This window comes from Adelges cooleyi, unplaced genomic scaffold, assembly GCF_023614345.1.
Source record: "Adelges cooleyi isolate 19-005CV unplaced genomic scaffold, UGA_ACOO_1.1 ACOO_flye_CR_arks_rails_tigmint_CR_PRNA_376, whole genome shotgun sequence".
Lineage (NCBI taxonomy): Eukaryota > Metazoa > Arthropoda > Insecta > Hemiptera > Adelgidae > Adelges > Adelges cooleyi.
The window spans coordinates 7,456,766-7,598,177 of NW_026096053.1; the positions used below are offsets into that span (position 1 = coordinate 7,456,766).

The 141,412-nt window shown below is 33.1% G+C and overlaps 4 protein-coding genes across 4 annotated transcripts; 3 read left to right on the forward strand and 1 right to left on the reverse strand.

Moving 5' to 3' along the window:
• Positions 1-1,920: 1,920 nt before the first annotated feature.
• Positions 1,921-89,028, forward strand: LOC126840391 (uncharacterized). Its single transcript, XM_050576080.1, has 7 exons — positions 1,921-2,621; positions 76,490-77,663; positions 84,849-84,980; positions 86,821-87,011; positions 87,753-87,896; positions 88,006-88,130; positions 88,413-89,028. The coding sequence occupies exons 1-7, from the start codon at positions 2,305-2,307 to the stop codon at positions 88,526-88,528; spliced, it is 2,199 nt and encodes a 732-aa protein (XP_050432037.1). The 5' UTR covers positions 1,921-2,304; the 3' UTR covers positions 88,529-89,028.
• A 3,818-nt stretch (positions 89,029-92,846) lies between these two features.
• LOC126840392 (uncharacterized) lies at positions 92,847-94,211 on the forward strand. The gene is made up of 2 exons (XM_050576081.1): positions 92,847-92,982; positions 93,644-94,211. Exons 1-2 carry the CDS (start codon positions 92,956-92,958, stop codon positions 94,022-94,024), a joined length of 408 nt encoding a protein of 135 aa, XP_050432038.1. The 5' UTR covers positions 92,847-92,955; the 3' UTR covers positions 94,025-94,211.
• Positions 94,212-95,737: 1,526 nt separating this feature from the next.
• LOC126840732 (zinc finger protein 729-like) lies at positions 95,738-96,256 on the reverse strand. Its single transcript, XM_050576655.1, has one exon. The coding sequence runs from the start codon at positions 96,254-96,256 to the stop codon at positions 95,738-95,740; it is 519 nt and encodes a 172-aa protein (XP_050432612.1).
• Positions 96,257-112,009: 15,753 nt separating this feature from the next.
• Positions 112,010-117,618, forward strand: LOC126840959 (uncharacterized). The gene is made up of 3 exons (XM_050577064.1): positions 112,010-112,168; positions 116,600-116,851; positions 116,990-117,618. The coding sequence occupies exons 1-3, from the start codon at positions 112,081-112,083 to the stop codon at positions 117,061-117,063; spliced, it is 414 nt and encodes a 137-aa protein (XP_050433021.1). The 5' UTR covers positions 112,010-112,080; the 3' UTR covers positions 117,064-117,618.
• The last annotated feature ends 23,794 nt before the right edge of the window (positions 117,619-141,412 follow it).

Consider the following 141,412-nt stretch of genomic DNA (forward strand, 5'->3'; position numbering starts at 1 on the left):
GCACTCGGTCAAGTAAATTTTCCAACTCTAATAATACATTTATTAGCTTCGGTGCGGAACTGAGAAGGTATTGTATTTACGCAATGATGTGTTTTTATTTTTTTTTTTTGTGTCTGAACCCACGATATCTCGTAAACCGCTGAACCGATTTCTTCATGTAGCAATCTACAGATCAGAAATCATACCTGGAAGGTACTATCGATAAACATTAACAAACCAAAAAAATATCATAAACCTTTTCCCTTAGAAGGGATAGCATTTTTTTCTTCATTTCACTTTTTCAAGCAAAGTTTTAGAGATTTAGATCTGAAAATTAGACCAAAGGTAGATCTAAAATGTAACTATAACATATACAATTTTCTCAAAAATCTGTAGTCAATTTTTTTTTTATTAAGGAAAAACCCCAAAAATAGGGTAAATTTACACTTTGGCCGTAGTCAGTTTCTAGGTTGCTATGTGTGTGTGAATCAACAGTCAACAGGTAATGACATTTTTTCATTATATTGTTAATTATAATAAATGGGTAACTATGACAGTACATTTTTATAGACAGACGATCAACCCTTATCGTATCCACCCTGCACAAGACTAAATATTAAATTTTAAGTACATTTTTGCTGGTCTCACGATATCTTCTAAGCCGCTATAACTGGTTTGAACATACTATCCACAGATTCGCATCGAAGCGTTTATTTAAAAGTGATTCATCACTTTCAGTTATAATAAAATCTGTAGACCTGTGACCTCTTCGTCCCCACTATGCCCCGACCCCACTGTACTGGCTTTTTTTAATTTTTAGGTTGCCATGTGTGAGTGAACCAACAGTCAACCCTAATCTTATCCACCCTAAAAACTAATACTAGAAATACACATTTAAGCACATTATTGTCATTAGGTACAATGGTTTTATTGATATTTGTATTTCTACCGTAACAGATTCGCATCGGAGTATTTATTTCAAAGTGATAAAATCGATTTCAGTTGTGATAAATCATATAGATCACTGATCTACCCCGACTCCATATGCTCTGTCCTTACTGTACTGTTTGTTGTATTACACTATCAATTCTTTAAAATTCTTTTGCATTATTTGAGTAATTGTAATTTACATATAATTCAAGAAATTACATTTTCAATTATTAAAATTGTATCAAACTTTTAAAAACTGTTCGCAAGACGTTTTACCAAATAAGACCTTTTGTTATTTAATATTGTACAACGACAATTGTACGTGGACAATACCGGTTAAAAAATTTACTGTAGGTAGATAGTTATTTTATTCACATAATATTTACACTTCGTTTAGATGCTTTTTAATATCTAATTAATGTTATTTACAGAATCGCTAGACGAATGGACACAAAGATAGAAAAACGAATGCAAAAACATTCAAGAAAGTGACAACCTAGTGCAAGATTTATGTCAGATTTAACTTCAGAAATTTCAGTTAAACAATTTTTAAAAATGATTATATCATTTAAGTTCGAGAGGCCATCGTTAAATTTCAAAACGGTTTGTAGACACAATGATATACACATACTTTTGTAAACCAATATTGACTATTTTAATTTCCTTATTAGAAAGAACGCATTTTTTTCAAATTCAATTCGTTCATACATATTTTATTGTTTTTTTTTCGTTAGTTACTTTTTTTTTTGTTAACTCCTATTTTGAAATTGTATTAACTATTTTTTTGTTTTTCATATTATACATTTAATATTTCGAGTCATTTTTTTTATACAATACGAATTTTATGTATATACAATTTTGGTAATTAATTCCCGAAATTTATTATTTTAGTTGTACGGATTTTTTTTCTCATATTTCTATATAATGTTTTTTTAAGTGAAAGTAAAAACATACTGCGGCGGCCGCCACCAACTCCGTGTGTGTGTGTTTGCCGTGGCCGCGTGAAGGCATCCCGTCAGTCGCGCGCCGGACAATCGCCGTCATACACAAACATTATCCACTGCGCCGCATCCACTTATCAACGATCCGGCACCGTGTGTTATCGTGCGCCGATAACGGACTCCCGAATAATAAATCAAATAAATACATTCGCCGCCATTTATATGTCACCACTACGACGGGCAATTATACTTTTGGGCGTTTAATTTTCGAGTGTTAAAAAACCACGGACGGTTTTTTTTTTTTTTTTAACCGCGATCGATTCCTTATTTTTATATCTCACGCAGTGTATCGTTAACAAAAAAAAATAAAAAAACCGTTAAATATTGTTTGCATTTTTTGTATTATGAGTGCCGTTTTGGGCGACTCGTCGTGAGATCATCACCCGGGTAAACGATGAACGCGATAATGACCATTCTGTGGGCCGCGTGTGTCCTGTCGTCCCTGCTGCCGGCTCCGACGTCCGGTTACAGGGCGGTCCGCACTTCCGGGCCGTCCGGCCCGTTACCGGTAACCGTACACGTTCGGGCTGCCGGCTCTATGGGTTCAGCCGCCGCGGCCAACAGGACAGCGGCCGCAGCCGCCGCCGCCGCCGCCACTGCCTCCACCGTGATCACGCCGCTACAGGCCGCTTCGGCCACAATGTTCTCGACCACGAGTTCGGCGTCCAACCAGACAAGGAATCAAACTAGATCCGAAAGGCTAAGAGCCAGGTAAGTGATCAAAACCATTTTTTTTGTCATAGGTGACCAACGATTACCACAGGGATTTGATAAGAATATATTCACTTCATCCCTATCGTGGTCGGTTTTTATATTGGTTTAAACGAGGTTATACAAAAATAAGGAATGGCTCGGGAGTCTGTGATCGTTGGATAAGTTCAGTGTCATCGAGTCGTATGAAGGACATTCTTCCTCTTGTACCATTCATATGTATAGTATACAATTCATATATTTTACAATTTCAGTCTATATATTTGGTGTTTAGGCTACCCTCCTACTTATGAAGGACTGGTACAGGCGATTTTTCACAAAATCTTAATTTAGAGCTTAAATCTATGGGGGCTTAGGCCAATTTTTGATTAAGAAAATAAGTTTAGATTTATTAGGAAAAACTTAAAACAAGTAAAAATATAAACGCTTATAATAAAATAAAAAAAATAAAAAATCGGCTTTTTCTCTAATCAGTAAAATGTTATAGTAAATGGACCAATTGAAAAACTAGTATATTTTAAATTATATTGAAAAATTGTTTTTGTATTTTAAAAAATATAATCGATCGTGACTATATGATAATATGATGTAGAATACTAGAATGAATAATACATAATAAATGTAGGTAGTCATCAGACATTTGCTGCCTCCACTATAACTACTCCCCTAGTTAGGTTCTAATTTTATGATATTATTAATACTCTATTATAGCATGAATTTACTCTGACGCATACTGTATGATGACATTTTGAAGATCCCTCTTTTGACGGTTTTAAAAGGGTTTGTTCTGAAAATTAAATTCAATGTTTAAAAATTAAATGCCGCCCTCGTAGTAGTGAAATATATTTTACTATTACTATAGATCAGTTTATACCTAAAAGTATTTCACACTTAAAATAATTTGCATATTTTTTTATCCTTGAAGTATCATTAGTTTTTGGCAAAATTGTGTATTTATTAGTGCTTATGATTTTAAACGTGTAATTTGAATACACGTGTACACGAACCCCGTGTAATTAACATACACGTGTAATTATAAATACACGTGTATTTAAAAAAAAATTTAGTTTGAGTTAACGTATTTACACAATTATACTTGTGTTTGACTTCGTATGATTAAATAGACGTGATATTAAACGTGAAACTAAAATTAATAACAAAAATAATTTTTTTTGAATACACGTGTATTTATAATTACACGTGTATGTTAATTACACGGGTTTCACGTGTAATCGAATACACGTGTAATAGGGACCTCTAGTATTTACCCATAAAATGCTAATGTAACTCGGTGAGACCTGAGTGATGATTAGAAATTGCATAGAGAGTTTATATTGGTTTTTTATGACAAATATCATGCCAATATAGTCAATAGAAGGTATTATTTTCTACTATAGCCTGATCTGTGTTTCACCGGTATAAAATCCATCTTCACACAACTTCTATTAGAAATTTGAGTTTGTTAGATTTGAAGAGATCAAAACAGATGTATTTAAGTTTTAACTGGAAATCATAATTAAAAATATTGACGGACATGATAAACAGAAATTTTGTTTTATTTTGATTGGACAAGAATTTATGAACAAACCGAAAACTAAATACTAAGTACAAATCCCATCGCCCATAATGGACAAATTATTAAGTAGTATTTTTTCAAGTATACCTGAATCATTTCATTACAGGGTCAAAAACAAAGAAAATTTACTTCTTCATCAACATTATATCAATTAGTTTAACAAGTTGATTTGTTTTTCTGTGCAATTTTGTTTTTCAATTACTTCCGTAAAATCTCTATATTTTGCAAGTTTTTTTTATTTCGCTTTCAAATTGGTTATTACCTTGTCACACTTGTCTGACCCGTTTTTAACGATTTTACAAAACTATTACGTTCGGTCGTAATAGAGTTTTATATAAAAAAAATACTATTGTTTTGGAGTTTTTATTGTATTTGTGCCATTGAAAGTGTAAATTAATTGTATGGAACTTGTTGTGCTCGTTTATTTTGTGCGAAAACGAGAGTAGTTTATTTTTGTCGAGGAAGAGGTTATAAAAAGAATTTGAACTTTAAATTAATTTTTCCAGCCAACTGGTCTTGCGATAATTATACAGGGTGATTCAGAAAAGATGGACCATACGGTTGATGTACTATTTACACGGTAGAATTAAACGCGTCGAACAATACAGTTTCATAACACAAGGATGAAATGGAATTTACTTTTGGACTTCCGAACTTAGTAGATGTATAGGTATATTATGTATCACTCAAGCCTAAGCATACGAGTGTAAACAAACATCATGTTGTGTCACGTAATAATATACTTACTGAGAGCGTGGCGAAATCCAGAAGAAAATTCGATTACATTTATTATGAAATTATAAAAAAAAAAAATTGTTCTTATTAGCGCGTATCCTTTATATACAGTTTAGAAAATATAAGTTTGTTGTGTACGCTTAATGGTACACCAGATACGGAGGTAGACACATTAATAATTATTTAGCGGATTTCAATAGGCTTAATGTGTATACATATATGATATATTGTAATTAAAAATGTAATTCCATTATGCCGCGCCGGGCATTACCTAATAGGCGATATTTGACATTTCATTATCAACCTTTAAGCCCGGAATTGGTTTTTTGAAAACTGGTCTTGCACACGTATGTAGGATATAATGTTGTTTTTATTCCGTTTGTGTCAATTCAACACATGCCATTCCAATATTGTACTAGCGCCGTAACGGAATAACAAATAAGTGTATAATAAAATTATTTTTATTGTAAAAGAAAAAAAAAATATTGAAGACTAACTAAGTGTTCCTAACGCGGAATTCCCGAGGTCTTAACGAACCTACCGTGTGCGTGGAATTACTGTACGCCTAATAGTATGCGCGTGCATCGAGATAAGAGTAGACAGACGACTGCTAATGGTGGTTGTGGCTTAAGCTCCTCATTTTAATGCCACAGGTCTACTGAAACGGATATTGGCTCCCCGTCCCGGTGTCTAGAACGCCCGAGACGGTTCCAGAATAAATCCCGGATTTATTTATGTAGGTTATATGATCATGACGATCCTTGGATTTTGCCTGCTTTTACTCGGCCCTCGAACATTCCTGTATTTTCTGTATTCATTCCTGTGCATTCCTGCGTTTGATCGAATTCGTGGATTCTTTAAGTTCTGCGTTTAAGTTTGGCCCCGTCGTTAGCCGTTATAATGGACGTAGAAACAAAACATTTTCTATCATTTTTTGAAAAATTGTAATAGATTTAATAGGGGTTGCTACCATTTTTACCAAATTCGGAATTCCTATTGATAACTGATAAGGATGGCAGGTCTTCGAGTGTTTTGGCACTCGCTCGCTACGCTCACTCGGCGCCGTGGTTTACCTACTCGTGAAACCTTTTTCGACGGGAGCCGTTTGGGAAAAAACAAACAATGGATGGGAGCTGTTTGGGTTGCACCGGTTATAATGGCCCCTCCATAATCAAAAATAATCTTTGTGGAAACCCTTTTCCATAATAGCATAATTATTGTAGATAACTGTTTGTTTAAAGGGAGAATTTTTGAATTTTTTCGCTGCTTTAATACTGCTTTCAATTTCCCCTTTAAAGCTTCAGATTTAGGCTTGAAATCATTTAAATTGTAAATTTCGAAAAGGGCCCATCTCGAGTTTTGATTTTCCCGTGTTTTTTTAATTTACACAAATAGACCGATATTTTATGAGCGAAAAGAGCCCAAATCTGTTTTCTATTGTGATGAAAAAAACATCCTATTTTTTGAAAAATTAATATTAATATTAAAAAGAAAATCAGTTTTTTGAGTTTCCTGGAAAATTTTAATTTTTTGATATGAGCCCTTTTCGAAATTCCCAATTCATTTGTAGACACAACTAAACTACTTATAGGCTTGGGACTTTAAAATATTACAACTAATAACTAAAAATTGAACCTAACTAGTAGCTTACTGATTAAAAAAAATCAATCTTGCACAAATTGACAACATTGAGCCGTGTCCGGTGGGGGGGGGGGGCGGGGGAGGAGTGTCGCGTGACAAATAGACACTATAACTGTACAATGTATATACTTATGAGTTATGACATAACATAAGATTCAATTAGATACTAAAAAGAGAAAATGCAAACAATTTGCTTCATCGCCCATGTAGGGGTCTTAATTCGCGCTTACGCCGTTTGTTTGACCCGAGGTCGCAAATATCGGTGCCTATACTCTATCTCACGTGAGAACCGTTCTGCGCAGAAACCATAACTCATTACTACCGTGTGCACTTGTGCAGACAGGAGTGACGCGCTTTTGTTTCTGCGCAGTACCGTTCTCTCGTGATACAGAGTATATTATATGTCCATACTTTGATAGCGGTAATTACCCGTTTCTAAAGTAGTTAAAAAACAATGACGTGAACCCGGTCGAATCGATCCGCACGAGTGCACGACACGACGCCTTATGTAGATCATATTGTACGGTTTGGATTTCTTCAACGAGCATGCGCCTATGTATACAATATTAACGTTCGCGTTGACAATATAACGGTCTTATTAGCGATTTGTTAAAATTGGCGGATAGGATATTTCGAAAATAGGTTTCAAAATGATTCTCTGACAAAATACAAATATATATCTAGATCCTTTCACGTTTCACTGTAATCTAATATTACTATGGGTGGCTGCGATTGTCGTTTCCTTCTCGTTTAAAATCGCCGACGTACCTATTTGTTAATTATGGTACGCCCACCGGTCAGATTGCTCAAGTACGTTTCCTTAATTAGGTACCCGACAACGCTGACCGAGCTTTTAAACAAAACGTTTTCGTTCGAATGTCGAATAGAAGCCCCAATTTTTTTTTATGAACTAACAGATGCTATTGCGACTTCCGCGTTTCACTTAGTTTAACTCAAAAGCAAACCTTAGATGTTTCCACAAGTTACTCGGCAGAGCAACTGCAACAACTAACAACAAACTAAGTCTACGATATGGCGATTTTAATTCAACTGTATACATTGAAAATTAAACGGCTTCGAGCCGTTCAGACAAACCGCGTTGTACGATAGAATCCAAACTCATCATAACTGTATGGAAACAATAACTTTCTGACTGATGTTAAGTTATGACTTAATAATAATCATAACACCTAATACTTATAACGCTACGAGTGTCATTAAATAAAATCCCGTTTTGAGTCACTACCCACTGCATAACTGCATTACTCACATAACATGAGTGATTTTTCCAAATTTGATCCAATTCCTATATGATACTCCTCTAACCTCTCTTCGCGACGACCCGTCCAACCGGTTGCCGCGTATACAGTGTTACCTTATTATATTATTGAGAAAATGGCAAAACGAAATAATACACATGTAATACTATTGCATTTATATAAAAAAAAAAAGTTTACTACATTAACCAGACTACCGGTGAAAGCCCGGCGGTAAATTAGAAAATTATACTTTAACTTATTGCCGATTTCTATAATAGTAATAATAATATTGATCCAACCAGAACTGTAAATTGTCGTGTTTGTACCTACAGAGTACAAAATTAGTATTTCGCACAAATCCACCGTGTCTATTAACATCCGCACATGGTAAACCCATAATATAAAATGTTTGTCGCCCACTGTTCGGGCCAAAGTAAACCGTCCACACTGACAGGCGGTCGCGGGCAAGGCAAGAAATCTGTTGGCAGCACTACAATGTACAGGAACCAGTATATTTTATTGTAATAATAATATTATAGTGTTAATTCTCGGTATAGGTATTACGGCAGCAGCTCTTTGGGAGACGGCGTCTGCTCGCTGAATGCATAATGAACTAAACGGCTATGATATGGGTCGTCGATCGGCTGTACAATAATATTATACATCACCGGGAAAAATCAATAGTTTACAAATATAGGTACAGTCGATGCCTAATAATAATATTTTCTGCGGTCTAGGAGAGATTAAGATGAGTCCCCTGGTGTCGGCGTCGACCCGGCTGTCCGGTTTCGTTTACAAAACACATGCTCTGCAGTCCAACGGCTGGCATAGGTTCAAACGGGTCATCGCCGATCCGTGTTTAACGTCTCGGTGCCGTTATTAAAACATAATAAATCACGGTCGCTGCCGCCGGTTATACTTGTAATATTATTGTCATATCGATATCGATGCCTGCCATATAGTGGCTAGTGCTGTTATGAGTGCAATAGAAATTGAATTACGTAGGGAAGACTCGGGCCAAACACTGGTAAAAAATAAACCGTGTCAAAGTCATTTAAAGTTGATCATCCTACATCCAGAGTAAACGGTCAACAAAATAGGGTCAGGTTAGGTTAGGTTAGGTTTCCAGTCTATGACAAGTTAAACACACGGACGGCGATATAGGGAGGTGGGTAAAAAATAGTCCTCCTCCTTCTTATATACCTCTTCCTCCACAGAATATAAATTTAACTTAAAATTATTCTGCATCAACCAAAATAATTAGTTGATCGCCTAGAATTTATTTTGTTCGCGAAAAAATATTTTTTTCCGTTGTTTATTTATACAATAATATTATCTCTATTTTACAAACTTTTATGATTGAAACCTCAAACCTGCTCTTGAATAATTAATTTTTATATAAGCTTTCGAAACTTGAACGGTAACGTATAATATATTTTATTCATTTTTTTAGTTAAGAATAATTTACTTAAGTTTTAACTGGTCGACCATCGGTTTTGAGTAGCTGCTTTAAAGTTATTTAAGTTTAAAATTTAAACGCAACGTGAATTGTCTATTACTTATTACTCTATCGCACAATATTTTTAATTTACATTACATACCAAAACTATTGTATGTATTCGATGTTTGTAAATAATGTTTTTTTTTTAACAAAAATTAATAATTTATCATTATTTATCTAACATTTTTGACCGGGCCTAACGAGAGTCCGGTCTCCAGGACCATAGGTCTCACTGACACCCCTCACTCTTGTGGGGGGCTTGGGTATTATAAGGATCACGTATGGCTGCAGTCAGGTGACCTGTTCGTTGAACAGGTGTTAATTTTTATAGACCGAATGGCGGTCTTATGGTCGTGTGTGTGTGTGTGTGTGTGTGTGTGTGTGTGTGTGTGTGTGTGTGTGTGTGTGTGTGTGTGTAAATGTATAAGTGAGTGGATACCGCCTGCCCGTGGCGGTATTGCGGACCAGAAGCGCATTTGGTCACTGGCTGCATAACACATCACAGCGATACACTTTTGCCTGTCCTGTAATAATAATATTTATGATGTAACGGACGGACTTACCAAAGCGATAATATTAAAATCGAACTACGGGGTGCGTTTCTATAGTAATAATATTATTATATATATGCCGTAATGTTATTTTCCAGAATCAAATAACGCTGTGGCGTTCCGCGAGTGTATAATAATAATGATTGATTCGAGTTCAATAAATGTAATAATATTTAGTAATTACCGTGTCATTATCGCGAGGCGGACCACTCGATTGCTCTTAACATAATAATAACGACAACGTCAACGTTAAATAAGTTTTACAAGTCGGACACAAGTACATAATTATTGGAAATGATTTTTGCCGTGTTGCGTCCCTAGAGAAAGTCCCTACAATATCAAAGTCCACTGTCCAGTCAATTATTATTAGTTTATTTTTGTCTCAGCCTTAACATAATATAATTTTAACGCGGTATAATACTTACAAAGCAGTGTCAAGCCATTGTAATTTGTAATATTATTGTATTATGTTAAAATTATATCTCCGGACCGCGGTGGCTATGGTCTGCGAAAAACATATGTTTCCAGTGATAGTGCCAATATAGGCAATCGGTTACATTTGAAATGTTTGTTTATTTTTGAGAGTACGTTTGCACGTGTCGCAATAGCTTAAGCCTAGCAATAATAATTGCATCAGTGTCGGCGTTTGATCTGTTCGGTTTACAGTATTTTTGATTGATTGGCTAATAAACTTTCAGCGACCATCAGATAATTACGGTTTCGTGTACACAGAGAGGAACATAAAATAATATTGTAATGAAATTATTGCTCTGAAAAATCACTAGTTGATTGAAAAGGTTAGATAATGTTTTTTAACAGTCGAACCCGGCGTTTGATCTCAATTACTAATTTATAAATGTATATGTACCTGCGCATTTCGCATCAGTGACCCAGATCTAACGCGGGTGATTTACAAATAATAATGATGTGTATCATAACAATTTATTGTAATCAATCATTATACCGGGGGAAGTAAAAAAAAAAAAAAATTGCAGTAATTCGAGGACGGTGACTATAAACACGAGGAGGGCCTTGAGTTTTAGCCTGAACGAAATGTATTATCACAATGATCGGTAGAAAACGTGTATCTTTTAAATCAAGTTAACCCTCTGTCTGCATTTAAGTGTGTACCACTATCAGGGGAGAACAACTGTACCGATTTCGATGTTGTTTTTATTATTATTTTTTGGTAATTTACGGGTTAGGCTCATTTAGTAGTTTTGATAACCACCCCCTGGAAACTACCCTGTGTAGCGAATTTGAGCGGGCCCATTCAACAGCCACGGCCTACACTACAGTAGTGCAGTAGTAGTACAGTGGCCCAGATCTGTCTGTCTAATATCTATGTACTACAATGTATTTGTAAAAGTTGAATGGTTATTTATTATTGATTGAAAAAGGCCAGAGCGACAACGTAAGTAATACGTCTCGTTTATCAAGCCAGAGTGTACAAACTCTTGTAGTATGATAGATCTGCGATCATATTTTAGTCATCTAAACTAAATCTAACTAAATAAATAGTGTCGAACTAAATGTATAGTCGTTTCAACTAAAAATTGGGCCAACTATTTTTTAGTTATTCCAACTAGAAATGTACTGTGTCCTTATATTAACCATAATTTTAGTTGGACCAACTATGTATTTTTTTTCGTGTACCGAGCACGGGACTATACATATTTTATTCTTTCGTTTAAAATCCGTTTCTTTATCGATTTCCGCGTGTGTGTTCGCGCGTCTATATAATATAATTTCCTCGTCCAAGAAAGTGTTTGTCGCCGCCAATTACAGATGGGTCACGGGGGCGTTGCTCCTCTCAGATTTGTTGCGGCACACCTCGTCGAACGCGTGTCCTGCGACCCATTTATTTTCGCACTTGTCTTGTCTGCAACAAAAACCTTCTAGACTGCAACATAATGTATAATCCGAGTACGCTATTGAATTAACGCCAGCACGGAGAAAGACTTACAAAGAGAGAGAGAGAGTACTAGAGGAAATAACGTTGCGGCGATCGAATATTGTATTATGTGTGATATCGGGCCGGCCGTTGGGTAATAAAATTGGCCCGTGTATGGACCAAAAGTTTTTCTAAGTACGATTAATCAAACGTGAAAAAAAAACTGTATAAACGTACTTTTATTATGTATATTATTTAACGGAAGGTAAGGTGCGGTACGGTCGAATTCCGTTAACCATTAGAACTTAATGGCGTGCTATATTCGGACATCTGTCCGCATTGAAACGCTCGCCGGACAAAAGAAACAGAATAAAAATATCGCTTTCCTGTTCCTCGTCGTAATAATGACCTTATACACACATTTAATGACCGATATATTGAATCATACACACACACCAAGCACGCACAAATGTACTTAAATATATATATATATATATATATAGTAATAATAATATAACGTGTATGCTCCAGTGTTATTATTTATAGTGAGCAAACACAATTATCGTTGGGCAATAATAATAATAAAATTACACAGATACGGCGGTAAGACAACTGCAGCGAAATGGAAAGTTTAGCGCTAAAATCAAACCATTAATTATTATTCCCACGAACATGAATTGCTAACTTACCGGTGTGCAATGTTCCCATAAGATCCGCGACAACTAGCCTTTTTACCGATCGTTTGGGGGATAAGTCTCATAAACAATGTGAACCTTATAGTATGGACTATGGACGAAAGTATACCGATTAACCAATAGAAATGTGTGTTTATATTAGTAATAAATACAGAATTTACAATTTTGATATTTGTTTTATTATGGATTACATTTTCTATTATTCAACCAAAAACAACATTTTAATTTCAAAAAATGTATTTGACGTGAGTAATATTAACTAACATGCACGAATCATGATAAAAATAATAAAAAAATATACGTTGTGTGTGAGGTGTAAAAATAAGTGTGCGAAGTGAAGTCTCTCAAGAGTACTTATGGTAGTAGCTTTGGGCCCTTTTCATATATTTTTTAAAAATGTAGACTATTCAGTAGCCACCTCTGGCCTATGGATGCTAAGTGCTTACATGTTTAGATTAATCTTTATGGGAATGACAACATTTTGCACGATACCGTTTTAAGCATAAACGAGTTAATTATTTTACGGTAACGTGTAGCGCCTATCATGTATGTTCAACGATTAAATAATATGTTACAGACACTTTTACTTTTTTGACAACCGGTCACTTTTGTTGGATTTATTATTCATGGATACTTGGTAAAACGAGTCTTAGTCGAATTTTAAGCGCGCGAGGGAGTTTTATATTTAAAAAAAGTAATTTAACGAGAAACGCTTTATTAAATAAAATACTATAAGAATAAATGTACCGAACGGTTGTTTTTTAAATGTAAATTTATTATTCCATCGACGATAGTAAAAGTAGCGAAATTCAAATATTTCAATCATAAATTTGATTTGTTTAGTGCGTTTTTTTATGGTTTTCGCTTGTTGTACAGAAAATATTGTTTGTTTGTGTGCGTGCTTCCGATCTGGCCAATGTATGTATTATCACCAGAGAACTATATGATTTTGCCATCGCTTTCTATACGAAATGTGATTATTATTTATGTGTACACGGACACCTCGGTGGTATTGTTTATTGTATAATACAATGTTATGGATGGGTTATGCTATGCCACGCCACGAGGACGATAACACAACAACACAAATAGAGAGTGCCGGCCTGGGGATGGACGTGACCAAAGTATGAAACGGTTTCATTAGCCGCTGCCGTTGTGGTGACGACGACCACGGTCAACGAGGAGATGGTGGGCATAAAGTTTTGAACAAGGCGAAACATTATGTATTTTAGGTACCTGCTATGACGTTATGCCGCGTGTCGGGTGTTATTTGCATAGAATAGTAATTATTATCATAGCAGCGACCGCCGTCGAGTCGAACGGCGGCGGGGGCGAAGGAGTTACAGGAGTGTGAAGAAGAGTCGCTGGTAAATAATTGAATAACGAGACGGGCAAAACGTGTTGGAATATTTCACACACACGGCCTAGTATTTTTGATGTGTTTGACTAACCTCCAAGGTCGAGTGTACGTGCCCGAGCTGATAAAAGTGACGGCGTCAACGATGCTCGCTAATATGGCCACCGCGGGTGACAAAAAAAGTATAAAAGTTATTGCACCCATCAACGCAGGTGTGATAATAATGACAAATGTGATGTTTAGTTTTGCGGTCCCAGCTCGTTAATCACGGAGTGGCGCAATATATCATGCTTACTCTTCTTTAAATGATAACACACACTAGAAAATATTATAATACATTTTTTGATATGGGATTAAAAAATATAGTAATTATCCTTAGGAAAGCAAACGCCATTACTTTTTTGTACAAGGTCAGTGGCGCACAAAGCCCTAACAGTTTGTGTGGAGAAAATACTTGTCTGACTGACCCTATTTGAATGGGATAAAACGAGAAGAAGAATTTAAGTGTTATTAAAAATATTTCATTCGTCATTGAAATACAGTATAGCTTTAAATATCGCGGTGGGTGTTGCTTGAACGTTATCGGTCATGTAATTTTAATCACATGCGTGCTAAATCAAAACGATCGATTTTTAATGATATATATATAATATATATATATATATATATATATATATTTATAAAAGTTTCTGTTTTGTAAATTTTTGCTACTATGCAGACCGTGAGCACAATGAAAACGAGTGAAAAATATAAATAATAAAAAACCAGAGCTCGCGGGGCGGTAACGTGGTTAACGGTCGTTGTGCCCGTAAACAATATAATATATATTTTACCTAGCCTATCTATAGAGTGTATAATAATATGCACCACAGCGTTACGTCGATACTCGATAATTGATCTATTGGAAACGTTTTTCTGGGGTGTCGAGACACGGTGCCTGCAAAAGTATACATAGGTACCTGCAATATAGATAGATTTATTATTATGTAGGTACATAGTAATAACTATATCTATATTGCCTATTGGATATCACGACCGTTTTAGATTGACCTGTATCTACCTAACGCAACGCAGTCGGTAGACCCGAAAACATATTATGTTCTTTGACCCATTTCGGTTTGAGGATAAATTTGATTTTGGATTGTTGATCGAAACCCATGAGTTAGATTTTTTCTTAAATAAGTTTTCTATGACACAATCGATGAATGTCACGCATAACATAATAATATTATTGTTATCTGACACGTCTGCCCCGCTTTGGTCGTTAGGCGTCTCTAGTACGGGTGCTCTGTCACTAATATTATGAAAACCAGACCGTTGGGCTTCCAAAGTCGTGACTGGCTGACCGAAATTGTTACTCAGTTGTTTAGAAATAATTACAGTTTGACACTTTCAATGTGTGTGAATTGCACTCTGTTTGCTACAGACCGTGTTGTATAAGTTGTAAGTGCTTAAACGTGTACCGATTAGCGCCGATGTGTTTTTGACTCTACGATTTAGGCAGTATCCAATCATTTGCGTTCATATTCTACGCTACATCATATAATTATTATTGTTATATAGCATACACATAATAATTATGACAGAGTGGTCTGCAGTCATATAGTCATGTCCGATGTTACTCGCCTTTGACACGGACCAAACAAATGGTCAATACATGATGACCGTTTAAAATTAAAAAAAAAAACACAGATATTTTCTCTTGTACTTTATTCAATCCGAAGAAGATATTTGGACAATTATCCTAGTGAAGAAAATTAACTCGTTGTCCACTTCATAATTCTTGTACGCCTAATTATTTTGAATCCATGGCAAAAAAACGAGTGATGTAACACGAGTTGCTGTCATTTACATTATTAAGAAGACAATAGTAAGTATTATTACACATGTATAGTGTCCTAAAATAGAAAGGAGACGAAGGTTCTCGCAATCGTCCTTAGAACCCCAAAATCAGTGTTTGTAGACCTTTTTGGATTATCTAAAGTTTCCGGTGACGCTGACGGCCCAAATCCTTTTTGGAGCGTTTGAATAATTTCGCATATCGATTGACCATATAATATATTATGGTAACCTTAATTTCCTTAGCACTTATAGAGTCGCCCTTAATCACATTCGTACGCCCCGAGGGATACCTTCTATTCTACATACTGTTCCAGTCATAAATCATTATTATTTTATTTTAATTATTTTATTATCGTCATTATTTTAGTTTATGTCATTTCATTCGCGGTACACATTCACTACACTTAATATTATCATGTTGTAATCATTTTGTTGCTGATGCGATAGACGTCGTTAAGATGCGCGTTCGATACACAGACATTCCTACAACAGTATCCATTCACCAGCCCAGTTGTTTTAAGCAAAAACGATAAACGCGTAATAATAATAATTTTAACACCGTTGAAGGACTAGACTCGCGACAATTTAATATTATAACATTTGGGTCAAACGGCGCAAAGTTAATTTGTACAATTACGCCCCTTGTTAAACAATTAAACGTTTACTAATATCCCATTACGCAAAAAAATGATTTCACAATATTTAAAAGAAAAATAGTTTTTGATCAGACACTCGACGTTTTAAAATTCATTTACAAAATGTGGTTAAAGTGTTATGAAATTGTTTTCAACTACATGACAGTATCTTAATGATGTTTTTTCTTGCATTGTATTAAAAAACTAAAGATTTTTATGGTTAATGGTTTAAATATTAATTTCTTTACTGTATATGTTATTTTAATGAAAAACTAACTTATATTAAATGCTCCTTCCTCTTATGTTCGTTAACAGCAATTTGACATTTAAGTATAGTTTAGCCAATCATTTTAGAACCGTGATAAACTATACCTACTTATTTTTGAAGTTTTACTGCTGAGAACGGGCATTGATAGTTTTTTTTTTTTTAATTACTGCATGGGAATTAATAAATGTCATTGGAGGTTTTTAAATCAAACTCTAGCGGTTTATCAAAATACGACGAGACCGATTCGTCCGATTGATTCATACACGCCCTCACTAACTTTTGGCTGTTGATTAGTGAAATACCGGTGTAACATGAGTCACTACCATGTGAATTAATTCCCAACCACTTAGATGAATCGAATAATTATCAACTCACAGTTGACAATAATATATTATGCGAATTGCGCGCGTAGATCAAACTTTTTTAAACGACCAATGTCATTAATAATTTGTCGTTAATTTCTATACCATTGTCATAATCCCCACGCAGCGAACTAGTGTTTTACATTATGTACATACAAATCCCATTGCAATCGAGTTGGTTTTAGTCATCGGTTTTGCATTTGTATGTTTATTTTGTAATCTACTTTATAAAATATAGATACATATATATTTAACTACTCCCACTGGTAAACGGTGATCTTGTTTTAGATCCATCAATTACAAACGCTGAGGTCGCGTCATGAGAATCGAGGTACCCGCCTTACGCCTATATACTAAAGGACATAGGGATTTACTATTTATATAGTAACGGCTATCGCGGTATATATCTCAGAATATATTAGACTTTTTAAAATTATTTTTTTATATATTTTTATAGTTCACCAATTTTTATAGATTTTTCAAAAAAATAATGGTAATGTATTAACTTTAGAAATCAAGAATAATTTACTGAAAATTCGACTGGTCTATAACCAGCTTTGAATAATTACTTTTAAAGTTATTTAAGTTTAAAATTTAGGACGGCAGGATGAGCGGAGAATAACGCGTGCAGATAAAAATAATACAGTCATTAAAAAATCTCATGTTCATAAGATTTTAACACATAAGTGATGGGGTTATATTGTTGATGTAGTTCTGTAAGGTCAGGTAGGCTAGATCCCTTACACAAATTGTGAACATACAGACTTATGGGGCAAGGGAATTCCTCTACCTGTGTATTGTGAACGTTGAAATTTTATGTATTTTAATGGGGGGGGGGGGAGGCTGAAGGAAATTGTGGAGGGTTATAGTTCCATTAGTACCCCCTATTTTACGCATATGGATAACTCATACGTCATAACTACAAAAGCATGGAAAAGGATAACTTAAAGAAGTCTTAATATCTATTATAATTTATAAGATATTGACTGATTGATAGTTGACCAATCACCCTTAACGTTCTGGTCTCAAACGGTTTTCATTGAAATATTATTATTACAACCATAATATTATTACTGTCAATATAAGGTCTGGGAAGCGATCGTTTTTGTGACACGCATGTCGTGTTGATCATGCATTGCATTGTGGTACGATTATTATTACATATTATTTTTTTGAATTAATACTGGCCCTAAGGTACGCGGTAGCGCCCGGACGAGAGCTTGTCCCCCGAGGGACTGAACCGCCTCTTTGGACGTAAGCTCAGAAACGGTGTTCACGATTGTCGTGTCTACTGGAAGCTTATAGTGCTAGTTATTGTTTTTTAAAAATAATATGTATATATCACACACAGCGTTATATTCATTTTTTTTTTGTTGCGAATCGCCCGGTAACCGTATTATTATTATGGAGTGTTTGCAACTGTGTCACGCGCCGTCAATTACGGTTGTGCGGTGTGCCTACACGGCCCACCGTGTAATTTTCGCCATTATAATAATTATTATCGTTATATCTATATTATAATATATACACACAAACACACACGCACAATAATGGTCGGTGGTTGTCTCTTCGCGTAGAAAGGTCCCCGCCGGGATAAGGCGCGCCCGCCGTACCAAGGCCGGCGCGGCGGTGGCGACTTCAAAATTGGACTATACGAAGGGGCGACGAAAACCAAAAGAAAAACTTATACCTAGACAAGTATTATTATTATATTTTGTAGACACGTCCTTGTCTGGCCAAATACGACACGGCCAATTATCACGCTCCCGGGGACGCCGCAGCGGTCATCGATCCGTTTGTGTACAGAGTGGTGTTAAATTATATACATATACCTATATTGAAAATTGTATTAAACTAGAGCGCGAAATGTTTTTTTTTATAAAAATTTCTTACCGTATATGGGATCCCACCGTAATGCATTATCACAGCTGGTCTAACGTCAAAAGTGTAACGGTTGTTTCACACGCGCAAAAAAACCTTCTGGAAAATAATAGTAATAGTAATGACTAATAATGATATACACATAAACGGCGCTCTTGGAAATACATTTTATGCTTTGTAATTGTGACCGGTTAACCGTTGTTCTTGTATTTATTAATTACTCGCAAAATATGTTTCTATAATTAATTTTTATATTATAAACCGCCCACCGCTCCCGGTGAAAGCCAATTCAATGTTGTTCGTGATTAACGAGCCAATGTCTTATGGATTTTGTAGAATATTGAATTTAACAATATTTCGTTTCCGACAATAATAATTGGGTTAGGTTATTTTAAGTATTTAACTGACCATTTATTATTGCGTATCATTTTAATAATTATTTAAAGTTCTTTTGTGAAAATGTAAATCAATAAAATATGTTTTATTTCTGAGGACATATGCAATGCCTGATATTGTAATCCATGTATCAGTTTTGTAATATTAATTAACAAGTTGACTATATCATTTGAGTTTAAATTGTAAACATCAAATGAGAAAAAAATTAATACACTCAATGTATTGTGGGTTCGAAGCGATCACCGGTTTTGAGATAGTAATACATGAGAGTGTAATTAAATCACTGCCAAACGCTTCGGTGTGATTTTGTGGACAGTTTAAAGACAGTATACAGGAAGCAGTTAACTAACCACCGATTTGTGTCACAACGTCATGAAAGTGATTTTACCGGTGTAGCCAATCATAGTCACCTCGTTTTGGCTTAACAAATTCGTTTTTTTTTTATCATTTACAACTATTTTAACGCTCGAACTTATTTTAATTAGATCATTCGAACTTTACTTAGTTTTTTAACCACTAACCTAATGAGTACAGTCTAGTGAGTTTTCTCGATGACTTTAATGCCGTTTTTTAAAAAACCATTTTTTTAAAATTTCAACTAACTACTTTTATACTGATTTAAAACCATAATATACTCTTTCATCATTGCGCCTAGACAATGATATTAACCGATTACCTAATTACCTTAAAGGATGTAAACGTGTTTTCTGTCTCTCGCCGGCTGTACAACCATTAACAAAATTAATCAGCTTCAATGCATGGTTAGGGTCCAGGCTTACAACACCAAACAGTGTCAAAATATATTACTTCAGAATTAGTCCCTCCCCCGGTGGGGATGTGATCGTTCCTATCGGGTTTTCGCAGTGGAGTTTTTAACGACCTGTACTGGTTATTCTGGGGCCTAACCATCCTGGTGCAAATCGTAAAACGGACAAGTAAAATTTCGACATTTCGACTGTGTGCATAATATTTATATTATAATTATAATAATATTTACCGTAGCCCGAAGGCACACGAATATCGTTGTGATTGCTACGCGGCCCGATCGACTTAGCCAGTGGGGTATCCGGTTTTTTCGGACAGGATTTCCAAGGATATTTGACAAACGCCGGATTATAATATAATAACACAATGTCTAATATATATATATATATATATATATATTATATACCTACACCCGAGGAGATATTATAGACCGACGGAAAACGGTTCGAATTCACCATAATATATCGGTTAGTGTTGCAGTGCGAGCATATATAAATGTAATACTATATTATGTTGCGCGACGCTATCGGGTCAACAAACTCGCGTTGGTTTATTATAATAATTTTGTTTTATCACCTATACGTATACATAATATATTTATTGTAAATACCCGTGCTATATTATGTACATACCTACATATCTACAGCGTTGAGGACCGCGGCCCGATCTTTCAGAAGAAACCAACGATACCTCTTCGGCCTTGTGCCGGATTGACAGCTCTCGGCCGCCTTGCATATATACATTATACATCACGGTAATAATAATTATTATTATCGTGTCTGCGCATTGTCGAAAGTGTATTAACATTTAACACATAGACACATACGCTCGCAAACACTTGTCGTCGTTTATGGGAACACCGCGGAGCCGAGGATTATTTTATTATTCATAAATATATATATATATATATATATATATATAATATGTATACCAACTACATATTGTATACAATAATAATAACAACATGCGTATTATTATGTCGAACCGCCGCGACGACGGCGTGGGCTTATTGGTTTTTAACATTTTTTTTGCTCCGGCAAATCCGCTGTCACCGCCGCTCCGTGTTTGCTAGGCGTGAATCTTCTGTTGGTGTGTGTGTGTGTGTTTATATAAAATATTGTCATCTTATTTTTCTCTCCACTGCATCACACACATACAATGGACACCTGTCGTACGAAGATTTCTAGTATCCGTAACCGTGTCAGACGAACGGCAGATAATATTATGGCGCGTACCATAATATAATCGGTTGACAAGTCAATTTAGCCTCGGCGGATTTCGATAATAACAATAATAATATGTTCGTGGGAATATAGCGTCCGTTAACCGGTCGGAATTAACGATAAGAAAAAAGTAATGGCGACAAATCGATTGAATTTGGGATTCCAAAGACTGTGTAGATATGAAGTGTCTAGTCTACCGCGCTATACAGGTGTACCACTATGAGTTAGCACGACTGTACATCAACAGGGTTCAGGGTTCAAAGTTCAAACAACCGGTGAAAGATGGTAGTGAATTGAACCCTAAAAGAAGGGCGGAGTTCCAGATAGTGATTTGATCACGAAATACCTCCAAATTCCTCCTCATCCAAAAATTGTCCTCACATAGACCTGTTTAGTAGAAATAAGTATATTTGTGATTTTTGAGTTTATTGAGTTTCAACAAAAAAAATCTTTTGGGCGTTTAGTTATTTGTCAAAATGTTTGATTTCAGTAATTAGTTGGCAGATATAAATAAGTGTAAAATATATAAAACCGTCGACGCCAAGGTTTTAAAATTCCCTTCGAGCGAATTACCAAAATTAACCTAAGGGAAAGTGAAATAATTTGCTAATACTTTAAAATTTAATAGCACTATTTTCTTTGTATTGTGACCAATTTTTCGCAGCAGAGAAATTTGTCTAGTCTTTTTATGCAAACGTCGACGTTCGCTTTTGTTGAATTTACCCTCGGCCATCGAAACCGATCGTTCTAGATATTCGTCTACAACCGTATCGTTGACAATCGCTAGGCCACACTGCGATGGAGGCGTCTCCGGCATGTACCACATGATGATATTAGATATGATGATAATATAAATAATATGTAAAATCGTGTTGTCGAATTTCCTAGTGTTTGTCGTTGATTAATGCATACATCCATGACACTGCCATTCGGGACTTTTCTACGCCAATTAAGACAAACCCAGTCCCAGAGTTTTTATGCAACGAATTTGATTCGCGTGCGCGCTTTAATCTTTATTGTGATGGTCCAACAAATCATTGTAATGATAATTATTCGCATTTTAACCGTCAATAAAAGGCCGACGCGATGGCCCGCAGGTCTAAACGGGCACCTGCGGGCCGTGTAACAGCTGTGTTGTTTACAATAGCTATTTATCATGAAGCCGAAACCTTGAACTTCAGATTTCTATTGTGTTCGCGCGTGGAGACTTTAACGACCCATCGATTCGCACGTCCGTCCGTCTGTTTGTGTTTAATTGTATAATACTTTTATTCGCGTTGAAACACGCCGTAAAATGTTAACTGCGCGCAAAAGGTTAATACGCGAAAATAGATTTTAATTTTCAACAGACAACAGAGTTATACCACCGCCGACTAGAGAGAACGGAATTGAATTGCAGATTCCTATTATTGCATACGAGTAATTATTCTATTGTGCGCTCTTTACGGCGCATAGGTATATCATTATGTGATTATATTATATGTCACCGATGACTGTGTAAAAAGTCAAAGTAATATTACAATCGCCCAATGATTAAGTTGAAAGAATAGCGGATTTGAAATTATAATTATTTCGGTGTTTGATATTTTACGTTTAAAACAAAACTACTATAATAGAGAGAATATTTTCAGTAATTCGTGAGTTGCCAGTTATAAGTAAAAACAAGTAGGTAACTAGAGTTTGGTAATGTAATGTGTATTTCACACAAATCTTTGTATTATATACTATCGTATGTAGTGTGATTGAAATTCTTGATTGCAATAACCACTTTTAGGACAGTAGTATTAATGCACATACCTAGTCTTAAAAAAAAATCAATCAATCGACTATTAATCGTTAAAACATTATTTATTGTATTGTATGTACTAACAGCAGGAAAAATAAGAGAATACAGATTTTTTTTTGGGCGTATTGCAAGAAGGAAGGAAATTAAAAAAAGTAAAACGGGTAAAAAAGATGATTTTGGAACAGTGTAGACTAGAGACAGTAGTTTAGAGACAACGATAGATCGAATAAGACGTGGATAGATGTTATCCTAAAAGGTATTACTCTCAATGTGTATGCGATAACGTTGAGATGTTTACTGTTTATACTTGGTTGGTAAGTTGGTTAAAGGTCTACTTTATCCGTGAATACAAATTGTACCTATAATATGAATTTTTTCTTATCTAACTTTTTTTTTATATAGTTTATGTTTTGTATCTTGATTTTTGTTTAGACGATGTTGGTTAATTTTTGAAAATAGGCTATTATTATTGTAAGTAAATAATACATAATATGATTTCCCCTTTTCTCGAGCATGTATAATATATAACAATAATATTATGTACCTACATACATGATACTACAAGTACGTTATGTTACATATAGTGTATGTTTTAATTCGCTGTAATGATTTATATATTTTATTTATATAGTCATTAAATGGCTCGCGAGTGATAAACATAATTACAGAATAGTTTTATTTTCGCTTCGGATGAAATATGATCAGCAAACACATGATATTATATCAAAACCGGTTGAAAACAATCGTCGGACACGTACATAATACTAATCCTAACGCCTTTTACTTTGCTCGACAGTTTTAGAACACAACCTCATATTAATAGCAGTTAAAAATGCAACGGGAAAATGTATGATTTCTACGCGGCCTTTACATTAATATTATAATATATATGTATCGCCGTTTTCGTTTCGAAGGTGAACCTAATATATTATGCATAATCGAGTGCAGCGGGCAAGAACGAACTCGGTGCGATTCCAATGCACTGGCTATTATAATAATATTAACGTTGCGGAAAATAAAAGTTTTCCGACCGAATCTCGCTATGGTTTTCTTATTATGTAAAATCCAGAAAAATCGCTTAAACTTACCGGGTGGTCCTACACTAAGCGTGCGAAACGACGATAATATTGAAAACGGACGGTTTTCGTAGATTAGATTTGTTGTGAAAAAAAAATAAGTATTTCATGGCGTTCATTCGTTAATGTTGCTGTTATTATTTTTTATCAATTTCTCAGTAACAAAAATGAGTGTAGCGAAACAAAGATGTGACGTATAATGTAATTTGTTTTTTTCTATTTAACCCCCGACTCACATCACGCACCGGCGCAATTAGTCTCAGGCCTAGCAACAAAACCGTATAACGTGATACCATGAATAGTATAAATAAATTGCAGAGATACAAAACAACACTCGATTCGTACCCATCGTCTAGATGCACTCGTACAGGATTGCTGTGTATCGTGCAGCCAGCATTGAAGATGATTACAACTCGAATGGTGTTTTACATAAATTAGTTTTTCCGTCCGACCCTTTACCAAAATTGATAAATTAAAAAAAAATACCATTATGTAGTTTTTCTATACGCACCTACACCATTATGTTGCTATTATTTTCACGTCAATCTTCGTCTATTACCGCTGTACAACGAGTAAATAATACAGGAAAAACGGAAATAAATCCATAATTTTTTTAATATTATTTTTTTGAAATTAGCTTCGATGTTTTATTATTCCATTTATAAAGGGTTGTGTATTATGACGAAAACAGTTCAAATAGTGTTATTTAAATATGCAACGTAATGTTTAAAGTTTCTAAAAATATTTTCATCATTAGCTGTATTACATATTATAGCGATTTTGTTTTATACCAATCGAGTCCCTTAAAAAACGTGGCGCATTAATTGTTTCCATTGTACCCAGAACTTGTACATTATAATAAAACTTTAACCCCGCTAAAAGAAAGAAAATCCTTGAATTGGTAATAGGGGATCTAGAAGACTGAGACTCTTTTAGGTGTCTATAATTGCTTACTGTTTAAAATAAAATTGATTTATGGTTAGAACAAGGTTACCGTCAATTGCAGTTTGGTCATTTGTGGACGACTCAAGAAACACTGTACGAAATAAAATATGAAAAATAATTATCGCGTACTTATATTATAATAAAATTGAAGTATTCCGTTAAAACCGTTCACTGCGACAGTTGCAGTGCGTTACAATATGTCCGCGCGTACGACAATCGACACTGTATACAACGAAAACAACCGTATCCGTCTTATCTCTTGTCGCTTCCAACGAGTACCAAGTCTTGATAGCATTAATATTAATTATTATTATTGTGTGTAGTGTGTGCTACACAATCGTACGGAAAGCTGCCCGCGAGCAATGGTGGAAGAGAAGGAAATTGACCATTGTCCAAAATCAAATGCTACCAGCTGTAGTTATCGTTCGCTTTCTATCTTCGGTGTGCATGTAAGGACTTCTGTACAGGGGTTGCATAACACCTGCGGGACTCGGGCTATAGTGTGCCGGGTAATGTGTTTGGTAATTAATTTTTCCGTCGCATGTGTGTCAGTACAGATATAATATATACAAACTAACACCACACCGGACAGGAATAGAACAACACCGCAGTGCGTAAGAACGATTTTAGTGCCCCGGATCGCATGATAATAAGTATGGCGAATGCATATAATGCAAATTAACCGATCGAGATCACGAGTTCTAATCAAGATCGGTTGCGCCGACGTTCAAGTGCACTAGAGAATTATATAAACCGTTTCGACATTCACACGATAAAAAAATAATAATAATACCTCGCATGCACATAGACATTATATTATCGCGTTATTTAGCCTCACTTGTAACAACTGTATATACATACACGACCCGGCACGTTTGCACAGTTATGAGGAGTATTAGGTATACATGTGTAAGTTTATATACTTTTTGCCGCCGGATGAGAAGCCTTCGGTGGTTTTCCCACGCGGTTCACCGCAATTTTCGTGTGCAAGTGCGTATAATGCGCATAAACTATATTTTTTCTATTTAATAAACAATAGTTTACTTTTTTTCTTTGGCTCAGTTTAGATAATTTGCATCTACTACTGTCCAGTAAACGTGTAGTACAATATACAACATAACATAGTATTTTAGTATTCTCAATTGTAAAAATTCAAATGTTGAATTGAAACAGATACCGGCCATCTTTATCGAGATAAATTCCACGCGCACAGTAGTGACCAGCTAACCTAACCAGCCCATGATTTTATAGTTCTGTTGGTACCGTACAAAGGAGTTATTTCTCACACGCCCCTGACCAGTACTCCTTTGTACCGTCGATAGATCACTGTTTGATTTGAGAAAGTTACATCATAACACGACTTTTGGACTAGTCTAGTAATTATTAAAAACAAATAAATGAATCAATATAAATAGTTTTATAATTTTCCTAAGTTTTAAACTTATTATGTTGTCTATGTTGATTATCTGGAATGGCATATAAAAACAAAATAGTTGTGTAGACATAAAATATTATAGCTTGACTAATCGTTGTTCATGTTTGTAATTATGATTCCGATTATTTTTACCCAGTTTACTTTACCGGCTATCCTTGCATTAGATACGTATCTAACTCAAGCGATTTGTCAAGCAGAATATATTATATAGAAAAAAAAAACGATTTAAAACTGAAAGTTGAATTCATTTAATTGCGATTAAATCGATTTGTATCTTAAACGACAGCTGTATAGTATTTTAATAGGAAAATTAGGTTGGCGTTGTATATACACATCAAGCATAATATTCATATATATATATATATATATGATATTTAATTTTTTCTTTACAGAATGTCGGACTTCTTAATAAATTATGAATGCATTGGCAAAACATGTTATAGTGCAATTGCAATATATTAGAAAATCCACGTGGGAGATGAACACATACGGTAGCATGTCAGCAAATATGTGCCTATATAATAATATGGATACCGCAGTATATTTAATAAATTAATAATAATAATAATGTTAAGCCGTCAATTATTACGGTTGAAGGTTGGTCAGTAATGGTTATCGGCGTTCAAATTCGCCTCTGCCCGTCGAGGATCGACAAAAACCGAACGTTCTCGACTTTTACTCAATAATACATCATATTGGCGGAGGCCGAACTACTTTCCAACGCGTCCGTGGAGTAAATTTGTATATTTTTCTTTTATTATTATTGCCAACTGTTTTGCTGACTGTCGGTAGTTAAAAAAAAATGGGCATGCGATTCTAGTTCTCGTTTCGGGCAAAACCACTTTGGCGTTAAAAGCTGGAAGTCCGACGCCAACGACCCGTCAAACGTTTCCTCGCTCTGTAAAACCCGTCGCATGATCAGAATAGAAATTAATGCACTATATGTTGTATACTTGGGACGTTTCGTAACGGCACATTTGGTGTGTTTGTTGCACTTTTTGTTTTTTTATACGGCTCGACTAAAACGATACCTATGTACAATACGGCATACTCAGGTCGGAAGGTCCGCTGTTGAGCATTTGGCGAAGTTAAATGACAAATTTAGATAAATAACACAAAAATGTCTAACAATATTTTGCATTTCTGTTTTTTTACTTCCCCAAAACCACGAAGACTTACTTACATGCAAGTACAATCATGGCAAGTGGATTTCGAACGCTATTATTGTAAAACAATTTTTTGAACGCCTTTCGACCGAAGTTCGGTCTCAGTTTCTACCAGCCGACAACGGTAAATTTAATGGGATGACATTTTTTAAATCGTTTTTGTACTGTAGTAAAATCGAACCGGGTGTCGAAATCGGCCCAAAAACAAATTTAACATTTTACACACGAGGTTAAACCGATTTTCCCGACTGGGTCGACGAAATATTATTTCTATCAGTTTTTGTCGCCGACGTTTTTCTGGATATCGCCCAACCGGTTAGTTGTTTACCGTACTTAGGCCCAGGGGCGTTATCGACGGCGGCGTTTGGTTCGTTGAACCACAAAGTACAACAATGATCGTTCGATTCGGTTTGCGGTGTTTGTAATCGATGTGTAAACCTACCGGTGTCGGTATGTTTGTCTGTTTAAGTAATAGGATCGGCTAGAATAACATTAAGTATAAAAATTGTTTAGAGAAAACCCGGTCGATATTTTATGTTAACGAGCTTATATCACAATAACAATATGTTTGCCTATGTGTTATATTGTATCATATTGTGCTAACTTTTTACCCGGTGTAAACGTATTTGTATAATTTGATTATACTATTTCAATATTTCATTGGTCCGCGCAGTTGACTCGGTCTATATATTATACATATAGATTGTGTCTCATTGTTAAACGCGGTGTAGCGAAAATAAATTGTGAAAGTCAAACGCAGAAAAATATAATATCTGGTTTAAATATGCTAGCTTAACACGACGTAATTTTTTTTATTATCATAATATTATTGTTGTACTTTTTTTGGCGTGTAGTGCTACTATGCGGACGGTTTTGTCTGCAAACCATATTAATATATTTTTATTAGCATCGAATAACTGTGGCGTTTTTAAACGCTGTATAGTTTATTATTTGGTTTGTTTTTGTTTATCTATCTACTATTTATGTAATATCCACTCGAGGAAATCAAAATCCGGACGTCGCGTTACTATCATTGTGTGTAGGAATACGCTTTGGACGTACATAAATATACCGAAGTGTATCTTTCTACTAAGTGCCTTATAAGTTAAAGCGTAAGGAAACGTCGGTGGACCGTTTGTTTTTAAATTCGTATTTTATTGGCGGCGACAACCAAGGCGACGATCTGTCTGGTTCGAACGCAGCTGCTCGACAAAATTGGGAGTTACGTGTGTCCACGATTGTTATTATAGATACGACACGATGTTATTATAAGGCTAAGTAGGCATACAACACTATATTTTAAAATAACATAATATATTTAGGTACAACCACACTCTTGTCCGTGTTGTTGTTGTCGTGGGTGTATCCCGTTTACGACGGTCATAACAGGTGCTAATCGCACCGATAATGGATGTTCGACGACCGCGGTATTATTATAATAACGGTAATTATAATATTATTAGAATGTAAAGTGATTTGTTATACTTGTACTCGGGTTGAACAGGTATTTTGGCGGCGTGATCGTGTTTCCTCCTGAAAATAATTAGATAACGTTAATAGTTATTACTTATTAAACAGATAATGAGAGAGAGACACTGAAATTGGCCTACGTAAAACAACTCAATTTTGAACCCTTTAAGTAATTTGAGTTTTCCCCTTTCAACAATATAGCAACATTTTTAATTGAAAATGGAATTAATTTTAACTTAAACGGTTCCAAGTATGGTCGAAAATATTTGTGGATACATCGTTGTGTACAGAATTATATTTTATAAAATTATATCTTTATTGCTATAAGATCTTACCGCGATTTCAAATAAGAAAATTGTGGTATACGAGTATACCCGCATATTACGAATAGGCGTTATATTTTACCTCACAAAATCCTGAAAAAAATTAAGACCTTAACTTTATAGACAAAAAAAAACATACAACCAATTTCTGTGATATATGTATAAATAGAAAGAGAGAGAGAGCTGAGAGTAATAGGTACCTATGTGTTTTTATATTTTTCGGTGCATTGATGATGAACATCTCGACTTATAGACACCCGAGGGGGCGATAATAAGTTTCTGAGAGAAAATTGCATGCACGGTTTTTATGTTTTATGTGTTGTAATCTGTAATTATTATTGTTGACCGTCAGATATTCGTTATATTAGATACAGTCGACATATAGCAGCGTTGATGATCTAACTAACGGCGTGTTTCATGTTACATGATTACGAAAAACACACATGTATATGTTTTTGCTTTGACTTTGAGTTTAATATGTACTTTCGGAGTTTCTTCTACTCTGTAGTCTGTACCTACCTAATATACAATACATTTAAATTATCGCTGCGGTATCTGATCACGCCTCACAGTGGTCCGAGAGTGAATTCTAGGCGCTCAAAAGTCCTATTAATAAATATGCAAAAAATATCAAAACAATTATGAATTATTAATTTTAATATGTTTCTTAGACATAATATACAATTTTAAGGTCATATGTGTACGTATTTCGTATTTTTTAAACATTTTTGTTGATATTATATTAAATTAAAAAAATATCAAAGGGTAAAAAAATTGTAAGCGAAATATTATTTTCTGAAAACAAAATAACCGCTAAACTGAAAAATCATACTTTTTTATTTGCCTTGTGTACTAATTCACTTTTGTCTGTCGCATTAAAAATCAATATTTTTTAAGACCTTGAATACTTGTTCTACAACACTTATGTATTGCTATGTGGGTAAAAATTGGCAAATTTTAGTACAACTCACTTAAAAAAAAAAAAATGTAAAACATCTGATATTTTTCATTCAAAATTATCATAACTAGTTTGAAAAAAATATTTTGTTCCTTTGGTTATCTACTAGTTAAATAAAAAAAAAATATCAAAGGGTAAAAAAATTGTAAACGAAATATAATTTTTTGAAATCAAAGTAACCACCAAACTATAAAAACTAACCTTTAAATAGTAATAAAAAACATCCAGGTACATATATGACCTTGACATTTTATATTATGTCTAAGAAACATATTAAATTTAATAATTCATAATTGTTTTGATATTTTTTACATATTTATTAATAGGACTTTTGAGCGCCAAGAATTCACTCTCGGACCACTGTGCGCCTATGACAAACTGTAATGGGAGCACATATTTTAGTTGTTCCATGTATAATTGTCTCAAATGATAGATGTGCAGCAAAAAGTACTAATGCAACATCGGTTGCATTGGCAATCGTACACTACAACAGAATCGGTTTAACGCCTTAAAAGGTGTTGGTTTTTGCTCGTCCGGTGACTTTTCTGTAGTTTATTACAGAGCGAAATTTATGCTCGATGGCGGCGTTTTCACGACTTAAGTTGTCATTAACGCGGAACATTATGATAGAAAACATTCGCTTTGCTGATATAGTTATGATAAGTTTTTTTTAAAATTTTATAATAATATATAAACTGGTGAATCGTTAAATATGAATTACTACTTACTACAGCAGATTGTTGATGGTTTGTACCAGTATTTTGTATATGTCATCATTTTTTTTTTTTTGTTAAAAGAATGACTTGTTTGAATGTTTTATGTGAGAGAGTATTACATGTACGTTAACAAACGGTCTCCTAATGTTTTAACGCGTTAAAGCTATTGTCAATCAATTTTTTTAACAGATGGATGGATTTCTATTCGGGCGGTAATGTAAATTTATACAAAAGCGACCGACAAGTATAATGAACCTAAACAAACCAGAAACGCTAGTTATTTTGGCACTCGCGTGTGCAAATTTTGCCACGAGCTTAAATCGTTCCCCGGGGCCAAAATTCAGCGAACAACCTCTGCAGTTACGGATCAAACGAACCATTAGCCCCGGGTATAATGATAATCAGAGTGTGTGTTGCAGACGGGTCTTGGAAAAAATTTGCTACACGCGTGTGGCAAATTTATATCATAGTAGTTTACCCATCAACCTATTGGCGAGGCTTCACAGACAGCTGTTCAGCCGTTTCCTATACGTGTAGACCGTTTTACAAAATTAAAAAAAACAGAAAAACCTTATACCTATCTGATATGTACCTTATTAATGATGATCGTGCATAATGTTAATCGATCGCTGATTTTCGTCGATCAAATCATCATACATATATATTAATAATAATATAATGAACATGATATACCTATCCATGTATACATAAGTAAATACACATCATCAATCAATTTACTGGATAGCAAAACGAGTTATTCTAATTGTATATGGAACAATCTGAATATTCGTTACACTTAATATAAGTCTTCGTCGTCTCCGTTAGCGGTATGTGTAATAATATGTTTCGCCAACATTTTAAACGCCAAAGGTTTTAATAATTAATTCCAAATAATAATTATATTAGATTCCCGCCCAATTTATACCTACGGACGTTAAACTGTTCGCCAGAAGTATCGACCGAGCTCATTAATAAAATAAAATATATAATAACCGCGTCAACGGTGTGATGGATAATAAGCAGTGTGTGTATAATTATGTCGAGCCGGTGTTAAAAAACCTATCTCAATAGTATTAACCGTGGGAGGCATACAAACGGCGTTTTATCTATGATATATGTACATCGGTAATCCTTATCTGAACTTTAATCATTTCCTAGCTCGGCGACTGGTTTATCCGAACGGTAACTTCGTTTATACAACAATGACCATGTAAATCATAATTCTTTTACATAATGGACATTAATTGAAGGTGAAATTTATAAAACAGGATTGAAAAACAAGTCGAAATATTTCAACCTTTCTGCTATTTTCTACGGTTATATCTTCGTTGTTAAAATTATATTTGAAAAACCAAAGTTTCGCTAATTGTTTTATTTAATTGTCTTTTCTTTTTTTTTTGTTAAAAAAGTCGGAAAACTCAAATTTGAAAATTTCTCACTAATGTTCCTTTAATCAGCTCGGGCCACACACAAGTAACGGTAAATAATAGACTTAAGTCAGAGATGTGTTTGCAGATATTTTTTGTTGTTTGAACACTTCAAATCACAAAATATCATAACTCGTGCCAACGATAAAGGATTCATCATAATATAGTGCGTCACAGAACAGTCGATACCACTGTTTATCAACAGCTGTCGTTGTTGCTATTTTCGATGAATGAGACGGTCGAGCTGATGTCGTTGTCAGCCGAGCTCCATCCGTTACACACATACAACAGGATCCGGATTAACATTGTAGAAAAAAATCCATTGGCAAAAATGTCTAGTGTTGAGTAACCGCACTTGATTACGGCCTGCAGATGCTGTACGCGCCAAACACGAGATAGAGAAACCGTTTCCGCGTGTAAACAGTGCACTCGGGTCGAAAGGAGAATATACTTACGGTTTATTTCCCCGGAATTCTTTTCATCGCAGTGAACAAATCTAATTATAAATGCGTTATTCGTTTTTAATATTCCGTCCTGATGCAATAACGACGCTCTCAAACACACACAAACATCATATTATGTGTGAACATTATATACATACATGACCTGTACATGGTACTCAACGTCCAAATTGCCTACTCGGCGGTACTTTTCGATACTTTCATTAAGATACTTCGGATTAGAAACATCATAATCTCAATTTATATCGTGCAGTTGTTAACATGCACATACAAGTAAAAATGTTCTCGTTTTACGGGTTATTAGTGTCAATGTATCGACTACGTAATATTTTGCAACTTTTTTTCAATTTCATTTACTATGACGTATAATACAGTACAGTAGTGTATAGTACCATTACAATAATATCGACATTAAATTACGATTTGGCGGTAAAAGGACCGAACGACATTGTAATATTATGTAAACTGTGCTTAACTTCCTCTGCGGGGAGATAGTTTCGTCTTATTATAATTGCAGTTTTGTAGATTTTCTGTTTGGAGACACATTAGTTTATTTTATTTTACGATATTAGACAATTATTCTAATTTTACCTTTATAGTCCTTTCCATAGCGCTATCAATGTAGGAAATTTAAACGGAAACGTATTTATTTTATTAACTTTTAAAGTTAACAATAACCTATTAGACATGATCTGTTTGACTGATGACTGATCTATAACTAGTATTGGATAAATACTTTTCAAGTGACTAAATAATAAAATTTAGAATTCGAGGAATGGGTGGAGTGTAGTATTATTTTCATCTGCGCGCATTACTCTACCGCACTCCACCTCCCTCCCTAAATTTCTAACTTTAATAACTTTAAAAGTATTTATCCAAAACTGTTAATAGACCAGTCAAAATGCGCCATGATTTATGAAACATACCAAACAAAGTTAAATATTTGGTAATTTCATACGGAATACGCATAATTTTGTATATGTAATTAAATGTTTAAAAAAAACATAGTTAAAGTCATGACTGAGCGTTTGCACGGGCAATCGATCGTATTGCGCTCGTTTTATCTATCTTTATGTGGTATCCAAACTATACGCTTCGCATCTGTGAATAGCGACAGACCAACTATTATCGTTGTCGGTGAACACTGAAGTCTGAACATAATACACAATATAAACGGTGTATGTGGGCGATTGCCCAGTTGCAGCTGTCTTAGTAGCTGCTTTGGCGATATTGTGATACACTTAGTAACAGGGTTCATCGTACAGACCTCGACGGCAAGGAGAAGGAGCTTGAAGATAGTACAAATAGGAACCGGTCGGCGGGACCTTGTCAATGATCATCCTCTGAATAACAGCCGTATGACAGTGTTTTCTGCGTGTACCGTTTTATCTAGTTCCCCTGGCAAATGAGTATAATCATATGCCGGCTCTGCACCGGTCTTGCATAACGACCGTGTGTATAAACGAACGAGGTTTACTCAATAATATCAACCTGCGCTCACACATCTATCGACCACACCCGTTTAGTGTGTGTGTGTGTGTGTGTGTATAGTACTTGTGGGTCTAGAGTAGTGTATACACAAACCCTGGAGCAACGATAGTACAATACATGTGAATATGAGAAAAAAAAAAAGATAATAATAATAATAAAAAAAACGCGACCGTTGCGTTGCGCTTTCACCGTTTTAAGCGGCTTCTGAGATGCGCGGGTGCCTTTTTCCCTTACTTACTGACTTAGGAAGTCATGTGCTTGTAACTTAGTCAACCTCGCCACCATGTCGGCGCGCGTTGTTCGTGCGGTTATCCACTTGCTATAGTATAATATTATTTATTTGCATAACAACAAATACAATAGTGTACACACGAGTCAAGACAATTGTTATTATTATTACCGTTGTTGGATAAAAAACTAATATTTACCACCAAAACTCGGTAAAACATTTAGAAAATTTGTGTGTTTCTCAATAATATATTACTGTATAGGCTGGTGTTAACTTGCCGAGTTCGTCCAATATTGTTATTATTTCAAACACTGTTGGGGTTATCCAAACTGTTATTTGGTATTTCTTTTTTTCGTCGACGTGACCTTTGTTATAATCTTCGGGACGTCATCGATTATAATTAATGAGTTTTTTATTAATCGATTGAACGAACTTGTTAGTGCGTTACTGTTCGACCAAAGAGGTCGTATTACAGAGGTACACGCGCATTAGGCTTACGACCACGACGGGTCAGGGATACCAAAGGTTTTTTTGATTTTTGATTATACACATGCACCGATGCCGCTGCCACATCACTTTTTGTCCGTAACATATCTAGACATGTATAATGGTTAAGATAATTATACTTGTGTTCAGAAATATATTTGTCGAACCGTCGCCTGCACATTGTTTTTACTCTGCGATGACTGTTTTTAAACTTGACATTTTCTCGAAATCCTTTCAAGTGTGTCAGTAGTCGACGACTATATGATAATATTATATTGAAACACAGATTTTAATAAGAACTTATACGCCTGCATATGCCTCTAGTTCTGCTCTGTTCTACTTACGGTTTGAATAAGAGAAATCGACGGCAAACGTTAGTTTTGTATGTTTTACCGGTGATCGGAATTACAGAGTAAGGAAAACGTGAAAGAAATAATTAATCGAAATTCATACCATCATCGAAGGAGAAAACAACAATTACCTAAATTCAATTAGTCATTGCCGGTATCCGACGACACTGCTTACTCTGTATTGTAAATCTATACAGTACAAAATATATTATGTAATAGCATCAAAGAACACGGTTAATCGATTTTGCAGTTTTCTTAAGAAAAAAAACTTTAGAGCTAAGAACGGGATTTGGTTGTTAAAGAGCAAAGGAAGCACAAAATATTAAATGCGTTGGGCATTAAAACATGTCAACAGCAGAGGACAACAGTTATATGACAACGGTGTCAACATTTAGTTTTCTAAATGAAGGTTTTTTTAGACATATTTTATAAGTTACAGTTTGATAAAATGGGATGCGCCTACTGTAATATTGAAAAAATAAACTGATAGTGTATTTTAAATATCGTACAAGATATTTCAATGGTTATTTAAAGATTAATAGGTTTTCGAATGAAAAGCCTACATTATTTATCGTGGACAGTCCAAGCGCTATGTGGCAACTTCCGTGCAAGTATAATAATTTTTCAGATTCAGGTAAATAATGCTTTAGTTGCTATTTTCTTTTATGAAATGCTCGAGCTATAAGATTACTACAAAACCTAACCGCCCAAGGACCGTGTAGACAGCAGGTAACTGGTGAGAACCTTTCACGGAAATAATAAGATATGTTTCCGCGCGAAAGTCATTGGAATTAATTCGTTCGAGACTTTGGCGTGTAATATATTCGTTTTGTGGATTTCTATCTTTTGACGTGTAAAGCTTACAACGTTTTCAAGCGATACACGAGCGATTGTGAAAGTTTTCCGCGTGCCTATCAGTAGGTACTTATCTCTAAGCTCGAACCGCTCTGCCTCTGACATATTGTGTATTTGCTATAGGTGTGTTGAAACAGCCGCCGTCGTTTACGATTTATTTAAACAACGTAATATTACAAATAAACTATAGACGAGTAATAAAAAAACAACCCGCGAAATAAAAAAAAAAAAAAAATATCTGGAAGAAACCGCTAGTACGTGTGAAAAAAACTGTCATGGCGAATCTGTTATTCATTCTTTTAAATACATATATATTTATATTATTGTAAGATCTTTTCTTAAACCGTCAAACGAGCATACACAGAGGTTCCCAACAATATTATCTAGATTTCTCTAATTATACTATTTGGTAGACAAAACTATACACATATAATATAATCGCGCATCGTCGTGTAAAAATATCATAATTATCAACTGGTCCCTTCCCTTTAAAAAACACACACGCTTTCAGTTTTTTTTTTATATTAACTATGTTAATCGCGAGTAGTTATTATTTCGGTGACTGGTTAAGATAAGGTATTCCTATACAACCAGTTTATTAATAATTATTAAAACTAACTTGATAATTATTAAAACTAACGGGTCGTTTTAACGGGTCAAATTAGTCTTTTCACCGTTTAAGGTTCTAGCGATTAGGATCCAATAAGAATCTACACATATGTATACCATTTAATATTCTTAAACGAATTCAGAGTATACATGAGAATACTCATTGTTACTAACATAATATAGTATCGTGTGTATTATACACACGAGTATGTCCCAGAAGTCAGAACGATGCAAGTGTTGACTGCGAAATTCAATAGATTCAAATGGGCAGTTTTTAAATTTTATTATTTTAACCGATTGCAAGAACAAAAAAATAGATCGTTGATAAATGTAAAAAAAAAATAGTATTTGAAGAGTGGCCAGTGTAGTGGGGAGAAAGGAAAAATGAGGAAAGTTTCACACTGCACACAACAACGTTGTATCAATATCATATTATATTGTATTTGGCCAGATGGACCGTTAAAAAAAAAATACATATATATATATAAACAATTACAAGAGCGACCACGATGGACTAGAGTAGGTATTATGAAGTTTTTGCACGCGACGGTTGCGTGTGCCCGGCGGCCACCATAAGACTAGCTTGAATGAGCGTTTACACGTTACAATCAAACTTTTAAATATTTTTTAAATTAAACACACAGTGACACTATTTGGGGGCCATCCGTGTTCTAGTTAAAATTACTTCCTGCATACCGGTGTTTTGTATGCGAACACACTGCACTCTTCTATTAGAACGAGCGCAATACCTAGCATTTCCTCATTAACCGGATTGCACGGAACGAATTAATAAATTTAACAGCCGACGAAAATCGAACGGACCAATCGCGAGTCAATCACATGTCTCAGGGACCACTAAGCGTTCGAATTGTAGTCAGAATGACACACGAAAGTAGTGGCTAAAGAACTTAACAAATGTTTTTGTTATGTTATGGGGGGGGGGGAGGTTCTAGATTTTGCGGGCAAAGTGAATTTATAATTTTTTAAGAACACGATTTGTGGACGAAATCGGTTCTGACGGAGAGTGAAGGGTTGAAATCACGAAATAGGTGTTAATACTTAATGATACGTCTTAGAATCGCACCTTTCACTGTCTGCGCGCCCACGTCGGGCTCTCATCATTTTGGCGGTAAAAAACGGTTCGTAATCGATTGCCGCAATCCGCAAACGGGTCCGTTAAACTCACGGCTACGACGACAATGACGACCAAGAGCAAGCACAACGCCGACACTATAGGTATAATGATATTACGGTAAGGTGGTCCGTATCCGTATTATTATTATCCGTCTTTATAAGGAACCGCCTCGGGGACAGCTGTTGCAGTCATGGTATACTGTATAAGAGGCTGAATGGCCTCAGGGGATCTGCGTATGGACGCCATCGATAGGTTTTGGTCGCGGAACCCATTTTTTCTTTTTCATAAAAAAAAAAAGGTTTTACGGCTACCTGGAAAATATGTTTTTAAAGAGTTTTAAAGTTAGGATGAGAGGGGTAGTGCGGTTGGGAAATGCGCGCAGATAAAAATAATATTACTCTCCAGCTTTCCTCCTGCCCTAAATTTGAAACTTCAATAACTTCAAAAACTGGTTATCGACCAGTCAACATTTTTAGTACATTATTCTCAATTTAAAAAGTTAATAAGATATATACGTTACCATTAAAGTTTCAAAAGTTGTTATCAAAAAAACAAAATTGGGAGGGGAGTAAAAACAAAAAAAATTGTGAAAAATTGAGATCACATTGTATAAAAACAATATGAAAAAAAAATTGTATTTCTTATTAAACCCTATAAGATATTGAGTGGCTCGTGATAAAAAAATCATCCTGTATATATGATAAATCGCAGAAAAAAACAATAAATATCATGGATAAAACAATAAAAGTACACAAAATGGTAGCTTCCTATCAGGGGACATTTTCATAAGCAGCCGACTATAAGCAATACACGTTCCATATATTGAGTTCAGTGTTCGGTGGTCTAGTAGAACGGATTTAAAATGTGGTTTCATTTCGACGGGAATTTTTCCCACGGTTAATTGAACTTAAAGCATATGAAATTCGTACAGTTTATGTGTTTAGCTGAATCCGACATGTGTTAAAAATGTCAGCTCATAAGTTCTAGAATTTTCGCTTATTCGTAATTATGGTTAATATAGATAGGGAAACAATACATTTATAGTTGGGAAAATTAAATAAATACTTTGGCCAAATAAACGTTTAGCTAAAGCAACTATTTATTACAACTATATATTTATTGTGTTCTTATATTAACCATAATTTTAGTTGGTCCAACTATGCATTTTTATTCCGTGCACCATATAACTTATTGGCGATATAAGTTATATTTTTTTGGTTATGATACCATGACAACCCATATTCTTTTGGTTTTTCGTCATACCATTTCAAGTAAAATTCGGTTTTCGAGGAAGTCATGTGTCAACGATTTGACAGCGGTTTTTTTTTTGTTTACTATTTTATTAATATGCATTTTGTACAGTTTTTGTAAAGGCCAAGTTGATAGGACAACGGTGGCGTTATCGTTTATCTCGCTTAGTTAAGCCGTTTAAATGTCATCATAATATACATGGAGCAAAGTGAGCGTGATGCTATTAAACGGTTTGGTCGGTGCGTGGCGGACAATTGGTAGTTTCCAGCATGGTTAAAAAAAAAATTACCTCACCTGACAGTAGCTTACAACAGCTGATAAACGACAAGGGACAATAATGTTATGATTTTTTTAGTTTTTTCTCTTAAATGGTTTTTCACGATTTTCGTCGATGATGGTCTTTTAAAAATCTGTCGTATCCGCATTTGCCAGTTACAAAGGGGAAAGCCGTTCAACGTGTTAACCTACTGTTTATGTAGGCGGTACGTATGTATTCGATTTAGATTTAGGAGAGATTAAATAGTCGGTTTTGGAAATTCGCGGCTACCAAACGGAACGGACGGGGATATTATTTTGTTTAAAATTCATAAGTGTCGTGTGAAATTCGGCGCGTTTCATTCGCATAATTTCTAAATATTTTATGATGGAACTAAACAAATTTAATCACAATATAAAATATTGAAAATAATATTATCCCAAAATTCTCGATTTGAATAATTTAAATGATATTTTTATGAATTTACGATAGATTAGTACTTTTCATTGGCCGTTTTGAATGTTTGTCAGTTTGAATACACTACATACCTTACAGCTTATAATGACAAGCTAAATAACGTCGGTGTGCTCGTTAAAAATAAGTCTGACCTATAGTAACTTTGGCGCGATGCTGAGACGTTGTTTTTACATCCAAAACTTAAATTTATAGTGCTACTGAAAACTATTGTTAAGCTTTCACAGCTTTCTCATAAAAACACATTATCAGATGTCCAGTTATATAGCTTTAAAAAAATAAGTGATATCGAGAAAAGTATCAAACTAAGCATATATATTTCATCTTTGTATTATCAGAAGATTTTTTATTTCATCTATTGAAATTTTAAAGTTATCCAAGTATGATTATTTTGACTATTGGAAGTGCGTAGTTGGGTTTTTATACAATTTTACTTCAACTACGACAGCATTTCAATTTTGTTTTTTTATTGAGATTATTGACAGAATATTGTTTAACGGACGTTCTCGATTTTGGCATACCGGTTTCTGCGATTTTTGTTTTCACCACCAACTTAATTAGATAGTACGACGATCCGCTCATTAGACCCTTAAGGCTTCATTTTGGTATTAGCACAAGTATTAATTTAAAACACATTGCGCAAGCAGATAATATTATGATGTATTGCTTAATTATTTTTCTTATTTTCATTTAATGTGTAAGTAGTTACGCTGTTACGTTGATGGTCGCCCGTGGCCTAATCGATCAGAACTTCTAATTTCGGTGTATATGAGGTTTTTGAGCCTCGGGTGGGAAGCAAACAAAATCTGCAACTAGTCTGATTTTTTTTTCGTAAATAGAAAAAAATGTTGATTAATTTAATAGCTTAGCTAAAATCCACTATCATGCTGAAATTTTAGAGAGTAGTCAAGACACTAAGTAGGTACTAATTGTCATCTGCAACCTCTTAGCGTATGCTGTTGTGCAATAATTGGTTTGTTTATACAGTTTTATTCTTTTTTAATCTTTATTGAATAAATACATTTTCCAAATAAGTTCATACAATTATAATAATACACTATACTAACACGTAAAACATAAAAATATATTTAATGTAAAAAAGTAATTTGACAAAATAAAAAAACATATATCTTTGGTCATAGCTCGATGATCAAATAATAAATCCAAATTTAGACTTTTCTTTATTACAAGTCTTATTTTTTATAAACTAAAATAATAATATAATATGTAGCAGAAGGTAATTACATAAGGTATTTACTTTAAGTAAATTATTACTTTTTGACTTGACGTGATAGATAACCTAAATTTTACCATTTTCTTTGTAGGCTTATATACTTTAGTATTTATTTAACTTATTTTTATCAAATCATACTAAGCGCTTACTTGATCAAGTAAAATAATATAGACATCTACTGGAGAGAGGACAAATGATATAGACCCTGATCGCCTACCTCCAAATACTCAGGCGATCTTTATTTATAAAAAGAAAATATTGCGATTACGTCTGCTTCAATAAAAATTTTGATTTTTAAATTTCAAAATGAATATGCCTTTACACTCATACCTCAATCCAAATTCAATGCTGTGACCGTCCCTGACATCAATAACTATTGTAACTAAAACAATTACAATTATTAGGCTTTGTTTCAAACAGGATAATTGCATGTACTAATTTTCAGATCAAATGTGTTCATGCATTTATTTTTAGGTATTTAAATTTTTTGATTAAATTATGTAAATTTTAACCAAAAATAAAATATTAGACATCTCAACTAATTAAAATTGAAGCCGTTTTTGTACCCTTATCGTAGATCATAGCAATGTAGTAAAAAACAAACGGCCTCTATTGAAGAGATTCTATCCATATATGACCTATTCAGACCATAGTCCCAGCACATATTAAAAACAGCTAATGTTTCAAAATGAAAATCGTATTTCCAATAGTTTACAATACAAAATTATTAATTACCCTATCTGACATTTGTGCTACGTGAAGTCGATTCTTTTAGTATCTGTCAGATTCAGAGCACCCGGACTTTGCATATTGATTTACACTTGGCGTTAATGTCATTGTTGTAAGAACCACTAACACACAGTGATAGTTTGTTGTGTTTGTTTTGCTATATCACGACGAAAGGTTAAAATATGATATTATACTCGTTTAATGTGTTGTATATTATATTATCTCACACGCCTATCGATACACCCGGGGTGAGTGAGTACAGAAGGCTACATTCGGCCGTGACTCATATCCAATAAACGGTAAAAACAACGCTAAACGTGTTATTAAATTTCAATTAAACGACTTGTGCGGCGACGCGCGTTGTTTTCTATTAACAATATTATAATATATTGACCCCGTTGTGTGGGTACACCCAAATTACACGGTTAGTACTTAAGTATACATATAGATATTATTTAGATAACATGCAAAAAAAAATCTACCGGCGCCCGGAGGATCGACGCACACCGGAGTGTTTACAAGATCTATCGGTCTAGTTTGGCGAAAATCATAGGGTAACGCCCACCCCGGTTAGGTCACATTGGTTATCTTGGGTAATTTCTGTTAAATTTTGTTATTCTTAATCGTTGTAGAAAGTCACTCGTCGTCGACAAGTTTTTTTTAAAAATATCTAATAAAAATTGCGTGAACAGACGGAATTCATAGAAACAATAACAATACATAATATTATATAGTATTCTCCCAACCAAATGCCAAAATTTTACAAAAACTTTTTTTTAGTCATGTACTTTCGATGACTGGCTCCCAAAACGCGTTGTTATGATATTTTGGAGTTGGTAAAATCATTGTGACGATTTATTTGTAAAATATTATATTTTTTTACCTTATAAAATGCAATGGAAAAATTGTAATTTAATATTATTGTCGTTGGGATAGCGCTGCGTGTAAGCGTTCAATAAATTAGTGATTGTAAAGACATTGATAATAATTATTATATTATTATCTTATACTCGGTTGTCTCCGGGCTAAATAACAAAAAAAAAAAAGAAAAGAACGGTAGTTTATGTAACGCGAGAAATGTATTTTATTATTATTATAATTCTGGTCGACCGTCGGTTTACGAGAATCGATTAAAATCTAAACCGGCGGCCAACACCGTGCGATTAATATCACGTGTATAATATTATTTTTAATAACCTTACTATGTTGAAAAAAAAATGCGAAAAGCATAATGCACGAGAAAATTTTGTAATGGTAGGTATTATACCTAATACAAATATATTATGTGTAATACAGGTGTTATTGTTGTGTATACGTATATATATATATATATATATAGTTTTGATCGGGACACAATATCTACCGCAATCCGTGTGTACACGAAAAAGCTGCGATATACTAAATACAAGCTAGGTGTATGTACCTAAATATGTGTATGTGTACAATACATGCGGTATTTAGCGACTTAACTGCAAACGTACCGTGACCGTGTTGTTACAACAGAATGTGTTCAAAAAAACGTTTCGGATATGACCCAGCAGGTCTCTATTGGACCACGCGCTGTCCGGATCATATTATTTTATACTTAGGTGTCTATATATATATATATATATAAATACCTATTTCATTGAAAACAAATATACAAGTACAACTATATTATTATTATAATCTCAACAAAGTTGCGTTGTACAAACAGAGAAGGAGGCAGACAGACAGACAGCGACAGACAGATTCGCGCCGGCAAACTATTGTATATACAGGTGTATAAAAGGATAAAGGATCGACCGGAAAATCTAAATAAACGTGTCGAGACGCAATCGCCGCGCTAATGTTGTAATTCTATTATTATCACGGCGTAAGCGCGCGAATTGGAATATTAATAACAATACCGTAAAAAAAAAAAATAGATAAAAAAATATAATATCTTTGTTTACACGCTAAATATTGCGGTAAAGCCGGTTATCTGTGCGAAACATCGTCTGGGATACGTTTCAAAACGTAACTTGTGTGCGCCAGCTTGGCACCTACAGCCGACTTTGTACATAGTACTTAATGGACAATACTATTATCTTACCGCTATAATCAGTCGGCCGTAATCTAACATGTTGCTATAATATAATATAGGTTGATTCATTAACGTTAAGACAACAAATATTTTTCTTAAAATATTTGCAATTTTCTAGTTTTTCTTTTTGAAAACAACTTCGCTTATGTTATTTTACAATATTATAAGAATATTAAATATTTACCTTTTTTAGTGTACACCAGAGCTCTTATCAACTTCTAACACTTAAAATATAGTAACGTACATATTGTTTAATTAACTTTTTGTGTTTAGAATAATCTGCTGAAAATATATGACTAGTCGATAAGAAGTTTTTTATAGTTGCTTTTTGAGTTATTAAAGTTTAAAATTTAAGGCGGGAAGAAGGGCGGGTTGTAGTATTAATTTGATCAGAACGCACCCTTCTTTCCTACTTTACTAACTAATAATAATCTCAAATGTTGTAAAATAACATAAACTATAGCGACTCCAAAAAGAAAAACTACAAAATGGTTTTGTGATAAAATGAGTGTCTTATCCTTAATGAATCGCCCTACATACTAAAAAAAAGTGCCAACCGAGGTGCTCTTAAACGTTGGCCATTTATCTCAAATTGGCACCGTTTGGCGTATATTTATAATATGTAAATCAACGCTTAAATACGGTATGATAACATACCTGTTGGGCGGCACTGTAAATTACAGAGCGATATTATTATAACACTCTACAGTCCGGTACTCTATATATTAATTCACAGTTTTGGGTCAGTGTCTAAACAGTTTTTTGTACTTTTTTAGCGTCAACGACAGCGAGTTTTTTTGTTTGTCTCGTCGTCCGTAGAGTTATACTTGTGCTCAGAACAGATTAGGCATAAAACGCCCGCGGTAGAACGGGATCGGTAAGGTCGTCAAATCTTCGGACTATCTCTATTTAACAGTCGGATCACTTGCAGTAATATATAACATGCGCAAACGCTTATATGGGCAAACATATATGTACATACAATACACCGAACTCGTAAATCTACTATCTAACGCCGAGTAATAATTGAATTGGTTGCGTAAAACGTATCACGCACCCGTAAACGGCTACTATGAAATAATAATAATACAAGTTCAACTGACCGGTCAACTCCGCGGTGAGTGTCTGTGGCTCCACTTCTCACCTCGACGTCAAATAAATTAAATATTAATGGGAATTATTGGAATGATTTCGTTCATGTCTAAAGGAATACCTATCTAAAGAAAGCTCGAACGCTTGCAACAGGACAGGGCCTACCTAATACAGCTGGTTAATTCATCTGTATTTTGTGTAAGCATAGTGCAAGGGTCTAGAAAAAAACAGGACCCGTACCACAAACGGCAGAAAATAGGCTTACGGCCCATATCAAAGTAAAAATCATCCGTCATACATTATTTTGATCGCATTGGTGTATTATAAACAGAGTAGGAAAAAAATATCAACCAATAAGTTTTATACGTTTTATAAGTATTACGCCTATAACATAAAATGTATAAATTCTGTACACTCTTCAAATTATATTATAATATTTACGTTTAAATATATTAATAACATTTTGTAGAAATGCAAATGTCTGTTTTCCGTACTCAGATCTGGTCTTAGAATTGATGTAGAAATTGTATATATGTTTTAAAATTATAATTATTTCCTTTGAAAATAAAGCCATATATTTTTGCAACAATACTAGTTTCTTACATAGTGAAAATTTAAATCAATCGTGTTGAGATTGCTAAAAGTTGGAATGTGTTAAAAGGACTCATTTTTTTTATTGCCGGCAATTAGAGCTTCGCGGTGGCCTAATGTAGCTGTTCGGTTTCCAAATATCTTTTCAAATACGCGTGGTTTTGAAATCATAACTTTTTAAAATTGAAATACAGGTCCGAATATCCAACCTAACCGTTTAGAGATAAAAAAAATCTCTCTCCGCTATACAAGGCCGTGCTAAGGGGGTTGACAATGGAGACAAGTACTCCCATTGTGGTGCCAAGGGTGTTACACATTTTAGGGCACCAAATATGATTGCCCTAGGCCCTAGGGAGTAGGGCGTTAAGGAAAGTTAGCACGGTACTGCCGCTATTTGATAAACCATAATAAAATAAAATATAATATGTTCTTAAATGAATCGAAAGTTTAAAACTGATTTAGCGCCACTGGCAACTGGCCGTGGTATTAGATTAGTTGGAGCTTATTCATAATGATAGTAATAGTGATAGTAATAATAATGGAAAAACATGGAATGAAAATCTAGGTAAGGTCAGATAAATTGAGATCATGATAATAATAGTAATATTAATAATATTAATATTGAGTAGCGGCCGGCCGCTTCGTCTTGACACCTTTAGGATTTAACGCGCGGGAAAGATAATAGTATGAGAGGCGATTCTAGTTTTGCGGCGTTACACTCTAATTTTAGGCAATTATTTAAAAATATAACAAAAAACCTTGATTGATTTTAAAAAGGTATATTAACTTAGATTGGGCGGTTCTTCGACGTCGAGTATTGCCGTAGGGGTCAGCGGCACGAGGGCGACCGATTTATTTTAATAATAATAAAAAGAAAAATTATACATTATTATGTGTATAATGAAATATATTGCATCGATATATTGTAATTTAGCACGGGTCAGCGCTTTTTTAACGGAAAAAAAAAATAGTAAATAAAAATAATAATAGTATACTCGGTCAATAATAAATGACCGTTTCGTGTACCGGTAATATATGGATAGGTACTATATTATAATATTATATAGTAACAATGGAAGTTCATTATGTCGTTTGGAAGGACTGCGTTAGTATCGACTTTGCGCGTAGGTTAGTGTCACGATATGTCTGACTCGAGGCAACGTGACCGGTTGTCGATGAAATATAATATAATATATATTATTATTATTTTATTTTTTTACATTTACCTACTTTTAGATTTTTTCCCGCTCTTTCAATTTCAACGGGACTCGTGCGCTAACCACCATCGGAGGTGTATTATGCCTACCTCGACTCACGATTGCGGTTTTCTGCTATCCGATCGGGCGGAGGAAAAAAATTTATAATAATCATAATATTTTTCTTCGATAAAACAGTCCCTGGACATCTATTTCACAGTCTGCATGTTAGTATACTTATAGATCCTCATTTAACAGCAATACTCACACAACAAATGTCTTTGTTGACTCTGCTGGCGCGATACGATGCTGTTGGTGGGGTCAGTTTGTTTGGATTGCACGTTGTTGTACCTATTATTATTGTTTCGTTAGCGCTTAAACCTTAAACGTCCGTAAACGTTTTGCGCTCGTATTAATTATGAATAAGATGAAGAAAAAAAAAAATTCCTGGTAATTTGCTTTCTAGGTTGTGTGTTAGTGTGTGAATTTTTACTGTACTCTCCCGGGGAGACCCGTTATGTCGTATCCACGAGCGGGCGTACACGCTTATACTAGATTAGGAAAAAAATTAATAAGTAATTGTTATTGCGTGAAAAAAAAGAACAATAAGTCTGAAAAAAAAACAGAAACAAGAAGGTTACCCACTGGATAAGTGCGCTTGTATAACGATGGTATTGTTATCGAGTTCGTTGGCAATGGTGTATAATTAAATCGTCTTTGAAATCGTACGAAAAGGTATAAAGAATGTAATAAAAAAAAAATGTATATAAAAATTCACATGACTGGTCCGTTTCACGTAATTAAAGTTTCTATAAAACGGTTAATGGAATTATAAATAAAAAAAAAAAGAATCCGCGTGAATTTTTGTAGACTTTAGTGTTATGCACAATAATGTTTAAATGGAATTATGCCTATTGTGTGGTACTAGTAGGACTTTGTCGATGATCTAAACCGATGATGTATTGTACATTCAATGTAGACATGGCGTTGGATAGTCTTGTAATCCAAATCCGCGTGTGTGTGTCTACATTTCATTTCTAATGTGAAACCAAACTACAAAAGATTCCCATAATTACATTTAGCTGACAATTGCCTAGCGTCAAGCCCGTAGCGCAAACACAAAAACTAGTACTAGTTCACAGTATTTCCGTGCTAAAAAATAATTATAGTTATCAAGCACCACTGCAACGGCTGCAATAAGTAGGTATACCATGGACACCGGTATCGCAATATTGGATTAGTTCCATTTTTATAACATGTATTTAGCATGGTTAGTAGTTAGTACTGCACGGTTACATTTTATGACACAACGTGTCAGTGGGATGTCTGCATGTACATTTATTCATGGGAGAAATTTAATTTTAATAGGTCTTGTGGGTAAATCTGAATTAATAACCAATTATAAAATATTTATATTCATTATGATATCGCTGTAAGTCATTGAAAATAATTGACTTATTAATCTGTTATACAACATAACTTTGGTCCTACAAATAAGTAAAATACATTAGTTATGATATTATGCAGGTACAGGTATTGATGTTAATGATTATTATTGTATTTTTAATTGACAATTGTTATTATTACAGCGGTGACGCACGCATTAATTGATTCTTATAACAATATACTATATAAAAATGCCTCATACAATAGTTCATAATGCTAAATGGAGAGGTGTCGGGTGAAGCCCGGTAGTCAATGTAATAATTGTTGCCGAATGAAATAGCTTTATGTAATGCAAATTGTAGTTATTAACGTTGTAACACTCCAAAAACGAAATCATCATTCCTACAAATATACATGTCTAGTAGAAAAAAATCAAATCCTTTTAAGCAGCTATATACAATAATATAAAATTATATATGTTTTAAGTACCTACATGTGTTCAACATTATAAACCTATAATGACTAATGTATATCGTAGTGCCTATCTATAATACTTATTTATATGACTCTTCATGTATTACACTCGGGTACTGGAGAATTCATTAGTTGTATTATATATTAAGTAATTATAATGAACAACTATTGCTAAATCATGCACGATTCGCTCGAGGAATATTTCATTTAAGTATATGTTTCTTCATATAAGTTTGTTTTGATATATCATTGTAGGGTCGTTATAAAATAATAATGATAATTATTCCTTTAGATATTTTTATAACGAATATTATGTAGGCACCAACTGTTATATAGTTTTATCATATTTGCTTGTACAAAATAAAATGGTTTGTTAATAGTTAGTTTGAAATTATTTAACTTGTTATTGTTAATTCGTCGTTTTGTGATCTATTTAGTTAACGAGTATGTGAATTACATAACATGTTTATTTTTTTTTTTTAATACTTATGTTTTCTTAAATATTATTAAGCTTCTATTCTTGAATTTGGCCTATTTCAACATGCGTTTTACTTAGTATGAAATTAACAGTTGGCCGTTTATTGCAGATTTTGTATCTGTTTATGCTAAATCATTATAGCACCTCTATATTATATTTCATTGCCTCGAGTGGGTCAGTCTACATTGTCCATAGACGTGTCCGACAAAAAAAAACCGCGAGTATAAATTATTATATCAGATGTTTTCTCTTAAGGTATAACAATATAACATAATGTCCACGCAGAGAATAAACGCAATGGTAATAATTAAATTATCATATGCATAATTAATAGTTAATGCATAATAGTATAGAAGTGTGATATTAACAAAAAAAAACATTTTGTAATCTGTTTTTCTATTCATTGCGGCAGTGTACTGTGTAGTCACGGTTTCCTTTGGTTTTTTGAACCTTGCAAAAAAAAAAAAAAAAACGCCCTAATTTTTTAAATCCACCTACTTGCTTAATAGTTGGTAAAAAACAAAGTTATTATTAGTTTTAAATTATAATAACAAAAATATAATGAGTTATAGGTTAAGCGTAATAAAAATATTGTCATAAATCACCGATTGGATCAGATTAAAAGAGATTTAACGGAATTTGCTTAAACTTAAACTGCATAATATAGTTTGGTTAATTACTAGGTTATAGATATCATATCTGCGTCGTTCGTGTGATCTAACTTGGTAGCTGCCGGCCATAGAATGAGAGAGAAAGCATAGTTTTGCAATTATGTACAAAACGGATAAATATAAGTTACATCGGATGGATGATAGATATAACATACCATAATATACTTGTTATAACCTACAATGTTGGCTTCTGTGTATTATACAGGTTGTTTACAAAGGGACGCTCTTTTTAAAAATGCCAAAAAAACACTTTAATTTAAACAAAAAAAAGGACATCATTGGATTCAGGAGAACCTCCTATATTTGTTCAGCCAATATTTTTTTTGCGATGACAAGTATATGAGTGCACATATGTGGTTAGGAAATTAAACCCTACTCCAAATTTGGGATTTTGTGTAGGTCCGAGTTACAGTTGGGCGCATTGGCTAATGAACAGCAGTGTAATGTTCTTAGGCTAGCAGTAGCCTCAAAATATTACCATAAAAATTAATCTAAAACGTTTAGCATTCTCCTTACAACACATATTTTATATTATGTCTTATTTATAAAATAAATCGATGGTGACACGGCAAAAGGGTCTAAGCGACATATTTCATAGTTTTCAGGATAACAACTAAACGTTATTTTGTGATTTTACGTTTTTTTTTTTTAAATTTATATTAGATAAAAACGTTAAAAAAGTGCTTACAATATTTTCAGTTCTCTATTAAATTAAAAAAATACAATATTTAACTGTTTTCTAACTAATAGTATAAGCCTTGTCGCTTAAACCCAAAGTGTCGCTTAGACCCTTTTGCCGTGTCACCATCGAAATATTGCAATATATTTTATTAAAAAAAAAAAAAATAAATGTATTTTATTTTTTCTATAACTACAATTGAGGAATGCGGTCATGTTCCCCGGTTCCAATCACAGCCGTTAGTCTTAGGGCTGTGTTTATTTCTAGGCCCTAGGTGCAATGTTACGCTAGGCCAAACAGTGTTTTTTAGGCGTGTTAATACCTTTCGCGGTTGGTATTAGTACTTGCAAGACCAAAAAGACAACATTGTATATTTGATATTTTAAAAACAACATCTGGGCCAGGTCTACTGCATAGTTCACGTGCTACTATTTGCATATGTATTACGGGTAAAAAGTTAACCGAGATGGTACTCATGACCAGTTTTAAAGCTGCTATTGTTTTCAAAAGTTTGCAAAATTAGTAGTATTAAATTGATCATAACCAATACATTTCTCACTAAGAATATTAAATTAGCATATTGGGTTTTAATGCATTTTATCTTGGACTGTTATAACTTAAAGTTTTAGGTGCTCCATGGAATTGCGCCAATGCTTATAACCTCAATATTCGGTAACGCGACGAGGAAGTGCGATCGTGACTTCCAGGAGTAAGTTCAACGGGGAGGGGGAAGAAACGGCGTGTATGTTGACCGAACACAAAAGTAAACAAATAAACCTATTTAATGTGTTACTGTTACATATTATTATAATGTATTTTTGCGGCACCTGCAGTTGTTGCTGTTGGCATCATAACCTTGACCTAACGTCCGTTCCGTTATGCACCTCTCGCCGTTCGACATAATATTATTATTATAACAACCGGCAACAGCTGTTTCATTCTCCGTCGCTGTCTCATTCACTTTTTTATTTTTTCGTTTTGTAAAATATTATGTCTCTTCGGCCCCGTACGATATAATAATATTATAATAGCATACCTACCGAACGGTGCTAGTTGTATGTAGTTATAACGACCGAATCGTAATCTGATAATAACGGACCGTCTGCTCAGCAGCTCTTTGCGGCGCCCGTATACTGTTATACCGCGGATCTTCTGTGAAAATTGCCGTCTGCCAACATAATAATTAATAACCGGGCTGGTCAATCCCGAAGGTGCTCTACTTATCTACATACGGCAACAACCGGTAAATCGTCATTTTCATTATTGTTGTACCTACATATAAGCATATACAATTATACGATTATACGGTGTGTGTGTGTGTATATGAATATTTATTTTCTTTCGTTATATGGTGTTCAATATGACCATCTTGGATGAACGCGATATTGTAAATTAACACATATTGTACCTATGTATACCTATGACTTTCAGATTGCTGAAAGTCAGCTGGACAGAAATGAAAAGTAACGTAGATGTATCGATAACCAAGTAGGGGAAAAAATAATTCTGTTAAACACCATAAAAGAAAGAAGTGGAAAAATGTTCGGTCACCTACTTGGGCATAATTCGTTTATGACAAATATATTTGAAGGACGAATAAATGGACACAAAGGTAGAGGCAGACCGAGGAAGGCATATATAGAAGAAATGATAAGACAAGCTAACTGTAGTCGGTACATGGACATGAAAAGACTGGCTTTTAACAGAGAAGAATGGAGAACCAGATTTGCAACGACAAGGCAAGGCCTTTAGTAGAGAAGAAGAAGAATTATACCTATGCAGCGATAATATTATGTGGTGCCACATGTGTAACGGTCGAACGTGTAACGCATAATAGATTAATGATAATAATATTATAAAGGTGTTGTTCGTACCGAGACCGTTCTTGTATCTACGCCTATATACCGTATACGCGCAGTTGATGTACTCAATAGGCATATATTGTTGTACTTGAAGCAATCATCGACGTAACCAAGTCTTATATGAGGAAGAAGGCGCTTTTTTAAGTTGATAGAACAAGAGTTAAAATATTTAGCACTGTGTTTAGCCACGCAAAATCCTCCCTGGTTATGCCTATGGATAATATTTTTTTGCTTCGACCCGAAGCTAAGTGTACGACAATAATACATTTTTTATGAGTTATCTATTATGTAAAAAACTGTAGTATTTTATTGTTCGCGTAGGTTTCCATCGGGTCTGTTTGGCTAATTCTCCACAAACGCAGAGCTCTCGCCGACCACCGTTTTCGCCAAGCTAAATCGTATGCATAATATATAGCTGTAGGTATACACAAGTGTGTCCGTAAGCAATCCAGTCCAATATTGGTATTTTAATTTTACGACCTAACGGCCCGGCGAGTTATGTGTACTTGGATTTTGTGTTGTAATAATCTTCACGTGGGAGTAGACTGAAAACTGATTTTGGGCCATTTCGGCGTTTTAGCCAATAAAAATATAAGCAACAACTCAACGATTGCCGCACAGCAGCGCGGATGGACCGCTTGATAATGAATTCTATTGCATGTGTGTTATTATAATAAGGCTATAGTATTATTGCCATTGCGGTTTCATATTATTATTAGGTAACCAGCCGTTAGGTCAAGCGATATCGTTATAACCAAAAGAAAAACGACCGGACGTGCTTTTAAGTGTCAAACGGACTACTATAATAGTTGCATTAGTGTTTCGCCTTAGTCGGCAAAGTGTTCGGTAAAACGAAAATAATATTATATATATTTTTTTATATTATATATGGCCGGGTGTACTTATCCCCAAGTCACATTTCGAATATCGGATTTCTATATATTATTACTACAAACATAGTATTATGTATAAAACTTTTAAATGTCCGCACCCATAACACAAGAGGGACAAAGCGTGCGCAACCTTAAATCTCAGAGTAAGCTGCACCAAATCAAAAATGACATTAAAACGATAATTGGGTCCTATTGTAAGTTGTAAAAACGAGGTGGGCGCATATCATCAAAGTAAATCTGTCAATTTTTCGAAAACAAAAACAAATAATGTCTTTCTTCGAATAAGTTCAGCTTTTATCAAACTTCTGTGGGTAGTTTTTCAACACATTTCTGCACATACACACACACACACACAAACACCAGATCTGTGTAAAAACCGGATATTAAACCGGACAAGGTGTTGTCACCCACTACATACATTATTATTAATTGTACGTTATATCATAATTTCGTCGGCTTTGAAAAATGAAGCGTAAAACAAATTAACATTGATCGACCTTACACAGAATTTGTCCGCGAAGACCTTGTAGAGGACAAACAAGACATCTTCACTGAGGAGTTTTTTTAAAAATTATTTCATATTTTAAAATATACTATAAACATTTTGTCTTGTGTTATTATAATATTATAAAGTATCGTTATTTTGTATAATTTTACGATGTTCTTGACATTCTACGACCGACACGAGACCACTATTAGCACTAAATATTATGTTATACTACTACCGCCGAGTTTAGAGTATATAAAATATATTATATATGACTCGGTTTATGGAACTTCACTCGTCGAGTCGACCGTATAACCCTCAAACGCCATCAGCGTTATTAATTACCGCTTGTACACGTGTTCAATGTATCTATTATACTATTATGATATTATATTATGTAGTAACGGTTGTTGTAAACATTTGTTTCAGGTGAGTTTTGGCACACGGTTACCGCAAAGAATAATTATTTTGGACGTGCCTTACCGCTGGTCGTGCACAGGTTGTACCTACTGTATATTATCTAATATGCGACAAACACGGTAGGTGACACCCCGTTGATTCGCGGACGTCGGTAACACAATAATACAATCACAGTGCATTGTAATACTATATTATTTTATACGTGGGTGTTGTGTATGGCCGTGTATGACATTACTTGTAGTACTGCGGATTTGGATTAAACGCAGTGGTTATCTTGTATTTGCAAGCATACACAGGATAGTTTGTTTCGTGGAGGGCAGGGGGCTATAATAAACATTATACGGTGTACCACTGTGATGATATGACAGCTTAACATAGATATTATATGTAAATCCGCCACATCGTCGTTATGTATCTTGTACGTTTATATGTTTAGATTTCAATCGGTTTTTATACTATAAGCATAAATAATGGTTAAAAAAACACAATAATTATTTGTAAGTCAATGAATAATGTAAAAAGAAACAAACGTTTAACTTGGGTCTATAAGGCTAATATATATATTTTGTAACTTTCGCAAAATGACTTTAGGATAAGTGTTATTTTTCTATAACATTCTGTATTCAATTTTTTATAAAACTTTGTCGTAGGAGTACCATTTTGTTAATAATAATAGTTGTCTGCAATATAACACTAAACTCTTATGATACTGAACGAATTATTTTTATCGTTTTATTACCAAAGTTATTTTAAATGATTATCTGAAGTATGAAAATTGTATCCAGAAAAACAAAACAAAAATGTCCTAGTTTTATACTGTTGTTGTTTTAGGTATTAAGATAGGTATGTAGTCTATAAAAAAAAAATCATCTAAACCATTATTTTTTTGCAAATATAAAGTTGCAATACAAAGTTATAAGTTAAAAAAATAAGGACATACAAAACGTTTCCTTGATTTTGATAGGGAAATAAAACCATTAAAGTCCTTACAGAATATATTAGATATATGCTACACGCGAGAGGAGTCTGGCATAAAAGTGGTCACGACAGACAGACGGATACTTTCATAACGTACGAATCACGATTCTGCCTATAAGAAGTAAAATATAATTCACAACGTCAATCACACGGTATTAATCGTAAATCGCAGCGATCAGGCTCCTACAAGTGTAGTTCTAATAAAGCCAAGAGGTTACGTTTATAACTTATAAGTATTATAGTTGGGTTCCCGTTAAGTCCGATTGTACCTGCCGGGAAAAATCGAGTTGGTGGTAAAAATTATTCTGGTCTGGATACGAGTGCTTATTAATTTCATCCTAAAACCATCGTTGGTCGACTGAAACGCATTTTGGATAACTACACCGAACCAAATCTCCAAGTACATCCAATAAAAATGGTGGTTAATTTAATAAAATGAAACGCTGATAATTTAACCGGTGAGTTAATGATAAATTAACAATAATCGTTTTATACATTTAATAATATATAAATGTATTAATGTAGTTATAATAATTATCGTTAATTATAATATTGAGAATTTTGTTGGAAGTCACAGAAGATGACGAACTAGGGCGGAATATATGACTAAAATCATGGAGGACATGAATAGGAAAAGATACAAGGATCTAAAAGAATTTCGCTCAACAGAGAGGCACGGAGAGCTGCAACAAATTAATCTAAGGATTAATAACAATAAGAAGAAGACCGGACTGAGTTAGATTAAGCTGAGTAAATGTGTTGTGTTAATTTTCACTTTGGTTCGTGTCATTGGTAGCATCATATGTGATGTAAACTTAACCGTAGTAGTGGCCGACAAAGGACTGAGGTGAAATAATGTAAACCCAAAAACGGTTGATATATTTTCGTTGACATTCGTCTCTGGAGGTCGCAGAGTCGAGGCCAATAGAAAACTGGACTTATCTCGCTTAGACGTTAAATATTTTTTATTATCGCTAGTGCACTTGCGGTGCGTTAAAATCCGATTGTAGGACGATCTGGTTTTCTACAAGTTCGGCGAGGAATATAATATTAAATAGTAGGACAGGTCGTGTTTTTTTGTGTGTATGTTATGTAAAGATATATTGTGACTGTAGGTATACAGCTGCTGTGTGTAAGTAGTAAGTACAGAAGTCGTCTAAAGAGTAGGTACTACCGAACTGCGTATCATGATAATCACTCTCTTGGTCGTGTTCCGTCATTTACAAGAGTATCTCGTTTGTCCTGTCTTGTACTACCGACTCTATAATAATATACTGTTACCCGATGAGTTTCTAGTGAGTCTGATTAGTGTTCTGTTTACGGAGCGTCTTTTCGCTATCGTAACCGTGTCGTTGAAATAGAGACAACGTAGACGTCTAGTTGACTAACAATTTTGACTTCCGGGGAAGCCGAGGTACCCGAGATAAAAAAAAATTAATTTCGGTTACTATTCAAAGTATATTGCGGATTATATACTCGTACGTACAATGTTCTTGACAAATATTATTGTAGTCAGTAATTTGACGGGAAATATTTATTGATTTGTTTTATTGTATACTGAGAAAAAACATTTCTTGTAGGATTATTATTATAAAGTTGATACACGCTCTTTAAAAATACATATCTCCGCTATATGGGGATAGTTTAAATGTAATTTTTGGTAATAATATACAGTTTTATAATTTGTGTAAATGATTCTGTTCGAATTCAACGACTGTTTTGCATTAACTTTCTAAAATATATGTTGAAAAAAAAATAATGTACCTTATTAAAAAACAAAACTATATAGGTACCTTAATTAGAATGGAAAAAACACATAAATCGACTTATAATGAGTAACGGCACAACATTATTACTTCATTCATGTTGATGTTGTTTGTTTCGCGATAAGGTGATAAATTTAATGCGTTATTTTGACGGAGAATGTTCAAATCTCGTTAGAGTCCATATTATGTATATTATATTGTACAACATAAATGCAAATATTTTGAAACCGAAAGTGAACTCTATGTAATACGTTTAATATAAATAACGATATCAGACGTTATGTTGTGGCAAAATCAAGACGTCCAAATCTAGTTATTAGATTTTGTCTATTCGAGGGCTGGTCGTCAAACGGTGTGCTATTTTTCAGTGTTACCATAACATGTGCCGGCAAGTACACGTATCCAAGTGTTATGTAAAATGATGTTATCCGCATTGATGGCAAAACAAAACAGTAGATCTGGACGATTTCTGAGCAAAGCGGCTATGTATTTCCTTATCCGGACGAAATTATGTCCGTCACTGCTGCATTCTTGTGGTGAGCTCGGTATGCCTACTTTTATACTTCCACAATATGTTATTATTGTATTAATACAACTGATAACTACCGCCCGCATTGATCAGTTACTGCAAGTGGATTACTAATTGATATGTAATATATTATTATATAACTACTACTGGAGGAGCTGCTGCTGCTGACGACTATGGTGACGGGTCGACGTGTCCGGTATTATGATTGCTATTACGCTTTACACAATGCCTCGGCCGGTATATTTTTCCATATCCCCACATCGAAAACAATTATTATTATAATAATATTCCAGCGAAAACATTGGCAAGGTGTGTTGTGTATGTGTGTATAATATATATCTTCTAGGTCCACCACAGAGCCGTTTAGGAAAAAAATATTTTTTTCAATATTTATTAAAAAAAAAATGTCATAAGAGTTATAAAAAAACATGCAAACTATAATAGTTGTAATACACCCGAAGTCCTGGCAACACCGTTCAGAAATTGTTTTTAATGTTTATATTAAAACGATCTTTAGTCCTAACTTAACCTAAACTTGCATCATTTCTATGATGAAACTGTTGAACATGTGCAATGTAGTTATACGCATTCGTTGGCATTTAAACGATCCCGTAGACTTTAAAATGCATTCAACAATAATTGTTTGTATTTGCAAAACACGTTTTTTAATTACACATAGTGTCATTTTAACGTTTAACATTTAATTATCATTTTGTTTTTTTTTAATTGGTCGCCCACCGAAAATTCTAGCTGTCACATAAAGTATAATGTTATGTATTTGGAGGAGAACAGTTTAAAACTTAAACTATGCCACTCCTTGTCTCAAAAAATAACGTATGTAAATGTATATTTTATTTATTGGAAGTAAAACGTTTAAAATGCTAATTAAAAATCGGAAAACTTAAAAATATAATCAACTTTTGATCAATTGATGACCCAAGCATTACAAATTTTAAACGTTTTCTGGCTTTTTGTGCTGCAAACTCTTTAATAATGTTCATTCCAGACCATACTTGGTAGTACATATTTTTCAATTGACATTAAAGCCGATAAGTATGAAATATCTCTCCCAGGCCCCAGCTAAAATATTGCCGCTCGGGGCAACTGCCCCCTATGTTCTCCAGACTCTTAACACTACATTGTTTTTTTGTGAAAATTATAAATTTGTTTTTATGTTACACGCTTGACACACATATTGTGTATGATATGTTTTTTTAGTATTCACGTTATTGGCAGCCGTGTTGGATATAATAGTGATTGAACGGCTCTGTCCGGCCGACAGGTCGAGGCACATGTTATCAACGTATTCGTCACAGGGGTTCACGATCCACAACCGAGTGTTTGTGCTATTTTTTCCCCTTCCCCTCAAGTTCACGACACCGATGTTACTGTCGTGCTCATCATCCAACGAGTCGTTGGCAAACGGGGCAAAAACGGTCGTAAAAAAAACCAATCCGAAGACACTGCATGAATTAGAAGCGTTCTCACGTATATGTGCAGTATTATACTTCTTGTGTGTATATATGTATATAATACTAGTAGGTACCTAACTTATGTATACCTATAATATAGCCCACAGGCGGTGTAAAGGTAATTCGCGGATTCATCGCGTGGCACCCACGCCAAGTCACGGACGGACGGACCTTGAACCTGCTGAACGGGCAGACGATTGCCATCGGAAACGGGTTACCGTCGAGGATATCACGAAAATGATTTAACAATATAAAAATCATACTATTATTATTATTATTACACAGGAAGACTTATTAATTCGATATCCGCATGCAATCATCATATTATTTTGGCCTAAAGGCTAAGGAGGAGCTGCAATTAATTTACTTGTACAGATCACCGAATCGATTAATATACCGATGGCGTTATAATATACACCATAAGATATCCTATACCAGTGTTTGTTCCTTTATTGAGTTTGTATTGATATTTGATGACGATCGTGTGTCGAGGTTTTTCCAAAAACCTCGTCCTTGCGTGTCCGGCCTATTCTGTGCTTTTTTTAGGACACGGACAAATCTTCACGTCCGATTACCCCAAGCTATACGATTTTAAAAGCCAAAATACTTATGAGATAATTCTTATATTAAATGTGACATTGGTGTCCGCTAAATAAACAATAAATAGCAAAATCTGTTATTTGTAACCAGGTTAGCGTGCACTTGAAGAAAACCTTGTAGGCAAGCTGAATTTTAAGGGTTTCCGCAAAGATTTTTAAGATGATTTCTACCATAAGAGAGCTATGGAGAGCTTATCGGTTGTGATAAGAAAATAAAACTAAGTAGCAGTAAGACGGGCGAGTAATCGTTATTTAAGAGATAATTAGACGCGGTTTCAATAGTATAGACAGAAAAGTGGTATAGTTAGGTTATGACTTACGAGGAGAAAGGATAACGAAACAATTAAGGCAGTAATGGAGATGAATGGACAGTGTTCATTGGGCACGGGTAAAATGAAAGGTAGTGGAAGACCTAAAAAGACAGTTGGAGATAATAATTATTGTTAATGGCATAATGATGGCTTATGTAAACGCAGAAATTGTTGGACTATGTAGTACCGTGGGCGTTAGTGGCGAGGAGGGACAATAGACGTCTGTTATCAGTCTACTAAACTATAACTATTATACGATTATGATCTCAAAAATGTTATGTTAGGGTTGAAGGACTGTAACCTAGAGAAACCGGGTTTTGCTGCCCTTCTGCAACTACATTTGTAAAGGAGGCTCGTGCTTCCTTAGAACACCTAACCTATATGCCTCTTCCTTTCTTGTTAGGGCAGACCTATGCTACCGCAATGGTGACTTGAGGACAGGTCAAAACTTTGGGAATTCCATTAGGACGGTGTTCCTTCTAGTCAGGTTTTGTAAAATAATATGACATGTTATCCAGGTGTACAGTCACTGATATAAAGATACAAGATAATGACAAACGACTATAACTTGCACCGCAAAAATAATTATTTATCTAGGCTGGTGAGTTTTCTAAACGAAACGAGCGTGGACACAATGAAGGCGAATCTTATATTTTATCGACGGCGGTTTGTTATAACAGCTGCTGCGCTGTTCGACGTGAAATCGTTATGTAGTTTCCGGAAAGGAGTGCACAACATATTAAATATTATATTACATTATAGATACGTATACCATAGTGCCACACGGTTGATTTCAGCCCATTATCGGACCGGTCATTGCCGAGTAAATGAGACGTGCATTACAATGATTACGACCTGCAGTATGTGAACGCGGCGTGTAAATGTAGGCGCGAAATAATCTTACAATAATACGACGGTGTAATCTCAATGAACCTATCTAATTTTTATTTGATGTTGAAGACGAACGACCAATCCGAAGAGCTAATACAAGTAACAAATGATAAGATTTTCAGACGATATAACCTTAGTAATCACAAAGAAAACGTTTTAGAGATAGCACTAGAATAGATGCAAGAAATTGGTCAAACACAAAGGTAAGTGATACACGGGTAATAAATAAAGCAGGAAAAAGATTTTCTAAGTATCTGGTAGAAAATTGTGGTCCTGGCGTAGAATGCTACGAGTCAGTCGCACTGAATTCATGACCAACGACAGCATACTTAATGAAATAAAGGAATCCAAGGAAATCTCAAGTTCATTTAAAGAGAGAACTGAGAAGACGGAAATTTATTGGTCACACTATTAGACATAATGATCAATTACACCATAAAATAATTTAAGGCAGAGGACGCTGTAACGCTCATGAAAAAAGCCATTTTCGATGCCGGGCCAACTACGGAACTGAAGAGACTGCAGTCAGTAACGGGGGAGAATGTAGGGAATATGGGAGAAGGCTGTAAAACTAACCTCGGGTTGAATACCAAAAAGGAAGAAGTCTCATAGCACCCATTGTTTGCGCTAAGGAATCGAGTGCCGAACCCTTTGACAGTGATAGTGTAGGTACAACAGCTGCTGTTTGCTCCACGACGATTAATAAAAAACATATATCGCAGAAGACTGTATCGAGCAATCAGAAATCTCCGGAAATCAGCTCAGCAGGTGCTCAATCGGCTGCCGTGTGTGTATTGTGAGCTTGGGCGACCGACACGATTCTTTATCGCCCAACTACCGTCAACGCCGACATTGTTAAATGCACTCTTGACGGCGACGATGATAATAATAATAATTGTTGCCCATAACGTCCGGTTGCATCATCACCGTCTTATGATATTAGCTCTGCAGTTGGTGTAATTTATAGACAGAACGTTTTGATTTTTGGAGAAACACGGCGTGGTGGCCGTATAGCCAGAGATCACGCGTATTCGATTATAAATTGTAGAAAGTTGATACGTATAGACATATTAACAATAATATTAGTATTATTATTATTGATTTTCATCAAACGAGACGTTTGCTTCGGGCGGACGTTGTGAATTCATTTGACGGGTTTTTGACCTTTACAATGTTACAATGACTTTGTGAATGGCTTACAATATCGGCAGACATAATAATTACCCGGCTGGCTCCTCACATTCATGTGTCAGGAGCCCGAAGACGGTTGTTGATAACTAAATGCAGCCTAGTTAGTCGATTTAAAAAATTAATGGTATAAAAAATGCGATCATTGTTTATGGAATCTACGAGATCAAAATTGAGCATTTTTTTTTTTTTTTAAACTTTCTCAACGTATTGTGATTACATTCAAGAAATGAAATCATTATACAAAACGTTTTACTATAATATGTTATTAAATAGTTTTTAAATTATATCGCCAATATCGGTGATAACATATATAAACTGAAACTATAATTTATTATAAAGATTTTTTCTACCAGTGCGGTTACCCTGAGTTGAGGAGGGTTTTGGTTTGTTAACATTTTCAGCAATTGCATTGCTTTAATAGAGAGTGTTCTAACTGGTTTTATCTTATCTGTGGCATACGTCAATGCTTTGATTATTGTCGAAATATGTTTACAATCTAATTTATTAACGGCCGACTTAGCTGCATATTTCGATTGCAATAACATGCGTTTTTGTGTTTGTTTGACACAAACGCGAAAGAGACAAACTGTAGATAATTACGATCAAAGAATATCAATAGGGTTATATATTATATACCTTACGAAATGTATTGACAAAAAGAAACAATCACGAGTGGAATATCAGATGATAGATTATCATTATTTAGTTAATGTATTTGGAATGGTCATCGATTGACGATTTTTATCACTGACTCAAGCTGTTAGACCATTCGCCCATTTGTCAATTGTCCGTATCAATGTCTTACTACTATTATATTTATCTTTGACTTGCATAATATAAAAATACGCACGTCTTGTTCCTTTGTGAATCTTTCACACGGATTTTCAAAATGCTTATATTATTTATAAAAACGTTTATAGACATTTGCAGAGTCTACATGACCTTAAATTTAATTATAACGCATTGTGCGATTTTTATATACTTTTTCCGTTTTACCTTAATACATATTCATCTTGAAAAGCCCAGCAAGTGCAGCATGCATCCATGCCTAGAAAACCTCAACTACCTTTGTGTGAGTATTGTACTATCGTTGAGGACAATTATTATCAAACGTTGTATTCTATAAAACCCATAACGAGTGGTATAGATTTTCTCCATTCATTTTTCGACTCTCTGGATATTATCGATTCTGATTTGCCTAAGTCATTTTAATACGACAAAATATATTTTTATTTTCATGTCGATAATTCGTTTGGTGAATTGCCCGGTTTTCTTAGAGTAAACTCATCGGTATTCAACACATACAAAGATCGGTCGTCGCTTACACGTTTTCATTTTATTTTATTGTTAATACAACGTATTTGTTTTCCCTGGTAATTTATCTGTTGAAAAAAACACACGTTCAATAGACAAGATTAGATAGTTCACACGGATCTGACTGTTAAATATCACAGCAACATCATAGGTTAACTTACTCACGTGAAAGCCAAGTCATTACCGGCGGAACCGGAAGGTCTTAACACTTTCCTACAAACGAATGCGACAATAATAATAATAATAATATAACAATCCGATCCGGCATATTATTATTATATAGACACGACCAGCCTAACAGAACCTGACCATTTACTATTATTAATTCTTGACTTCCTCGTTATACTTATATGTACACTATGAAAGCAATACGACCGAAGCACCAGCAGCAGCAGCAGCAGCCGTCGGACGACAGGTCTATGTCATTTATTTTAATTTTTTTTAATTTTATTTTTTGCAACGACAACAAGCCGGTCACGCTCACTTATATTATAATATTCAACGAGATGGCGTACGTTTTGGATTCCTCTATGTACACATTATAATATATGTTTGCATTTTTATACCTATGTTACAAGTATACACATGCGAACCCTGTTGAATAACCGTTTCGTCATCTGACTGTGATAACTCTACAACACGGGCGTTGATGTATTAGGATATTATATTATGATATTATTATACCTATACATATATATATATACGTATTCGTGTTGCACACCTGTAACGCCGTCAATGTTTTGGTAATATTATCATAATGCTTTCGAACAAAATGTACATGTAGAATCGAACGTTGTTATATTAGTAATTAATTAAAATAGAATCAACGATCATTATCGTTTCTAAACATACTGTCAAGTTGTAAATTATAATTGCCAAAAGTCAAACCCGAACGGTGCGAGAGGAGAATTTCGAAAATCGTTAAAGCTCTGACCGAGGAAAAAGTCAATATCGAAAATGAGTCTGATAACCGAACGAGTAAATATAAAAACACTTTCAATATTGAGTAAAAAAAAGACTCTACAATGACCAAAATGTAAAATATTATGGTAAGAGTTTTGTAAAAATAAATTAACACGCTGACTTTATGGAGTACAAAAGTTTCCTCGTTTGCCGAACATGGGATGAGAAACACGGACAAAAATGATTTTAATATTTTCCTGTTGAACATAATTGTTAATTATATTGTTTACTGCCCCTTGCGGTGTTTTTGACTTTGATTATAATACCGACCGAAATTGTCTGCGCCAAAACCAGTTTTAATTCATTTAAAATCATATTTCGGGTTTTATTTTTTATTTCTCTTCATATCAAGTAAATATCGCGCCGACGTGGTTAATTTATTTATAAAATAACAACTGGCAAACATTTTTTTTTTTATGCGCATCGCATAATATTTTATTACTTTTTAAAACAGTAATAGTTAACCAATGCAAAGAATTCACGCAGACTAAGTGAGTGTGTAATACGCATAGGCGATCATCGTGTACGTTATCAAGAATACTTTGTGTGAAACTTGGAAGGGTTAAATTCATTCCACCTATTAATTTTATTTTCCAACATAAAAATTGCATCGACCCTCTTATGAGTTTGCTTTTGTTAATCAACGTGGCAATATAGAAGCAAAGTAAGTAATTTTAATTGAAATTCGCTACTTAAACAGATGTGATGCAGGAATGTAGAGCTATTATACAAAGATATCCATTATGATATATCTCAGCTGTATTTTTGTTTACATTTTGTACTGACAACCAAAATTGCACCAATGATCACATTGTATTACTTTTTTTTTTTTTATCAATGTTGCGCTGGCAATACTCTCCTCTTGTCTGTTGAGTAATTTAAAACATAATGTACAAAATTTATTGTTTATACATTCACTTTGGGAATTCAATGTATCATCATATCGATTCGATACACAATATTAACACATCTATAAACAAGCTGTAAATTATTACTGCCAACAATATTGTTGTGGACAAACCGAGTGGAGTTTGTGAAGTTAAGCGATGTCCAAGCAAAACACTGGTCGTTTGTCCCCGTGTGGGTAAATGTTAACCGTACAACACATAACAGAAATGATGCGGTATAATATTATTACATAGGTAACGCAAATGCATTCCGGAGGTCGTTTCGTTCTGCAATAATTGCAAGCATATTAAACACTACCTAAATATGTATTCGTATAATAATAATAATAATACACACGTTTAAATATTATAAATACGGTTAATGAGCCGGCACGTTATACATAATAGTATAATATTCTCACAGCCCGCATGACGTCTCGGTGACGTTTACGAAATGTTTAGCCCAAACGAGATAAGTATAAAAAATATATGTCAGAGCGTGGGCGACGATGCAAACTGCAAACTACATATGTTAAAACGTGTGTAAATGTGATGTCAGAATATTCAGAGTTGTAAAACGGCACAATTGTAATCTAATACCGAATCGAAATATGTATAATTAACACCGTCCAATGTCGTTTTGTGAGTTAAAAAAAGTAAATATAAAAAATGCAGCATTATACCTGACACATCGTTCCTAGGAGATGTAACAGAAATATTATATTCATGGACTGCCTAAAGGGTCGGTCGAAGCGCAAACTTATATAGAATAACCGTGCACGTTTTGCATACTTCATGTCATGTATAGGAATTCCAAAGCACTAATTATATGGGTACTGCACATCAAATTATCATATACATAGTGTGCTCGGGCAACGACTGTTGTAACATACAAATAATTACTGGTTAACGCCATTGACTTCTCGATAACGACTATCCTACTTTTAAAGTAGTCGATAAATAACATTTTTTTTTTTTGTAATGTGCTGAACTTTCAAAGTAGTGATATAATAATATGTAAGTTGATAAACACTGCGACAATCGTTCTGGGCGACGCTGTATGTACTAATATATATATATCATATATTATTATGCTCTTCGGTCGGTGACAAACGTTTTCTCGAATACACACACTCGTCATCATTAACCGGAACTATATAAAAATAATAATATAGGTCTAGCGGTATGTGTTTCACTTTCTTATTGATTTGTATTGTTGATCCGAATCGGGTCGCTTAACGTCGTACGGATGTTCCAGAAAATATTGTAAAAGGTTTTACGGTTATTGAAATTTAACGTTTGATCGGTTCCACCCATTTTAGAATAAACCCATTTAATAGATACGGGAGTCAAACTAGTTTGTATACATTGTATACTCGACAAATATTCAAAATAACGCTTTACCACTCGGCCATAGATTTTAATCGTTGATTTTATTACATCGTTGTGTATGTATGTGTGTGTGTGTGTACAAGTATCGTTTTCTTTTTATAATCAACTTGTTATTGTTGTTTTTTTTTTAAGTTCTCTCTAAACGTTTTAATGTAATTACCGCATCAAACACAGTGGAAAACATGTACTACCTACTACAGTGTTTAGTGGAGATGCGTAGCTTTTTATTTTCGATCAGAACGTTTTTGAATTCGGTTAACGTGATCATTCGACCCGATGATATATTTGATTATAAACGTCGGCGACAAAAAAAAAATCTCTCCTATCAATATTTAATGCTAATTTTTCCGAATGAGCGGTTTCACCTTGTTTATTAACAGCAACATGCGTTTTATCGTTGAAGTCTAGTACTAAGTTGTTTCAACAGGCGTAGAATGCCCAAGCGTGTTAAGGTAACGTCTTTGAATCGAAATTAACGGCTTAGGGTCTCGCTTTAGTATTAAAACAAAATAATCGTTTCTATTAGAGCGGAGTGAAAAAAAAAACTCCGTCCATTTAAATTACAGGAAAGAAAGCTTTGTATTACTCATATTTTTTGTCCAACTTAGATGAGTGTTATACTTAGATGCTTAGTGCCTAAACAATTAAATGTCATGTTATATATTATATACTTCGTGTTTAATTAAAAAATCAAAATTTGATAACTATTCTGTTAAAAAAAATATATTTATATAAATAATGATGGTTTAAATAATTACAAATTACAATATTTTTATAGTATATATAGCAACTTACAATGTGAGGTATATTCGCACTGACGACTCGTTTGATCATTGTTTCACGTTTTATAGACTTTATACGCCAATAAAAAATAACGGTTTAGCGTTTGTACACTTGAATTAATAATTAATTAATTCATGATAGTATATTAAATATATATTAGTCACCGTAAAACTACATAAAGTTGTTTTTTCCCAGACATTTTAATTATATTTTGTGTACACTAAAACAGAAACAATTAATTTTATTATGTACATAATATACAGGGTGATCATTTTAACGTGAGCCACTCTACTAAAAATGTTGACTGGTCAATTTTTAGTTCATTATTCTCAATTAAAAAAATTAATGAAATGTATTCGTTATTATTTTAGTTTTAAATAGTGCTATCAAAAAACCTAAGTTTGCATGGGGGAAAAACAACAAATATTGTGAAAAATTAAGACCACATTGTAAAAAAAGAAATGTATTTCTTATAAAACCCAATGAGATATTGAGTGGTTCACGATAAAATGATCATCCTGTATATATGTAATATTGTATACATTCTTGTAAAATTATTAAATTTACAGTTTTGATGGTGAGAATTTTGAAAAAAACTTATAATTGTTTTCTGGACTTTCACAATGGTTTTAGCACCTATTAACCAACACAAAACATGGTATAAAGTGTTTTTCTTTCTTGAGAAAATCCGTGTTTTCGAGATGGGTCATCACTAGAAATGTAAACTCGACCCAACGGTTCAACCGCCACTTAATACGTAGCTAAAATAATAATAATAATTACGACTCTTCTATGTGAATAACATACTCGATATAATGTTATAATAACATATTAAAATACTATAGTGGCTGTTATAATAGCAGTTTGCCAGTTCAGATCATTACGGTTCGTACAAGATTTTATTGGGGCACGCATAATGGCATTATACAGGCAATAATGATTGTACTCGTACAATGTTGTTGCAATTTTTGAAGTCTTACAAATAATAATTATTCCCTTATAACGTTATGGTTATGAACAACGTATATTATTAAAATATTATTATGTATTTACTCATACGGGCGGTAATTTGAATACATAGTAAGACTAGAACCGCGAAGAAATCTAATAATAATAACTCGTATAAAATTGAGTCACGTGTGTCCTTAAACTTTGTGCCTGTTTTTTTTATTGCCAGTATAAAAAAAAACACGTATACGTGCAAGCGCCTCGTGTACACATTATCATACTCTCATTAGCAATGCCAAAATCACGATTCTCTTTGGGTCAATAAATGTGTACTCGGTTCTTCCGTTTTTTTTTTTGAGTTTGCCGAAATTACGTTGAAAATTGGTAATTGGATCTTAACGTGTCCACTTTCGGTCATCCGAAACGAGGACGAGCCAAGTGATTTTGGCAACAGTTCTAGGACTATGAAGATTATGAGTTAATCACCATAGGACGTGAAATTAAATATTCAAGGGGGGAGACGGGGTCAACAGAAGACGAGTGCCCTCAACGGACGAAGCATTATATTATATTGTATACAAGAGTTGGTTCGAATATAAAAGGTTTTCTCCCGCTGTAATAATATTTGGAAAAACTACTCATTTTTTTACCATTGCCTTAACCGCCAAGGAGACGAAGTTAGTTAATTTATATGTATTATTTTTCAGAGTTCATATTACGAATCAAACATAAATATAGACTTGTAATATATATAAGGTGGTTGATTAAGAATAACACTCTAATTTCCTCTTTAAATAATTGAAATTTTGTAGGTAAAATTATTTTTGGAAGCACATTAGTTTATATTATGTTATTTTACAATATAACACAATAGTAATATTTTGATCTTTTTTTTCATTTTTTTTTTCAAAGCATAAAGCTTTTAAAACTTAAACCGTAACATTTATGCTTAATTTAATAATAAAAATATACTTACATACTTAACACTAAACATATTTTGTAAACGATATAATCTTTTTGCAAGATCATTTGGTGAAATTTCGTTTTTCGTAAGTATTAAAAATTCAAAAACGTCCCAGCTATTAAATTGTTGGTAAAACCCGATGGCGGTAAAAAAGCGACGTTTTTTCTTTATTGTCCACGGAATTATTGTGCAAAAAACTGAGATTAGTAGTAAAATATGATAATAATAGGACAGGATCTACCCAAATGTATTTACACCTACCTTTAAAGTATTTTTTATTATTATTATTATTATTATTATTAGTGCTTGGGGGACTAGTAGTTCAATAGTGTCTGGGCGCTTTTATCATGGCCGTAATAATATTGTATGTATGTTAAGTGCGGTTACGTGCTTTCAGCCTTTTTCCTGACGTGTTTTGATAATATTATGACAACGTTACACACGCACTTGCATAGTAAGTTTCCTCTTTGGATTCGCTTTCATTTTTTATTTATATGTTTTTATTACCTAGTGTGTGCCATTCGCCTGTCCGTTATAATTATTATAATTGAATATTGTCAGGTATACGTTCTACGGTCTGTCTGTCATAAGTTTCCTATCGTTTTTACTATTTTTTATTTTACCGAGTAACATCGCCGAGCATTTGTCTAGGGTGCCGTTACATAATATTTTTTATATCTGCCTCGAAAATGCACGTTTTTAAAATATTTTATTACTGACATCTTACAGAGTATATTTGGATTCATTATCAACTATTTATTAATTTTTACTAACAACTCTTAATATATTATTCTTGTTTTATTTTTTTTATGAAATATGTAATTGTTTTCTGTGTTTTCGAAGTGGTTCATTCTCATTTTGGGTTTAAAGTCTTTGTTAAAATAATAGCATATAGTGCGTGTGAGAGTCGTGACTGACTTCCAAGCAGAGAGTAAACCTAAAGCTCTTTAAAGGTAGTGACAGTTGACAATATGGTAAATTATTTTCGAAGGTCGTTGTAGGTCTTAAATCGTGTACTCGTCATTATAGCTGGTACGTAATATTATTATTAACAAAGTAGAATATTGTGTTTGTATACTTAAAAAGCATTATTGTCTGGCTTTTGCTCCTATAATAATCGCAGTAAACTCAGACCGGTGTATACATTTTTTTAACCCGAGTGTATAATAACAGTCATATCTATAGTTAACTTAACGCGTTTATAATTACTTCTCGGCGAGAATGGCGCTTAGTCCCGACTTTTAGTGAGGACGTAAAAGATTTTCAATTAGTTTTGAAAACAAAAGCATCCACGATTGATGTACATGCAGACAATTGAGCACATTCATAATGCATTTTAAAGCTTTAGCCAGTCAACTAGATAACGCTATTACTTTTCAATAATAGTTTAACCGTCGAGCGTTTCCTTGGTTTTTCTAGGTTCGAAGCGGATCTGATATTAATTTCCAACGATACTATAGATATTATCAGCTATAAAAAAATTCCATATTATTATGTATGATTAATATTGCATATTCTATAATAAACCACCAATGACATCAGGTAATAACCCTATAACATAGTCCCGTGCAAACGGTATATGAACAATAGTTCGCCATTTTTTTCACACACGATATGTTATTATTATAATTGTTTATCGATACTATCTCTGTGGTCTATGTATATACATATATTATTCTTAAACGCGCCGAAAATGATAATTATTCATAATAGGTTTATATTAATTACCGACTGTCTTTTAATTCGTTGTTAACTGTTTGTAAATAATAAACGCATTTAAAACATAACGAATGGTATTCAATGATTATTATGATAATAATAGTTTACAATACGGCTATTGTAAGGTATAAAAATATTAACTTTTATGATTTTTAATTGTTTCGTTGTAATTAATTGTTGATTCTAATATCATATTATATTTGAACTGAAAAAGTTTGATTTATGGTTTACGGTAAAATTCCCAAGGGCACGCGTTAAATGTGAAGTTAAAATATTAGAATCATATTATCATTGTTCTAAAGCACCGTGACACTATTAAAAAAAAAAAAAAATGTTAAGGATTTGACCTAATTCACATTGTGTACACTAATAATGCTAATGATTTTTATCGAATCCACACAGCTGTGTCAATTATTTAAACGGTAGGTACATATTGGTTTTCCAAATTATCATCTTGGTTAATTATTATTATACCGAGCTCTGTCGATTTTTTTCAAATAAAACTTTTAACTATTTTGTTGGTTTGGACGATAACAATGATTATAATTATTCACCGTTAAAATGGTGCTTATTTGATGTTAGATATATTATAATCAACAAGCCGCAGTGTTTTCCTAAATGTTGTAAGTTATAATACGCATGTAGTTTTTTTTTTATTTTGCAAAATTATGTAAAAAGCGTTGGTGAAATTCTCCATCAGGTTTTTTGCGTTTATCGATAAACCGAATCAGAGCACACGCCATAAACTATACGGTTACATAAATTTCCAACCAATTAAAACCTGAAACGTTAAAATTTGTGTTATAAATTTCGTTCCAATGATTTATTCGGTTTGTTTTAACGTAGGGCTCGATATCAATCCGTTCTACGTAACCTTCGCGATACACACTATACGGTTTAAGTACACATCGGCTTTTAACTCGATCTGAATCACTCGTTTGTGGATATTATACTGGTGCGCACTCAGCTTGTTTGTGTTTATTGAACAAATATAATATATTATTATTATTATTATTTAAGCAATCCTCCCGGTGTGTATCGCACATTTAAAATTAATGATGTTATACTAAATACAATATATTAGACTGTAAAAAAAAAAAAAATAATTTTGAAAATTAATTAAAATTTTCCAGTTTATAAAATGATTTTCCATGCTGAAATTCGTCACTGCAAAGTTACTCTCTTTATATTTCACGATAAAAGCTGTATTTATCAAGTTACAGCCCATTACAACTTACTGATAGCTTATTTGAAAAAAAAATTGTACCGCGAAGTATTAATATACAACATTTTCAAGTGTTATACTCGTATCTTAGCTTTGAGAATCTTTTTTTTTAAATTGAAATGTTTTTATAATTCCTTAGTTTAATAGGAATAATAAACGCCGTCTTATATATAATATGTTTGTACAAAGCAATTCAATATTCATAATTTATTTATAATGTATAAAAAATAATCGATATAAACGATATTATTAACATTATGCGTTTTGTACATTTATTACATTAATTATAACTATATTCGAAGTCCTCACCCCCCCCCCCCCTTCCTTAACTTTTGGTTCTCGTTGACGCGTTCAAATTAGGTTTGTTTGTGATAAAAACACAATTTCGAATATTACAAATCAAGAACTCAACCCAATGTCAAATGTTAACCTAACCTATCCCTTAGCGAGATGTACACGTAGTGACATTTTGCGCAAGTTAACCTTAAACCCGTACGCGTGATCGGATACAAATATCACAATAATTGTTGTATAATTTAATGTTTTTCGGTGTTGTTGTTTAGCACTCGGACACGTACTAGCATTGTGTATACCTTACGTGCATTACGTACCAGCGAACGTGTACAACACAATGATATTGTGATAGACAAAAAGAGTAAAAAAAAAAAAAAACCATCGTTTAAGCGGTTGTACCTACGTGTGAACCGGATCAAGGTGCCGGATCAATTCATTTCATTTGATTTTTCTCAGATTATTAATTTGCCAAATCATTACGGCCAGTATAAGTACATATTGTATATTTTGGACTATGAAAAAAAATATACTGTTTTATCTCACGGTCGGACGCGACGTCGGTGTACATGGCGATTCGTTAAAGGATAACACACTATTTTTATCTTAAAACAATCGCAATTTTGTAGCTTTTCTAAACTTTAAAAGTAATCATCCAAAACTGTGGTTATCGAAAAAATGTTCATTAAATATGTACCTATGTAAGTTACCGTTTAAGTTTAAAACGTTGACAGAGCTGTGGAAAATACTAAAAAAATAATCAAATAATTAATAATTTTATTATGTATGCTAAAATAACATGAACAAAATTGTTTTCAAAAAGAAAAACAAATTGCAATTAATTTTTTTAGATAAACCGTATGTCCATGAGTCATCCTGTACGCGTCGGATTAAACAAGACATGATCCGGCAATAGGTAAATTAAGGTTATTACCTTTGAATAAAAAACCGATATTATGTTGTAAGTATATAACGCGGATTATTATGCTTAAACATTACACGTTTGTATACACATTGAGTTATTTTGCACGCGGCGCCAGCGTAACAGGACTAGTTCGGGCGGAGTCGCCGATCGGATTTTATTTTATTTATTAATATTTAAAAACATTATTTATTTATTTTTTTTTTTTAACGAACAAGCTCACTCGTTCTGTGTACACGTATGTACATGTTTTCCCCTTATCTTTTGTTCGGCCGGTTGTTGTGCCGGTGAATTATCGCGTGTGCGGCCTAAGCCGTCTTATCTGACCTCATCATCCGCAGCAGCGCATACACACACACACATACTTACTGAATATTATAATAATTTCAAACGCGAGTTACACGGACACCGCAGCTTTATGCTCGGGGCGATTAGCCGACCGACCAGTTTTGCTGTTATGCCATCCGCGGCGGCTTAGAATAAAAAGTATATAATATGGGTCATTCCGCGTGAAACCGATAAAAATTCGTTAGTTGGGAGTTTCGAATTTCCGATATTTATTGCATGGACACTAAAAAAAAAAGTAGAAAATCGCCCACGACAAAGTATTATGTACCACGACAGTTTAGGACGACAAATTCGTTCATAAATATAGATCAAATATCATTAAAAAAACGAATACAGTGAGGTCGGGTCTAGTGCGAGTGGAGCATAATATTAAGAAACGGAGGAGGTCATAGGTAGCAACCATGGCTGTGATGGAATATGAAAAAATAATAACCAGATTATCGGCGGGCACACCGTCGTTATCTCCAGAAATAAAATTTGATTGCCTTCCATTTATGCTAAAACAACTAATATAAGTGCGGTTGTATTATTTTGATTTGCCATTAAAATACTTGCTGTCCCAAATCGACAAGACAGTCATCAATTAGATCAAATTTTCAAGTGTACCTATTAATGTATATTGGTGATTTTTTTTCAAATAACTAAAAGTTTGGTGTGTTGACATTACACACGGACGACATCCCAAATATTATTATCATTGGATTGCACATAATATTATATACACACACACACACACACAACCTATAATTGATAACGAACTGCGTTTCAGCGATTAAACATTACTCGTTATTATTTTGTTTTTAACCATCATTCAAACATTCACAATCATTCAAAGCCACAAACCTACAATTAACTTATCAAGCTAACCATTATTTATATACCTACGACCAGTTTTAAAATAAAACATATTGTAAAATATTATTAAACGTGCGAGAGGTCAACACGGTTAATAATATGTGATTGATTTGAGATCTGAGAATAGTGAGACTGGCTATGCGTAAACAATATAAAGTTTTACTTAGATTGTGAATGCATCGTTGCCTTTTCCTTAGCGTCCTTTGGCTATGAAAAATAAAATTGTCAAATGCCCGAGGAATTGACGTTACTTTTAAATTTAATAACATATTATCGTGTTTAATATCACCCGCGGTGACTATAACAAGACCATTTGGATTTATCAAAGAAAACCGCACCTATCGGCTATACTATAATGTTATGCAGATGGAAGACGATTATATAGATATGTATTTATTTTAATATATTATACTGCTTTCATTTTATCACAGCAGACAGCACGGCGCGCGGGTCATTGAACAAAGTGCACGAGGGCACTATTTATTTACGTTGTCCTCTTATCTAACCGTAGCGCGCGCCTTGTGTCACTAGTTGTGGCGAATTATATAAAAAAATAAACGGGTTTACTAATCCGACATTGTACGGCCATTCATAATTATTATTACTGCCGAGACCCGCGTTACAGTTTCACCTAAACGTACATAACATATAGATCTACCATTCATAGATACAAAAGATATTCGCGTTTCTTTAACACACAGGTGGGAAGATCCCCTTTGGCTAGAGCACCTATATTTGCAGACATATTATAACGACGGCACGGTTCTAGGCCTACGCTTAATAGAACGTAATATCATAAAAAAATATTGAGCAAAGGCCTGTTGAAGGACAAAACTTTCAACCCCGTCTGTTCGACTTCTTATTGAAAAACTGAAACGTCATCAGCCGTCGGTACTTGTCACAGTTTGTGCTGAGTTTTTATAATCAGTAAGTTGTACACGTTAATACCGGTAGTATATCGTGTGTCCCAGGCGATACTAATGGACTTTGTCTATATACAGATACACTTAATGACACTTGGTAGGTGAACTGAATAAAATAATATATTATGCCACGTGTCTTGTATCGTTTTACCCCAATAATATCCAATTAAATTGCAGTATTCAAACGTTCTGTTCTGCCAGTTCCAGTAACACCCGTATCATCCGAACGGTCTTTTCCTATTTGCACGCACACGGCCGGGCCCTTAATTGGAGCTATCCTTTCGCACACAGTGTGTATAATAATATGATGTAAGAACATTTTTTTTTTTTTATGATAACACAATGCATCCGCTGCGCAATCATGCCTTTAGGCTACTTATACGCATGAATCCACATTTCAAGGAGTTGCTCTCCAATACTATCATATTTTGTATCGTCAAACATCAATAGAAAACGTTTACAATGTCATTTCAATACGGTTAGCCAAGATTATTTAGAACCTATTTATTTATACATATTTAATATTTTATATAGTTTGTGTATTGTATGTAGGCAATGTCAATTGCCGCACAAACCGTACTACATTATACTGCATAAAGATTAACTTACATTATGGAATTTTGGCTTGCCTTTTCTCGATTGAAATGTTATCGGCTGTAGTTTTAAAGGTGTTATTTTTGTATTCTAAGATTGGCAAAGAGTATACATCAGACAAATCTTAGGGTCTCTGATTAAGGTGTAAATGTTAACCTACGACCACCAAGGGGGTGTGCAACAATGTATTCTATATGTGTTATGTTTTGCATCTACTTGGTATCTGGTTTATTGTTTTTAATGGTTTTTGTTGTTTTTTTCTCCAGGGAACAGTACTTGTTCAACGTGTTCGAGGTGATCGTCTCCACGTTGGAGACGAAACTGCAGCGAATAGAGAACCTGGACAAAGCGGTCGAGCACCTGATGCGTCGAGTGGAGGCGCTCGATTCGCGGGTGACCAACAACATCGACAAGACGGAGGCGGTGATCGGCAAGCTGAGAAATTTGGACACCAAATTGTTCCAAAAGGAACCGGGCGCGCTTGGCCATCACCTGGAGACCCGGTTGACGGCTCTGGACCGCAAAGTGGGCGACATCGACACAAAGCTGGTAGGCCTCAAGAGTCAGCTCGATAACAATTTCCTGGGGCCGGCCGACGACATCAACGCGGAGGCCAGCGAGAAGAAACCGGTAAACGTTCACCAGATGGACGTGTCCAAGCTGCTCAACGCCGAGCTGGACGCCATCCGCGCCAGCACGGCCAACATCGACCGCAAGCTACAGTTCCACATCAACGTGGTGTCCGACGGCATAGGCAAGATCATCACCATGGTGACGGATGTGCACGGCGCCATCGTTGAGCAGGACAACGTGCGTACGGCCGCCGGCAACAGGACCACTACGACTACGCCGGCGCCCCCCGAGCGCACCAACAAGATCGACCGGCTGGTCAGGCAGATGCATCCCATATTGAGCGTCAGCGAAAAAATGGACGAGGTGTGGAATGTGGTGGTGGGCACGAAGAGCTCGGTGGACGACCTGGTGCCCAAGTCGAACGAGCTGCTGACACAGACGCAGCGTCAGGAACGGGCCATCAGTGACATACACGATGACCTGCGCATGAACACCAACAAGATCATCGCCAACTTGGATGTGGTCGAGCGCAGGCTCAAGAAGCAAGAGGACGACGTGGTCACGTTGGCCCAGCGGCCAGTATCACCGGAACTGCTCCGCCTGGATCCGACCATTGACGAGTATGGCCGGTACGACGAACAGCAATTGTCCGAGTCCACCCCGCTGTCAGCCGCCACCGTGACGTTCACCACGCCGGCCAGCGTGGGCCCTGGCCCGTCGTCTGGCGCTCCTCCGGATCTACAACAAAACGTGCAGACGTCCAGGAGTGCGCCCAAAAACCGAGGAGTGGTATTCCCAAGCGTCAAGAACAAACCGCCGCCGGCCAACATCAGTTTCTTGACCGACCAGTTCAACAGAGAAGTCAAAGTGAGTAAAATTTTGAAAAATAATACATATTTTTTTTTGATTATCATAGATATAAATTACATGTCTCCAAACATATTATAAGTCTGACCTAACCTAATCTATATAAATAGTCAATCCTTCTAATAAAATAAGAGTAGTATTTTGGTATTGCATAAAAAAAAACAATCTTAAAGCATATAGAAGGCATACTAAAGGCTCTAAATGAGTAGTATTATTGAAATGTGTCTTATAGATAGAAGCGATCATTTTAGCTTCAACTATCATTTATATAATGGAAATAAAATGTTTAGAATTAAAAAATAACTTGTTTATTTAGACACCCGAAAGTGAGGTCCCATAAAAAAATAACGATGGTCGTCCAAGTAGAAGTGATATAAAAAGTGTATTAACGCAAAATGAGCCAATTTAAATCTGACGGCTTGCAGTTCATTGCTACGTAACGGTGTTTTTTTAATTATTCTTGTTTGAAAATAACGTGTTCGTACTATCCCAAATAAATGTGCTGGATAAGTTTTTTGGGTGATTTCAAATCGATTATATCATATTACCCGATACGGTCTATTATAAAAACGACTCGTGTATCATAGGTAGTTATCGCACAAGTATTAATTAAATCTAATAATGCCACGTTACTTTGGTGGGCGCCCGGCCTAACAGTACCGTAAATCACGATTTTTAAGTTGCACTGCAGAGTCAATAACGAGGAATGCATAATATATTATATCGTGTGCGATCTGCATGAGTTAAAATAATGACTGCGTTATCCGATGTTGATTTGCGTTCGTTCAATTAGCCGGTCAATGATAATATTATTAATTTAGTCAGTTTAAAATGTTCTTTATGTGAGTATAAAAATCTAAATAATATTGCAATAATAATTATGCAACTTTCCCAAAATATCATTATAATGTTATGGTGTACAACTGTATCACATAATAAGCACGTACAGTTTTACCTAAACGATTAAATTTGTAGCGTTAAGTGGGGGTAGTTGTAAATAAAATTGGTAACAAAATTGGTACAATTATGTAAAATAATTTTATACTTTTTATTATAAAATATCCCTCCCCGGTCCCCCCTCACATAATCCCTACACATTTAAATAACATGATATAATAAAAAACTGTTTGCACAAAACATGTTTAAAAAGTTTCAACCAAACCGCATTTGGTCAAGGGGATGCTAAACAAATGGCTTATGCAAAACGTTTAATCCTTCCTTAACGACAGCCGAGATAGACAATTAAAAATTAATTGGTCGGTTGCATAAATTGTTTGCATAGAGCAATTATAGCGCAATAACCGTCGTTTAATAATTACTTTATTGCATAAAATATATATATATATATTTTCTTTTCGATTTTTAACGTGCTTTTAAATTATGAGTTGTTATACTGCCGAGGTCTGATTGAAGCTGTCCGCTTATTTTTATAAACATTTAATTATATTGTACTATTATTCGGCTTTATATACCGACGTGCCTGTATAAAAGTTATAATGCATTTTACAAAACCGCCCAATGACAGTAATCGTTTTTTTACAATAATAAACGCTTCTGTTTAATTTTTTAACTATAAAATACACACATATGTATACATAATGGGCGCGTGCAAAATAATATTATTTTCTATGGATTATTAATATGCCGAAAAGTACAGTTTTGCGACAACAATGCGCGCACACATAACGCATTACGAAAATCCGACACCGACAAAAACTTTTTTTGGAAATAAAAAAAATAATGTAGGAGCTGTTGCCAAACCAACAGTAATTTTCATATATTATTTGCATTTTATAATATATTATACATTTTTTTTCCACATTATGTCACCGCGATTTAGCCACTCTAATTGGATCACATCGAATTGTGTATTTGTAGTAGGTATGCATATTATTGTGTCACGCCATGTCTTATCTAGGTAAAAAAAAAACGTTCCAAAGTAACAAAATATATTAATAATATGGCAGTCTTGAGTTTTTTTTATAATAAATCACTTTCACTCTTGTCAGTCTTAAACATAAATATTAATTATTATTTTCAATCAAATGTTTGTAAATTAGTCAATACAAGAGAACGATATACGCTTTCGGTGACAGTCGTAGAATTTTTTTTTCAAATTTTAAATATTGACCACTGAAATTCAAAATTTCTATTGTAACAAAATTGGAATGCGAAAACAATATAGTTAAATCTTAGCACCTATAACTTTCAAATGAAAATAATTAATGATTTTTAAATAAATATTTATTCAAGTACACTTTAAATGGTTTTCCTTGATGCACGTCTTTTATCTTTTGACATTTAACGTTTTTTGTAAAATGGTCCCCAGGAGTTTTTGCAAACTTAAGTTTAATTTTTATGGGTACCAGCTAACCAGGCATATTATGTATAGTAATTAAAATATTTTCAGAGAAAAACGCTGTAGTAAAATTAATTTATAGGGTTTTGATAATCCGGTAACACCTAGGTATAATATATTATTTTGAACTTGGAGCAAAACAAACGCCTTCTGGCGGGACCGTTTTAAGTTGATTGTGATAAACGGGATAATTTGCCAAAGGTAGGTGGCATACATAAAAGAGGAGCCAATTTTATAAAAAAAAATAGCGAAGAATGAGGTACGTAGTTTGGTGTGGGGGGGGGGGGTGAATTCATTTATTAGCTGTCAATTATTTAATTTTGTTACAAGTTTTTATTTGAATGTTTGTTAAGACCTAACCTAACCGATAATTTCCAACGTTACCTTACGTAGCACTTGTATACATTGGACCGTTGTAACACTATACCGTGTGTTCGTTTACATTGTTACCACTTACCATTTTATTGGTAAACACAATGCAGCAGCGCGGTGACGATGGAAATGAACACAAGAAGTCTCGGCGCTCATATATCATAGTAATATGGTGGTGTTTGAATCGATCCACATATAGGTGAATATAATGACATTCAATTACCGTGTACGTTAACAGCTATCGTGGCGTGAGGGCGACGTCTGCGCCGAAAATGTGTACCGCACAATCGGTTGCTATTGTTTCGAAACCTATATTATGGTCTATGGTAATAATACAAGACACACACACACACACAGTATTGGCTCTCAGTTTTATTTTTATTAATTTCAATTGTCTGTTTGAGTTGCGAAATCCCGGTTTGGAAAACTTGGGTAATGCCCTTAGAGAGACTCGTGTTTCGATACATATATGTATATTGTATTACACATATTATATAGACGATTGGTGGTGAGCACATGACTTAATTTAAGATTTCACGTGAATTGAGAAAGCGGTCATGTACTCGTGTGTTTGACACGACCCGAACCGTTTATTATTACTTTTTTTCATGACTTATATTATTTTTCACCTTGAGATTTCAATTTGGATTTTCGGTCCATGGTTTTTATTCAAAACACACGACCGGCCAAACGTGAACTACGGTTTTACATCACTCCGAACAACCCTCGGCCGTCGACGGCTTTGTACAATAGATATCTCGTTTTTGTTTTATTTTTGTTTACATACGTTTACAGTGTGCACAGGAATTATTATTAGTTATGTAAGTTCGGTGTCGAAAATCAACTTTATAATATTTTTTAACGTTTTGTAATCGAATTGGTATTTTTTTTGTTTTCGGTTGTTCTTAACACATTAGGTATTTTCCTCGCCCGTCATACTGCAATGAACTGAGATTTTAATTATCCGTCATGTATGGGTTACTCTGTCGACTTCCTAAGCAGGTTATTTTCAGTTCTTCCACACGAGTCCTATTGTGTGTTTTTATGCGTTTACAATTTTCACAGACTAAATAGGTGCATACATTTTGTTATTTTTGGTAGACGTGATTACAATTGAATGAAAAAAGTATATAAGCCGGAATTTCATTTGTATTGCAAATAAATAAAAATAAACAGCTATACTATGGCTTTGTTAGAACTATTAGAATTTGTTTGAATTATTTTTATCGGTTTTATTAGAATATTTTGTTTTGCAACTGACTTTCAGTAGAAACTCTTTACTGTACTACAAAATAGCCTTCAGCTTTAGGTTGCCTACAAAACAAATTATGAACTAAAAGGAGAGCACTTGTGGTTTGATCGCTTTGAACCGATTTCCAGTAAAGCGTTATAAAGTAATATTATTAATTTTTAATAATAAAAAAATGCATACCATTAGACAAAACAGAACCGCTGTCGCCTCCTATTCCCGCTTTTCGTTTTGCTTAATAATAACGTTTAACTGATGTTTGTGTATTCAATAATAGTGAACATTAAATTGTGAAAAAAAAACGATCAATACTCGACCGACACGAAGGACTACAACAGATATTAACATTCTGACGAAATACGCGCAATGACCCGTGCCAAATAATATGTAAAAAATAAAATATATGTCATTTCATTCATCATAAATATTATGTATGTACTCAATGGCGTAGTAGCTATAACTTGTATACTTACATATTATTAGTCGCGTCTTGACCTATGCACTTCCGTTCAAGGTAACCGTCAACGGTTCGTTTATAATATCGTTTAGGCTTATATTGATACACCGACAACAAAAACGGCTATTTAGTAATGATAATTACTATATAATAATTTCCCTCCGACGGCTGGCGATTGTAAAATTATTATTGTTGTGATACTTGGAGGTGCCAATAATATGTTAGAGGTCGCAGGACTCGGCAATGGTTTATCGTTTTAACATATATTAGAAATCTTGTAATTTGCGCGTTTAACTAGCTGGAAAACTTGCGGTTAAAAAACTAGTATAGATTTATATAAAAAAAAAAAAAAATGTAATAACACAAAATATACTTTTTCGCGCCTGAGCTGAACTTTTTTTAAGATGATCACGTGCGGTTTTTTCGTTTTCGATAGCTTTTAACTCAAATAATTATTATTGTATCGTTTGCCGTAGGCCGAGGATTCGGTTTTTGTATTTAGTTTGCTTTATATACCGCATCTATTTAATATCTGGTTCGACAAAAAGTAAAAACCGTTTTATCAGGTCACATATTATTATTGTTATTACTCCAAGTGTTCGGGCGCGACATTGTTAAACGATTTCAAAACGGGTGTCGAAAAGGGGACATGAACAATAGGTTCTCGTGGCGTTGGAGTTTTCAAACCGTGACTTATTAGGTATCATCGGTAAATGATTGTCTGCCAATCCAAATCGAGCGCCTGTTATTCGTTTATGTAAACCGAAAACCGTACACAGCTGTTGTCCGGTATTCGTTTCCGGGCAATGCCGAGAGACACTTCTTGATATTGATAAAAAAAAAAAAGATCAAAACTATTCAATAGGTTCGTTTGAGGTGCACGAGTGGCGAGAGCCAAATAGTTGATAAAAGTTGTCCCGAGATCAATTTTAGTCTTGTTTAGATCTGTCAAAGGTTATTACCGTAGTGGTTTTAAAAGCGCATCGCGAAAACAACTCTAAACATTGACTGGAATGCGCATTGCCCATTAATAGTCGGCTGTTCATGAAAATGTCCACTATTGGATATTGAGAACAGTATTTGTTTTTTCCATGATTTATAAAATATACATATTATTGTTATTCCATGATTTATCAAATATTGCATTGTGTTATCACTACTGAAATTTGCCAATTTAAATATTAGAGACAACTCTCGAATTTTAATTGATTCCAACTATTCAACGACTAAAAATCAGTTATAAAAAAATAAATGGCTACAATATCGTTATTTAATATTGCATTTTATACAAAAATGTGTACTCGGAAAAAAAGTTTACAAAAATATTAAAAACGACTTTTTTTGTAATGATTTTTTTGACAACGCACCCATAATTTTAAATAATACAATTAGTTAACCTACCTACTTATAATAATTGGATTCGGTAAGACATTTAACGAAACTCTTTATTATTATACTATTTTGTTAATATTTACGGATATTGTAAATATAATGTAAATATCTAGATATTAAAAAAAAGAAAGAGAGCGAAAGGGTTTCTATTTTAGAAGAGGTCTTATTGTATTCCATTATTTGTTATTAGACTTTTGACGATAGGCGTACTCGCAAACGTATGACGATAAGCAAACCTTCAAGTAAATTACATAACCGCGTCGGACAATGTGGTATATTATAATATATTCAAGGTAAAAAAAAATGTATGTACCTATACCACGGATGAGATATAGATAAGCGGACGTGGTCGCTTCTTCTACACAAAGCACATACAATTATTATTTAACACGTGTTTGTAATGGAAAAAGAAGTTATTTTTTTCCCAAAGATTTTCTCTCGGAGAGTTTAAAACAATAACTATTTATTATCAACAACTAGGGGTGGCTTATGTTCGACTCGCGAGTAATTGGATAAGTACTTGATCTCTAGTAATCATTTTCCTATGACAGACACACGCATGATCGATGGACCAGTTAACAATATGGTAATCTGACAGCCAGACACTGAAAAATGTGTTTTTTTATTGTCTCTCGTCCGATGTTTATGCTGGCCGGACAGTAAAACAGTTAGTATGTCATATTTCCGTTCTAATAATTCTATGCATAATAAGTCCGCTCGGTCGTCATTGTGATCAGCTCCTAAGTGTGTCCTTGAAATTTTCCTAATTATCGGCCTAATTTCACTCTTGTACCTATTAGGAATGTACACACATAATAATAAAATTATAAGAAAACGTGATATTGTTTTTTTTCTTCATTTTATTCGTTTAATGGGTTAAGGTTTCTCCTTTTTATCGAATAAAAAAAAAATTATAACAATATTTCACTCATTCTTGCACTATACATAATGAATAGTAATAATATTGTTATTATTCATATCCTCAGGATTCGCATACAATAGTCATATTCTTTTATATAATATTAGAGTTGTATAATTTGAAACCTTCTAAAAATTGTATCGTAATACCAAAATACCTACTAGCACAGATTTTTAGTAAAAAAAATATATATATTAATAAAGGTCTTAAAACAACACACTTTCTAGAATATTTTTCATGATCAGCGCTCAGATTTAAGAAGATGCCATACCTCTTATTTATTGAGGCACTTGTTTAGTGTAGGCACTTTTTTGCAAGTTTAAATGTTAACTGTAATGTATAAGTATTAGTTCAGTAATTAGGACTGTGTTTATTTTACAGTTTTTTCCGGTCAACCGATTTACGTTAACTAATCTCGTTTTGTTATTTTTTTTAAGGGATTTTCATGCTTGGACCTGTTGAACGCTGGCATGAAGCAATCCGGAGTGTATTACTTGCAAATCCGGGGCACAGCTTATTGGTACCTGAAGGTGTTTTGCGAACAAGAGATCGCCGATGGCGGATGGACGGTCAGTAAAAAGAAATATTTTTAGTGTCATATAATATATTATTTCTGTTGCAAACATCCCTTTTTCTCCCTTCATACTTAATCAAAATCGATAATTGCGGTATAGTTATTGCACAATTACACATTGTGTTTTCCGTTCGAAAACAATAGTTGAAAATTAAAATAGTTTACAGTTAATACCCAAATCGGGCCACTATAGCGTCGCTGACGACAACAATATGATTATGGTTTTTTTTATTCTAATATAATAACAATAATTCCAATAGTAATTGTACGACGATTTGCGGTGGTCTTGAAACGGCCGACGGTAAAAGTTAAAAAAAATAAAGAAAAACCATAATAGTAATAACGATAATGTTCGAGCATGCATCTCATTGTTATTGCGTACAGTGATAATAATAATAACAATAATAATAGAGGTAACTGGTAGTGTGTAGTAGTGGCGGTAGAAGATCAAGTACCACCTTACTGTACGCATAATAATATACGGTTACTAGATTTTTCTCATTATGACTTTTCGGACAACCTCGGCAGTTTCCGAAGTGATGTAACCCGAACGTGTGCGAATTGTAAGTGTACTACAAGAACACAAGAGACTTTTTTTGTTGATAAAACGCACACGACTGTCTCACTGGGTGTACTCTCAAGGTCTTCATGGTCAGCAGTAGCAGCAGCAGCACCTATTCGCGTGAAAGTCGTAACTAATGCATGGTATACACAAGTATATAAGTACGCACAATACAAATGTATATCAGCCCATTATTGTATATTTATTCACACACACACACTGCCTTGCTGTCGGTCCAGCCGTTTTCCTTCTACGGATCCGTTTCTGATATTTTTCTGCTGATTGCTCTTTAATTATTCTTAATCTCCGAAAAAAAACAATAGACGGTTTTTTATTCTCCTTCGCTCCTCCTCCGGCACAGTGACACAGTGTCATTTAAAACAAATAAAAAGACCTTCGAACGAGTCCATATTATGTCGTTAACGACGGCACGTTTGCCATCCAACGCAATACACGGGCTATTTTCGAGCTCCGAGTGGGTCCACAATATTATCACAGTTGATCCGCCTGTCTAATACTCCGGGATCTAGTAACTGTCGATCTAAATAAAAACACGAAGATTTTGGCTAACGATCGGGCAAGTGACCCTTAGGCTTCGGGTTACCAAGACGACAGATGACAGTTAACGATTAAACCAATTCAGTGTAGGAAAGACACCATTTTAAGACAATATGGCCTTTCACATTTTTTTTAAATGACATCAAGACCGTCGTTGATTGACCAAATATCAAATTTCCCCCCCACCTCCCCCAAATGATGCCACTGTACTTAAGCATTTGATGCTCTTTTTCATTTTATCGCCCATCATCATACGATTTTTCTAGTCTACAAATGACTATTTGACTAATTTGAGTCATGCATAAAAAATGGCATAGTCTTTTTGTCTTTCCCGTCTGGCTTCTTATTATTTTGTCCAAGATCTTTGGCGTCGAATCTTAAGTATAACAATTGTACTCTCTTGAATCCTTCGATGTATCTAGAAAGCTTTTCTCGTTCGGATTAGTAGACATTTTTACTGACTAGAATGTCACGCACTCGCTCAACATGTGATATCTCTTAAATCCGTCTCCGTTTATCACCAAACCTGAACAACGTTGATTTCTCAACTCACCTCTTAACAAGTCCCCTATTACACCTGACCCGCAGCGGTACTGTGGAGTTATTTTGATCTTTCTTCCAAATGATGAAGTCCGGTGGTGGTTAGTGGTATTATTTAGCATTTGGTATACCTTTAGTTATACCGGGTTATTACAATAAACGTTGGCGTTTACAGGTTATTCAGAGGAGAGACGACATCGGAGATCCCATACGGGAAAATTTCAACAGGGACTGGACGGACTACAAGAATGGGTTCGGCGATCCGACCAAAGAGTTTTGGATGGGTAACGAGAACATTTACATGTTGACAAGCAACGACGAGTACATGCTGAGGATCGAACTAGAAGATTTCGAAGGCAACAGAAGGTGAGTTACTCTGAAGCCGTTTGCACACACATTTTGTTTACAATCATCCTCTTTTTATGACAACAAAGGTCAAAATCCAAAATAGGTCGTCATAGAAACGTTTTTGTTTTGCATTGACTCAATAAAATCTCAGATTGAGGGAAGTGACGCCTGGGGGTTTGATTTCTATGAAAACATTTGGGACATTTTTCATTTGCGACATTTGGGAGGGGATACAACAGCAAAGTCGCCAACTTCTTAAAAAAATATTTCTCTAACAATTGAAAACTTGTCAGAGAACAATACAGGTACAATACAGTTAGCAGACTATTGCTAAGATTAAAATAAACATTTCTTTTGTCAAGCGATCTTCCCCTATGTCAGGAGTGGCCTTAAAAAGGTATATGTTTATTGATATTTTACTTTTGTTATTAGAGAATATTAATGATCCCAATTGACGCGTTCTGTTGATTCGAATACACTCTAAATAAAAAATATTTGAGACATTCCAAAAATAATGATAATGACCTATGATTTGTCATAGACACAAACGTAACAAATTCGGTAAAATAACCCATATATTTTAGTTTTTTCAAGTTTAGATATACTGCTTATTATTTTTGTTGGTCCTAACCGCTAGTACGGCTGGACACCTAATCGTGTCATTTTTTATGCTGATCATGTTAGGATCGCGTAATGGACGGCATTGGGGGGGTTTTTATTTTGAAACTATAATTTGTGTTCCGATTTTGTTTTTTTTAGATATGCTCAATACTCGCACTTTAAAATCTACTCCGAGGCGGAATACTATAAACTGGAAATCGACGGTTACGAAGGCAACGCGGGAGACTCGTTGAACGATCCGTGGTACGGAAGCAACAACAGTCCGTTCTCCACGTACAACAGGTTCGCAAGACTCCTAAATAAAATATCATCTGTGCAAAACTATTATGATGATCGACGGGGCTGGAGGTTTTTTTTTTTTAATTGTTCGACCTTATTTGTGCTGTTGTAGAGATAACGACAGGTCTAGTTTGAACTGCGCGTCCATGCTGAAGGGCGGATGGTGGTGGAAGTCTTGCGGCAGAGGACTGAACGGATTGTACCTGAACGATCCCCAAGACTTGACGGCCAGACAAGGTACGTGTACGGCGATCGGGTAGGCAACTTAACAGTCGGCCGTGAACGACCACCGTTCAACGATTCTATTTCAGTGTGTGTCTCTCTCTTTCACACTATATATTCCTACAATCTATTTGGCGGGTCCGAGTATATAATATATATATATTGTAGTTTTGAGTAGTTTCGGCTGATTTCCTAGCCCGTCTTGCACTATTAATTAGGGGCTAAATATTATAAAATAATCTCATTTTAAGATAAAAAATTATTTTAAATTTTACCCATATCACAAACATGTTTTAGGTATCGTGTGGTTCCGTTGGAGAGGATGGGATTACACACTGAAGAAGGCACAAATGTTAATCAAACCAAAGGTCACCGCTATTCCACCGTTGCCAGTAACCAACACCGTCCGATAAGAAAACACGAGCACAGAGTTTTTAATCTGCCAAAAAAAAATACAGTCCCACGCCATGTGCTGAAATCTGTCCGGAGATCGATTACTGTTAGGCTCAATATTACTACTATTTTTGTATTTTTTTTTTTTAATTTCTTCTATACATCCCCAAAACGTATCAAAGGATTACACGGAATACGGAACATCCGTTTTGGTCGAATCGGAAGGCGTAGAAAATTAATGTAAAAAAGATTGTATTTATTATGTTGTAAATATATTTAAAATGTGCCTTATATAATAATATTATATAAATATTACTTAGTTATATTTTAGGCGAACAAAAGTTGTTTATCTTTATTATAATTATTATTTTATTTTTTTTAACTTTGTTAATAATGTTATTCAATATTATTTTTGATCATTTAAACACGTCAATGAGTTTTGTTAATAGATTTCGTATTCTTATACACATTCCTCTTATCAATCCATCATTATTCATAATTGTTATATATATATTCATATATATGAGAAAAGGAAAAATTAATAAAAATCAAACATTTTGTAATTTTAAATGTTGTTTAGTTAATTATTTCAATAAGCCTACAAAAGCGATTTATCTATTGATTTTTAAAATATCGAATTAAGATAACAATACTAAATTTCGAATTGGCTTTATAGGGGATTTAAATCAGTGTATTAAAAAAAAAATTTTTTTTTAATAATTAGGATTTGGTCATTAGGTACATCAGGTCAAATTTTAATTTGCATTTTTCTAAGATGAACATTTCATTAAATAAACAGAACGTTGTTTTAATTTAATAATTAACATTTTTATTAGTATTAAGATTAATTAAGAAAGCAGGGTTCCGTAACGTAACAAAATATAACGTTATAAACTCAATTATTTCGTTCACCAAAATAAATTTCACAGAACATAACATATGTTTGGTGAACGTTATAATGAATAACGTTTTACATTTTTTTACCCCAAGAACGTTATACCGAATAACGTTATAATTTGTTTTACTCCGAGAATGTTAAAACGAATTTTGCACTATAATTGTATACCTTAATAACGTTTACTACTGTAAAGTAACGTATCATACCAAATTTGAATTCAGCTAACCTAAAAACGAATAAATAATTAAATTTTTATCAAATACTTCTTATAACAAATAAATAAATGAAAATTATTCGTATGCAAATTTAGAATATACAAATATAATATAAGGTATTCGGTCAAACGTATAACTATACAACAATCTTCATAATGACGTTCTCGAAACAAATATATGTACAGGTAACGATATAATATATATTATGAAATTCTTGGAGCAAATAAATGTAAAACATTATTCGGTATAACGTTCTCGGGGTAAAAAAAATTATAACGTTATTCCTAGTATACGTTCATGAGCATAATTTTGAACTGAACAAATAAATAACGGAACCCTGTTAAAAAGTAAAATACTAAATAGTTTTTGTTTTTGTTTTTTTGAAAAATTTAATCTTTTTATGGAAATTTGTAATTTAAGATGTATTAGGTTTCTTACATAAATCGTCCATATAGTCTAATAAAGAGCAGCGTATATGAGTTAAGTGCAATTATCAAATTTTCCAATAACTTCAACAAAAATATTTTAAATCAGCGTTGTATAAAACGTGAAAAGTTTTTAGTACTTCCATGGAAAAATTTGCTATTGCACTTACCTTAAATAATCTAATGGCAACAATATGCATATAAAATAGTTTGTATTGATCAGTGAACACACCAGAAATCGTAACAGAAAATTAAATGACAAAATATTTACTTCAACCGATACGAAACATTTTTTATGATATTTTGCATTTCTCTCTCGACGGTACCTATACACGACCTATCAACTATTAGGTTAATGTAGTTATAATAATTCCTGCAGACATGTAACAGCTTTGTTCCCATAATACTCCGTCCTTAGTGTGTTGACTAGTCTGCTAACGATTTATTTCCAATTACACACAAATTAAATAAAACCATTAATTTAATTCGGATGAAAATAAACGTTGACATTTTTATTTTCGTTGCTGTTCTCCACAAACTAAATAGTAATAATTTATTAACCCAAAATGTATGACGATAATAAGATCATTTTCAGGGCAGAATAGTTTAATATTTAAACAGCACTTTTTTAATTAGGCATATTGCACATTTGTTTGCTATCGATAAATTAGGTATTATACAAATGTTATAAAATACGGACCTAAAATTCGAAACCAAGGTTGATTGGTAATTTTTTTTCAAATTTTTTCGATACGCATTGGATTATTTTTTAATTAATATTCTAAATTTATACTGTATCAGAGTTTTTGAGTACACAGTCACTAAGAACGATAGCCTGCTTAACAACTATATAACAGCTAACAATAATGATCTCAAAAGTTCCCGAAAAATATTTATATGTCTTTTCGACTTTTCTTAACAAACGAATCAAAACCATAATATCTTAAATGTTCTACCTAAATCATAAACCGGCCATATAGCAAATGGGGGCAATGGATTATGAAAAACTTTAAAAGTGTTACAATTATGTGTATCAAATTAAGGTTACTATACGAAAACCATAAAGGTCAATTTTATTTATCTAAAAAAAAAGTATGTTGATGAATGTTTAGAAATGCAACACGTTAAAAAGAATTTTGACCACAATAAAAATGTTTATAGGACCATAATATAGATCTTTGACTAAATATTAACAATAGTTTTAAATTGTTAATTTTATACTTAACGTTACAAAACGTATTTCCCGTTGATTACATTTCGTATTTAATTATGTCATTAATTAATTTTAAAATCAATGATAATATTAAAAAAAGGCTTTTCGTAGACTTGATAGTTAAGCCGGGATACTTTTATGAGGATTTCCAATAATCAATTTAGTTTAATAATTCAATTTCCATGACTACGATTAAGCAACTGTAATAATGTTTTTTTTTGTGATGAGGTATATTATGTTCAATGTTTTTAACACAACTATATTTATGAGTACTGCCAAAATAATTATCTTATGCAGATAATGCCTCATTGCAGGTGTGCTAAATGCATTTTTTTTTTGTCATTATATTTATTTTATTTTTAAAATTTTTTTTAAAATCTTTTTAAGGACTAAGGTATTTGAATTGCATAGTTTGATTTTATTATTTATGCGACTAAAGTAATGCCGGGTTGTAGCAAATATTTACACGGAGATAAACTCGTTTAACTGGAGTTAAAATAAGTTCTGTTGCATAAGCCATGTTTTAAATTTTATCTGATGTTAAAAAAATTCTTTATCACGAGTTAAACCACAGGGTCATTTATCGCTGTATAAAAATGTACGTATAGTTAAATTTGTATTATCAATAAAGTTTTGGTTTTTTTTTAAAACATAGCAAAAATGAATGATGATTTACCATCAGTTTATCATTGATTAGACCCTGTATAATAATAATATTAACTCCTACTGCTGATACCATTTATTTGATAACCAGTAAACTGGTAATAACCTGAATAGAAAACAACAATTCAGCGACACTCGTAAATTTAACACATGTTAATTCAACAAAAGATAAAGTTTAACATAGGTTAGTTAATTACGGTGGTAAATTATTTACCAATAGATAACGACAAGTTTGGTGCCACCGGGCATACATATATTAAGCAATAATAACTTAAATTTTTTTAGTTTGAATGTTCAGATAACGCTCTGTCAATTTAACAATCATGTAAGTAATTTGCTTACAAAACGTCGATATAACGTTTGTCAATTTTTGTTTTGGAAGTAATTTTTTTTTTTATACGATACAAACGATGTTTTTTATTTGTTCTTAGTGGTCTAATACATTTTTGCCAGAAATCGACATCTGTTCATTTAGACCTATCACCTAAGATGCAAAAACTCTTAAATGCTTGTAAAAAAATGCACTAAATAGTTCAAATTACAATATTATTGCATTAGTATTATGAATAATCGTTATACTATCATAATAAAATAACATATTTTTAATTTCTAGCATGTCAAAGCTATTAGTATAAATATTGTAATAATATATTGTAAAAAATCCATTTGAACAAATTATGTAACTGACCATATTTTTTTAAATGAAAAATGTATTTCCTTGCATAATTATAATAATGAAATTTTTTGGTATAGGAAAAGCGACAAAACAAATACAACTACTATTAATCAAAAAAAGTTATATATTTTTTCTCGTTTTTCAGTAATGTATACACAAATTTTGACAGCATTTAATGACTCCGAATGTTTATTTAACTGTAATTGCGGTTAATTAATGTCATTATGTGACAAATTCATGATATGATTTTCCGTATAAAAGGCCACGGTGTAAGCCTTAAAAGCATCCACAGTTAACTAACCGTTCATACAGTTACAAATAGTTCTTTCTCAATAACTACAACTACCAAGCACCATAATGTCGAAATTCTTTGGAGTTCTAGCGGTGAGTTTTAACATTGTTATGTATTATCAGTCGACCGTAATCGTATCAGAATTTTAGAATTTTTGGGTCAATTAATTTAATACATAAAATATTTTAGCACTTGGCCATTTTTTTATAATTTATCAATTATATCACAGAAAACTCGCCATAAAAGTTATACCTTAGGTTATCAATCAAACACATATATAATATGAAAAAAGTTTTTCAATAAAAATAATTGTTTTCACTTAATTCAAATTACTATTTGTTGTTTATTATTTTAATTAAATGATTAATTATAACCTTTCTTTTACATGTTATTTTATTTTTACTCAGTAAGACATACAACAAAAAACTAATAACTTTTTATTTTTCGTTTCTGTTTAATGTTGACTTTTACAATTACTGTAATAAGTAGTGTACATTGTATACAAGGGTTGCAATTAAAAATACAAAAGCAGTTATGTAGTTGTTACTTATTTGTGACAACTTTTAATAATTTATTATTTTTATATATTATACATTTTATACGTCTAACAGTGTTTAACGTTCGTGATTATATTTATTAGTTTACCACTGTCATAATATATCTTTATCCCGGTGTACTGAGCCCCTGAACAATAGTCAACAATCAGGCATAATTTCCAATATTTGATTTTTATTTCATGTATGTATGTTTCAGGTGGTGATTCTTGTTCAGTATGTGATTGCTGAAACACCTGCACCAGTAACAGATGAAAAAGTTGCAGCCCCACTACAAACAAATACTTGTAACACTTATGAAGACTTAAAAAATGTTGATTTTTCGACTTTTCAATCGGTAATTGGAAGTGAAAATAATGGAAATTTGGCAGAAATTGCATCATTGAAACCAAGTTTTGATGCATGGAATGCAAATCAACAAGACGAAAACTTAAAACAAACATTCTTAACCGCGATTGACACGGCGTTTAAGACTAAACCAGATGATTACTCGGACTTTAGACAACAGATTATAGATGCAGAGACAGAAGCGAATGGTAAATCTTCGCTTCCTACAACATGTGACGCTTCGACCCCATAGACAAACACCATTTACCAAGATTTGTTTGTATAGTTTTTAAGCAATATTTATTATTAAACTCCGAAAACACAATATTTGTTAAACAGCACTATATCGTTTTAAAAAAATATATTTAATAATTCGGAAGTGTTATTTAACCTGATACATATCTTCGAAAATTATTAAAATAAAGTTCACGAGCATTTAATTTGTTTGCGTTTTTTTTTTAGTGAAAAAAAATTGACTAGTTAAAATATACCTACCGACCACTGTGTAAAATATACTACTATGCTGCTAATTCTATTATCAAATATATATTATTTTAAACATTAAATATCTACTTCCTGAAAACGTATTTTGATCGTATAGCATGTCAGTTAAACTACATTTTTTTAATAAAATTATTTATTGTGTTTAAATGTAAATGGTACTGCGTAGGTGTTTTTTATAAAATAATATAACTGGCGGTGGCTATAAAAAGCCATGTACTTGATGATTATTTTTTAAATTAAAAATTAATCTTGGTTTTAAAAAAAAAGGATTGGTCTAGACAAAGAACGTTGTCTGCCAGTAATTTTAATAGCCAATTCATTGTAACCTAAGTTACCCAGCCTACCACAAGTGCTAACTCTTCAGGTTTTTGACACTTTCCTTTAAAAACTGAAATATATGACGCCTCTGTTTGGGTGTCACAAACAAATTTACTTCTCGAAAATGTCAATATTTCCAATTTCAGTTTAACAATCGATTATTTCTTGAAAATTATAATTTTAAGAAACATTTACAGGCCTGCTTTTATTTAACAATAGTCTTAAAACCAATTTTCAAAGAATATATTGATGCCATAGACCACTGTGTTGAGGTGTGCTAAGCGCATTTTTTAAAATCATTTTTAAAGAAAAAGCGTTTGAAGGTTATATAATAACATTCACATGTATTTAATAAAATACACATATCCTCTAGAAGTATACATATTTTATATCTAAGGCTTCCAGTAGGTATTCTATCACAATTTATAGGAGGTTAACAGACGTATTACATTTATCACACCAGTGCATTGTGCTTTTAAAATATTAAATACCAAAAATAATACAAATAGAATTAAAACTTCGATACTTGGTCAAAATATAATATTTATAAAGTGGATTAACACGATAGCCATTAACAAAATTGAATTTAAATACAATTCACCAGTATAATGACTTAAATAAAAAATTAAAATTTAAAGATTGTCGTGTGACTTGGATGAAAAGTTTGGTATGCGAAAATTCCATATATTTTTTATTTTTATTTATACAGAACCAATGAGTAGGAACTGTTGGTTACATGATTTCCTTTAGACTCCATAAAATGTATCTAGCAAATAATTAGACGCATAACCATAAAATATGGCGTTAAATATTTTTTGAAATACAAGCTTAGCAAACAAATAACTTTGAAGTTATGAATAAATATACGTAATCGTTATAATTGAGATGTAATTATTTATTTACAATCATTACACAATTTAAATTTGTACACTTATAAACCAAGAATATTATTAATGTATGTATATTTGGCAACAACTATTTACAAATATATCAACCTGAGCAAAATAGAAGTTGGGAGGACTGTAAATAATAATTGTTTTATTAAACAATCATAATTAAATATTATTCCGGGTACAAAAATATGAGGGGGGATAAGAGGGGGGGGGGTGCGTGGGTCGAGGGTTTTCAATTATTATTTATCGTTTTATTTTTTCATCTCGTGGATTGCCTTGTGCTTGAGCATCATGGTTCTGTTGCAGTAAGCTTTGCCGCACACATCGCACCTTATGCCCGACGACATGAGCTTGCCGTGCGTTTGCCACACGTGCGCTTTCAGGGCCGCGGCGCTTTCGCTAAATCTTAGACAAAAGGCGCAAAGGTCTCTGATGCAGTCTTTGTGGACGGTCACCACGTGGTTGTAAAACGTCTTGCGGCTGGCCAACAGCATGCCGCACATCTCGCACGTGTTCGGCCGGGCACCGCACATGGCGTGGTGGGCCATGTGCCCCCTTCTCAGGGCGCCGCTGGTGAACAGCTTACCACAACCGTGTTCCGGGCACATCAAGTCCGGGTCGGTACCGTGGTCGTGTTGCACGTGTCTCCACAGCGCGGTCTTGTCCGGCAAACGCTGTCCGCATTTCTCGCAAGCGTTCCGCGTTTTCGACTTGGCCACCGTAGCCGGCGGATCGCTGACCACGGCCATGAAGTGGTCGGCCACCGGCATCGGATTCAGCTGCATGAAAGTGTTCTTAAAAAAAAAAAGTTTGAGAAAATTGTATAATACTACCTCACTCTAGATCTACTTTCAGACTCTAAACCCCAAAACTTCACCTAAAGAAAACCAAATAAATGAAACATTTCCACCCATTGTGTGGCATAGGGTTTAAGATAAATTCTTGGTTTGTCGAAGTTTATTGATGGTCATTTCTTCTGAAGAATACTCCATACAAATTCAGTTTTATTTCGACTATTTTTAATAAAAGTTAAGAAAAGCCTGGCCAAAATAGGTAATTATTTTTTGTGTTCAAGTGATTTTTTTTTTTAATATAATGGCAAATTAAATATTAGGAACTAAACAGTTCACATTGTAAAAAAGAATAAAGATTTATGACTACAAACGTTTTTTTCCCCTTAAAACTAGTTTTAACTAAAACTAGTATTATAACCTTTGGAATAATAGGTTTATTTTTTTTATAATAAATGCTTTAAAAAAAGATTTAATTTTTTTAGTTATAATGTTCAGATAACACTCTGTTATTTAACAATTATGTAAGCAAATTGCTTATAAAACGTCAACATAACTTTGTCAATTTTTGATTTGGAAGTTTACTTTTTTTTACACGATAAAAAATGTGTTTTTAATTCTTTTTTAGTGAACTAAAACATTTTTGCCGAAAATCAACATGTGTTCGCTTAGACAAACTAGGTTTAAACAAATTAGGTGGGTGTCAATATTTTTCCAAATGAAAAATGTATTTTCTGGTATAGTTATTATAATTTTGTTTTTTTAGTTTTGGATAAGCGATACAAATACTATTTATCAAAAAAGTTATATACTTTTTATCGGTTTTTAGTATTATGTACTAAAATATTGACAGCATTAAATAACACCGAATGAATATTTAACTCTAATCGCGATTTATTAATGTCATTATGCGAAAATGTATGTTACAATTTTCCCTATAAAAAGCCACGGTGTAAGTCTCAAAAGCATCCACAGTTAACTAACCGTTCATTCAGTTACAAATAGTTCTTTCTCAATAACTACAACTACCAAGCACCATAATGTCGAAATTCTTTGGAGTTCTAGCGGTGAGTTTTAACATTGTTATGTATTATCAGTCGACCGTAATCGTATCAGAATTTTAGAATTTTTGGGCCAATTAATTTAATACATAAAATATTTTAGCACTTGGCCATTTTTAAAATTTATCTGTTGTATCATAGAAAACTCGCCGTAAAAGTTATACTTTAGTTTAGCAATCAAATCGACGTTCAAATCGGTAATTGAAAATGAAGCTAATGGAAATTTGGCAGAAACTGCACTATTGAAAACAAGTTTTGAAGCATGGAATGCAAATCAAGGAAACGATGACTTAAAGCTAACATTCTTAAACGCGATTGACTCGGCGTTCAAAGCTAAACCAGATGATTACCCGAAATTAAGAAAACTGGTTAAAATTGCAGAGATAGAAGCGAATGGTAAAACTTCGCTCTCTGACACCTGTAGTAATTCGGCATCAGTATAGACAAGCACCATTTACTAACATCTTTTTTTGCCTTGTTTTTAAGCAATATTTATCATTAATGTATTAAACTTCACCACCACTCTGAAAACACGATGTTTGATAAACAGCACTATATCGTTTTAAAAAAATCTATTTAATAGTTCAGAAGTTTATTATTATTATTTTTTTTATTGTTTACAAAAATAAGACAGAAGTGTTATTCAATTTTTAGAGAAAAAAAGATTTATGACTAGAAACGTTTTTTTTTTACCTTAAAACTAGTCTGCATATTTAAAATGTTTACTAAATGTATTATTAGTCAAATAATGCCTATTCTTTGCCCCTTAAGAAATAGCTCTTTCCGCTTGCTTTGAAAGTACGTTATGTCATACCCACTAATTATTAAGGAGTTATAGGCATCTTTTTTACAAAATCTTAATATAAAGGTTAAACTGTAATGTATAATTATTAGTTCAGTAATTTAAGTTTACTAAAATACGACAATGTAACTAGGTTTTATTGTCGGTATTTAAAGGTCTCTTCTTTTTAGCAGTATCAATATTTTTGTTCTATGACCATTTTGCTTTAATATGTAATATTCCGGAAAAAAATTGGTATTGGAATTTTGAAAGCTTCGAATTCAAAATTTGATATAAAAAAAATCCGTTGTTCGACAATAAGTTTTTATTGTTTTTTTAATGTTAAAACTTAATGATAAGATAGCAAAATAAAGACTTCAGTAAGTATATAACATAAAGTAAAGTTTATTTTCAATTATTTCGAAACTAGTTATCTTTATTGAACTATTTAAATATCGTTAAAATGAATACTTCTATTAAAAATGAACACAATTACTATGGAAGAAAAACGTTTACTTTTTTATTTATGTTCAGAATAACAATCATTGTATTTTTAAACGTCCGCGCAAATGGTCTGAAATCATAATGATTTAACATTGAAGAGACTAAATTGTAGCTACATTATAACCGTAAAGTATATAAAGTGTATAAAAGATATTATGTTCTAACTATCTACAAAAACATGAACGAATTTTATCAACAAAAAAAATATACTGGCATGACGTATAACTTATACTAATTGTTGTTTTACTGTTTGCGTATTTGCTTTATTACGACTACTTTTCTTGAGTCAAAAATTAGTCGATAGACTAGCTGATAAATACCAATTCTATTAACGTATAAGTTTAGATATATTAATATATTTACTATGTCAATGTAACTCATGACGTCCGCGTGTAGTTAGATAAGCTGTATGGAAAATAACCAAAAGTCGACACACAGTAACAATGATTTGTGCTGTTATTTCGTCAATTTTAGTAAAAATACCTTCTTCAACCACTGAACAATGTATAAATAGAACACTTTATCGTGTAAGCACTTTATTTCAATACTTTAATAATTATAAAACAACAACGTTTGTAAAATAAACATAGATTTTCATTTTTTTCCATAGAACTTGTATGTTTGTTTACCGGTCATCCGGTTGCCACATTTGTCAACGCTCATCGGTGGTTGATAATCCGTTCAGAAATAATGCAATATTATTACAATGTCTTTGAAAATAGTGCATAGTTTAACTGTGCGGTAATTTATGATTTGTATTTTGACGGGTAGTCTAAATTAATGTGAAGTCTTAAGTTTCATCAATGATTAATGATGGAGACACCTTACAGCTTTTGACTATTGTACATTGTAAGGCAACATAAACAATTTATATATACGTACAGAGTGATCATTTTATCGTGAACCACTCAATATCTCATAGAGTTTAATAAGAAATTTAATATTTTTCATAAAGTGATCCCAATTTTCATATTTTTGTTTTTTGTTTTTACCCCTACCTAACTTAGTTTTTTGGATACTTTAGCAATTTTTGAAACTTAAAATAACAAATACATTTCGTTAACTTTTAAATTAAGAATAATGTACTAAACATTTTTACTGGTTGATAACGAGTTTTGAACAATTATTTTTTGTTTTAAGAGTTTACAAGTTAGGATTGGAGGAGGGGTGTATTGAGAAATGTGTGAGTGTGTGCAGATAAAAATAATATTAAAATCCACCTTTCTTCTTGCCCTTAACTTGAAACTTCAATAACTTTATAAAATTTAATTTCATATCAAACCATGTGAGATATATAGTGGTTCATTATAAAACGATCACTCTATATATAAATCACACCATTTACACACATCATCGTTAAATTTCAACATGGGTCATATTTAAAAATAAGACGTTTACTTAATAGCCGTACATGTCAGTCATTCATAAAAATATAAATACAATGATAAAAAGATATGTTTATTTTAATTTTAACTCGGATTTTAGTTATTCACTAGTATCGAGTACCCTTACAAATCAAAAGTTCAGTTTAAGTTTGTAAGAATCGAATCGGGCAACGTATTGAGCATTATAATTTATAATATCGTAAATGTGATACTTTAGTTTTTTGTTGGAAGTAAGAACAGCTCCTTAGAAATTTGTTATAAAATTTAGTTATTAAAGCACTGTTATCAATAAATTGTATTATGTTGAAAACATTTTTAAAGCAATAGTAAATAAACAAAACAATACACAAAAATTGAATTTCTGTCTTAGTTGTATTAGTTTTTACAACACAGAATAACTAGGAAGTAGGAGGGAACCTAACCTAGCTGGGACTGATAAGTGTCCGACATTTTTTTTCAAGGATAATGATTTACAAACTATTACTATTATGGTTTTTCTGGATCAGCGTGACCAAAAACATTGAAGAACTGAAATTACTTATCTAAGGTCTATCTATTATCTGGTTATTATTATTAGTATGGCTACCTGCCGCGAAAACAATATGACAGCCGACTGTTTTCGGTGGCTCATAAGAACCCATGTAATTTTTTTAAAGTTTCCCTTCTGGTTATTCGTTAATATGGATAACAATAAGTATCAATATAAAAATAATAATAATTATTTACGACGGAATATTCCAACAATAAAAACAAACTAAATAGAAAATCGAAAATATTATGTACTTCAAAAAGGTATTCGTAAGTAGTATAAAAATTCAACATTTTCCTTAAAACAAAATACAAGTATTTCTTAAGAATGTCTAACCATTAAGTATCTGCAACATTTTTTAAAATAAATACTTAGTTTGAAAGTATGCACATACTTTTCACTATCACTGGCGTAAATAGCAGTAAAAAAGAGGAGTAATCGGGTTCATAGGAAATAAAGTTATCATGACTTCAGGCATGAAAAAAAATGTTTATAGTATAAAAGCTATATTATTATAGTGTAAAACTTAAAAGTATAATACCTTGTCAGCTCGGCATCGAAGATAAAATATGATTTCAAATATGATCTGTCCATCCATTGTATACATTGCAATGGTTACCAATATCGGTATTTACAATTTAATCCGTTTTGAATATTTGCTACAATTCCTAGTGAGATAAGAATTATAAATGTTCTGTCAATTGTAAAAGAAAATTATTGTATTATTTCATTTATTTCCATTTCTGTAGATAAAATTATAGAAATATATTATAACTTATAAGGTTAAGCATGTTGCTTAACGTTTTTATGAAAAAAAAGTTTAAAAAACCGGGAATTTAACATACTAGTAGACTGGCAACTACTGACTTGTTTAAACGAACTATTGTGATACCCATATCAATAAATTCAATTTTTTATCTTGATAAAATTGTCGCATTTTGATAGTTTTAATACACGTAGTCTGTGTCTATAATCGTTCGTACAAGATATTTTATTGAAATTTAATGTGAATATTTATTGGTAGTAGTTTGGAAATGCGTACTAAAACAATTGTGTGCACAAATTCCAAAACCGTATATATTTCGAAAAAATGTTCACTTATAATACATATTACCTTCGAATTTTTATTATAAAAAGTTATATTATTGCACACAAAAAAAAATTAAAAAGTGAAGGTTTTATAAAATGGAAGTTCTGAGATAGTAATTTAAAAAAAGTTACAGTAAATCGAACAATGGCGAATTCATATGTCATTGGATCAACATAATATGTACAAACACCTTAGAATTTAATAGCTTTTTTAACAGTCGAAGATAGCAGCTAAAAAAAATTATTAAAAAAACTTTGCACTTTAGCATACAACTGTACTACGTTTATTTCGAAAAAGTTCTCAACTTTTGATTTAATATAACCTTTGAGTTTTCAACTTAAACATTTAGCGCACACACTAAAACTAAAAAATTATTTTTCATAAACTCGTACATTATTTTCTTTCTTATTAATCGGCGTATATAATAATGGGTAGAAAAAGGCAGCACATGGGGGGGGAGGGGGAAGCAATGGTCTAAACTATTTCAAAGACAATTTTTGTTAACATTTTTAATTAGTGTAATTTGTTATAATCATCTGATAATACACCGAATCGAATGTTTATTTTTAATCACACTAAGTATCTACAGGAATCAAATACATTATATTATGACCATTTATTATAACCATTACTGATAACTACTAAAAGACTAATGTTTCACTTCTTCGCCATTACAATCGGAGAAAACCCCCCAAAAATATGTAATAATTCTTAACTTTTAAAAACTAATTAAATATCAGAGACATTATTCATTATATTATAGTATAGGTACATACAATTTACATATATTTATGTAAAAATAAAATGTTGGTTACCACACTATGGCCGTTTCAGTTGCTCCTCTTTTTCCAACTCTTCGAATCGTCTAAACTCGTCAGTATTTGGTAGTTGGGCAAACAAGTAGATTACATCAAAATTGGCCATTCTTTTTACAAACTCAACGTATATTTCTAAAACTATTACGTTTTCTGTGTCTTCTGATATGTCAAACCCGTTATCCCTTGCAAATTCAATAGCCACGTTCGTTGCCTGCTTGTGGATATTTACATTATCTATTATGGGAACATCAAAACGTACGCCAAAGTTATTGTCCGTCGACGACTTATCATTCAGTAATTCCTGTATATCTAAGACAAGCTTATCGATTTGCTTGGGGGTTTCGAAATAATCCGAGGGTTTTTTCATCGATTCGATTACCGTCGCCAAGTGTTGGTCGCCAACGAGATGGACACAAGCTATTAACGCCTGCAAACTGTGGGCTACTCGTTTGTTGTGACGCATAAAACGGGACTTAACTTGGATTGGCTCCGTCTTAATGATGTGCTGGAGTCGTAACAAATACACGATGACAATTCTCATGGCGATAGCTTTGAGCAAACATATAAATTGGTATTGGAACATTCGAATTGCCTGGATATATTCTAGCATGGATGCTTCTGTAGTTGCTTGACGGGCTCGATTGTAGTAATACTTCAACATCATCGTGATTGACTGCCATTTAAGTTGAACTCCGAATGTATTTTCCAGAGTACCTGTAACCTTTCCGCCATCACGCGCCATACCCAAAAGTAAATTGTCAATGAACACGGGCTGGATTTCACATGGGCTAAAACCTACTTGTGCGTTCCTTTTGGTCTGGGCCCAGAATCTGTTTTTGTTGTTCGATAACTTTGAATTCACACTTTGCCTGTCATCATTTAAAACGTTTCTGATATTTTCCACGTAGTTAATATTTTCCGGTCGACCTGTCACCTGATTGTACGCTTTGCACTTTATAGTCACGGTCAATTCTTCGAGCAGAATAATTATGGCATTGTACGGCAGTATCACCGACTTGTACACTGTGTCTATGTTTGCATAGTCACTGCGGTCCTTTACCAAGAAGTTAGCCGTCTTCTCGGCGAACAAGTGAAATAACCATATCGCCGCTTTAATGTTGTTCCACACTGTTGGGTCTGTGTTGGTGTGTACAAGAGCCATTATGGTTGCCGATTCCTCCACGAATGTCATACTGTTTAATTCTTCCTTGGTGGGCCTAACCAGAGTCATCGGATTAGAAATATATGTGTTGATGAGATGTAAGTATGTTAAAGCAAAATACGCGTAACTGCATTGCAGCTCGTTGTAGGTTTCTTGCACGAGATCGCTCACGGTGTCCAGGGACATATACCTCGTGGTCTCTATGTCGATATTCGGCTTGGCGACACATCCTCGGTCACAGCTCTGCAACCAAACGATCATTTCTTTTCTTGTCACAGCGTCGTCTTCTTTTGCCAAATTTTCAGCTCCCATAACAGTATGAAAGTGTTTGCAAACGGAAATCAATAACAAAACATAGCATACCCTTATAAGCGTCATTTTTAGTGACAAACGCAAACGACTTCTTTATGCTTAATGTGTAAGTAATTAATAATGCGATAGCGCATCTATAACCATTATTTATTTCGTTGTTCGTGCTGAAAGTCAATACAAAATCGGTTTTTATTATATTTTACAATTTGCACAAACGATTTTCGTTTATTGTAGTTTAAACATGTAATTAAATTTCATTTAAAATTAAAATTAATTTATTATAATATCTTGAATATAGAGAACATTTCAAGAAAATCGTGTATGTTTAAATACTTCGTCAGATCGATCTTTAACCTACTTTTCATACTTTAAACCATAAAACTATACTAAAAAAGCGAAATAAAGAAAAAAGTATGAACAATGGAACGGTTCACAACATGTTCGTGTAAGACTTATGGTCTACAGAAAGAATAGTATGTAAAAATAATAATTAGGCCCAGAAGACCTAAGTTATATAAAATAATAATTCATACCAAAATTTTACGTGCTCGTAGAATTTCAAATTGACGTGCTAGTATCATAATCTATTTTCATATTTTTTTTAAAAAAGATAAATCAAATTTGAGTTTGATAAATTATCATTAGTTTGTATGCCTTGTTCTAGATAGTATTTCAAGAAATTAACATCACCGGCAAATTATTATATGGACTACGGAGGAAATTTAAACGTTATCGTTTTCTTAGAATTTTGCTAAATTTACTTGTGTAGTTTAAAATATGACATTTTATCGCCAAACTATAATACCAAGGATCGATAGTATAATATTTTATTTGCTTAATATTATTGTAACCTAGTATACTACAACAGTAACATAGTATAAAGAAAATATATCGTTAGAACCACAAAAATAAGTATGCCTGTTGAAATGATTGATATCTTCGCAGCTGTCGAAACTAAATAAAAATCAACACAACATGATAAAGCGTATACTACCTACAAATATTTTGTACGTGCTACAAGAAAAAATTTGGTATACAAATTTCTATTACGATTTTTGTAATAGGAATATAGCATGATACAGGGTGATCATTTTATCGGTTGAAAAGTCGGCTTATGATTTTTACAATAACTATCAAACAAATATGTCAGGATGAACTTTTTGAAGTTTGATAATAAACGAAAAAAATGTCTTAGATCTACATTTTGTGTTGAAAAAATACCCTTTTTTTCTTTAAAATAGTTATACGCTTTCCTAAAAAAACATTTTTAATTAATTACTCAAAAAACCAACATGACAATCGGCTTTTCCTCCCAAATTTATCCTCTTTTGAAATCATAATATTATAATTTCGTGAGACTAGTATTTCGGAGAGGGTAGATGACTGATCGATATAAATGATTAAAACCACTTAAAAAACTTGACAAACCACTTCATAAAATCACTTTCAAATAAACGCTCCGATGCGAATCTGTAATGTTAGAAATAAAAATACCGTTAAAAAAATTTGCCCAAAGAAAATAATGTGCTTAAAAATGTATTTACGGTCAAAGTGTAATTTTCCTCTTTTTGTTTGGGTTTTCCTTTGTAAAAGAAGTTTGAATATAGATTTTTGAGAAAATGTTATTGACCTGTTCTAGATTTTCCGTGTCTATTTTCCAGATCTCAAACCCTAAACTTCACTTAAAAAAGACAATGAAATGAAGCAAAAGTTTTTACTTCTCTAGGGTTTAAAGGGATTTTTATATTTATTTGGTTTGTCAGCGTATACGGATAATAAGCTAAATAATTTTTGAAACAAATTTAAAACTAATTTGACAATTTTTCAAAAAGTTATAGAGCGCTGTAATTTTAAGTTAAAAATATGTATGTTGTTTTTCTAGATTTGATAATAGGATGATAGGATAATGGGTGAACTATTATAATGTTTGGCTCAATTAAATAGTTTTCAGGTGCAAATTCTTATATTATATAGATTTGCTACATCGGTTCAGCGGCTTAGAGGACATCGTGAGTACAGTCAAAAAATAAAAAAACATAAATAATTAAAAACACAACATTTGTAGTAGTCGATAATACGAACTATAGTGTGAGAACGTTAATATCAAACTTCTCTTGAATGGAAATAGTTTTTTTTTAAGAACGTACTGTTGGAAATAAAAACATATACTTTAAAGGTAAAATAATAAGTTTTAGGTATATTTTACCGTTTTCAATCTAATTCTTTAATGTTTAAGTTAAAATAATTGCTTTTGAGTGTAGACCATACTATGTATGTCTGGATTCAACGCAATAATTTAATATTGGTGTATTGAGAATTCTTATGTTTTAAAAACCTTAAATAAACTATATTTGCATAGTGTTAATAGTGTTTATTTGCATTTGTTATACAAAATATGGGTATCACTTCAGCCACAAAAAAATAAAAACCAAGCTATTTTTTAAAATACATTTTTCTTACAACAATGAGGTTATACCTACTTAATTAAAAAAAAAACATTTAATTGTACCATTTTATTAAGTCAAGTGATGTTACAGCCTATAAGTCAAACGAATATATAATTAATAATATGTGAGTATAATAAATTTTAAAAAAATGTATTCATACAGATATACGACATTATAAGGTTTTTTACTGTACTTTTTTTTTTACACTTGATCATGGGTTTTTTATTTTTCGCCGTACCTATTCAGTTATAATATTCACATAGTGGTTACAGTTGAGCAATGATTCATTGGTATTTTATAAAATTGAGTTTATTTTTATATGACCTCTGATTAGACATTGTATTTTTCGTTTTATCACATAAACTTTAACATATTTTGGGGGAAATCATTTTGTTTTTGTGTCAATACGAAGAACAAATAAGACAATTTTCATATGTTTGGCATCAATATTGATTATCATATATTTTGTACGTATGTGAGTATTTAAAATACGTGAAGTATTATTGTATACATCTATTATACTCGTATACATTTCGTGTGTATTATACTACGTATGGTAGCATAAAAAAACAAAAAAATAACTCATGTGTTAATTGTATTTAAAATAGATGCGAGCGTCGGCAAAGTTACCCCAAAACCGGCTTAACATTGAGATTCGCTTTACTAAACACGTTTTGTATTTTTAGTACCACTAAACCTAATAGGTACTCTTTTTTAATTTTTATGCATCAACATATTATTTTCCTTACACGGTTAAGCGTTTTCAGTATGTCTAGTCAGTCCATCGTATCTATATCAAATGTTCTAACTTCTAAGTACACATTAGAGAGAATACAAATTATGATAACTGTAAAGAAAATGACCGTCCGGTGGCTGTTAGTACACGGGATAATATTTATTTGGGAGGGGACGGGGTTGATGATGAAACTCAAAATACTGATCTGATCATGTCTCCTCGTGGATTTTGGCGAGAAAATTGGTTTGCAGTGTATAATTTTAACGGTAGGGCCGGTATACGATTTTCCGGCATTGGCCGTTGGACATCAAAATAGTGCATCAAGGTCGTATCTGTAATTACAAGAAAACGAGGGGCGTGCATAATTGTTGTATTATTTTTAAAAATACTAGAGTATTAAGTGTAGCATACCCTGCGGTCAAACTTATCTAAGACACGACTTGCAAACTGTGCGCGGCTGCGTTAGTCATAGTAACAATAGTTGTATAGTCTTTATACTATTGTCTAGGCTCCACTATGGCCTTTTAATTAAAAAAAAAAAGGAAACAAAAAAAAAACCATAGGAGTCCAATACCTCTAGAACGTTCGGCGTACGTTCCGAGTATAACACTATTTTTGTCGTTGTAACGATAACATTACTATTAGTTTATTTGCAAATTACTTTTTTTTAACCATTAAAACATCGCATTGGTTGTAGGTATTTATGTTCGTACCTGTGGTACGTCCGCGTTCCAGTTGGTCGCACGCAAAGAACTCATCATTATTTTTAAAATGTATTAGTCATTATTATCAATACTCGTGCCTACGTTGAATGAACAGACCACGCCGTACACTTTTTTAGCAACCCACTTTGATAACGAACGGACTCGAGAAAATACGTGTAGGTCGGACCCGAAACAGTGCTGCCATCAGAAAATCATCGTCTATCTATTTATGTTTATATTTCGTCTATGATCGATACAATAATCCATGTACGGCAAAATACATATAAATAACATGTTTATTACTGTTCACAACAGATATTTATTCGTGAAAGCCAATTAAATGGATCAATATAGCAACGTTACATGTTATATTTTGAAATTTTTCAGAGAAGCTTCTTACATTTGTTTTTTCGCTTTGTAACAAAACTTATTAATGATAAAAGACTGTTAGACGACACTCCGCACTATTCATCGGTATACTTTGAAACTAATTCTTACGTAGTGCAATTCAGCTGGTCAAAGAACCACCGAAAAAAAAATTTGTCTGAAAAGTCACTCATAGAATGTTGCTCATTCAATTAGTAATTCGTTCTAACCGATTGGTATAGCCTATCCGGACGCGATCATGAAGAGACATTAAGTAAAATATGTACTATTATTAAAACTTGGCAAACTGTGAACAAGTTCGTATGCACATAACAATAATACTATTATACATGTAGTCATGTAGATGTGTAGAAGAATTGGCCGAAGCAAGATAATCGGTTACAAAATAAATGAAGCAATAAATTGGACTAAAATACAATTAGACATTATAGTAGTGAAGTACAAAAAAAGGGTAAGTTACGACCAGAATTTATTTTTATTTTTACATCAATAAACTCTGGTCTGTTAATGCTTTCAGCAAAGAAATTCTTAAAAAAAACCGATATCATAATATGACAATCGTCAGGTTTTTAATGGACATACGACTAACTGTTTAACAGATTGTCAACCTCGATAATATTTTAACAAGCCATAAGTATTGTGTTTACTTGTATATGAGAGTAAATTAGTGGCCACGGTAGGACCTAAGTGTATTAATTTGTTTTCTCGAATTCTTGTGCTCACATCTTTTGGTTTAACATTAAAAATGAATAACAGCCTAATGATTTTTGATTGCAACCTAAGACGTCATACACACACATACATATCTAACATATATACACATATATTAGCTAATGCTTAAATTGTGGAAAAAAACGGAGTAGAGCTAGCAAAAATCCACAACAACAAGGAATTTCCAGATTTCTGTTTAAAAGAATGGGTTGACGGTAGGTATACTTAGCAACCATCGTGTTCTTTAACAATTAACCATTAGTACGTTTTCATTAATACTGACACAAACCTTGACTAAATGAATGCTAGGTAATCGGCAATTTAGACACTACAGGTTTACTTATTTCAATGCGTCTATCAATATAATTAAATGTTTGGAATAAATAATTTGCCTATGATAGTAATTGGAATATTAAATTTAATTTGGTACTTGTTTTTTTTTACCTAATACTAATGTAAATGTAGTAATTGCATTTTGACACTTTATAGTTATAAATTATACGTAAAAAAAATATTGAGTATAGTGCTTTATTTAGTAAAAATAATTATTACCTTGTGTCTTTTATTTTATATGCTCATAAATAATCTAAAAATACTCAAGGTCAATGCAAATAGGAATACCGACATTTTTAAAAAAAATAACTTAATTATAGGTAGATTGATTATGATTCTTAACGGCAGTTTAATTTTTGACAACAGTCTCATAACAGTAAAAATTACCATTATAACATTTAGCTTTTCCCATCGAAATGGTGAAAACTTTTTTTTATTTCGTTTCATTCTTTGTGTATGTTTTGGGCTTGTGATCTTAGTATGAATTCGATGAAATTAATATTTAATGTGTTTATGTTTTTTTTTTGTTAGATAATGTTACTATATCACGTAGTTTTTGAGCTTATAGTAATCTGGTTTGTTCGTTTTGACTTAGCTGCGGTTTTCATCGGAATTCCGTTTTCAAGGGAAGCTACTTATGAATTATAGTTTCGACGATTATAGTATTTTTCTTCTTGTTTGACGTCACTTCATTTACAACCTTTGACGAAGGTTAAAACACACAGTATTCATTTACTTGCACCCGGTATGGTAGGGGTTTTACATTGTACTGTTTAACATAATTTTACTGTTTATACTTTGTAATGACATAGTAAAAGAGTTGAGGGGTGAGGGGGGGGCGGTTTAGGTTAGATTAGGTGACCTTCCACTTAATAAAACATCTATTTATTCTGATAAATTTCCTTAACCCCCCTCCCTCGAAGACTGTTTTTTTTTATTGTATGCTATGTGAAATCATTGTAATAGTCTTTTAGTACAACTTAGTCCGAAATGTAATTTTATAAAAAAGTGACCCCCCCAGGCACTAGAGGTGCACCTCACTCGAAATTCGGCTACTAATTCATAAAGAAATTTCAGGTTTTCCGACGACAGCACTTTAGTAAACAACGTGGCTGTTAGCGTCGTCTTCTCCTCCGATAAATTCCATTTCTTTTTCTGTAACATTTTGTGCTTCCTTCTTCAAAAATAAGGATGCGACTGAGAGGCATAACAAAGCAAGTCCATTTTTAAAACTTTCCAGGAGAACTTTTGCGTTACTATAGAAATATATGAAACGATATATAAAAACTAGGTAGGTATATGGAATTGGATCATTTCGTATTTTTTTAGCTCAAAACTCTTAAAATATTACCGATGGGACTTGGGTCATTGTAAAAAAAAAATACGCAGAATAAAATGTTAATCAAGTAAGAAACATGCCACTCTAGTAGTGTTTTCTTCTATGACAAAAAAACAAACCATTTCCTTGTTAGGCCAAATACAGTTACGCAATGGTCTAGCGATTTCTTTCCAGTGTCTTTGTAGTAAACAATAATTATTGGTCCGATTACTTGTATATTTAACACTACTCGCAATAAGATCGTGCACTAATATTTTATGCAAATATTTTGTGCTAAACTGGATAGTTCGATACGGCGCCAGCGCGTGTAAACTTATTTGCCTTATTAGGTATGGGAACCTTGGACGTGAAACCGACTTAATGACAGTGTGCGGCCTCCGCCTCTTAAAATATTTTACTGGAAACCCGAAGGAAGACGGAGAGAAGTACGGACAATAATATAACTTGTCCATAATATAATAGTGTACGCAGGTATTATTCCGAATACCTGTTTTCATGTTTTAATACTTTTTTTTATTAATGCAAAAAAAAAAAATAATAATATGTAGGTACAAAAAACGTTAAGAAAATTCACGTTGTCTTATTATGGTCGCCAACTGGACGACGGGACCAGCAGCTATACAGGGTGATTCATTACGGGTAAGACACACATTTTCTCTAAAAATATTGGCGATTTCGTAGTTTTTCTTTTTGGAGACACTTTTTTAAAATTGCTAAATATTTAATGCTCTAACAATACTTTTCTAACTTTAATGGTAACGTTGGTATTTAATTAACTTTTAAAATTAAGAACGATTTGCTGACAATTTTGCTGGCCTATAACCAGATTTTAGATAGTTATTATTTAAGTTTAAAATTTAAGACACGAGAAAGAGTGGAGTGTAGTATTATTTTTATCTGCGTGCATTAAACTTTAAAAGTAATTATCCATAACTAAAAGTTAAACATAACTTAAAGTTAAACATATAGGTTACCATTTAAGTATGAAAGGTCGATAGAGCTCTGGAAAAACTAGATATAATGAAAATTTAAATAATATTGTCAAATGTCATTAACTAAAGTGTCTCCGAAATGGAAACCTTTAAAATGCAGTTGGTTATAAAGCTAAAATGAGTGTCTTATTTTTAAGCTTATTTTCAAACGCCTGTATATCTCATTACAAAATGACAGCTAAACTGTTAGACACCATATGTGTTAGAATTACCAGTAGTCCTTCAAATCCAAGGAAACTTTTTTTGTTTTGAACTGCTTTCAAATTATATATTATCGAATGTAAAAAAATGTGCATTTTATAAAATTTGCAATTATTTCAAGAGAACATGAATGGGTTATCCTTAACGAATCACCCTGTATACAACGGCTACGTATAAACTATACGTTGTAAACCGGTTTGCCGCACTGCTAACTCAAAGAACTTCCGATCTCGGCGGTGTTCGGTCAGTATCCATTTGTCCATCGATGCAGCCGTACACAGCAACGTAGCAGCAGAGTAATACTGTTAGGTATGTTCCCGTCATACATTTTCATCTATTTCCTGCTCGTTGCACCGGCACTGGCGTTCATACAGCCAAACATATTGTGGCTGGACGAAAGTAAGTAATCACAACCGTACGGTATAATATAACATAGTTTTTATCTGGAGGACCTAGCCTAACCTAACAAACAAGCGTATTTCTAAATAGTGTTCGTACATCCGGGTTTGTCAACGGATCATCCAGATTAACGGATATAATTTTTTTTTAGTTAAATAATAAGACTGCTTTAAACTACGAAACCATATTGTATAGTATCTACACGTTTACATTCATAACGATAGTTTTAACGTTTAGCTTGGATAAAGGAAAAATAAAATCTGAAAATCCGAACGATCCGTACTTTTTCCAATCAATAGTTTACATTTTTGTAAATGATCTTAGGGAGGGGGATCTAATATAAATTCTCGCGGGATAATACTGCAAAGGGACCGTAGGCGTAGCTAGAGTGCAACTTGAAAAAGTCCAGAACTATCAAAAACTTTGGTTACTGACATTTTGCGGGCGCCTGAAGGAATTAAAAAGGATCTGAAAAGATTTACTAGTCCTTCCCCATAGCTATGTCCATTAAAGTGATTGAAATGTAGGCATACGTTCATAAGACGTTTCCAACTTGTTCTGTCCGTCTTCCATTTGAACCTCACAGGACGTTTTCCCAGGGACAAAGACAAACCAAATTTTAAATTGATTAATATACTTGTAAAAAATACACATCGTACATCCATTTTATAAGTTATAAAAATAATATTGTTGTGTTATTTTTAATAATTTTATAAGAGTGCAGATGAGATGTTTGAATGAGTAGATTTTAGAATTGCTCCTTCGTTTCCGGCTCTTTGTCTTCCTATTATTAACATTTTAATTGGACACTTTATAGTGTATATAACGTAATCTCTTTGTTTTATTTATAATATGTGATTTTACTTGGTGCTGATATTTTCATATAACGTCCAATGATTACTATTTACCTATGCTTAAATATTACCTCGGTCCTCAAACAGTAATTGTATAATATTTGTATTTACTTAATAGTGTCTTATTTTTTGACGTGTCTGTTTAAATTACCCGGCTTATGCTAATTACTTTACTAATTACTCTGGGAAGAAAGTAGGTGGGACTGTCTGGTTGAAAAACAAGCATACTTGGTGAGAAATGGAGGGAAATTGTCAACGTGAGTTTTTTTGTAAATCTATTAACATGGAAAAAAACGTTTAGAAGCATACGAAACCGACTAAGTTACGTTTAGAATTGTAAACAATATTATTGATACCATTGGTTTACAACAGCTAGGTACAGGGCAATTATTTTAATTGTTGGCTCATTACTGTTTGTAAACAGTGAGTGTACAGTTTCATAATAATATAATGTTAATACTATTACTATTATTATTCGGCGTTCCTTGTGCACTTTTTTTTGTTTTTTTTTTTCACATAAATAAATGTAGAGTTGATGAATCATGGCTGACATTAGTCATCGGAATTGTCTATCGGTTTCGGCACACGTAGGTCCGAGTTTAATCCGCAATGCAATTTATTTTACATTTTTCCTGTTAATTTTTCCCTTATTATTAGATTCGATCGTCTAGGCGGTTCAAAAAAAATATTTTATTATACATTTTAACGTAAACTGTAGTTAAGCGATACGCTATTTTTATGTTGAAAATACATCATATTAACATATTCAAACATCATATTATTATCTAGTTTGGCAATCTGATTGGTAACGTGTTAACAAGTTTTCAATGTCACCTTTATGCGGCTTAGTATAATATGTATATAATGTATACTTAACGCCAGAGCAAATTCTAACAAACTGTTTACGTATAGATGTAGTACAGCTCAACAAGTTACTTAAATCGCTTATTGTTATTTTATAATACTAACATAAAAAAAATATAATAATTGACAGAAGTTAACACAAATATACAGTTGTTGTAATTCCATTTTAACCATTTATCGCGTACGATTGGCGTTTTTAAAATAAATAACTTACAGGGTTATATACAATTCGTGTACTATATGTTATTTATTACTCGAATACTATTATAGTTTTATAGAAAAAGATATTTTTTTAGGTAATTAATCAAATAAATATTAGCCACAAGGTTAATTAAATTTAATATGAGCTATATGAGGTAGTTGAACCGTCGTATATCGACCATGATTGAATTTATGCAATAATAATTATTTTTCAGTATAATCTTACCTGTGCTAGGCTACACTGTGAAACAGAGGGACATTTTTTTAAAGTAAAACCATCGTTTAGTTATACCTATCGGTGTTTAATCAAAAATAAACAGTTATTAAAAAAAAATACATTTATTAAGACTCTTAATTATACACATACATATATATATATATTCTTATGGATTTTTAATGTTCTAATAATTGTATGGGTTTACGGCCAGATTTATTGTTGTAAATATGATCAAAAATAAAATCCGATCAGAACTTCAAGGAGAGTGAGAGCAAGTTTTTCTTACAACAAAAACCAGGCAATATTTTTAAAAAAATTTATTTTTTTGAATTTCCGTTTTTATAGTAGGTATTTGAATGTTAACCTAATTCTAGGTCATAGTATGTCAATGACCGTCAATATTAAAAAAAAATAAAAAACAGGAAATAACAGTCTTGGTTTTGTCAGATATTTTTGTTTGTTATTCCAACACGTTTTTAATAAGGAAATACATTTTCTGGCTTTTAGTTTGTCTACAGTATATGAATGTATTATTAATTATTAAAAATGTAATATTATACATGGACTTAGCTATGTAAAACTAGAGCTATTCATTATGTACTATTTTAATTGTTAAATACTTTTATAATACTTTCCATGAATATATAATACATGTAATATATTTTTCTGTAATACAAAACATGGATGCTTTTTTGGCATACGGTATAATGAAATGCACACTTTAGTCGGACCGATGTTACTAAAAAATAATATGGGTTTTAGAATTTAAAATAATGTCATACCTTAAAATTCAATACAAAAACAAGGAACTAATTATCCAATTATCTCATTTTATTTTTTAATTAAAAAAAATGTAGGTACAATGGGTAATAATTAAAACAAAGGTATAAGCTGTAGGTAAAATAAATTAAATCTACCGATATATTTATAGTAGTGACTAGTGAGTAAAATAGAAATGCAATCAAGACCTTGAATAAATACATTGTTTGTGTAACAATAATTATTGCTAAGTACAGAATACTGTAGTACATCGATTTCCGTAAATCCTACATCGCACTGTAATCATTTTTGAAATAACCATAAACAGTGTTAACGATAACTGAGAAGTATTATCTAAGTATGTGGAAAAATTAAGCTTTATTTAATATCAAGCTATTTTTTTTACAAACAATAAATTAAAAAAAAAATACATTAGTTTCAAATAATAGTATTACTTACGGATGATATTTTTTTATGATTGTTTAAAATGTAGAAGTACATATATACATATATATATATTATTATTATAGAAGAACAAAATATTCACTGTTTAACTGGTAAAAGAAAGAAAAACGTTTGGACTAAAAATGGTAAACGCGTGGTTCAGTAGAAAGTTACTTTCTACTATTATAATCACTATGGATTTCAAAGTGGTTTTAAAAGAATAACGATTTATAGTTTGGGGAACTCGCAGATGTTTTACACACATACACGCGCACACGGGTTTTATTTCCGTCGAATTTTAGTTTCTTAAGAATGATATTAAACGTCCACACTGAAGTATACACAGTAATTTTACTTTAGTGACAAGTCAGATTCGTGAAACAAAGTTATTTCAATTTTTGGCAGACACCTACTTCTTTTGGTGTTAAAGAAACCAGGAAATAATATTATTACACTCAAATAGTATCTATTAACTCACTGTACCACACATTTAACAGCTCAACAAGTATAAATTATAATATTAATACTATAGATTTTAATCTGTATTAACTATTATGATTTATGGTAATATTATTACAAAAAAAAAAAATATATATATATATGCAGTATACCTACTTAGTCCGATATTAAAAATTACCTTTACGAGGTCGACTTGTATTTCAATTAAGTTTCGTAGTAAAATAATATAATATTAACAAAAACCGCCCAATAATGATTATGGGATGTAAGCAATGACGAAGAATGACTCTCCGAATTCATTATTATGTATGCATGATGCTGTATGTGAATTCCTTCTAAATACAATAATTATAAAGATATATGAACTATTATTATAATTCATTTAAAGTCGTTCGAAACAACTAATGGCGTATTTAACCATTTTAACGAATTAAAAAAAAATAAAACAATTGGTTCTCAGTTTTCATAACTTTTATGTTAAAATATACAAGAACACTATTACAACTTGTTTCGGCGTTGACATTATTATAATTTTCATCTGTGTAGTTCAGATTTATTTTGTCTTTTTGTTTCTATTCATCTCGCAGTAACACGGCGTTATTTTTTTACTTTATTTTTTTTTTTGTTGTTTAGATGAAGTGTGCAAAAAAGACAGTTCTTCTCGGACACACGTATGTAAGTCGCTCGACAAATGCGAATCGGCCATACAAGACATAAGGGACAACGTCGCCTATCCGACCATTTGCAGTATCCGTGGCAAAATGCCAGTGGTGTGTTGTTCGCCAACGTCCAAGTCCGGCGGCCGGACCGACGGAAAACCTTCGGAAGTCGACAACAACGATCGGCGACAACAAGATCCGTTTGAAATTCCCCCCGGCGTCTTGTGTGAGTGTAATTGTTAAAAAAAAAAAAAAAAAAATGTCCACGCAAAAATCATATTATATTTTAGCTAATCAAACAGAGTTGTGGCAAAATTTTCGTTTTTCGGGGATTTGAACTTTTTGTTTTTTTTTGTTTTTTCAGTGCATTTCACAAAACACCACAACGGTCTGCTACAGGACAACACGATAACGTTCTCTCGTCCCCGAAGACGCTGACCGACGGACTTCCGATCTCGCACTCTTATGTGTGTGTGTGTGTGTGTGCGAGAGCGGAACGAGAGAGAAAGACAGACGTGATTCAAAATAATAACAATTATCAACACCTCTCGTCGTGTCGTTAACGGCAATAATAATCGATGGGCGACTGTATTTATTATAACGAAAATTCGAAGACTATTGGTTTGTAATTCGACTGCGATCGGCTTCCCCTCCACGGTAGCCCACTCGATAGACTCGAGTACAAGATATAGAAGGTAGTAATACGTTCTTGTGATTTATACAGTGTTTCCCGAGACGGTGACTTTTATCTTGAATACGAAATATCAAAGCATTTCAACATGTATATATTATTATTGTAACAATTGTAGCATTTCAGATGTATACAATTTATACGCGTAAGCTTTATTACTCGTATATTTTATTGAATTACTTGTAAAAATGTAGTCTAGTCATCGAAATTTATACGCGAAGGTCACTGTGCTTGTAATTGACATTAAGACGATATATTATTGGATTTGAGTATAATATACAAACATATGATTTTTCACCAAAGACCGTGTACAATTTTTTTTGCCCCGTGTGCATTTTTTTTCACACAAAAACCTTATGTGCAACAATACAATATAGCAAAATAAATACACACTAATCGAAAATAATTTCTTACGGCTAGAAAAGTTGTAAGTGTTATGTTAAACAATACATTTCGTTGTATATTTTAATCTTTTGGCTGTGTATTTAGCGGATTTGTTTCCCTAGTGCTATAGTGTATATAAAAATATTATATAGTATTAAATGTATAGAAAATATTTTCGAAACGTTAACTACCTATAACATACTAATTTTAATAGTTTCTCGGTCGTTTTGATGTACCTAGAAAAAACTACAAGGTTATATTATATGTAAACAATGAAACGCGCGTGCGATGACAAGTGCAAAATATATAATTAATAAAAAATAAAAAGTTTTACTTATGATTATAAGCACATTTGTTGCTTATGTGTAGATTTAAATAGATACTTCATACTTTTTACTATATCATACAGAATATAATTTTAAAACATTTAAATATAATACAACATTTAAAAAAATACAAATGTACTTATCCTCTGCATCTATCCTCGTCTGTAGCCACGTCTTCATTTTTTTTTAATTCCTAACAAATTGTAAGTCATTCCGCACTTCATATATATATATATCTGTATGGGACATCAAAGCAGTGTTCAATATGGATAAAATAAAATTGTACATTAGTTATATCGCTAATTCAGAAAGGACACGTGTCCAGTTCTCTTGGAAAAATTAGGTAGCCACGCGATTTTGTTACTAACGCCAAAAGGTATGTTTAGTGTTAAAAAGCATACGTCATGTCGCATATGGTCAGTATGGCAGCAGTCATATGTGGTACGAAATGCTTGTATGAATTTTACAGAACGTTAAGTAGGTATTACGCATTCATTCTAGGCAGTTTTTTGTGTTTATTGAAGTGGATACTATTAGGGTTGGTCGTCTGTCTATTACAATTTATTACCATAATTATCTATAAATCATAATTAACATAATAATGAAAACATTTTCAACTACGGTAAAATGTACAGTTTGAGAATGACAATGAGCAAATCAAATTACAATAATCGAAAGACCGGAAATGTTTAAGCGCCTGAAAAAATAGATAGGCAACATAACATACGTTGTCGTTCTGTTGTATTTGTGATGTTTCCCCGTTAATTCGCCAACGGTCTTTGTCAAAACAGTTGTATAACACACAATTTTTAGAAAACGTCAATAATCAATATGCTTTTTACTTAGTATTTTTTTTTCAAATATTTTTGTTGATGTAAATGTAATTAATTTGACCAATATAAATTGTTATCATTAAATTATTCTCAAAACGTCAATTAAAAAAAATATTGAAAGACATACGTTGCCACTTTCCATTTAGGCTGTGTTAGGACACTATAAAATATAAAACAAGTACACAAGTTTAATACTATTCTAAAACGTTTATTCAACAAACGATTAGTGTTTTTTTTTTTTTTACACAAATTACATAAATTATTTATAAATGCAAAAATATACCCTAGTATAAATAAATAAATTTGATCAATATTAAATGTTAAAAAAAAATATTCGCTTTTAATAAATACCGTTTAGAAGTATAGCAATGTTTTTTTAATATTTGTATAGTTCATACATGTTCGTTTAGTTTCTCTGTAACGTACAATTCAAAAATTGTATTTGTTCTTTTTTTGTTGTGTTGTCATTACGGGTCACTCAGTTTCGGTTTTTCGTGTTGACTGGCCGTCAGTTAGAATTGTGTTTCTCTACTTTGTAATTGCGCCCTGTGACCATTGTATCGAACCGATCTCTTCACAGGGACCCCTGGCCCCGTAGTTAAACTGTACCGTCCTCGTTCCAAAACTGTATAATCTGACACCCTTTCCAGCGGCCTATGTTCTCCTCCCGGGCCGCATCGTTGTCGCGCTGCGTGTCATGTCGCGGGCTCGGCCCACTTCGTTCGGTTGCCTATCATTGCAATATACGACGCAATTGTGGGAGTGTACGTTCGGTTGCCTAATCTTCGCCTATTCGAGAGGACTCGCAAAATCATTTTTGAGGATTCGACCTCGAACAGTTTTCGTCCCGACTTCGTTTTTATAACAACAACGTTTAACTATAACATCGGATATTATAAGATTCACTTTTAAATTGAAAATTATCAAAAAACGGCTGTTGGGGACATTGAAAGCGGGTGGTTTTTAAGGAGTTTTACATAGGCAATATTTAAGAAAAAAATAGTTTTAATACATTTCGGCCTTATCCATTTTGTTTACGTTAATTTGTACAAGCCTCAGGATATTATATTTTTTGACGTATACAATTTTTTCTATGAGTTCAAGCTATTTTGGTGGAACAAGAAACCAATTTAGACCTAAAAGACTGATAAAATTACGCCTACTTAAAACAACATGTTTTTTATTTATTGTGTACGAAATTTCGCTTTAATATTATTTGGAAAATAAATTTGATTAGTTTTTACCGACACTTAATATTTATTTTTACACTTTGTTAAAAGTTAAAAAGTTGTTATTGAATAGTAAATTCGATAACATTGTCGTTAGCGCTGAAGAATTTGTATTGCTAAAGCACAGTTTAGTATTATTCTAAAGATTTCTATGGTACCTAATTTGATTTTATTTCAATCTTTTTATATAGCCCAAATATGTATTTGTTTACTCTACATAGATTGGATCATGTAATTGAAAAGATGATTTTTTGATAACGATTATTACACGAATTTTGGTAGTCATCATTATGCTAATAATAATTAAAACAATTTGATTCAATAAAATCAATGGAAATTTTACGATTTTTAATAAAATTTGTTGTACAAATTGTTTTTTGGGTTTTTTTAGTAAATCGGGTATCTAAAAAATATTATTTAGGACTTAGGTAATATATTACAATATGATATACAGCGATGGCGGCCACGCAACGTCGTTAAAAAGTACGAACACATTTTAAACACGGTTTCCAAAAGAAAAAAAACATATATTTTTATATTAATGTCAATATAATTGTATTATATACAGGGTTATTCAAATTTCGTGTTACGGGTTTTTTTTTGCGAAATAACAATTATTTTGGTTAAAATTGGTTCAAATAAAATCCTTATTGTATTTAATAACTAAAAATTATATTCGATATTTAAGTTGAAAATATAAATTTAAAATTACTCTTAAAATTAATATTACCCGTTAAGAGATGTATTTTTAAAGTCATGTTGCAACCTATGTATCAGGCTTACCTAGGAATCGCAGAATGATAAAATTAAAATGAAGGCTGGTCGATGGACTACTTTTGGATAAATTATTCTCCAGATATTACCATTTGAACGTATTACTAGGCTTGAGGTAGATTCTGTTGTTATTTATATGCACATGGAACACTCAAAAAGTATTTATTTAAAACTAGCAATCGGCCAGTCGTTATTTCTATTACGGCATTAGGTATGCTTTTAATAGGTAATTGAAAATGTATGTATGTTGCTATTTGAATTTTAACAACATATTACTCTTTTATAACTAACCTCCAAGACGATATTTTATTACTAATTAGGTATTAGCTATAATTTTTTTTTTTTTTATTATTAAATATTTTAATAGAAACTTTTCTTAGGTTACATAACTGTTACACTTCATTGTAACACGACATTTGATGAACCCTGTAAATAATATGAGCTAAAAAGCAAATAAAGTCAAACAAGCACATTTGGAGAATCGGTGCCGTCACGTGAATTTTCTCGTTCATAAATTTCGAATTAACTTTTCGTTTTAGGCGCTACACTGCGTTATAGCACTGTGTCCACACATAATAGTCATATCCTAAAGACACACACACACATACGCACTAATATTATCTTGCACTACACATTATAACCTTAAAAAAATGGTTTAAAGTTACACAACAAGTGGGGGACGACGGCTGATGTTAAAATGTACGTGCAATTATAAGAAAGCTCTTAGGATACACTAGTTTGTTAAATATATTATTCAAACGGCGTATGTATAAACTTTTAGTGGTATCCAGTAAATTATTATACTGAAATTTCCATAAAATTGTGTTTCACTATGAATTTAACGACACTAATTGTCATGGTTTGCTTTGTCTCGTTTACGTTTTCTTTTGACAGTGAAAATGAAGAGAGGCAGTACTATCTTCAAAGAGTACAACAAATGACAGAGCTCAATTTTGGACACGGAAAAATTTACAACAAGCCTAACTCAACTGGTTCTCTCCGAGGCATGACACTTAGTGATTTGAAAGTAACTTCAGTAAAGCTGTATACGGCGTTGGAGTGTAGTTACATATTGAATATTCATATTCATTCGAGTATGTTTAATTCGTATCGGCTATTAAAAACTAAGCCCAATCTAACCGCCAACCAAGTACAAATGTATTCTTTTGTAAAAGAAATACAACGTATGTTGACCGCAATGCACAACGTTGAAAAATATTATAGTACTGCCAAGTACATCATGTGGGCGTATCTAGTTTATACAGAGAAAATGGCTAATATTATGAGTCAGCCCGAAAAAAACTATAATTCTGACGAACAAGATATGATAAGGTTCGTCCATCAATCCATTGAATGGATTCTTAGACAATGTTGGATCCGCTTACACACACACACGTATGTGGTGAATTGGCCACCCTGTCTGTGCCGCCACCACCGGTTTACGGGATAGCGTTAATATAACGCTTTTCGATACACTCTCGATCGTTCTTCTGTCCGGTGTGCGCATCGAACGTTTTGGTTCCCGACGCGAGCGCCGATTTCCATCGCCGCCATATTAGCCTTCGCCTCATGGTCGCTAATTAGCAAAAAATCATTTGTGTTGTTAATCGTCCTAACGATTCGCGCGTGCCCTTGTACGCATTATAGTTAATCGCCCTAGCGATTCGCCCGGACTACACATAGTCGTGTTTTGTTGAAATCGCCCTAGCGATTCGCTCGTACCTCCGTACGCATTAAAATAAAATCGCCCATGCGATTCGCATGCACCCTGGTGCATAATTAGCTCGCCCAGCCGACCGGTGGTGTGTGTGTCGGAAGATTCATATGTGTTGTCATCATCGAATCAACGTCAACCCGTGCAAATAATCAATGGTCGATAAGTACCATCTATTATAATATATTTGTTGTTCTATATTGTTGCGCCGGATGGCATTAGATTATAAGTATTCTCCCCCCTGTCCCCATTATTTAATAATTTTACATTAATATTATCATTTGTTAATACATACACTTTTATTGCATTTAATTTCTACATATCTATTTATTGTTTAGTACCATCTTTTATCTCCATAACATACAGTCCACTTTATCCCCTTTTATCTTAAGAATCCTTTAAAAATTGAACCACGCTAATAATCCGACCCAACCCGTCTATAGATATCCGGGCGGTCGATTAAACAGACAATTCTTTATAGACCAACCGTGTGAATGTTTCATTTATAAGGAAGAAGACGTGTTTAGTGATCGGCCGGAAATTGATTATCGCGCATGGACAAAGTTAATGACGAATACCCGCGAAATCGTACTTCAACAATTATATTTCAATGACAATAAGGGTGTGAATTCGACGGATGGCAATTTGTGTTCATTGGACGTATTGCATTTGAAAGGCGTGTTTGACCAACCTGGCAAGTTAAACTATTTACTTAAAATATTTCTTATGAATAGTGATTGGAGTGCAGTAAAATCCAAATCTCGGGGGTTGTCGTTTCTACCAGAGAATGTAGATTGGAATTCATTGCAAATCAGTTCGGTTAGTTTCAAAGAACTACAAGAGACAATCCAAACCGACTACTTCCCGTCTTTGGTCCAACAAATAAAACATTTAAAAAAGATCCATTCAAGCTTCGTCAGATTATTAAAAGTGATCCCGTTGCAACTGATAAACGAGTATCTGTTAACAATAATAAATACAATGCCCAATGACTCATGTGTTGAAGACCGAATCGCCCCAATACTAGATTTTAACAAGGAAATAGCAACTCTACTATCGGCCTTTGTCAATAGTTTAGACTTAAGACATGACGAAAACTTAACAGAGATAGTTCAGTACTTCATTGGAATTTCAAACAGTGGATGTCTTAGTCTGAGTACAGTGAGTGACACTATAAAATCATTAAACAAAACACTTCAGCGAACTGGAAAGAAACTACTTAAAAGTCCAATAATACAAAATATTATGTTTGAAGATGTCAAAACAAAACCAGTGGACAATAATTCTGCCGTGAATACAAACTCAATAGTACAAACTAAAACCACTGAAAAATTACGTGGTTTAGTAAATAATCTTAAAGATATCATTCTATACATAAAAGAAAATATAACCAGTTTCGTTAACTTCCAGGTGATAAATTCATTTAAAGATATTACATTCTCAGAAGAGTTTTCCAAATTACAGAAAATGGAAGCAAGTTTTAAATCACAATGAAATCTATAAATTTAATGCACATATAACAGTAATAATGTAATATTATATATAAACTATACAATCACTAAATTTGTTAACTGATTCATTTTAATTCACTTATAAAATATATAATATGTTTTAGAAAAATCACAACAATTATTACAGTATTTTTTATAATGTTTGTATTTTAACTCCGAAAAGATTGGACAGCCATTTATGAATCATAAATGAGTATAAGGTGAATTACATTAAATTTTGTTGGTAAATGTATTTTTTTTAAAATTATTTAATCACAGTCAAACCATTTGGTATTTTCTCTCTTATTTCTGCTGATAATAACAGTTTAAAAAAAATATCGCTTTACTTTTAAACATACTTCAATTAATAATGCCCTAGCATTTCACTTGTTAGTCTAAAAAATGTAAAATAATAGTACAAAATGCATTCAAGTTGCGAAGACGTATTAACGTATTAAGTTGCGGTTGATAATTAGATCATTAGATCAACCCCCACTAAAAAAAAACATTTTTGTTTTTTCCAATTTAATACTATTTTAATTAATATACAAATCTTTACATTAGCATATCTTTTATTACACAATTTTTATAACACCGAGTTCAATAACACACCGTTTTGAAGTTTCACTTCTGCCGCGGGTTCCGAGACCCACACAATTTTTTAAAATTTTTTTTATTATGACAATCAACTGAATTAAAATAAATATAATAATACTAATGATAATAAAACATTAAATAATAACAACAATAAATAAATACTAAATAAATAAATAACATAAAGTAAAACATTTAAACATTTGAAAATTTGAATATGACAAGTAACATTCATTTTAATGGCGTCTCCAGGCTCACTATCCAAATAATTGCCTACGTCCCGGCTCCCCACTCCGCCTTCGAATTTTGTGTTTGGACACTCCTCAGTGATATCTCGGATGGTTTGATCGGCTCCGCACAAGCAAAGAGGAGATTGTTCCATGCCCACTTGTAGACGTAAACCTTTGCATCTGCCTTGTTCAGTTCTTACCCTGTTTAAAGTTGACCACAGCATTCGTGGAAGATTAAATTGTCTCTGGGTTTTCGAAGGGGACGCCCGAGCGACTCCTTAAAAGAAGAGTGACATATTAGTGTAATAATTGTAAATAATTGTATAAAACCGGACACGTCAATGTGAGTCTCCCCCCCCCTCCCGCCTGCATGGGTAAAGGGGATTTTTTACAAAAACAGTATTTAAATGTATATATGTAAATAAACGATGGCTAAATAAAGGGAAGTCATGTGATCAACAATTCCCCTCATTGGTAATGTATTAAAAAAAATCTAAATTTCGTGCTCAAAAATTTGTATTGAGTTGTTTATTCAACCAAGATTTTCTGTACGAAAAAATGTTATTACCTACTGAGGTTTTAAAAAAAAAATACTAATACGTTAGTTTCGTTTTAAGATTTATACAGTTATACTTTATCAACTCATAAAATGTTCGTCAAATTTTCAATCCAAGAAAGTATGGTTGTATCATTGTTACTGTCGCGTTTAAAAATTATTTATTGTCATTTTTTTAAGTGTATGATTTAAGTGTAACTACTAACTTGGCTAACTCTTCTGTACTGATTTAGACTGTACTGGTTTCTGATTTTTTAATATTATATGTTCAGATTTATATAAACTATAAAAAAATAATCTTTATTTACTCAAATGTATGGATCATCCCAAGATATTTATAAATACCAAGTATATTTTTAGCCTACGCTGGTTATGTCAAAATTGCCTAAAATTTAAAAATGTACAAAGTAGAAAAAAAAATGATACATTCATAATTAAAAAACAATTTTTGTGGTAAAAATAAAACGAGTGTTTTAACACAAAATATCGATACTTCTAACGACATCTATCGTCTACTTAGTATAATATGTTCTATGAAATAGCTTCTTGGAGACTTTCCGAATCAACACAGAGGGAGCCAGCGTAATCGTGCATACTTGTTATTTAATCATGTCTGGAGCATAATATTTTTTTATTATTGCTCTTAAGAGTTGTTTTTATCTTTCTCTCTCTTAATTTTGCTCATTTGTTAAATAACAATCTTTAATATTTTTCTAGGGAACAAGCAAGTAAAATTAAATTATTAGAATGATATTTATGTCGATAGGTTGATAGGTACCAAAATAAATATACTTCTATCTGAGATTTGTAAACAGAACAGGTAGAATTGATATAATTTAAAAGCGTGATTATTTATGAAATGTAAAATGTTATGGAGCAGACATAAAAGAAAACAAGCAAAGAGCAAGTGCAAATCTACAGAGAGTTTTTGGGGTTAGGTTGTTTACCTCTTTATATAGTTTAATTAATCTAATGACGATTTATATGAATTTGTGAACTACATAATACAATTTGTAAGACTTTTTTTAATTAAAATTTGATTAGTTAAATGTCTATTAGGTAGATTGTCTTGCGTTGGGTTACTGTACTAACAATTTAGAAAATCAGGAACACGTGTACGGATATATTAAATTGATCGCCTGTCTCGTTTTTGATATCTTGGCACTACCAGCGAGCAACACAGCAAACGAAATTTACAATTCATTGACGAATTTGCCATTTTTGGACTTATTCCATTGGTAATATTGAACGACCTGCTTATACAACCATATTGACGTTTAGTTCCTAAAAAAATAGTTTATGTATAATCAATTAATTAATTGTCATTCATTTTATTTTTTTTTATATTCCTATGGTTATAGTCTTGTAAAAAGCAAACGAGTAAAAATTAAGCATAGTAGTTAATAAATTATATAAAAACTATGCTGACCATACAAATCTTCTCTCTCTTACTCAATGTATTCTTTATTTACTACATCCCCCATATAGGTATACCCACTATACCTCTAAAACCCTCTACGAATGACAACGTTTACTGCTGTAACAGGCTCTATGAGCTACGAACCTAACCGCCTTCTCCAAACCTTAATTATAGTAGTTAAATACAATTACAGAATAAATGAAATCAGAATGGCTACCACTTCGGCATGCAAACGATAAATCAAAATCAAACTGCATAGTATTTACAAAAAAAAGAAAGGTAGGCAAACTTCGTATCACTCTCGACGGCATGTCAAATCCCAATAAAAAATCGGTTAAAATCCTTGGCCTTTTCTTTGATCGCCGTCTCACGTGGGCATCCCATATACAATACCTAAAGACCTCAACCAACAACGCTCTAAACTTACTCAAAATACTATCCCACACAGCTTGGGGAGGTGATTCCGAAACACTAATCAAAATCCACAGATCTACTATACAGTCCAGACTAAACTATGGATCCATTATGTTCAAATCTGCAACATACTCTATCCTAAAAGCAATTGATACTATCAACAACAGCGGATTAAGACTAGCTATAGGTGCTTTCCGCAGTAGTCCAATTTTAAGCATATATAACATAGCTGGAGAACACCTACCCGAGATAAAAAGGACAGACTTAGCTCTAAAATTCATGGTTAGAACAGTTAGAGCCAACTTCAACTCACTCACAGAGGAAAATACTGAAATTCACCAAGAATTAAAAGTAAACGGTATTAACACGGCTCAAATAATTTCAAGAGAACCAATGACCCATCCCCCTTGGATAGCTCATTACGCAATAAATACAGAACTAACTTCCCTCCTAAAACCTCAAACTCCTCCCCCAGTATACAGAAGTCACTTTCTCAGTAAACTAGAACAATATAAAGACTACCAAAAAGTATACACCGATGCTTCTAAATCCCAAGACGAAGTTGGCTTTTCAATAATATTCCAAAACAGAAATCTATTATTCAAACTTCCAAGCACATGTTCCATATTCTCGGCTGAAGCAATTGCGATACTAGAGGCAATAAAGAGAATAATACATGAAGAGCACTCAAAACATATTATTTTTAGTGACTCCCTAAGTACCCTCAACAGCATCAAAAACCAATTCCATCCCGGCGATATCGCAACAAAAATTCAAAACAAACTAAACGAAGCCTCAACTATGAACAAACAAATCACGCTCATGTGTGTTCCTGGACATGCAGCCATCAAAGGTAACGAGTTAGCCGACCAACAGGCTAAAATTGCCACCCAAAATGCGGAAGTAACATTAATACCAGGGCTAACATACGATGACTTAAAAACCCAGATTAATGACAAATCGCTTCAGTTATGGAAGCAACAAACTACCAAACTGAACACTATTAAAAGTTCCACCGACCGATGGATTAACAGCTTTCTAAAAAGGAAAGATGAAACAATACTAAACCGCATGCGAATCGGACACACGAGACTAACCCATGGTTATCTAATGGCTAAGGAAGAAGCTCCTATATGTGTAGCTTGCGGTGTAAGACTGCCCGTGAAACACATATTAACCGAATGCCTCAAGTACGAACAAGACAGACAAAGGATTGGAATCGACGCGACACTCGACACTTCACTAGGACCAGAACCCGAGAACAATGCCAAGATGATCGACTTCCTAAAATCAACTGACTTATATAACTTAATTTAAAAATTACACATTCTCTTCCTTTGTTCTTAATTATTAGAATACGCAAACATAATGTATACCTATTATAAATGACTTTTGTTCCACCACATCTGAAATTAATGGCCATAGATGCCGGGTTGTATGTTATTACTAGATCAATAAAAAAAAAAAAAAACGATAAATCGATCCGGCGTGTTATTAGCTGCACAAGCTATTAGCTTACAGGAGGGTTGCAAATATTACAAACTCTTGCTTTTAGGTTAAAATATTTTATTTCATTTTATTTTGTTTATAGTATACTGTAATTTATGTTATCTTTGTACAACGCGGAATTCTTTGCAAATAAATGTATTATTATTATTGTTATATACATTATACATCCGACGAAATTGGTTATGGGCGACCACTCTGATATAATTTGTTCTAGTTTACAGAAATGAGGTAACAGGCAAGAAATGTCACCAATAAAAGACCCATACGGAACGGACAAAATATAAAAAAATCAGTAGAATGATTGGATAAAGAAATTTAAGAAAGAACTATACTTGTGAGAAATCAAAATAATAAGTAACCGCTATGTTCTAATAGTATGTTCAGTAGATTATTTTATGTGATAATCACTTTTGTTTAACACCAAAAAAAAACATATATATATACGTGGTTATTTACAGCTGTCGAAGTGAATCAAAATAAGTGGGTGGAGGGGTGACTGTAACTAATCCGGTAAATTCCTAAAATTTGAGTTTTCATAAAAAAATTTAATGTATTTTTACTTGTATAACTGATTTAGTCGTGGCCTAATAAAAACAAAATAAACAAACATAAAAGTAGTTATTTAAATTCTCTTATAATATGTAAAATATATGAAGGGCATAGTTACGTCAAAACGGTAGTTGTCATATTATGAAAATGTAAGACTATAGCAAAAACAAAGTTCGTGAATTCCTCCACCTCTTACATAAGAACAAAAAAAAATCACATTAAATGCTACTCTAATAATAAATGTATTTATTTAAACAATCTATTGACATAAATAAAAAAAATTATTGGCATAAATAAAAAAAAAAATTTTCATAATGTGACAACTACCGTTTTTCCCCTGTGCCCTTCGTATACATATAGTTAATAAACTAAACTTTTAGTCACTTAATTCGTATTTTATGTAGAACTTATAAAATTAATATATTTAAAAAAAAAAAATTAGTTAGCCATAGCTTATAAGAACTACACAATATTATGAAACATATAATAGTTTTCAAAAATCCAAGAGGTATATATAATTGTATACAAAATAAGTGTGGGGGTGGATAATACAAACTAAAAGAAGAAGAAGAAGAATGGCCCTTCGACCACCGCCCTTCAAAGAGTTAATTGATTCATATCGGGTCGTGTCATCCAAAGTCGATCCACGACGCTTGGAAAATCGGCGTTTTGCACTGGTTGTGTGTTTAAACAGCGACAATATCACAACTGGCAAGTTGAAAATATTACAACGTTTTCGAAGTGACGGCTTCGCGGCGGGGTTCACTATTTGGGGCATCGCCACAACCGCTGTTTTTCCAGTCCGTCGCAGAATTTTGTCACAGCCACTTGTCTTGCACTCAAAATATATACATATATTTATACACAATATGTATACACATATACTGCGCGTAACGCGGCCGTTCCTATTCCGGGTGTATGGCCGCGGCGCACGGACGCGGTCGTCGCGCGTTGATCTTGAAATAGCGACGGCAATCCTTGCCAAGAAACACCCTCTCCGCCCTGTCCTTTTCACCAGACTTAACCCTTTGACCCCCCCCCCCCACCGGGCTCCTCTTGCCCTTTCCGCCGTTCCCAAACGGAGTCAATGCTCCAAGACTCCGTCGCCGTCGTTTATTGACTGCGTCGTCTGTGTACACATACGTTCCCGCCAGTCCGACAGCAATATTAGACGGTACCAAATTTAGATTTTTACGCTATAATGTCACACACACACACAATAATAACCCAGTATAGTACCGTATTGTGATATCATAACGCGCGTTATAAGGCCCAAAAGGGCACCGTACCGTTTTTTGACAGACCGAGAGTGGTCCGCGCCACACAAACGTCTCTTCGTACACCGCCTTTGCTTCATCCGTCACGGCCGTTTGATTTTCAAATACCGACAACAACAACGGTGTCGATAACGAATTTGAAAATTCGAAAATCTACAAGCGGATTTAAAATGTTCTTTAATAAACATATCGACTTGTTCGTCTGGTGGTTATACACAGGAATCGATCATTTATTGGTACACGATACATGTTTTGTATGCATCAAAGTATCGTTGATACGTTTCCACATCCCACCGTTGTGCAAACCATAGCTGAATAACCCCACATAGCAAATCCCGAAAGGCTATTCTCGAAAGATTATTCTTTAGGTAGGCTTTTTCTATATTGTATGCTATATAGGAAGATTCATAAAGGATAAAACACTCATTTTCTCATACAGCAATTGCAATTTTTTAGTTTTTCTTTTTGGAGACATTTAAGTTTGTGTTATTATTCATTATTAAACGATATTAAAATGTTCATCTTTTTAATTTTTTATAGATTTCTATCAACTTTTAAAACTTTAATGGCAAACTGAAGTTTAAAATTTAGGACGGAAGGTAGAGTACGGTAGGAAAAATTATAGGTACTATCTACACACCACCCTTCCTCAGGCTTGAATTTTTAACTTTAATAATTTAAAAATAAACTATCCAAAACTGGTTATGGATGAGTCAAATTTTTCAGCAAATTATTCTTAATTGAAAAAATGTACTATTTAAGTTTTGAAAGTTGATAGAGCACTGTAAAATACTGAATAAAGTAAATATTTAGTTATTTTATGTAAAATACATTATACCGGTAAAGAAAAATTAAATACAACAAAAGCTACAGCGTAATCTATGAATTTGTATTATTTGCGTTTAGACCATAGGGTAGTATAATAGAGGAGCCGTTCCATCAATATATTGATTTGACAAGGGATGCAATTTTCAGTGCAGCCGCTTTATAAAAAAAATATTATTAATAATAATCATTTATTATTATTATTATTTTTTTTTTTTTACAGCTACGGTCAAACTGAAAAATGCAACCTTTGTCGAACTGCAGGCCGATATAGGGAAGTGCTAATCCATACAATAGTATTACTCTTTGGTTTAGATACCGAATACCGCGTGTATTTTTTTTTCCTTAATGATATTATCGTCGTGGTAATAATAATAATTGTCGTATGCGGCAGATTTCACTTGCTCGCGTCTCGGGTCAGATCACTCATTTCATTTGGGGCCTGGCCAAAAAATATAAATTACCGTCTCGTTCTTTTCATAATAATAATAATAATAATACGGTGGTCAATCACGTGGTTATTGCACAGCGCACAGTACGGCTCGTGTACACAGCATTTCGTATGTTTTTTATTTTATGTGTATATTATACGGCCATCGACGACCGACTCTCGGCTGGTAATATCAATCGCGCCCCAGTTACTATTTTCGGTCCGACTCGACAAAACCGCCGCCGTATGTTTTAATAATTATTACAATAAAATATAATACATACCGTCGATGTTGTTATTGCTTTTTGATTTTTATTATTGTATTAACAACAATATGATAGCCGGGCGCGTGGCCGAAGCATAATTAAACATATTTTAAACCGTCAACCGTTCGCAGCAGCGGCGCACGCGGTACCGGTATCTATTTATAGTCACCCCAGCCAAATGCGCGCGCACACATACTATTATTCCACACCACTGCGGCTCTCTCGATGACACTGCCGTCTCTAAATACGCGCACGACATAATGTTATTATCCCCGAGTAAACTTGTTTTCTTTTATATTTATACGCGTATACCTAATACGTTATTACAGCCATAGAAAAATATTTAAATCCCGTTGAATGAGCCGAAAAACCGAATCCGAACAACGGCGACATTGCGGTTGCAACTCGCCGTCGCGTACCCACTATTCAAATATGTATATCATAATGTCGGGCCCAGCGAGTTAACTTTTGGCTTCGTCGAGTCGAAACTTCGGTATACGATTTGTGCACTAAGGTCTAAGTATATATATTATAATGTATACATTATACACACACAAAATGCATTGTGATTTATCACAATGGAAAACAGTGCTTACGGGTTTGGACTTTGAAGGCAAAGTCCCCGCGACATTACCCTACCCCTTAGACCTATTTTTTTAACTATAAAAAAAAAATGATTATCCTCAATAGCAACGACGAACGTTATTCAAAATAAATCATATATAAATCAATAGGTTAATCGAATAAAAAAAAATCGTATCTATACAAACAAGCGATGGGAATCCGAAAATTCAAATTTTTACAAAAAAAAAACGCTATTTAAACCACATAAAAATCTTTTAACTACTAAATATTATTACAATATAAAGCGTGTACCTAAGTAATATATTTCTGATAAAAATGTAAAAATAAAACAAAACACCAAAAAGTTTAAATTTCCTTCGGGTTTGTTAAAAGCCTAAAATCCGAGATCCAAAAGCAATTTATTGTCAAGTTAAGCATTTTTATTTTATATTTTCATCAAAACATGTTACATATTATGTGTAGCTACACATCTTTATATTGTAATAATATTTAATATCCATACGAATTTTAAGTGACTTAAATAGATTTTTTTTTTTAAATCCGTATTTTCGGATTCCTATCACTAATATAAATTTAAACATAACAAAAATTGTTACTTCTTATTACCCTAACTAATTTGCATAATTAAAAAAAATTGTTTTTGATTCGCATTTTATTTTTAACGAAAAACGATTCACAATTGATTTTGTTCAGAATAAAATTAGTTTTTCTTTGTTCGCGTGTACAATTATTCAGAATAAAATGTATTTTTTCTTTCCCCGAACAACGGATTATTCTTGGATTGTACAGTGTACTGTTTGTTCGTAGTTCAAATTATTTTTGCACAACTACACTACACAACGTAAGCATCGAAGCTAGACAAAAAATATGTAGTTTTCAACTTTTTACTTAAATTGTGGCGATGGTAGTTGAAATTTTCATGAAGCATTTATTATGTTCTTTTGCAATGACCACAGTCCAAACGTGGGAGCTTTGCCGCGCGCGCTTGTACAAATGGACCGTTTATATCGCGAAGCACGTGCGTGTGGACGGCAAGGCGTTTCAACGTTCCGCCAAATATTGTATACATGTTTGTGCAAACTAACTTTTTGGTACGTGTTGACCATTAATTTAATGGTACAAATTTAATAATATAATACACTGTACAATATATATATATTGAAATTTTATCTGATAAATTTATTAGGGACTTAGTTAAATAGGGCCCACGCTTTTTTTTTTAGTCAAAAATTAAAGATCTTTAACATTATTAAATATTGTAGTTTGTAATTTTTAATTTTTTTAGTTTTTTTTTATATGTACGCATTATGTAAGTGCAACGTTTACTATCTCTGGGGGTAGATAACAAAAACAACCAAAATAAGTCTTAACTCGAAACCCTTGCTAGTAGAAGACTAAGGCAAAATAATTTATATCGTAAAATTAATCTATAATGTAATAGTTTTAAAAATTAAAATTAATTCTTTTACAAACTCAACAACGAACAATCCAAATAGTAGGTATTTGATTAATAGTTGTAATTTTGAATTATTGTAACATTGTAGTTGAAGGCAAAAATGAAAAATAATTTTTCCTATTGCCTAGCGTGTTGTTTTTATTTGTAAAAATAAAATAAAACTAGACGGGTTATACGGGACGTTGTAACATGGTTTAAGCTTGTAAAGAAACCCCCCAAAACTATGTTGCCGGTACTCCGGCTCTGTCTAGCGCTAGATATTGTACAACAATAACGATAATTATTTAATTCATTTATAACCGTTATAATATACTCTAACTGCAGGCAGACGACGGCCACGACTATTTTTATAAATTATTTTCAAACGCATTGCCAAAGTGTGTATAGCGTGTATTCACCGTGGAAATTATTATGTCTATCCGCCGCTGACCCAGGACCAATGTAAATTATTTTTATTATTATAATTTTCGCGGACAGACAAAAATTTATCTCAACACAAAATTTTTTGGCTACTTCATTGCCAAGTCTGCGGTTACGGACAAATTACAATAGCCAGACGGGCTATTTTTTAGTATTATACACCGACACAAAGTTACCAGCTACATCGAAAAGGATAATGATAGTGTAGTCTGCATATTGTTTTACCGCCAACGCAGCGGCTTTAATGCTTTTCAAAATGAATGCAGTACATTTGTTCGGTTACTATGTTGGTTAAGATCACTTGTTCATCGGTGTCATACACAACTGAACAAAACAATGTGTGATGTAGTAATAACGTGTAATATATAATATGGAATAGTTCAAAGTTAAAATTCTATAAAATCGAAAACCATAAAGCTAATATAATATCTTACAATACGGTTTGCATGTTTGAAACATTATACGAGCAATAATATCTACAAACACTATACATTTTACGTTAAGTTATAATTAATTATTTTTTTTATTTTTTAAATTTCTAAATTCTACTGTTTTTATCTTCGATTAGACTAGTCAAATTAATTTTTTTCTAAACTAATAAACAGTTAAGTTAATTATTTATCAATTTGATCCGGCAAACTGAAAAACCACATAAATTACAAAAAAAAAGTAAATAAATATTGTAACTAGAGTATTATATTATTGTAATAATAGACGTACATTGTACAAATGTATTGGACTCATGCTTAATATTTTATATTTTATAGTTTGTATAAATATCTATCTGCAATATTATTTATTACCATAATGTCATATCATAACACAATATAATTCCTATACGATTGCAGCCAACTACAATTCGTTTTCTTTTTTTTTTATCATCCGCTATCTAAGATAGAAATGTAAAAACCAAGTCATACATTTTTGTGAATATTTATTATCTTGAATCCATTAATTTTCGGACTCGCATACATGAAATTGCGTTTCGTCTGGTCTGGTTACTACTTGATTTACGTTATTTGACTGTATGTTGTTTTATTTATTATGCAATTTGTTTTGCTCAAATTACATGAAATAAAACCCATAAAACGATACTGTCGACTAATAGTGAAATAGCTCTTGCGACCAAAGTTTGCAGTGTATAACTATAAGTCATGTTGCAATCATGCATATCGGTTAAATTTCAATAAAATACATACATATAATAAACAGAGATCTAAAGAATTTCACAATACAGTATTTTTTTTTACTTTATACAAGTCAAATGGGGTTTTTATAAAACATATTTTATTGTATCAAATAAATTAAATAAACAATAATTAAAGATACATTTTTGTTAAAGTAGTTTTTAAAGGGTAACTTATTCCATAATTTATAATATTCATTATGATACAATGATAAACATTATTGGTTAATGTCGTAGTGTGTCTTATTGTTGCACTATTTTATATTATCATCACCGTAAAAGATAAGAAAATTTAAAAATAGAAAAAAACCAAGCATGGTTTGAGAAAAATTAATTAAATGAAAATTTAACATATTATACTCATTGGCAATTTTTTTTTTTTTACTTCTTTTAGAAATTAATTTGTGCTATTCTTAGATGAAACTTTTTATTTTTTTATTTGTTTTTTATTTGTGTGATTTTTTGTTAAAATTATATAATTTTTTTAAAAATTAAAAGCCAAAGTTATCGATTTGGTCGGAAATCAGACCTTTTCTAAAGTCCATAAATTTACTTTTTATTAACGCGTGAAATTCAATAAATAATAAACTAAATCAATAGTTTGCCTAACTGTTTGACAAATCTGTTTATTCTAGCTACGCTTTGAACTATTGAGTATTATAATTACTCATCCGTTGCAATGGTTGTGATTTTTCAAATCAATATGCTCACAATCAGTCAGATTTCAGGTTGGACAATTATGTCTGGCGTTTACATAACTGAATCTGTCATTCAATCGGACGGATTTAATGCGTCTGTAAGAAAAACTGCCAGAAACCGCTTCACTATTCGTCGTTACAAAGTGCCAAAACGCTCGCATCACTTAAGTACCGGAAATGCAATTTTTTTTACTCGGTACTCTTAACATTTCCCATGTGTTTTTCATCATGCGCTTGCACACGTGGGAAAACGATGACACACACGAGGACATATACCGATTTGTCACGATGGACACTGCCCAGTGTTTTTTCAATGCGAGCATCTGCTTATGCTACTAATTATTCAATATAATATGGTGTCGCGTACGCTATATGATCGCGCAAAACACGCTGGGAGTGGACCGGTTTTAGTCAAATGCATAATAACACAAATAGATAATAATAATAAGTAAAATATTTATACCGATGTTCACTTGGGAAATTTTAGTAAAAATTCTAAATTCCCGAGCTTAAGTATTTTATACAATAACTGTTGGCTGTCGTTAACGATATACTAGGTATAGTAAATATTCCAGGCAGCCTTAACAGCACGGACAAAAGTACTTAAAAATGTTATTTCCCACGAAAATGCATCCTATTTTTTAAGGAGTTCGGTAAAGGCTATTTTACACAAAACTAAAAAATAATACGGGATATATTATTTATATTAATACAATAATGTGAGCATTATTTATTGGTAAGTAGTTAATTTTTGTATCACATTCACACAGGCTTTATTGAGGTATAGTTTTTCTAAAAACACAGTGCTTAATTAGTCAAATTAAAGCACAATCCATCGAAATTATAGTTAACTAAATGTTATTTGGTTCGTGCAACTATAACAGACTCACAGATACAAATACCTGTTAATAAAAAATAACTGATATTATAACAAAATTATCATACATTTTTTAAAAAAAAATTTCGAGTAGGCACAATAAAATATATCATTGATTTATTAATGTCAAAATAATATTTTTATCATAAAATATATAGAGAGCATAAGGTGCGCAGATAAAAATAACGCTATGCGCCTTTTTTTACCGCACTACACCCTCATTCTAAACTTTACAGGTTAAATAACAGTAAAATTAACTATCCAAAACTGGTTGTCGACCAGTCAAAATTTTAAGTAAATTGTTCTTAATAAAATAGCTATCTTAAATTTTAAAAAAAAGGTCTCTTTTCTGAACTCAAATGCAATTTTTAGTACTGTGAATCATTTTAATACACATATGGTTGCTGCACATATCGACTGCAGAATATGACGTCTCATTTTAACAGTAAACATGCCTTTGAGCGTCAGAACCGGCTGACTGACTAATTTTGTCAAAAAATTAAAAATGTCTCCCTTTCTGAACTCCAGGCGATCCACCTAGTATCTCAATGTTTTCAAAACATTGAGCTTTTTATCTTTGCTTTGTCATTTTCGCTTCACGCGTGTGTGTTTTTTCTCATCCGTAACCTAACCGGGTCTTACAGTAATCGACTTGCCGGCTGTGTTCTGCTACACTCACGTCGTATGGTTAACTGTATTTTCGAAAACTGATTCCGCAGTGGCCCAAGTGGCATTTAAATACGTCACACAGACTTTGATAGTATTATTAATATATTAATAAAACATAACGTTAACCGCGTAACCGGTACGTTTAATGGAGGAGCACGGATGAGCAACGTGCGAAGGTTACACAGGAAACGTCGCCGGTAACGTTTATTCTCATTGACCGAATTATAACGTCTAGGGGAGGGGGTAAATTACATGCACGGCCGTGTATCTTCTACGTACATACCTAGGTACCTTGTGTGTACACATTTATTTATATACATATGGACGTACAGCATCCTCCAGTGTCGATGAAAAGGAATACACAGGGATCTGCGCTCGGCCGGCGGTTAAGAAATTCTTCAGGTACGACAATAATGCGCGGGGTGGTTTTTCCCGGACCACCGTTGCCGCCCCCTTTGTCGGTGGACCACATTAAAGGACCTTAAGCGTCGGCGACGGCACCGCAGCCCGGCAGACATAATCCGGTCGAGTGGCACTCGAGCACGATTTTTAGTACACATTTTCTTTGGCATTGAACGTTCATCGAAATGCAGCCTCCAAGGGCACAAATAACCCAACACTAGTGATGATAATATTATTATTAATAATAATATTATCATGCCGTACAAAGAAATTCGCCAATTTGGGTGGCACAATTTCGGTTAACGTTTCTTATATTCTAGCCCTCATTTACTTCACCTGTCCCGACTGTGTATGAATATAATACAACATACAGTGTGTCTGTGTGCTGTATGCTGATGACAAGAAAAATAGCGTTCGTGTCTCACGACCGTGGGAGCCCGCACTGAAGGGTCTAAACCGGATTAGTTCATATTCTTCGGCCGATGTGTACGGTAATAGTGTTATTTTATTAACTAAAAATACAATATTACATCAACGCTTGTTGGTAATAATAATTAAATTAATTAAATATTTAATGATAAATAATTACTCTAACGTTCCATAGTTAGTGGTAATTATGTAGCTACCCGCGGGTGACTTCAATCCATTTGACGGAAGACACTCGTTTTCATAGGAAAACATAAATATTTTTATCTGCGTATTGTACTATATTTTTCTTTGTTTAGAAAAGTAATTGTAAACTTCATCCCTTGTACGTAAAAAAAATATAGATTTAATTTTTTCAAATAAAAAACACCTATTCTGATAAATATGTAGATAAACGTTATTTTTATCAATTTTTATGTTTGGTATAACTTGGTATAGATTTGATGTTTTGCCTGATTTCGTCAATATTTTCTTTAAATTATAGACGAGTAGTTTTAAATAAATATTGCATTCAAATAATTTGGTTCGTATTAAAACTAAAAAAAAATAATAACGCGTTTTATATTATTAAAAACCGTGTTCGAGAGACGATAGGCAATTATGGACTTAATACTTTAGCCGGGTATATTGTAAATATCTTATATCAGCCCATTTCAATGGGCAATACAACACTGGGTAAAAGGGACATTAGACTTTAAAACATACTATAAAGTCTATAGATGTACAAATAAGATTATAAACGCAAAGAAATCAATTTTTTTTTTTAAATAACTATCTTTACAACTCTAAGAGTTCCTAATATAATTTTATAAATAACAATTCACGTCAAAGGTAAAAAACATTAAAACATTCATAAACTACTTGTAATACATAAACATTTAGAAATACAATCATGTATGGTGTGTTGTTTTTTGAATAGAAACTTTAATAAAAATAGTATAGTAAAAGACAACGGATCTTTTTTTGTTGTTATAATTTGGAAGTAATGATTTCTTATTGGGTGTATTATTAGTTTGGAGTAATTCCGACAAATATTTTATGTCGAGACATTAATGTTGCGAACAATCTAGAAGATTAATTTTAAAACATTTAACGTTAACTACACTATAATATTTGTTTTATTTGCTACTTTAAAAGTACTACAATATTATTAAAGCCTAACATGCAGACGTCAAAATATTAGAAATATATTTGTATAATGTATCAATAAAATATATCAATAAAATAATAATAAAAACCCTTAGCCATAAAAATTATATACTCTCCGCGAATACGTCGTATTTCGGCAACAATGTTGTCATCTTCAGCGCTCACGACAAACTGAACTTAAGACATCAACTTAGTAATACCATATTAAACAGAAACACCCAAAGCATTTTTTTTGTCGAGGCCGTTAGCTCAACTATTACTAACGGTTGTCCGAAACCTTGTGTTTTCTCTTTGGGCCTAAGGTAAGCCTAGAATAGACTGAGTCATAATAAAACGTATTAGACAATCCGGCCCTGTATTCAGACTTACAACTCATACCTGCAAATGTCTAAAACATATAAATATTTTTATAGGGACATTAAAAAATTGCTAAATAAAATACTGAATATAAGTAATATAATTAACGATCGAGCAAGCATGAGTTACGCTATTCTTGGGTCCTTATAAATAATAAGGCTAGTAATTTGAGCGTCGTAGGCCTCGATTTACAGAACATTCTAAAAGATTTATTTAAAATATTTATCGCCTACAACACAAAATAATATTATATTGCTTTTTTACTTTACTTGAAAAAAATACGCTATCGATAAGTCTTTACTCCAAATGTCAGCACGTTAGCATCAACTTGTCGACGTACGAATCGAGTATTTATGCCTAGGACGATTTATCTGGAAAATATGGACAAAATCTATTTTGGACACGTTCGAGCCTTAAATCATCCTTAGCCAAATAAGAATGCCAAACGACGTGCTACTACTATTATAGGGAGCCGTACTACTCCATATGGTAATTTAGACCGAATTCATGCAAAATATATATATTGTTCGGACACAACTAGCAGTGGTAAACTGTTTGGTATATAAAATGCTGTAAAAAAACCTTGATATTGTTGCGTGGAAGAATAAAATTCGAATTTTTTTTAACGAAATATTGCTCACATAATACAACGAAAAGGTACATACAAGAGGGTGCCTTAACGGCCAGAGGAGACGGGCTGCAAGACGAGTGAAGGGGTACGGGGAATGAGGAGGAAGAGGGTTTGCCGCGTTAATGGGTTACAGCTAACGGGGCAGGGGCCGCCGACCTGTGAGGTCCCGTAATTACAGGGCATCGGTCGGTCCGCCGCCACTAAAAAGCTCATCCGGCCTCTGGCTATTGTTTTCTCGTTGTTACACAAATATTGGTTTTTTACCTGTCTTCTCACCCGCGCCATACCGTCTTATATCTACTCGCCGTCCATCTATTATACATCAAATGATCGTATGTCTGTATCGTGTACAGCTAATCAGTAATCGCTGGCTGTGGCGAACGCGCGACCGCGTCACTATATCACAGATTAAAATATGGA

Bases quoted from the DNA above. Each gene is read 5' to 3' on its own strand.
- LOC126840391 (XM_050576080.1), top strand. From the start codon at position 2,305: ATGAACGCGATAATGACCATTCTGTGGGCCGCGTGTGTCCTGTCGTCC. The intron at 77,664-84,848 runs GTGAGTAAAATT...ATTTTTTTTAAG, and splicing joins AGTTCAACAGAGAAGTCAAA to GGATTTTCATGCTTGGACCT. The intron at 87,012-87,752 runs GTGAGTTACTCT...TGTTTTTTTTAG, and splicing joins GATTTCGAAGGCAACAGAAG to ATATGCTCAATACTCGCACT.
- LOC126840392 (XM_050576081.1), top strand. From the start codon at position 92,956: ATGTCGAAATTCTTTGGAGTTCTAGCG. The intron at 92,983-93,643 runs GTGAGTTTTAAC...TGTATGTTTCAG, and splicing joins AATTCTTTGGAGTTCTAGCG to GTGGTGATTCTTGTTCAGTA.
- LOC126840732 (XM_050576655.1), bottom strand. From the start codon at position 96,256: ATGCCGGTGGCCGACCACTTCATGGCCGTGGTCAGCGATCCGCCGGCT.
- LOC126840959 (XM_050577064.1), top strand. From the start codon at position 112,081: ATGTTCCCGTCATACATTTTCATCTATTTCCTGCTCGTTGCACCGGCA. The intron at 112,169-116,599 runs GTAAGTAATCAC...TTTGTTGTTTAG, and splicing joins CATATTGTGGCTGGACGAAA to ATGAAGTGTGCAAAAAAGAC. The intron at 116,852-116,989 runs GTGAGTGTAATT...TTGTTTTTTCAG, and splicing joins AATTCCCCCCGGCGTCTTGT to TGCATTTCACAAAACACCAC.